The sequence below is a fragment of the Lepisosteus oculatus genome, chromosome 24, assembly GCF_040954835.1.
Source record: "Lepisosteus oculatus isolate fLepOcu1 chromosome 24, fLepOcu1.hap2, whole genome shotgun sequence".
NCBI classification, from domain to species: Eukaryota; Metazoa; Chordata; class Actinopteri; order Semionotiformes; family Lepisosteidae; genus Lepisosteus; species Lepisosteus oculatus.
Window position 1 is genome coordinate 3905641 of NC_090719.1, and position 125615 is coordinate 4031255.

At 43.6% G+C, this 125615-nt stretch overlaps 1 protein-coding gene across 8 annotated transcripts; it reads left to right on the forward strand.

Moving 5' to 3' along the window:
* The first annotated feature begins 11848 nt into the window (after window positions 1-11848).
* Window positions 11849-115902, forward strand: strbp (spermatid perinuclear RNA binding protein). Of its 8 annotated transcripts, none has more exons than XM_069183406.1 (21): window positions 12567-12884; window positions 13320-13428; window positions 35024-35111; window positions 51542-51613; window positions 70871-71078; window positions 77742-77959; window positions 78287-78452; window positions 79798-79942; window positions 83760-83854; window positions 84237-84332; window positions 86054-86165; window positions 88630-88727; window positions 93326-93431; window positions 93568-93651; window positions 98523-98731; window positions 99603-99761; window positions 100950-101084; window positions 101571-101711; window positions 102143-102266; window positions 103339-103389; window positions 108045-115902. In XM_069183406.1, the coding sequence occupies exons 1-21, from the start codon at window positions 12582-12584 to the stop codon at window positions 108137-108139; spliced, it is 2814 nt and encodes a 937-aa protein (XP_069039507.1). In that variant the 5' UTR covers window positions 12567-12581; the 3' UTR covers window positions 108140-115902. The 8 variants fall into 8 exon arrangements, with proteins under 8 accessions (XP_069039512.1, XP_069039511.1, XP_069039509.1 ...); XM_006640527.3 differs by lacking the exon at window positions 108045-115902 and adding an exon at window positions 105645-106142; XM_069183410.1 differs by lacking the exons at window positions 12567-12884; window positions 13320-13428 and adding an exon at window positions 12027-12035.
* Window positions 115903-125615: the final 9713 nt, after the last annotated feature.

The window sequence follows — 125615 nt, forward strand, 5'->3', positions numbered from 1 at the left end:
AAGGCCCTGGTGCCAATGTTTCATTCACTTTCTACAGCCGTAAGGTCGCCCTTGATTAATGCTGAAACACGTATCCTGGGAAAAAATACACCAACCGTCAGTCTTGGACAAGTCAGCCTGTAATTACTGTAAAACAGAAAAATTATGTGTTATGTAGTTTTGGATTGGTCAAGCAATAAAATGCCTTTAAGTCAGTCCTTCCTCAACCTGACATTGGCACAAACTGTCTTTGCCTATATTCCCCAATTTAGGGTGCTTGAAATAAGTTTATATTTTTTTTTTAAGAAACATGCACTCTATGCAAAGAAATCATCAAAGCTTTCACAAGGATCGAATGTTCATGCACATTCCTGTCTATTCTCTATGACCCCCTATTCCTATATTTTATAGTAGTTTCCAGTAGAATAGTTATCTAGTAATATAATAGCTTGATGCTAATCAAACTACATTCATAGGTTTTATCCAGGAGCTGTGTAACATCATGTTTCATTTGATTTAATAAGTTTAGATTTATCTAGGATATTTAGTGCTAATATACATATAATATAAAATGAATTCCCTCTCACACCAAGATCAGTCTCTATGTTGATAATGGTTAAACTATGTTCTGCTGTGGTCATTAGTAAATGCATGAAAATGTGCACTTCGTCTCCAGAATTCAACCCAGAGTCCCCCGTTGTAAGGTAGCAATGTTAACTATGTCACTGCTGTATAGAGCAGTGCCCGTCTATTTCAGCATATGGCCATCAGTAAACCTGTTGTGAACTTCCTACGTAATGTGCCAAAAAGCTCTCAATCTCTGCTGCATGACCCTTATAATAGCAGTACTAACCACTACTTTGAGATCAGTATACCCTGTGAAAGATCCCTTTTTCTGATAGCATGGCAAGACTCCCCAACATACTTCCCCAGATAGCAGTGGCAAGAGCCTCGCTCGGTCGATTCTGGTTGGCCAGGCACGCCCATTAACCATCTTCTTATTTACCAGCATCCTGACCCAGAAAACGACCGAGGCTGCTACCAATATCGCCCCCTATAATCCTTCTGTAATTAATTCTACCAGTACTTAATCATCTTAAAACCTCTAAATCATCCTTTAACTACTCCCTGTTTTTTCATAACCACAAGGGTCTGTGAAAAGAAGACCTCTGAGGGGCCTCAGGAACCGCCTTTATAGGAAGCTAGAGACGCCAGGTGGAGCCAACCGAGTGATTTCCTTGTGAGAATTTGAAGAATGCGGCTTGCCTAAATGAGATGACCCCAGCCCATAAGGGCTCGCCCGTGATTCCAACACTTGCTGTGTTACAAACCCTGAGCTGTTTGAGTGTTTCATTGCCCTCTTGAGCGCTGTTATTTTAATATTCCTAAAAAAAAAGTATGTTCAAAATCTAGAACTGGTATATTGGGGGTAAGCCTAGGTCAGGCATGGAGTTTGTCCACAGTGACCTCACTGACACCAGATACCACATCTCAACAAACCTGAGTCCAGTTACAAACCTCTCTTGTCCTGCGCACTCGGAGAGGTTATCATTAATAATGCACGTCTTTTTGATGTAATGATCTGCAGATGATTATTTGGGATGTTTATTAAAATATAAGGTATTATGTACAATGCAGATGTGGACTAATGTGTCTGAACTCTTAATTTGGAATTCGTTAAATCATTTGAAAAGAACCCTTTCATCCGCTATAAGGGGTGAGCACTCCATACATTGAGAAGGGATATCAAGGATTAGTAGAATTTTACAAACATCATCAAAAAGTGGACTGGTTTTCCCCACCATATGTGTCCTGTCTTGTTAGTTCCAGCTCAGCACAGGATTAATCGGTCATTGAAAATGGATGCATACGTCAAACTTGGTAACTTAGTACAGTCTGCAACTGTATGTGGAGATTGTGGTTTTAGTTATACAGAAATAAACAGATCCCTTAATACTGTTCTGAGAAGACTGCAGTCTGTAGAAATCACACTGGGTGGTCTAGACTCCCTGCATTTCCCATTTTTTCCCCTATGGATCAGCTACACCACAGATGGAGCATTGTAGACCTTGTTACTATCTTATCTTGGATGATATCTCGCGCTTATGGATAAAATTAGCTTCCCAGGCCCACTATTTAAAAATGCTAATCCGTGGAAACACTGCTCCCTTCTTCATTTTGCCCATTGCACATCCTTTTTTATCTGAGCTGTTTGGTTTCCCTCTTTAAACGATACTCTCTGTTAAAATAATGTTAAGTCAAATTAAAAAAAGAAAGTAATTCACTCTCACTGGCCAAAATTTTAAATTTCTCCCGCTGTACAATAACTCAGTGGCTTCTAACGTTTTCTATCGCCGGTGCGGTTTTTTAAAATGCTTTATTTCGTCAGACATAAGGCTCCACCACCATCCAGATTGTCTGGGAGAGAACAGATTGTTTGCTCTGCATTAGGAGTTGCTGGTCTGGAAGGAGCTGCACACGAGGTTTTTTGTAAAGGCTTGCGGTCCAGTGATCAAGCTGCGTAAAGAGATGCCTTCTAGATAGCACACTTTGTGAGCCCAGGCAGTGTGAGAACAGACCCCAAAGGCCAAAAGTAAACTTAAACAAAGATTCATTGCATGCTAATTGATCACTCTCAGGACCCGACATCCAGCTGATCTCCATCAGATCAGTTGCGGCAGCTATGATTTCAAGTCACGTGGCCTGAGATCTGTTTTGAAAGAGGGAAAGTGACTGGGAACGACACACACTCCCTGCCCTGTACACTGGAGGAGATAATACACGTCTGTATGAGGGTACAGTTTCACCACAGTGTTACTGTACGTGCCTCCTGCTGTTTTGTTCTACACATATCCTGACCTTGATATCAGAGAGTTACTGGCGCTCTGGCCTAGTTCTTAAGTCTCTGGATACGAGATGTGGACGGCAGATTGATTTGGTGTCGAAAGTAATGCTGGTGAACCAGTAGGTGGCATTTTTCCCATGGGAGACAGTGGGTACTGTGCTGAATTTGGTTCAGATATCCTGTCTGCAGCACAGATAACAATAATCTTCTATTCCTTTACAGGAACATAAGTGTTATCCCTGTGTTATCACCAAATATAAAACATTATATAATACAGCCTGCTTAGTCACCACAAAACTATGCTCTCAGCCGTTTTCTGGTTTTAAATGGTAAATAACTTAACAATGTAACATTGCCACAGCAGAATATACACATGAGGTTAGTCGTGGCCTGAGGAACTCTTTCATAATAATGTGCTTGTTTAGAAATTCTCACCCTTTCTGACAACGTTTGTGTACTTAAAAAAGGATACCCCCTGCGATTTTCACACTCCGTCTTCTGTTTGTGTTCCTCAAGAATAGTATATTTCCAGAAAGAAGTGTTCCTGAGACCTCCGAGTTTCGACGTACGCGAAACCTCCTTTGCGAATGTGAAAACAAAGGGGCTGGACAATAATAAAAAAAACAAATACCAGTTTTGTGAGATCACAGACTTAACGTGGTTATTTTCAACAATGTGAATCACAAGGTGCTATCGTATCATCCGTTCTCCCTGTCTGCAGCTGAATCACAATGACAAATAAAAAATCTAGGCTTATACATTCTCAGTAGTGGCAGAAAGAGAAACACACAGAATCCTAATGCATTTGAGTCTACTTCTCTTTTACATTAGCAACATTTAAAGGTGTCTGACCTGAATGGGTGAGAAGCTTTGTATAAGAAGAAGCTATAATGATACATGTCCTATGCTATTTATCTCCCATGACAATTTACTGGGGAAGCTGAAAGATGCTGTCCTCTCTGTACATCCTTGATCTTACCCTTGACCGGCTGCTGGCAGTGATGTTGGTGGAATGGTTTTGAAACTGTATTGGAAACTTAACCCTTTACCCATTTCATTTTTCTGTGACTGTAGAACAGAGGGCTGGATGAATTCTCTGAGCTGCAGTTGCTGTACAGTGGCTCCTCTCCCTGTGCTTGGTGTGTATAAGACCAGACAATATCAGCCAGTACCGAGGAGCCATCTTGGGCTTTGTAAGGCTTTTTGACATTCACAGCTTTTAATTCCAAATAACGAAACGGTCTGGTAAAACACAATAGCAAGCTTGCTGTGGGAATCTTCAGTAATGGAATCCATAAATGAGAAAATTACATTCGGTTTTTGGAAGCTTGTCTTCTTTTCACCAGCTCTATGTTAGCCTGTTGTAGCAATTGTTGAATTATACAACCAATCCCAAGCTATTTTAAATTAGAATACACTTTTCAAGTGGATCTCGCAGTTAAAAAAAAGCAGATACAGCGCCTTCAGTATTTCCTTGCTGAGTTCAAGCAGCCATATCACCCTGCAACTCACCACTGGCAGCCCCACTGGAGCTCAGCAGCTGGGAGCCTGGTCAGGACCTGGATGGCAGACCTCCAGGGAAAGCTGAGGCTGCTGCTGGAAGAGGTGTTAGTGGGGCCAGTAGGGGGCGCTCACCCTCCAGTCTGTGTGGGTCCTAATGCTCCAGTATAGTGATGGGGACACCATCCTTCAGACGAGATGTAAAACTGAGGTCCTGACTCTCTGTGGTCGTTAAAAATCCCAGGGTGTAGAAAAAGAGTAGGGGTGTAACCCTGGTGTCCTGCCAAATTTCCCATTGGCCTTAAGCAATCATGGCCTCCTAATAACCCCCATCTCTGAACTGGCTTCATCACTCTGCTCTCCTCCCCACTGGGAGCTGGTGTGTGGGGAGTGGACTGGCGCATCATCCAGGTGGGGCTGCACACTGGTGGTGGTGGAGGGGATCCCCATTACCTGTAAAGCGCTTTGAGTGGAGTGTCCAGAAAAGTGCTATATAAGTGTAAGCAATTATTATTATTATAAATACAGGAACTGAAGGCTTCCTTTTTACACCGATGTGTTTGGTGCAGGGGCTCTGGCTGGATACCTCTGCTCAAGTTAAAGGACCCAGGAGGTGACAAATGAGAAACGACAGATGCGGTGTTTAGGATCTGTGCCGCAAATGTCCGTGATCATCACCCTGCCACGGAGGTAAGCATACCTGACAGCCCCGACAGCCCACGTATGCTTCTAACCCGCTTTCTTCTGTTGACGGAGAGTGCTCACCTCACATTCGCAGATAATAATAATAATAATAATAATAATAATAATAATAATAATAATAATTGCTTACACTTATATAGTGCTTTTCTGGACACTCCACTCAAAGCGCTTTACAGGTAATGGGGATCCCCTCCACCACCACCAATGTGCAGCCCCACCTGGATGATGCGACGGCAGCCATAGTGCGCCAGAACGCTCCCCACACACCAGCTATCAGTGGGGAGGAGAGCAGAGTGATGAAGCCAATTCATAGATGGGGATTATTAGGAGGCCATGATTGATAAGGGCCAATGGGAAATTTGGCCAGGACGCCGGGGTTAAACCCCTACTCTTTTCGAGAAACACCCTGGGATTTTTAATGACCACAGAGAGTCAGGACCTCGGTTTTACGTCTCATCCGAAGGACAGATGACTGGGGACGTGCGTTAAGGCTTGGCATCCCAGTCCCCACCAGATGTACCCAAGAGTAGTGAGGGCGTAGCGGCGTGCCCAGCCTGCTTCAGGCTTTTGTCCTTGGAAAGAGGGTTTTAGGAAACGGAATAACCCTCCACCCACCAATCCAGCGATCCAGGTCAGGATCCGATTCGTTGATCAAGCATGAAAGCCCCCCTCATACGAGTGCCAGGTTAAGACAGCTGCTAAAATCTATATATTTTTAAAAAAGCCCCAGCTGCCGGCATGTTCATCTGTTCACATCAGAAGACGCAGAACAACACGCTAGTCGTGAGAGCCCATTGCTTTCCTTCGCCTTCGCGAAGGGGCTCGGATGTATATTCCACACTGGCCCCTACTGCCTTCGCATTTTTCCAACCTTTCACTGCAGCTGAACTGATGCCGAAGTACTGACATTTTGAATGAAACACCCTGGCGTTTTGGGGGAGGAGTGTATGCTATCCAAAATGTTCCACTGTGATGTCGCTGCCAAGCCATCAAAGTGGCGGCGATGCACGTCCTTGAACTCGTTCAGGTCGGAATCGTTAGAATTAGAGATTACACATGGGGGGGGGTGCTATTTTCGAGCTCATTGTTGGGTCAATTCACAGCACATCCCCTAAATAAATATACCAGCCTCCCACATTTTTAAACGGGAACAATTTCTAAAAAGTTTTCTCTCTTTTTTTTGTGGCACGGTTTCTCTTTCTGTTACGAATAGCTATGAATACTGGTTTACAATCTTGTTACTCACTGTTTTCAAGCCATTCATGACCAGATTCATTGCTTGGCTAGACCGGTTTTTCCTGACGAGCGTGCCAAGTGACCAACTGGCCTTATGGGCACTGAGTAAGAGACAGCTGTCAATGAGGTCTTCAGCTTCCTTGGGGGTATGGCTAGCAGCCACAAGGCCCAGGATGTTGAGCGAGAGAGCTGGGAACATTTTCTTGATCGCCGCCTCGATCAGATTAGCAGTGAGCTGGGATTGAGCCCCAAACATTCAAAATAACAGGACAGACACAAAGAAACGAGAGGAAACTCAAACTGCCTCTTCAGGCTGTCAAATGTTGTGTTAAATGTCAAGCTGAATCTCATTTGCACTATTCCAAAGGTGCTGTCCCTGCACTTAAAGTAGTATAATGGCTTCTTTGAAAAATATCAAGTGTCAGGCTTTTATGTCTTGGGAGGCATATAAGATGGCTGACCATCTGTACTGCCATTGTTTTCTTAATTTCAGGTACTAACACTCCAGACTTTTGTTTCCAGTTCTAGACTTTGAAACAACAACAACCCAGTGTGGGAGTCTCTCACTCTTTGTAAGGCTCCATATTGTTGACATGCAATGTAGGAAGTCATACAGGAGCCTGAAAGGAAAAAAAAAACCCCAACAATTTCAATACATTGTTTTTAATTATGGTTACAAACTGCTTTTTTCCAGATCAAAACCCGAAATGTAGAACATCATTCTGACTTTTCTCCTCTGTGTAGAGAGTAGATCTGACGGAGGCTGTGTGAGGAATGAGTTTATTTTTTAAAAATTAACTGTACAAGAAAGCAAGGAGGAATTCTGAAAGGTCTACCTTTTTGTCTTAAAGAAAAGCTAAAGAGACTTTTTAAAACCAAAACTTGAAAGCATTTTTGAGTTGAAGAGATACATCGTTTATCCAAACCTACTCCTTTCTCTTTCACATTGGAATACAAAATGTATTTCCCAGATTTGATCTCTTCTGCAAATACCTTGAATATGAATGTAATTAATGTGCATCTTTTGGAAAATGTCTTCAATACATCATGGGCAATATTCACAAGCTAGTACAGATAGGATCTTTAATAACTTATGTTACTATCCACTTAAATTACACAAAATTGAATTGTTTACTAAAAAGCAGTTGGATGCTGAGGAGGTAAATAAACAATAAACATTCATCCTTATTTTAGTGACATTTCATTATACAGACATTCTGGATGGAAGTTAAAACATACTATAAATGACCAGATTGGTAAATCAAAAATACATGTGGCATACGATTGCTTCTGTAAAAAAAATAGTGACATGTTAAGTACTAAGACTGGGCTTAATCAAATAAATATTGACTTGATGTTGACATTATCCTTGAATGCAAAGATAATAACTTAGACACAACCTTCCACACCAACCTAAAGAGAACTATATGCAAAGGTTTACATTTTAAGTTGCTTGGAGGACATGGCGCATTAACAGGACATCTGGATGGTGCTATTAAAAATGAGAAATATATTTCATATTAGTGTTTTATAGTCACAGGTTTTTATGTAATTATCCACTTTTGTCAGTGAATCTATTTATGGAAGTATTATTGAAAACCTGGTGAACTTTTATCTCTGTGCAGCATGTGGACTTAGGATATGTAACAAGAGTGATTCTGTCGCTTTTGGGTTAATTGTGTCTATTAAAACAAAGTTCTACCTGTGCTTACATACCAGTAAAAACAGCTGCAATTGAGACGAAGCCTGTTTTCTGCCTAGCCTGCTCCAGGGCTGTGGTAATTGTGTACTCGTGAAATCTTCTTCTCTTTGTCACTCCTGAGTGAACACAAACACATTTTATCACATTCCATGGAGAGTGTAATAGCTTATTTGAAAACCCCAAATTCAATTGTTCCTGTTCAGTTAATGTATAGAACACAAAGACACTGCAAACAAAGAAACCAGGCTTTAACGCCAGACAAGAGTAGTGCTACTGTTGGAAACAGATGATTACACTCTGAGAAACAGCAATTCCATTGGTAAGGTGAAAAAAACACTGCAAAGTATATTAAACTGTAACAGAAAAAAATGTGAAGCACAATATTCTGGAAAATTAACATATTTTACAGATGACATTTTTAGAGTATGTATAAAATGATTTGTAGTGAAAACAACATACACTTTTTCTATGTTTTCAAAGGCAGGTGACTGAAAGTTGATGCAAATTTAGACATCTTAAACACGAATAAATTAAATGATACCTACTATATACAGTATGTGTATGTAGCATAGGACAGAGAGAATTATAAATAAGGTTTTGTCTGTGTCTCCTGAAAAATAATCATATCTAGCAGATCCCTTCACTGCAGTCTACCCAAATGCAACATGAGGTTCCAGTATGATTTATTTTATAAATAAGCATTCATACCTTATTAGGTGAATTTCTGTCAAAAGCACTTTTCCTTTTAAAACACACTTCACATGAGATGTTACTCAACCAGACAGGAAAAACCACATTCAGTGCAGGCTAGAGACATTTCCTCTGGTGTTTATGTCCTTGCCTAGAAACAAGTTTTAAAAAACGATCTGACTTTCATTCTGAAAGCACAGTGATCATAATCACGTTCATTTTCTGCATTCAGCCCTAAATTGTACATTCAGCCTCATTTGTTGTCTTGTGTTTTTTATATCATTTTGGAATAGTTTCCTACTCATTTCCATTTCCAAATACAGAAATTTTGAGATAGTGTATGAACACACTTAAATAAACCAAAACAAGTTTCACAGTTCCTGAAAACAAAGTTATGTTTATCTTTCTACTAAATCAGTTTTATTATATTCTTTAAATAGGTTTAATTACAAACAAATGCATTCAACTTTTTTTACAAAGTGGCTAATAATTTTGAAAGACACAATTGCTGCAATTAATCTTGTTTTTTTACATTAATAATGTATTTCAAGGAAAGTGATTTAAACAGTTTTAACTTTAAGTTCTGTATGTGATATGTGACTGTATATATGTGACTTAAAAGTAAAAAAAAACAACAACATTAATATTCATTCATTTTGGTATTCAAAGCATGATTGACTATTCTGTAAATGTTGTAATGATTTATTTTAGGTAGGACGTTTTTAGGTTCAGCCTGCAACTATGATTAATGCTGTACTGTAGAAAATGAACATTTTAGTTTCAATGTTTCATTACGCGTTAGGAATAAATAGTTGCTCATTATTAAGAAAAGGGGTTTGAGCCTTCAAGAGACCTATATTTTCTAGGACAATTTCCCTGCAAGTAATCATAGCCTAAATATATTCTGATATGGGATTACGTATTTTGGTATTAAATGTTGTACTGTGTATAGATAATTTCAGATATGGCAGTGTTGTTGATGGTTTATGAAAGGACAGCAAGTCATCATTCCTACCACCTCTGCAGTATCATACTAGACAGACCTGTCAGTGTAGATTACAATGACCTACTTAAAAAAAAAACATCTTGTAAAAACTCCGAGTATGGCTGTGCCTGGGTTCTTGAACACACGTTGTTTACCTGCCGTACGACTTCCATCTGGGCGTTGAAAAGAAATCTGGTCGGCAGTTACAGATGGGGGGTCAATCGCAGGACGTCATATAATAATAATAATAATAATAATAGCTTACACTTATATAGCACTTTTCTGGACACTCCACTCAAAGCGCTTTACAGGTAATGGGGACTCCCCTCCACCACCACCAAGGTGCAGCATCCACCTGGATGATGCGACGGCAGCCATAGTGCGCCAGAACGCTCACCACACATCAGCTATTAGTGGGGAGGAGAGCAGAGGGTAATGAAGCCAATTCATAGATGGGGATTATTAGGAGGCCATGATTGGTTAAGGCCAATGGGAAATTTGGCCAGGACGCCGGGGTTACACCCCTACTCTTTTCGAGAAACGCCCTGGGATTTTTAATGACCACAGAGAGTCAGGACCTCGGTTTTACATCTCATCCGAAGGACGGCACCTGTTTACAGTATAGTGTCCCCATCACTATACTGGGGCATTAGGACCCACGTGGACCACAGGGTGAGCGCCCCCTGCTGGCCCCACTAACACCTCTTCCAGCAGCAACCTTAGTTTTTCCCAGGAGGTCTCCCATCCAGGTACTGACCAGGCTCACACCTGCTTAGCTTCAGTGGGTTGCCAGTTGTGAGTTGCAGGGTGACATGGCTGCTGAAAATGCCGTTTCAAACAATATTAAGTTTGAAACGGCATTTTAAAAAGCGACGAACAAAAACCTTCCAGAAATAGAAAATGTGAAATTTGGCTACAAAGGTGCACCCCCCACTTGACCAGATAATCATTTGAAAAAATACAAGGGGAGATTTATATAAACCAACCCCACCATTTGTTAATACCGGTGCTTATAAGACTCATGACCAACATTGATTACTTAGCTATTACAATGATCAAACACTGCGGAGCAAATGTGTGTTTTTCTGACGCCTCTCCTACAGTGCGCTCCTCTTACGCAACGACAGCTTGGAAGCACAGGTGTGTCGTCTGCTTCGCGGAAGCCTGGCGTCGTTTGCTGATAAAGGCATCTTGTCAGCACAGTGGCTCCATTGACCGAACAGTTCATCATGACGGTCTCCCGGGTGTTTCAGGAGTGGCGACCTCAGCAGAAAGCCAATGGAAAATCACCAGGGATGTAGGAACAGAGGAACTTCGGAGGACGAGACGAAGGCACGGGGACTGCGCAATGCAGGCTTTGAAGTCGTGTTTCAAGTTTCATAAGTCGAATCTGGTTTCTTTGTCCCCCGCACAGTGGCATTTTTTTTTTATTAATGTTTACCTGCTTTACCTTACTAAAACGATTTCTAAAAAAACAAAAGTTTCCCAGCGCCCTTGCCTCGTACTCAAGAAGGAATCTTGTTGGATTTATGCAAATATGTCCTGTCGCATTTGGCACTTGGGAGTACGCGGTGTTCTCGGTGTTTCACACACATTTGGCACAACTAAAATGTTGTTTTTTTTTTTAACGTGAGCACGCACGCACCACCCCCTAAACACAAAGGCTTCGCAGAAAGCAACGGACTCCTGTATTGTGGCTTTAACGCCTTGTACTCGGACTTCCAAAACGTCGCGCTTTTGTGCCTCCCTCGCTGGGGGGACCAACTTTTCTCGGCGGCTTTGCGAGGCAGGTTGTAAGCGCACTTGGTGAATTTCAGGGCAGGTCACACACACGTCCTCTCCGCTCCAGCGGGGGGGGAACCTCTTATTCAGAGAGCTGAGCTGCGCACTAATGCGTCTCTCTCTCTCTCCTACTGGAAAGCCCACGCAAACGCGCTACCCACCCCCCCCGTTCCCCAGAACAATGAAGTACTGGACAGCGCACCACAGCCAGTGGGGGGGGGGAAATAAAAAAACACGCCGCTAAGTGTGCTCCGTGTGATTATTGCGTTTGTCGATCGGTCCGCCTCTCTCAGGTGCAGAGAGGAGGGGATGGCTGACTGTCCTAGTCCTCCAATTAGGGCAGGCCCGCGCTGTCACGTGATTCAAGCCGTGGTCTAACCCGCTGGAGAGGAGCTGGAGAAAGAGAAAGCTGACTTGACTGGAGGTATCGGAGGCTGGAGCAACTAGGGTAGGGCAATTAAACACCCATTAACGCTCTTAATTGGGAAATGCAGTGCAATCGCGCGAGGAGCGGGCGTCACGGTTGTGCGGGGTTTCACGGTAACGCGTGGGAGAGCTTGCGTGGTTTTTGCCTCATAAAAACAATCTCTTGGCAGGACCTCTCTGCGCGTTAGGTAATGACATTCTAACCTAATGTGCGTGCTGTACAGTCCCCGCTGCTGGACATTTTCTGATGCATTTTGGAGGACTGGGTCTAGCCCGGACGTGCCTGGCGATGGTGTTGATGGTAACTTTTGGTGTATTTAAAAAAAAAAAGGAAACGACGGCTATTGTGGAGACGGCTTTTCTGATGCGGGCTGTTTGAATTATGTATGAGGGTTTGACTGCAAGAAGAATTTGAGGGGGATGAAGGATCGTTATATCTGGAGTGTGTGAACGCACGGGCACACACGCCGTGCCCGGCGGAGAACTGCTTTCTGAAACACTGGCTGCCCCCCCCCAGCGAACTTCAGCAAAATTCAGAATATCTTTAGGGTCTTCTGGCCAATTGTGTCCCTTCTTTTTTTTTTTTTTTTTAAATTAAAGTGCGGCGAGTGTTGTGACAGTTTAGGGGTGGTGGGGGCGGGCGACTGCGGACGGGCCGCGTTAGGGATGTGCAAAGTGGCGATGCCGGCGGTTGCGTGGGGGGAGCACACCTAGCCGGCTCTGCGGACGACCGCATGCTGCTCTGTTGGGGGGCTCCGGCCCCTCAATGCCAGATAGTGGTCCCACACTGCGAGTGTTGCGCTGGTGGAGAGCACGCCTGCGCAGAGCGGGCGCCCGCAGGTTTCCTGCCAGATGGTGTCCGCGAAGAGGCCGGCAGGCGGCTCACACAGCAACCCGAGCGGACGCGGACGCGGACGCGAGTGGATGCATCGTTATTCAAACTTTTACCCCACCACCTCTTCCTCCTCCTCCTCCTCCTCTCCCCGGTTTATACCCGATTTCCAGCCCCACTTTTGAGCCGCGCTCCCCGCGAAGCTGTAAGTATCACCCGGCGTTGGGCAAAGCGAGCTGCGCGTTTGGTTCGGTTCGGTTTCCTCCGGGCGACCCCGGCCAGAAGCGTCCCCGCGCGTTTCCGAAAGTCGGCGAACTTCGGCGGCGTACGCGAGCGGTAATAACACGGCAGGACGAGCAAAACATCGGGGGATTTTTTTTTTATTTCACTCCGTAGCCCCGGTTCCCCTCTCCCCTAGAGAAGCCGTTGTTAATTGGAGAATAAATTAAAAAAAAAAAACGAAGAGTGTGCCGAACTGGGGTGCCCGTGGTGCGGATCTCAGGACGGCGCCAGTACGAAACTGCATAGCGACCGGCGTCAACAGACTGGCTGCCTGTCTTCGGAAGTAGCTCTTGGCTTAAGTTCTAGTTATTAAAAAAAAAAAATACCCACAACAAACAAAACAGTTTTTTTTTCCCAGCAGCGAAATGACGGAACACCTGGTATTAAACCAGCCCTCCTGCTTTTCGACTTCCACGGAAGCCAGCGAAAAGAGTGGAAGCGTGCCTTCATTAACAAAGACCTCGGCGGTATGAAATCCCCCCCTGTTTTTTTTTAACAAGACAGCGCAGGCTGGCAGTGTGTGTCAAAAGGGGGGGGGGGGTCCTCTTTTCCCCCCCCCCCCCCCCGCGACTTCCACGCCAGACCAGAGCACAGGTGTCGTAATTTTACAGTTTCTCCATTTTGGTGCGCCGCTTCCTTGATCTCTGTGGGGGGGAGAGAGAGAGAGCAGGGACAGAAACTGAAACGGGGAAGGAAGGAGATCCACGTCGCGCGTGGAAATGAGGGCACGCTTGTAACAGGGCGCAGTCTCCTCTTCTGCTCTCCCACAGCTTAGCTTGGGGGGGGTGGCATCTCGGCTCTTTTCCTAGTTGGAGCGGCACTCGTGATCCGTGTGTGTGGGCTGGCGTGGAGCAGGTGCTGTGGCGTGCCCTCTCCCAGAGCCACAGGACGTGTGCTCGTCAGACGTACAGGTTTAAATAATTGATCGGGCTGTGTTGCTAGCCTGACGCATTGTCCTTGAACTAGCGTAAAGCCGGCCTCTCCGATGTACACGCTGGAGTGAAACTTGAATGAACGCCCCCCTCAGTTTCATTTTGTACAGCTGAGGTACTGTATATAGGGTTAACCGTGGCTTGAATCCACCTCGGTTCTCTTCGCCTCCTACACTGTGCTGCCATGGGATACCCCTGTGTTCGTAAAATATTGGGTTTTTTTTAAATATAGATCAGCACAGATGATTGCGGTAATGAGATTTTGCGCTGCCCTTTTGCTGCGCCGTAAAATTGTTAAACTCCCCCCCCCCGTGCTAAAAAAAAATCATCTCCTTGTGCCGATTGCTAATTTATTTTCCCGGCTGTGTTTACAGCTCTAAAAAAAAAAACAAAACAAACTTGGGTGTTTAGTGAGCTTTGAGTCCAGAGCCCCTGCAATGCACTTTAAAAGGGCCATTTACCTAGGGAGTGCATATTTAAAACACCGTTTTGTTCCATCAGGGGAGAAGAGGAGATGCGTACAATTGGTGTACGACTGCTGCGCAGCGTTTTTCACAGTTTGATCAAAAGCGGATCTGCAATTGCACGTTTAGCATAGTAAAAAAAAAAACAACCTTCTCAACTGCATTGCAATAGGAGTGGGGGAAAAAAAAAGTTAGCATGTATGCACAGTCTTTTTCTGTAGCACATAAAGGCTGTCCTTTATGGACGGGCACTAGGTCTGTCTAGGTTGTCATGATTCCAGTCTGGTTGTGCGTTAATTTAACCGGCGAAGAGCTTGCTGACGTCTGTCCCTGACCTGCTTTGTGCGGGGGGGTGGGTGGGAGTTGGGGGTGCCGAGTGGCTGGGAACCCCACTCAGGTGGAAGTAGCCTCCTTCTTGAGTCTGTGAAGTGCTTTGGGGGTCCTTGGGGAGGAGGGGCGGTCTGTGAATGCAAGGAATGATTTCTGTCCCAGCAATTCCGGGCACATCACCCCTCAGACTGTCTCTCCGTTGCGGGAGAAAGCTTGTGGACTTTTCGGATTCCTTCATCCTCCCGGGTAGTTCATTCGCACATCGCACGTTCCTCCCCAACGTCTCGGGCTGCGACAGTGCAGTGCCAGTGTTTACTGCTTCCTGGTGGAGCTGCATTCCTGCATCTTTCAACAGGTACAAATGTCTCTCCTAAGATATTTTGCGAGAGTGGTGCAACCTGACCAAAGGCTTTAGCTCGGATGTGTTCGACTTTTTGGCATGTCAGTGGCCTGTCCTGTTCCACTCCTGTTTTTCTGGAGCTCAGGGCTATTATGTAAGCTCCGACCATGTGCTGCGTGATCCAGGCCTGACTCATTGTTTTGAATGGGCTGCTTGACGGGTGTCAAGTTAAATGCAGTACAAAGCGAGCCGTTTTTCCTGCTCCCTCGCTGTGATTTGTGCGCGTCTGTTACTGGTCAAACCTGAAATGGACATCGCTGCCTTGAGGGACGTTGCGTGCTTACTTTGCTTTTTAAAGGATTGTCCCTGTACCGGTTGTCTAGAATTATAGCTTTGTAGCTGACTCATTTCTTTGAGCTCTGGGTGTTCCGAAAGTCCGCAGGGGTGAAATGTTAAGTAGAGGCGGCCGGGCAGGCCCAGATGGGCCCAAGCCCATCCTGTTGTTTGTAACCTTTACGTTTGTCGTTTCTTTCACTCGCTGGGTATGTACCTGAAGGCCGCTTTTCCAGGACAGTCTTCAGGTTTTGCCTCTGAGTTATGTCTGAACCAGGCTGTGTGGAGTCTGAGGTTACCTCTGGCGTGATGCCCTTATCACAAACTTTTGCGGTTAATGACATTTTCTGAACTGTCTGTTGGACTGCTGAAAATAAACCTCACCAATCTGCTGTCTGATTCTTTAGCGTTTGTCAACGTTGGATGACCTCTGAAGGCCGTATTGCGCTTGTGTCTCTTTTAAAGCAGAATTTATACATTCTGTGCGGCAGCGTGTTTGCGCGTGCCTTGTGCAGCCTGCACCTGTAAGCGTTATCCTGCCTCGAGCAGCATATATGATATATCATAGCGTACATTGGCAACGTTTTCTGCGAGTTTCGGGGAGACAGTGCAGAAAATAAGTCTTGTGAGTCTTGTAAAGGCACCATTGTGCACCGTTCAGTGTTGTGGCCGATATTTTAATGAAACCACTTCTGCAAGTATTTTTTTTTTCCCTTTGTGTGGGTAGTTTTTGTTCTGTGCCATTACAGCTGGAGAAGACGTTTAAATTGTTAACATGCATAGCTATTTTTTCTTCCCCACCAGTCTGTGTTTATAGAAAGTGCTCTTAAGCAGCTGCAGTATATTTTCACCTTGACTGGGTCAGGCAGGTGGTTAAAGGTCGAATTAAGGGTCATAGGCGCGATTTTGCAAATCGGGTGCTGTGCTTTTGGGGATTAATTGGGAAAACTGCTGCGTTTGATGAGACATTGCAATTTGACACTGCTGAAGGCTGATATGTTACACCTTTTTGATTTCCAGTTTGAAAAGACGTCATTCCTCCCCTCTTGTGTGGCTGTCAAAGCCAGTGCAGCTTGGAGCAACAATAGCTCTGGCTGACATTTTGCAGAAGTGTTGATCTGAGCTCTTTCAAGTTGGGGTTGGAAGTGACTTAAAAATTACTGTGGAGTTGGGCTACTGTCGTATAAATTTGTTTTTCTTTACAGCCCTTTTAAGAGCTTTTTAAGATGACACCAGTGCTGCTTTCAGTGTTTAAATCGTGGGTTGTGTTGAATAAAGTCCCATGCTTTGGTCTTGTAAATATTGGTACTTTTTCAGCTCATGCTGTAAGAGTGTAATAGGAAAAACTACATTCTAAAACCATTACCTAAGATTAAGCCTCATTTATCAAGGTACACCAAATACTGTCTGTATTATACACTCATGCATGAAGCTTCTGTGATTAGGTGTTGTAATGAAACTCACTGAACGTTTTCAAGGTCTGTTTTCTGTATACAGCTTTGTTTATCCACTGATGAAATCAAACTGTCCATTTATAGTATAATATTAAATGAAGGAAAAGTCTCAAGTCTTCAATCTTATGGAAATTATATGGAATACTGTGGCATTGAACCCGATAAATTTGTACTTTGCTGTGTGGCAGACAGGCCAAGTTGTTTACCTGCGCTGAAAAAACCCGAAAAGCCAAGTATTAAAGAACATTTAGACCTTTGCTCCTTGTTTTATCAGAAAGCAGAGCATAAGTGTAATAATAGGGTTTGGCAGGGAGGTTTATTATAGGATGGGGAAAAATGGCTCTGAAGATGTCTTTTTCTTGATTGCTTGTGAAGCTAAAAAATGAGACAAGATCTTGGTCTTTTTGTTTAATGGATATTCTGAACATTAGCAGGGCATAGTTTCATCTAAGAAGGCTGAATGCATCTCTTGAAAACGGGAAACGGATGAACTGGAGGGAGTCCAATCAAAAATCTAATAGCTGGTCAGATGTGGATGTCCAACTTATGTCTTGTTTCACCTTTACTTGCTATAAACCTAAATCATTACATGAAAAAGCAGTCAGTGTGGGCATTGACACTGGAAACATTAGAACTAGCTACCACCAGTGGCAGTTCTGCGTATATCAGAATGTAGCAGTAGGAGAAATTTTCCACTAACAAGGTTTTGTACCAATTCCAATAGGGTTTTCTTGATAGGTGCTGTTCATGAGATGCTCCTAGACAATAATTCAATAGTCAGAAAATTCACTCTTCATTTCTCCCAGGAAATGTGTTGCCATGCTGTAGTTGACAGGTTTCCCTGTTTGATGAAAGACTACAGACTTTAAAAAAAAAAAATCATATCTGTGGACTGTAGTTGCTTTGAATAAGCTCAAACGTGTCCAGCAAAACAGAGGATCGTCAGTGATCCACTGTTCTAGGCCTGCAAATTCTCCAGCGATTTCAGAGCAGACATTTTAATGAGATCTGTGGTGATTCAGTTTGGCTTTTTGCATGTGTGCGTTTTATTTTTGGGTTTTCAGAATTTAACTCGAGAGGTCTGTCATTGTGTGGGTGGGTAGGAACGGCTGATTACCATGCAATTCTGATGACAAATTGCCATAAAATTCCGATGAGCAACGGTGGCGATCCATTTCTAATGAATGTTTTCCGGAAGGAACCTTGTTCCGGTGCGTTCGTTGTCGTGTGGCCGTCTGTAGACCGCTACCGGTGAGGAATGGTGAGCTTTGGTGCGATGTTGGGATAAGAGGGGTCTTTAAGGTTCATTAAGGTGCAGGGAGCGGGCTGCACTGATATGGTTAGCTCACATCGATCCTGTGCTTAGCAATGCTAAATAATGTATTAGTTTTCCTCGCCTCGTGCTCTTGCTGTGACTGCAGGCTCTGCTCATGTATTCCTTGCCAAGATTTATTTTTGGCTCGTACAAAGAGGTGACAGGAAATGCTAATTTTGAAAGTGTAATATAGGTTTTGCTGAATTGTTCGCAGTATCTGACGGAGTTGCTCATTATTAAGATGCTTGCTTGTGGAGGAGAGACTGCTTAAGATTTTATTTTGCATGACAAAAGTGGGGTTTTTTTCACCCCCAGGTGGATTTTAAAAGTCCGCCGTCAAAAGGTGGCGCATAGATGGGACCTGACTCAGCGTTCCTTCGACTGTCTTTTCTTGCGATTCCAAAAAGAGGAATATTTTAAGTTTTGAAGTATGCCTTATTGCAAAAACATATTTGATATTGTAACATTTTCTCATTGCAATTTGTATTAGTACCCGAAAGCCGTAAGCCATTTATGGGAATAAATGAGCTGAAATTCAATCAAAACTGTCGTGCAAGATGTGGTTTGTAGGACCTACAGTAGTAGCAGTTTTTTACTCCTTAAAACCTATGATTCCCTGGGAAAAAATATAAAACTCTAGCTGCAAAGTTCCTGCAGAGCTGTGGGTGTCTGTAAATTAACACTCAAAGTGGAATAATCTTTTCTAAGAAGTCGATCAGATAACCTTACTTGGGCTGTTAAGCTATTTCACTGAATATCATGTTTTACACCGTCTGCAGACCCAAAGAAGGAAAAGATTCCTTGTCTTGACATTGTTCCCAATAAGTAATTAAAAAAATGATACGATACTATGATTAAGAAGATTATTTCATGGACATTTTTGGAAAATTGTAGGGATTTAGGCAAACTTGTTTTTATTATGTTTGCTTTGGTTGTGTTGTAATATAAAACTCCTGAAGCTCTTCCCGAACTTCTGGCAGATGACCGGAGAGAGCAGCGGGATATAAACATCGGAAAAAGCCGGAGTCTTAACGCCAGGCTTTGAAGGAGTAGCTCAAGATACAGATCTGTAACGCTGGAAAAAGATTAAGCCCGTCTTGAGCAGGAATTGTCCAAGTAAGGTATGTGAAATGGCAGAGAGACGTCCTGCGATCAGCACATTCTGAGGATGAGGCAGAAGAGGCCGTTTTTATTTTGTTGGACAGATGACTCTACACAGACCTGCTCAAAATGAAAACCAGAATTCAAAATATGATTGTTCCATTCGCTATTGTTGCGGTCTTTTCAGTTGTGAGACATCTTTTAATGATAATTCATTAATAAAAAAGCTTAATAGCTTTTTAAATTGATGGGGGAAAGCCTATTTTGTAGCCTTGCAAGAGAAGAAGCTTTACAATTTTGTACTGTAATATAAATACCATACATCAAAATCCACTGGATGTTTTATGTAGTTTGTATAAACACTTTTTATTGTCGTCTCCGTGAGGCCGGAGGGAACTCCGTCCTGGATGTAGATAGTAAAGTGTATTCTGAAATGGTAAATGCATGGGTTACATAATGAACTGTACATAATAGGAACTTCTGCTGCATTGGTTGAAGTGTGATAAACATGGGGGAGCCTCCCTTCATGCGGTATTTTGTTCGGTTTCGGGTTTTGAAAGCTGCTGGCTTTCGTGTCGCGCTGAAGAAGGAAGACGTGTTCGGAAATTAGTGGCGGTTTTCTCAAAAGGCAACACGGTGAAACGCCTAGCAGAGCAGAGTCCCTCCACAAGAGCCCTGTTCTGCCTGGACTGGGGCAAAGAGCAGGCCGAAGCGCATCCTCTCTTTCTCCGTAACTGTTGTCAACCCGGCGGTCGGGGCTGAAATTGAAGTCCTGAAACTTCACGGGTTGTTGTGCCGCCGCCTCCTCTCTGCAGATCTTCTCCCTTTTTTGAAAAGCAGCTCTTCCTTTCTCCCGCCGGGTCTCTCGTGGAAGCGAGGGCACGTGCAGCGAACTCTCCCTGTACGCGGGACATGGCCGGTATCGTCGGTGCTTCTCTGTTTAGAGAGAGTACAGCACATGCAAAGCCTTCAGCCCGTGTGCTGCTTTGCATCTGTCACAAAGTCTATATTCCTCGATTTGGCAGTTTAGTGATGTGCTTTGCTCAAGCCCACCAATCAGGTCAGTGTTGGCTTTTTGTGTTTTTAAAAGCTCAGCTGCCAGCTCTATTTTTTTTTTTTTTTAGAACAACATTCACTTTGAAAATCGTAAGCTAATTAACCACTGTTTACTGCAATGTGATAAAATTAGCTTAATTGCAGCTTTTGATTGCCCTTCAGATGTTATAGATGCCAGCACACTGGGCTTTCCAGCAGTCCATTACCAGTTATTGAGTTTAATTTAATAAAAAGGATTCTGCAGCTTAAATATCGCCATTAATATCGAGACCGGGCCTGAGTTTTTTTTTTTGTTCTCTGTTATCATTCAGCGCTGTGTGGTGAGATAATTAACCAGTTAAGCACTAAACGCTTTGCCTGCCATCGCCGGTTGTGTAATTAGAGGGATGAAAGAGAATTCCCCTTTGATTCGTAAGAGGTGGCACGGATAATGATAAAGGAGATGGAGAATACTGCTGTTTGCGTCACCCCCCTGCCTCCGATGGAAGGGCAGATTGAGAAAAGCTTGGGTTGCATTTCTTTAACAGCGCATCAGTGAATTACGATGCCTGTGGGTAGAGAGCCCGTAGAGGTTATCAGCAAGAGTCTTTCTGCAGTGCTGCGCTACCTGAGTTGTTTTTTTTTCCCCTCGTGTGAATGAATTGCTGCTGATTTTTGTGAAAACAATTCATTCTTTTCACCAAGATCCCATAATTGTTACCTTTTTTTTTTAAGAAAAAAAGCTTTATCAGTGATAAGACCCAAACGGTCAGAGAGTTGTCAAATGTTTCCAGTTCCACGGCTCTCGAGAAGTGCCGTTTTGCTTCAAAGGGCTCAAGAATAAATGAGGAATTTCCATTTAAAAATTCAAATTCTATTCAAAGAACCAGACCAGGGTTGAAGGGCTGTTCAGACTAAGCAGTGCCGTTTGGTTTCCTGGGTATCATCCCTCCAGAACACAAATGAGAAAGTGGGAATTTCGTTTTGCGTCCCGGCTTCGTGCTGGTATTGGGGTGGGTTAGTTACAGGGTGCGAACTTTGAATAAACTTACCAACCGGTAAAAAACAAAAAGGCGAAACAATGGGTGTGCGTGCTGGAACTGCACCTATAAGGCCCCTTGCCCGAAGCAAAACAGATTCAGATTGATGAGGGCAGGGCTGGAGAAAGTTCTGGAAACAGGATCTTGGCATTGCCCGTCCTCTTACCCAGCAGCCTTTGCGGGCTCCAGCAATGAATGGACATCTACAGCCCTGTGTTGCACTTTGTTAAAAGTACCGGCAAAACACCCGTGTTGTACAACCTACGCATTATGGCACCATTCATTAAGGTTTTCTCTGTGCTTGAAATGCTTCAGGAAACTGACGGAATTTTGGCGTTATTACTGCAATTCTTTTAAAAGCTGCTTTTTCTTCAAATTAGGGCTGTTGACGTAGCATTGTTTGTGGTTTTCCAGCAGCCTGGATTGACTTGGCCGTCTCACAACGGCAAGAAAGAGCTTCTCTCTCGAACATTTATCCGTTCTCTGTCCAATCGTACTGTCATGTTAAGTAGCCTAATAGGGAGGCAGGGAGACTTGGAGAGGAAAATTGCTGTTATTTGGAATGGAAAAATCTTTAACAGTTACGAACGCCTAAGAAACAACCACCCAGAATAGATTGGGTTCTTGAATTGGTAGCCTGTTGCCTTTAATTAAAGTTTTATAGTGGCAATTCGCAAGTCCTGACTGCGAATGCTACAAGCTGCTCCAGCCTTTCTTGAGGAAAGGTAGCTTCAGCAGTGTGGTGAGAGCTCTTGTCCTCCGGCGAGGCCAGCTGTTCGCTAAGCAGCGTGATCTACAGGATCCCTGCTAGGATCCCAGATTTGAGCGTGGCGTGGATCTGAAGTTCTCGGAAACTCCCTGGCATAAAAATGGCAGCAGGCTCCGCTGTTAAATGTGGTCCAGGACTAGTTAGGTAAAATAAAGAGAATTTTTTTGGGGGAAAAAAAACACTTCAGTATGAACTACAGTGTGATTTACAGGGTCTCAGGAATATTAAATGAGTATAGCTTGTCGGGAGGAAATGGTGGATGTTGTGCATCAGTCTGCCCCTTTTTATTTTTAGATATGCCTTCATTTGTTCCTTTTATTAAATATATTTCTGAGACTTTCTACCGATGGGAAATCCAATCCCTATGGGCTACTGTGCTATGCCACACACACACACACGGCCCACTTCCTCTCCAGTCCTTGCTGTAGTGAAACCCGGGAGCCTGTTCTTCTTCTGGTGAAACCGTATCCAGCGTCTGGATTCTCCATTTGCAGCCCGCTTTCAAAATCCCCTGGATTTCTTCCTCTGAAGGCTGATAATTACAGGTCCTCGTGGTGGAGTCTGCCCCAGCTGCCAGCGTGCCGTCATCTCGGAGGCCAAGCCTGGCACGGACAGCAGGAGGGCACGGCAGAGCGGGGACCAGCGGGGTTCCCCCACGGCCGTAGTCGAGCAAAATACAGGGTTGGGGTTCTCTCCCTGCAGAATAGGGGGTGCTGTTCCATTTTAAGGCAGCCCAGGAGTCCCAACCATCCATCATGTACAGTAGATAATTATAGTAATTTCATTTATGTGTATTAAATTATCCCCCAACCTTTCATATTACGTGTGGGCGAGAGTTGTGCACAGGTAGTAAAATATAGTAGCTTAATTGGGGGGGGGGGGACAGGTCACTTACTTTCTCTCTGCTTAAATCTCTGGTTTATTTGCTTGTTTTTATTTTAGACTTTTTCAAAAACAGCTTATAGCAGCTGAAGGATTTACAGAGCTCCCAGAGCCGTGTGCTTCAGATCTTGCCCGTCGGATGTTTGAGGAGGCCCAGAGGCCTGCGCTCTGTCATCTCTGCTGTGGCAGAAGGAATGAAGTCCAGCCTCTCGGCGTGCAGCGTGTTGCGTGATCAATCCCTGGAAGTCACCTGAAGCTTAGTGCCGCTGTTGTACTTACTCTGCAGCAGGGCTGCTTAACATGGGGCCCTTCCAGGCGGGGGCTGCTTTGTAGAAAGTGCAAGCAGGGCCTGAGGAATTTACATTCGTCCCGCTGGTTAGCGCTTAAAGAGGAGCAGGTTGTTAGAAAGTCATCCAGTGGAGTGGAGATCTGTAGCTGCTCTCTCTGCTGGGCTGTTTCTAGATGTGGTAGATCCTGTCTGTGTCTCCAATATCATCAGTGCTGGTCAGGATATTTCAGGTAAGCGTAAGGTCACCCATGTCTTTAAAAACCACCTTGCATAACTTTAAGGACAGAGGCAAGAAAGAGTTACCTGTACTGGGATTTAGTAAATGTGGAGTCAAATAGTAGCTTCATTCTTTATAGCAAGGGGGTCAAAAAGGATGACTTTTACCCCCCCAAGAGCTACGGTTTTAATACCTTCTCAAAATCTCTTCAAGCTGCAAGAGCCCATCGTACCAGACTTGAGTACTTTTCTTCTCGCAATTGGGAGATTTATTTTCAAACCCGCTGCCTTCAAGGGTAATGAGGAGGCCGTATTCTCCAGAGATTTCAAGACCTTGTCAAAGCTGATGTGCAACTGGCATTTTCAGGACCTTGACTTACTCTCAGTTAAATGGCGAGTTCAGTGCAGGAAGTCTGAATTGTAAAAAAGCAATTTTTCAGTTGCTTGTTTAGAACGTTTTTTTTTTTCTTGAGACCGCGGTGCCTTTAGGTCTTCATTTGAAGCTTGCCTATTCTAAGGGTGTCATGAAGAAAGGGGGAACATTACCTGCACATTACCTGAAAAACATCATTTGCAGTAAAACTGACGATCCCACGAAGCAGTGCTGTTGTACATACGTAATGAGTGGCCATGCGCTTTTCAGCCAGCTGAAATGAAAATGGATCACATCCACTCAGGACTCTAGAGCCGTCTGATAATTTGATGCAGGGATGGCGTTGTGGGATGCAGAGAGAGAGAGAGAAAATCTTGCCGACGATGTTTGAAAAAGACTCAGAAGGTGAAATAATGCCTTTCAGTAAGGTGACCCGCTGTTCTGTAAGTACGCTGGGATTTTGTGTGACCTAGTTTAAAGTGTCATTTTTACATTTATGAGAAAGACAATGAGTGCCCTTTTCAAAGTAGTTTCAGTGTAGCGTACATTTCCCTGTACCTTATGAAACAATCTGTGCTGGATTTTGACCTAAATTGCATGAACTGTTGGAGCACACAGAGGACTCGGGAGAGCTTTTGAAACCCTCAGGATTTGAAATTGACAGGCTTCCGAGCATGACAGGTCTCGCGTACACTTTCAGCTCGCATCATTTTATCACTTCTTGTGTCACGTTAATCTTTTTAACTTCGTTTCCTGCAGAAAACGTGACAACTCCTGTGTCACTGCCTTCGAATGTCACCCTTCGCTACCCGAGCCATCAGGTCCTCTCCTTGTGTCTTTTGGCTGTTCTCAGTGTTTTGCTCAGATCAAAAAGACCGCAACCATTATAATCATAATATAAGTTTACTTTCTCTGAAGGAGACATCCAATGGAAGTTTTTTTAATAGCGGGTGGCTGAAATTATTTCCAGAGATTTTTACTTTCTTGGAATTCAAAGATGTTCCGGAGTGGAGCAGATGCATCTGATTTGCCCGCTAGAATATCCAAGCAGACTCAAGGCTTCAGTCTCTGTAGAAGCGTGGGTTCCAATTCCTGGGATTTTCCCAATCGAGTCTTCACTTCATATTATCGAATGAGCTTAATGAGCCAGTTAACCTCCTCTCGTTCGTACTCATTTTTCTTCTGTCCTAACTGTAACATCAGATTGCGTTTTTGATCTCGAGTGCAGGACGCGACTCGAGCTCTGCTCTGATTTTTCCATACAAAATACCTACCGATGAAAGCATTTCCCCCGTGTCAGTGTTTCAAAGTGTGCCGCCGATTTGGAAACGATGCTCTTTACTAAGAGTGAGGTTTCTGAGAGCACTGCTTCCATCTCCGGGCAAATCCAGAGGCTGCTCACAAGCCACTGCTGGGGTAGATTGGACTGTCCGATTTCAGGTTTCAGGAAGGGAACGGAGGGACAGAACTGACCAATGGGTACAGCCCAAATTGTAATGGTCCATGTGCTTCCTTCTACCCTGCATTTCTGTTAATGGTTTTGTGCGATGGCTTGCGTTTTAGCTTAATTGATCTTTTTGTTTTTGGCCAGGTGAAACTTTATTCCCCACCCCCACCCCCCCAAATCCCCCATCTGTGACCCAGATGCAGGGATTATACTCTCTCTAATCCCAGCCTCTGGCGGCTTCTTCTCCTTTTTGGGGATGTTTTGTTTTCTAAATAAAAGCACACATTTGTCTGGTCTCGGGGCTGGGGCATCATTCAGTGCAGTACTTGCCCTAATCGCCAGATACCCTCGTGTTGTCCTGGGCTGCTCGTTCCCATTGCAAAAAGAAAGTTCTAGAGAAGATAAGATCACTTTGTGAGCCATATACAATTGCTTGTATCTTGTATCTAGGAATCTGTCTTTTCACAGAGCCCAGCTTGCTCTCCATGAGACACACAGACAGGGAGAGAAGCTGGGGGTCAGAGCGCAGGGTCAGCCATTTATACAGCGCCCCTGGAGCAGCTGGGGTGAAGGGCCTTGCTCAGGGGCCCAACGGAGTAGGATTCCTCTGCCGGCCGCAGGATTTGAACCGGCAACCTCCCAGCCACAGGCTGAGATCCTGAGCCACCGCTCCGCCCCAGAGCAGAGGAGCCCCGACTCTGCCCTCGAGAGCTGCTGTTCAGCGCCTTTTCTCAGCCTCTTAAAATCTCCAATATCTCTAGAACAAGGAGAGGCTTCAGCTTCTCCAATTATACAAATGATGAGTTCAATTAGGTGATTAAGGACACAGTGGGAAAGAGAACCAGAGACCTGGTCCTTCAGGGCTGGAGTTGTTGAATAATTTGCTGCAGTACAAAGAAATTGGGGCCTCCGATTTTCTTTTTCTACTCTTCTCCAGTCCATCCTTTTTTAAAGCAGCAACCACAGCGAACAGGGAGCCTTTTTTAGACACTTGTTTCGTGCAGGTTTGCACGACGAGTGCGGAGTGGCCTGTTCACGTTTCCTGTAGTTCTTTTTGGGGGGGGGGGGGTGTTTATATCCAGCTCTCCGACTGTCCTTGTCATTTTCACTGCGAAGTTGTTTTGACGTGGGGGCTCGCCAGTCAACATCCAAGCTTCTGTTTTCTCGCAGTTACGGTTAGAACAGGAGAAGCTTTAGGAAATTGCCCTTTTGTTTACAAAGAGTTAACATGTTAGTTTCACATAATAAAAAAGCTGCGAGCTGGAAGAGTTTTAGTCGGGGATTAAGTTCCCAATCCTCCTTATTTCCTTGAATTTCTTTTTTAAGAAGTTGCACCTTGGGCAGACCCGTTTACTGACAACTTTACTATTGCCGACTTAACTTTGTGTACACGAAGACTCTACAAATGACACTAGGTGATTGTTTAGACGTTTTCTTCTTGGAGCCTTAAGGTATAACATTTACACAGCATGGCCTAGTGAGTGCAGGGGCAAAGGTGACATTTGAACATTTTAGTAAAGAAATATTGGTACAGGACCATTCCCACTGAAATCCCACACTAGTTTCTGCTGCTTCTTCTTCCTCCGAGTCCTTTTTTCCCCGTAAGGCTGAAGGTTGTGACCTTGCCTTGACTGGTAGATGTTCACCCACTTGCCCGCTGCTGGGAATGAGCTGTGATTCACGGGCGGCGGAGGTGAAATTTGCTTATGTGCCGAGATTAAACTTTAATCTAATAATTGCTATGCAGTCCCCAGGCTGGTTTTTTTTTTCTCCATTAGTTGAACCGTACGAAGAGAGAATATTGATGATGCCTATTGTGTAAAGCTCTTAAGACCTCGCAAATTTCAATTTTGTACCCCTCGTCCATTGGTTGTCAGAAGATGGCTTATTCCTGGATCTCGGCAACCCGAAACTGCTCCCGGGAGCACAGGTGCGAGGCTGGACTGTACTTGGGGTGGAGCACCGGTCTAAAGAGGGGAGAATTAAGAGATGTTTGCAGTATCCATGCATCCAGTCGGAGACGTTATGGCAGATGGAATAAGCGCCGCGGTTCCTGAGCTTAATCCTGTTGCTAGTCTGCACAAAAAAAAGGATGGAACTCCAACTTGATATTCTCCGTTTCTCAAGTAAAAAAAAAAAAAGAGATTCCTTTCCATGCCATTTTTTTTTAAATGCAGCTTTTTTTAAAGTGTTTGTAGCCTTAAAAATAATTTCAGAACGCTGATGTGACTGATGTATGCCCACCTCCTCCGTTTCTACTTCCTTTACTTAACCTTAACCTTACTTACCTTAACTCGGGCTGTAGATGTGTCTGGCCACTGTTTCTCGTCGGGGTGGTTGAGCAGGGGTGCACCCAGGATTTTGTATTTGGGGTTGGAGACGCACCTGTTTGAGTGGCCTTTTTAAATGAGGCGACGCGCCTTCTCTGATTGGATGCTCTGGCACATCATAGTTGTGTTCTTTTGCTGGTAGATTTAAGACGATATGGGATTTAAGGTCATGCCTAAAATGGGGTGGCAAAGCCATATTTAGGGGTGGCAGGTGCTGACCCTGTGTTGCCCCCTTTCGCTCCTGTTCCCATTTCTAGTCCTCGGACAGCTAGGCTTTCCCCAAGTTTCCCAGCCGGGTTGATGAAGTCAGTACTCTGGTTTCGAATTGTCTGAATGAGCTGCTTGTGTCAATATCTGCTAACAAGCACATGGGCAAGATACGCTGAGTGGCCTCTCCTTAATACGCCGCCTTCTGATTAGTTCACCGGCAGAAAAAAGAAATCGGTTTACTCTTAGGCTTATTGATGCTTATTCATTCATATCCTTCTCTTTTATTGCTCTGATCACTTAATGTTCTTGTATTTTTTTTTTATTGCTGCCGGGCTGTGCTCTAAATTCTCTGTCAGTGGGCTATAACTCATGTTTGTGTTTTGTACCTTTTGTTTTAATGCTCTCCCTGTTCGTGCCCATACACTCAAATCCGCAGGGGCGTTGCTCGTGGAACTGGTTTGAGCGAGTGAGGAACTCATCTCGTGCCATTTTCAGACTGGAGTTGAGATGCCTGATGGTCCTGCAGAGTTTGCCTTTCTTGTGACATTTTAATACCATCGACCTGTTCATTTATGAGGAGCAGAGTTCGGAGAACCTTCTGGTCTGTTTCTTTCAGTGGTAGGACTGAGCTGTTGATGCCAGGTGTAGCAAGCAGCTGGGGTCTGCCTGGGGTTTGGGGTTTTCTTTTTTCAGTTTTGTGCTTTGCAACATTTGAGTGTTTGCGCTTTTCATTAACGGCACTACTGGAGCTCCAACTCCCTGCCACAACTTGGATTTTCTGCTGCTGAAATTTTGGGTGAAAACAGGGTCACCAGTATTAAGTGAGGGGGCAAACCCATATAAAAGGGAAAAAATGAATTCCCTCTGAACTCATTGAAGGAGTGTTACGTTTGTGATGTCTTCCAGGTCTCTGAAGGTCTGTTTCTGCCTTCTGCCTCGAATATTTTCAGCTCCTTTACTGCCAGACCTGGGTCTCTCCCTCAGTGCAAAGGCTGCTTAGCATTCAGTGCCTGTGTTTACAGTAATGTTGAAAGAAACCAAGTCTGGTTGCAGTGCTGTGGGATTTCTTAGTGTGTGCCTGTGTGTTTTCGAGGATGGAATTCATTTTTGTTTTTTCCTTTATACCGCGCATATGAATTTGCCGGAGAGCCTGTGACAGGACTTGACAGCTCCTTAGCGCTCGGAATATTTCTATAGAATAGTGCCGCGTTATTACTTGACCTGTGCAGTAAACTCCTCATTGGTGTTTTAGTTTAAAAAAAAAAATGGAAGCTGCTGCGTAATTTCTCTGTGTGCTTGACCACACTGATGAGAACTAAAACCTAAAACGGACACCAAAGGGAAAACGTCAGGGGTTTCGATTTCTCAGGAGCGATTCAGGTTTTAGATTCTTGCTAACTTGCTGTGCACTTGCTTTATAAAGGCAGGGGAAGCTCTCCATGAAATGCCCAGAGCCCTGTGGTTGGCCAAGGCCTTTCCGGGCAGTCGGTAAGGTGTCTCTATTGGCTTGACCCCCGAAGTTGAAAAATCGTCTCTCTTGAGATTGGCAGCGTCCGTGTTTGACCCCGAAACAAGAGCCCGCTGCTGGAGAGTTGGCACGGGAGAGGAGGAGCCCGTTTGTTTGTTTTTCCTGCCCTCCGCCTTGCGGTTTCAGACCAGGAAGTACTAACCTCATCTTTGTAATGCAGAAAGCCACGAGGTGAACCGGTCTCTGGGGTGTTGCGTTTCTCTGCGCTGAAAAAACCCTGAGTCTCTCTGAATTCTCCGAAGAGCGTTGCCTCCGGATAAAATCCAAGCGAATCTGCTTTCTTTGTCCACTGTGGTCTTGTAAGAAGCGTGCTTTATTTAGACTTCCAACATTGAGCAGAAACGGAAGTGAATCTATCGCATCTCTCCTTGGTCTTGGGCTGTTCCTGCCTTGTGATGCAATTGTTTATGGAAGCCTGAGATGGCTCCAAATTGGAAAATCATTTATCAAGAAAAACCAGACAGACTGGAAACTCCAAATTTCTAGTGGGGGGGAAAAGAGAGAAATGCACAGCATTTGCTGCACAAGCTGAGAAGGACAGTAGTTGCCAGAGATGGGTCATATTTGACTTGTGGTTAATGTAGATGTGAAATAGATACTGTTTTTTTGTCTTTGAAACCAGAACTAAAAGCACTCTTAGCCGTCTAGAAACAGAAAAACAAGGACATGCGTGTCTTGGGCAAACACCGAAAAAGATGACTAAGTTATGATAAATGCTATCCAAATACTGTTCCTCTTGGAGAATGTGTGATCTTTTCCTTTTGATGTGCAGTCAGTGTTTGCTTTTTACTCTTTGAGGCTTTTAGCCAGAGCCTTGTGGAAGCTGGCAGACTCTGGCGGTGTAAACGTCGGTAAGGACCAGTTGTCGTTTCCTTCATGTGCCGCGCGGCATCTGTAATTGTGGTACCGAGAGTGCAGTCTTTATGGGCTTTGCATGGTTTTCCTGCCGTGAGGCCCGTTATCGTCTTGAGACTTGCAACTTGTTGCAGCCCTAGTAATTCAGTCTGGAGGGTGGTACTTTCCCGTGGGCTCTCTCTGTTCTGCAGCAGAACAGATGTTTCTGTTCACCTACAGGTGCTTCAGCTTTGTCGGGTTCTTCAGTCACTGCGCTCAGGAACCCTGTCCAGGATTGCGATCTTGGCTCCATTCAAGTCAGATAATAATGACCCCTGCGCGTTTTAATTTACAGGGATGGAAATAGACCAGATCACATTACTAATTAATATCCAAAATATATTTTTAAGCACCGTCCAAGAAAATAAGGATGGTGCCACGATAATCTGCGGGTTGATCGTGTTGTTGTATTCGATCCTGCGTGCACACAGTACAATAAAAAGGCACAACGTAAACTGTGATCTAAACCTTGTTGTATGCAAAATCTGCCGAACGTAGATGGTGCGCGAGATCTGGTTTCAGTAGCATGTGGGGGACAAGTTTAGATTTAATTTGTTTTTAGGTCAGTGATGCAGAACCGGTGGCTGCCTCAATTAGGTGCTGCAGCTGGGTTTTTCCTTGCTGTTTCAAAGAGGCCGCTGCCTTTGTAGAAAAATCGATTGGTTTGCAAACGGTTCAATTGCCCTCGCCTTCTTTCAGATGCACGACACGCAAAATGATTCCTGGAGTTGAAAATTCATGATCCGTTTTGGAAGACTGTCCTTAGGAAAAGGCATCCGACCCTTGTTCAGTTTCCAGTGGAACAGTACGAAATGGCAAAATCCAGATGAAGGGAAACTGAAACCTGTCACAGCAACTTGGTTTGGAGAAATTAGGGCGAGTGTGAGACCTTGTTGTTAGGCGATTGAAAATTAACAATGATGAAAAGTTTCTTGGTTAGAGGCCCTACGTATGGCCTTTTAATTTTCCTGGAATCTCAGTCCTCCTCCGTTTTACAGGACTAGACGGTCACATTCCATTCTCATTTAAAGAATAGCTGCATTCTAAGCTTTTCTGTGCACTTGATCTCTTTTTTTTTTGTGTCATTTCCCATCAGTTTGCTGTCTGCAAGGTGAAGATAACACAGGTTCCCGTACGAGAGGGTTTTGGGGGACAAACGAGAGCAAAATATTTATTTTAAGAAGGCGGAAGGGTTCTGGAAACGCCAAGCTTTTCAGAACGACGGCACTTTTATGCTTCAACAACCCGAGTTTGAACTCGGATGAATGGCTTGCTGTGGGGTCAGAAATGATCGGTGAAGAAACTGTTACCCGGTGACGCCTTTCTTCCAGATGTCTTTAAGCATCACTGTAACATGAGCTCTCCTTGCAGTGATCTGGGTGTCGCCTTTATATTCCCGATATTTGGCGTGGTGAGGCTGACTTGGTTATGTTAAGGCTTTCTCTTTTGTCTGTTTCTGACGGCAAATTTCAGGAATCTTTTGTCCACAGTGAAGATGATGATGATGATGATGATATCCGGTCAGTTAGATCCGACTCTCGGCGATTCTATAGGCCATCTCTCGCCACGCTTTCCGGTCTTGGACTTTCCCTTTCAGCTGTTCTGTGCCTAAGCCAGTGTCCGTTTTGATGGCGTCCAGCCAGCGCGTTCTTTGGCGGCCTCGTCTTCTTGTTCCACTGACCAACCCAAGCATCATTGCTTTCTCCACTGAATCTGATCGCGTCACGAGACCAAAATAAGTGAGCCGGAGTCTGGTGATCTTTCCCTCAAGCGAAATTTCTGGCTTGATGCGCTCCAGAACCTCTTTATTGGTGACCCTTGCTGTCCACGGTAGCATTAACAGTCTTCTCCAGCACCATAGCATCCATCCTCTTTCGGTCAGCTTTTTTCAGGGTCCCACTTTCACACCCATACATTGATATGGGGAACACAATAGCATGGACCATCTTGCGTTTGGTTGTGAGGCTGATGTCTTTTGCTCTTCCAGATTTGGTGCATGCTCAGCATCGCACTACGGCCTAACGCAATTAGTTGCCTGATTTTCAGGGCCGCAGTCTCCAGTTCCCAGGAAGCAGAAAAGCTTGACGCATTCGAATTCTTCACTATTGATGGTTATTTTGACGGTGAAAATACCCATGTCTTTTTGTGTGTTTCTTTCTTCTGCCTGCATACCGAAAGGGCAAAAGGGAGGTGGGGGGAGAAACACTGTTTTTCAACCCGGCACTGAGCGCCCGTGAGGAATGCACCATTCCAGTTTCAGGTGGGCCTTGCCGGTCCGGTTTCTGATGCAGGCCGCGACGCTGCGCCCCCAGGAACGCCACCCAGCCCGGTTTAGGCTGAACGCGGCGGGCGTGTCCTCTGCCCAGCTCTGCCGCGGACTCGTTCGGCGAGTGGAACGAGTCAGGCCGGACGGAGACGCCCGCATCGGAGTTTAATAATGAATCCTTTCTTCGAGGGGGATGCGAGTAGACTCCAAGGCCCCAGACGAGAGTGTGTAGGCATCTCCCGAGAGCAACTGGGGACCCAGACAGCCGCACAGAACTCCATTCATTTTTCACGATGGCAGAGAAACGCTCTGGGGTCCCAGGTATTAAAAAGTGTCGGCGCCCACATATCTCACGGACGTTTGACACGAGGCAGGATTTATGAACACTGCCGGGGCCGAGCTCCGTTTTCTGTGGAAAGATTGATCAGGAGATAATTGTTTTAAGTTGAAGTTTAGGCGTCCTGGCTGGAGCTGAACCTGTTTCCGGGTCATTTTAACAGGCCGGAAGGAAATAAAAGAGCCAGAAAACATTACAAGGAACTAAAGATAACTAGAGTTTTTGAAGATTTGTGTCTCCCATCCTCCCCGCCCCCCTCAGATTGGCAATCAATGACTTTGGAGTGTCAAAAATTAAATATTGATCAACATTCGCTTTGGCCATTGACTGTTTTTTCTAAGCCCAGACGGAGAGCAGGCTTCAAGCAGTTAAATCGCACGTACGACTCCTTTTAAATTAACCCGTGGAGCTAAAACGTTTGCATTTTTTTTTCTTCCGGTCTTGGGTTTTGGAAGGAAGAAGCTCGATGGAAGAATAATAAGCAACTCCTGAGGTGTGAGCCGTCTGCGTCTGCTGTACAGCTCTGTTCAGAATGTCATGTCAGGCCAGCACAAATCTTAGGGAGGCCATGAATGACTACACCTCGAGGTAGAAAGACTAATATTGTGTTAGAGATTGGGGATCTTTGCCAAGGTTTTTCTATCTTGACTTCCACAAATGGTATTTGTAGTCATCTATTGTCAGCAAAGAGAGGGAGTAGTGCCTGTCAGGAGGGAGGCCTGAAATTTCATGTAGCTGTAAATAAGCTGTAACTAGGGAGGGCTGAGGTGATTATGTATCAAGGCAGGTTTTCGAAACCAGGTAAATCAACAAACATACTCAGTGGGGCTGGCTGTAAGCAAAGGTTTTCGTCATGCTGGAAAAACGGGTTGAAATAAACCTTAACTCTCCGGTCACTGGGGGGAAAAAAAACAAACTTTTCCTTGCGTGTGTTTGACCTTGTCGGTAGCTTGGTACAGAAGGAGGCGCAGGAAATTGTCAGCAGCCTGTGCTGCGTTTTAAGGGCTGGCAACTGTCCGCCGCTGTTGAAAGAGCGCACGGAGACTCTCCAGCCCTGTGTTTGCACACGTGTAGGAAGCTTGACGGCCGTGTCTGTATAGGGAAGTGTAGCTCTGCCGTCGCAGAGGGGAGGGACTGGTCGTTGTGGGTACGTTTTTTCTGTAAACCCGTGTTTGGCGCACTAGAAATGCGATGTGTTGAGAGTATTTTTTTTTTATATGCTTTTCTAAGGAGCAGATTTGTATGCCACGCGTTTCCCTGAGAAAAGCAGAACTTTTATGAGATTCCAGGAGATATGTGGAATCAGAGTAGCAAAATGCCAGCGATGCATGGCCTTAGTGTTTTAACTGCACCTCTGGAGAGGAGTTGGGGGGTTTTCGGCTTTTATTAATCGGAGCTCTTTAGCTTCTGTGGCGTTTCTCGGAACCTGGTTTCTTGCTCCAGGCATACTGGCGGAATCCCACTGTTGGAAAGTGGGGGGAATACAGAGGGATGATCCAGATGCCCTGGGTTCGAGCCCGTTCACGTAATGGCTGACAGCGATGGGCCGGTTGGGGCTAGTCGGCCAGGGCTCTCTCGGCCGTCCCGTGGTTCTGAAACGTGAAAGGAAACCACTCTAAATCCGGGGGCAGCGCTCCTAGTGCGTTCGCACAGATCAGCAGCTATTACTCCGAAGGAGCTCCAATAATCAATAAATCAGTGTCGTGCGACCTTCATTTCCAGTAAAGGATATGAGGCGGCGCTGGCTTTTCCCCGCTATTCCTGGACCTCTGAGACAGTCCCAGTAAGGACAAGTCATCACGAAGAGTGTTTCTCCTCATTAATCTTCCCAACGGGCCGAAGTGAATTATGAGCCAATTATAGTCTGGGGTGTCCTGTCCACGGTGTGCCCTTCCTTGCTCCTGTAGCTCGCTGGGACAGGCTCCAGCTACCCCGTGATCCCGAATTAGATAAAGCTGTTAGAAAATGGATGGATATATACTGTATCTTGGGAGATACGGATGCCTCACTACCTTTATCAATGGTGGGGGTGGACAAACTTAAAAAAAACACTGAATCCTATACATATCCTAATCATTTTTAAGGCTTCAAACAGTCCGTCAGATTGTTTCTTTATCCTTTTTTCCTCCCCCCCCTCAGATTAAGAAAACCAAAACCTATTTTTTTCTCCCCCCTAGATCGAGAAGTTGTAGTCTTCCGGGACGTTGCTAGCTGCTGTACGGGAAGGATCTGGAAGGACAGTAGCCAGCGAGGAGGTAAGGAAAGGTGAGGAGATCCTCTGCAACAAAGAAAGACACGAGATGGAGCCCGCTGGCAAACTGGAACAGACATAGTACTGTGGACTTAAAGTGGAACAAGGAAGATTAGACTGGCTGGCAACCCACTGAAGCTCAGCAGGTGTGAGCCTGGGCAGTACCTGGATGGGAGACCTGGGAAAGCTAAGGCTGGTACTGGAAGAGGTGTTAGTGGGGCCAGCAGGGGGCGCTCACCCTGCGGTCCATGTGGGTCCTAATCCCCCAGTATAGTGACGGGGACACTATTCTGTAAACAGGCGCTGTCCTTCGGATGAGACGTAAAACCGAGGTCCTGACTCTCTGTGGTCATTAAAAATCCCAGGGCGTTTCTTGAAAAGAGTAGGGGTGTAACCCCGGCGTCCTGGCCAAAATTTCCCATTGGCCCTTACTAATCATGGCCTCCTAATTATCCCCATCTGTGAATTGGCTTCATTACTCTGCTCTCCTCCCCACTAATAGCTGATGTGTGGTGAGCGTTCTGGCGCACTATGGCTGCCGTCGCATCATCCAGGTGGATGCTGCACACTGGTGGTGGTGGAGGGGATCCCCATTACCTGTAAAGCGCTTTGAGTGGAGTGTCCAGAAAAGTGCTATATAAGTGTAAGCTATTATTAGTGTGGGGCCCCTTTTAAACATCGGCAGTGGTGAGTTCAGATGCTGCATCTGCTCTCTGTGTCCTGCAGGAAAGAAGACTATAGGGGCTTCTGAAAGCTTAAGTATGAGATCAGTCTCAATTTTCGTTGCACCTTTTGTTTATCACCTCTCCGGACTGTGTTTCAAGATCGTGTCTCCTCAGCAAGTCAGCTGCGGGCGACTGCTGCAAGTGATGATGAATCTAAAACTAAAAGGTGTTACAATTCAGAATTTAAATCTCACAAGTACAGCAGCTTAGACGGCACCGCAAGCAACAACAAAGAAACTGGTAATGTGGTTTCCTTGTGGTGTCTTTTATTTCACGTAATGGAACATAAAACTCTGCCTGTGGCTGGCTGTTCATGTGATTCTGCCCTCGATAACCTTGAAAACCAAATGAGGGTGCAGATTGAAGCGAACACTTTGGTGGGGGGAGAAATATCCATCAGAACAGCGACTACAGCTTCTGATAACTCAAAAGCGGATTCTTTGTGTGGTTGCTGACTTGAAGAAGAAAAAGAGGAAATCTGTACTGTAGTGTCCCCACAATCGCTGACGTTGGGTCGTCTTGCCTTCTGTGTCCTGAAGATACAGACGTGTGCAAGGAAAACGCATGATTGAAAGTTCTGGGTTGAATGAATGCTTGACACCGTGCAGATAAGGCTCGCTTGTAAATGCCATGGTGATGAGATAGAAACTGTGGTTACATGTCCTGGGATCACTAATGTACAGTACCCTTTGACTTACAGTAGACTTTGTTTTCAATATACGTCTTGCTTTCATGTGGGCCTGACCCTGTCTTGCAGGTCTGTCAGCGGAGTCCTGTACAAGCGAGAGACTGGCATTGTGCGTCTGGGTCTCGGCTTGGGAAAGGAATAAATTAGCAACAGCACCGTGAGCAGGACATTGTTGCTTGAGTCTCAGCTTCACTTAACAGCCAGTCTGCAAGTGTTAATAACTTCTGGCTTGTCTCTGGGCCATTAGCTACCAAACTGGTTGTTAACTTCTGCTTACAGCCCCTTCAGGGGTGGAGAGGAGCTCACTGCGTCTGGAACTTGCTGTTCTCAGACGGGCGCATGGGTTTTAGGTTTATTTCCACCTGATACTCTCAGAGGATGTTATTCCCTTACAGACTGGGCCTGCTCTCGGTGTCGTTTGGTCTCCCTTACGTAGCCTGCAAAAAATGAGGATGTGAAGCCTGTTAAACTGTCACACAATTATAGTCTGGTGTGCTGACCACTGAGCGATTGCACAGAAGGTTTGGTGTAATTGTAACATTTTATATGCATTAGAATTTCCACTTCTTGCTGTTTGTAACAAAATCCGTAGCAAATTGTGACAGTGTAGTTTCGGTATTGCTTTCGATTTCTGTTGCATGCCATGTAGCACACAAACCTTCACTCTTATTTAAGAAGTGTGAGTTTTGTTTCGAGAGGTTTGTCATCAGGCCATTTTCCACCTGCGGTTGTGCTCGACTGTTCGCTTCGCTTTTATTTCTCCTATATGCACAGTGGGTTGTCCGTTACCAGAAATCGTGAGCTCAAAGAACAGATCTTATTGGACCTTTGTGTAAAACCCTTCCTCAGTTCAATTCATATGCCAGTAAGGGTTCTTAAAAAGAAGCTAACTTACGACTCGGCTTTGGTGGCTGTGTCGGGTTTTTGTATCCTTCCCATGTTCATTTCCACTCTGTGTGACAGAATGCGAGGCTATTTTGAGAAAATCTCCTGGATACGTCTGGAGGTCCAATTTGGTGTGATCGCCTGGCCAGATGGCCTGTGAGTTTATCACACTGAGGCGTTCATGCGCAGTGCATTCATGGAATTGTGCTACTGGGGATGGAATTGAAACTGTGGCCTCTCCAGGCTCGGGCATGCCTTAGAAGCGGTGACCATGCTGGGGATGTGCTGAGGCTGCACTCTTTCCCGAACAAACCAAACAATTCCTGCCCGGGGCTCCCTTCCTTGCCGTCGGCTCCTGCCACTCTTCCGCACGGATGGGATCAAGCGCAGGCTGTCGTGCGACCGATTGGTGCTTCAGATCCCCATGCGAAATGGTGCCCTAGCGTTCGTTGTTATTGTTGATGGTTGCGAGAAAGCAAAGAGACTGCCTTTTTGAACAGCAAACTCCTCCGAACTGGTGGAGAATTGTTCTGGGGGCAGATCTGAGAATAAAAACGCATGGTTTGGAGCACGAGTAGGGGAGATCGGTTTAGAATGAGTAGGCTTTCTGGTACAGCGAACTGTCTCGACATAATCTGTTTGACTGCATGTTGCATACAATGCATTAAGCTGTTGTAATAACATTCATAGTGCCTTTGTAGATACAGATTAGCTGGTTTACAGATTTCAGATGGCAGGCTAGTCTGGGATAGGTATTGATTGGGGGCTATTTGTGACACTCGATGTTAATGTATGGCAACCAAAGGTCAAAACCTTTCAGATCCTTAATGGAATTAAGCGAGCCCTGTTGCATGGTGGTCCGAAAGGTTGGATTTGAAAAATATCCTCTTGCGCTGTGCAGACTCGCCGAAACTGCTGGAATGGATTCATGCCTGTGAGCTTGAGAAGAACTGTTCTGGGAATATTGCATTGTGCAAATGATATCGACTAATAAGTGCTGCTTCAGCTCCTTGTCAATATTGTCTCCCCTCAGGGTGATTTTCAAACCTTGGTCTCCCAGCTCGCAATCCTTTTCTTACAGCCCTTTTCCTCAATCTCCGGAGCACCCATCCGATACCTGCTTGATGGCCTTGAGCTGCTTTGGAGAAGCCGTGGAAATTTGAAGTCGAATTGCATTCCGCTGATTAACCAAGTGTCGGAAACGGAGCTCGTTCTGTAGAGGAGAAAGGGAATGTGTCTGCAGAACACTATATATACACTTCAAGAAATTAAAAATGTCCTGTAACTGGTCAGAGAAAGGAAGAGGGTTCGAGAGGGCTTGTTTTATGGGCTGAACGCTTTGAAATCTGCCAGATAAAATCTAGATCTTTAATAACTTTCTGACTACAGCCCTAACCGGTTTATTTCTGTGCAGTTGATCAGCAGGTTCTTTTCTAAAGCTCAGCTATCGAATTCTTTTGCATCGTTCCCTAATCTGCCTTCTGTATGCAGATTACATCTGGGCTCTTGTCCTCTCTGTTGTGTGTTCAGGCACTATCAGACAGATCTCCTTTTTTTTCTCATTTGTCTTCTTCCTGTTCCTTAGGGGCTGCTGGTCTATTACACAAATAGCCTGATTAAAAAGTAGTAATAAAAGTCCACAGGTGCAGGTCTTCTGTCTTGATGCATGCCATCGTAGTGCTGATAAAGGGCGGTGCGTTTTTATCTTGCTCAGGGTCGCACTGTGTTGTCATGTTGTGTGTTTTCGCTCACCTTTGAACACTCCCTGGTGACCGGAGAGGCAATTTCCCTGGAATCGGCAGTTCCTGACATTGGTCCCGTTCTCTAGTTTTTTGTGTCGCATATTGTACCGGGATAGGAGTTTTTTCTTCAGTTTTCTCTGCGTTAAACATTTATTTACCGCTGCCTGTCCTGCAGGCCTTAAACCTGAACACGCGTGATTCGACACAAGTACATTGCAGTTTGGGTAATACAGCACTTTTCTCTTTGTAAAACTGAGCCTGCAAAAAGTGGGGAGCTACTTCACAGCACAGACTACCCTGTTTTTATGCTGCCTCGTCTGAGCTGAAACTACATTCAAGTTCAAGTTCATTGTCATTACACTCATATACATGGTATATGGTATAACGAAATGCTATTTAGCTAGCTCTCGGACATAAGTAGTACAAAGAGAAAAAAACAACAACAACAATACATTTGTGTAGCAAAAGAAAGACGGAGACAACAGGCAGTGTGCAAAAAACAACAGGATGTGCAAAAAAACAACAGACAATGTGCAAAACAACAAAAAGGTAATAGGTTATGTGCAAAAATATGCATCAACAGAATAAAATTGTACAGAATAAAAGAATACATTGTACACCAGAAGCGTTTATAAAGACCTCCTCCTCCTCCTCGATTTGCACTCGTCTGGGTTCTCCCTCAGAGCTGGGACTGGCAACTCCCCCTCGGATTTGTCCCCTCGGATGCTGCAGCCGTGGCGACGGCGGGGAGGGGGCCGAGGGGGGGAGAGAGAGGCAGCGGCGCGCGATGCTGGAACAAAAGGGGAGTGGGGAGGTGCCGACGGATGCCGGTTTGGGGCCCCAGCACGCCTCCGACGACTGCTCTCCCAGTCCCCCGCGCGTCAACCCAGCCTGGCTCACACATCTGCCATCGGCTTCCTCAGATCGCTAAGCCCCGTCTGTCTCTGCTTCTGATTTTTTTTACCCAGCGATTTGGTTTCTGAACAACCCAGGAAGAATACAGGCTATGCATCTCGTTGCTGTTCCCATGCAGAATTCCATTTGGGAGAGCAATACGAGGAGCTCTTACTATAGGGAAGGAGTTGTAAACCGCAATGCTTAGCATAAGTAGAGACTGTCGTAGGGTCTACCAAGACAAAAAGGTCAGCATCTTACACGGCTCGGGTTTTAGAAGTTATTGAGGTACAGTTCGTGTTCGTGCTCGAGTTGACGGGCTTCATTGACGCATCCGGTCATCAGATCTGGTTTCAGTGCCGTTAATGGGCGATTGTTAAAAAAAAACTCTTCTTTGAAAACAAAAACGCACTGCCCTCTTGACGGCCTTTTCGGCTTTCCCCAGCACGCTGTAGAGTTGCATCGAACGTGTGTGTCTGTGTGTGTGTGTGGTCGATTTCCTGTTTTGTTTTTGGCTGTGAAAAGAGCCAGCGAGTGGATTGTTGCTGATGGTCTCTGTCCCTGGAGTCCTGGCTTGATTTCCTTCCACTCCAGTGGCCTTGTGTTTTGCTTCCCGTCTTTTGTGTTTTGAAATCGATCGATTTCTCCCTCTGATTTAAGATGCTACGTTGGCATTAACTGTGTGGTGGCGGAGGTTCTAAAGATAGTAGTCTGGAGCGAAATCAATGTCTACTGCCTGTTTGCATGCCAAAGGAATTCTCAGTGCCGAACTTGGTCTAGAAGATCTCTTCCCAGAGCTGCAGCTCTACAAAATATTGCGTTGTTGCCCGAGTGCAGGTTTGTAGGCAGAAGGAGGTGCTTTATGACTTCTTAATATTGCTCTTCGGGAGGAACGAAAAAAGAAAGCATGGCATTAAATTGGAATAACAAGTGATGAAAAGTAATATTAAAAATTGGAGTTCTTATTATGTTCCCATTTCGGCGTGAGCATGTGGGGGTTTTCTTCAGGTGTGCCGACAGCAGATATAATTTCAGCGACGGGCAGAGCGATTTCCAGCCTAAAAATCCCCCGTTTATCATATTTTATCATATCGGCGGGGCTGCAAGTGTCAGAAAATGTATCGAGGCAGCATTCCCCCCAGCCGACGCCGACGTTAACAACAAGGTGCCCTGGAGGACTGGAAGTGCAGGGCAGGGCTGCTGAGGGCTCACAGTGAGCCCAACACCAGTGCCCGCGGGCTCACTGCTCTGGAAGGGACTGTGGCAAGCAACCCAGCAGGCAACGGCGAAAACAAGGTCGCATCAAAACCTCGTTTCTGATTTGAAACCTCCCAGGGTGGTGCTCGAGTGTCTCTCGAGCCGTGATGTAGCAGTAAATTGAAGGACAGCCTGGCGGCTGCTTTTATCGGGAGGCTGGGAAGTTGCCTTTGTCTGCGATGCACTTATTGCTTTGTTCCTTTCAACAGTGGCGCAGCAGCGGCGGAGATCCTCATCTGTTGACTTTATGCGCCGTCGTCTGGCGGTGCGTGTCAAACAGATCAATGACTGGTAGCTCCCCTCCGCCCGTCTTGAAGCTTTGAGGACTGCACAGTGTTTTTTTTGTTTTGTTTTTTTTGCAGCCCGCTGCTGTGCCGGTGAAATTTTTGGTTTCCTCCTCACCGGTGGAGAAAGTGGTCTCGGGGAGCCTTCACGAGCAGGCTCTCCTGTTGGGGGGGGGTGGGAAGCGTGCGTTATTGACGGTTGTGCAGAGGGCTGGAATATTCGGGCAGGGTAACGCACGGGTTGGTCGACCTGTACGAACTGATCCGCTCTCAATTTTAAACAAACGTGCAATTCCCCTCTACAGCCTCTGGCATTTTAATTCGTCTTCAGCAGGCAAGGAGCAGACCAGTGCCACCATTAAAGAAAAATGCCCACTCCTGATGTGGAATAGTGCTTGTAACATAAGGCACCTCCTGCAGATACAGCTGTTATCCTCACGCATAGCATTGTGTTTTAACCTTGTGTGTGTGTGTGTACTGTATGGAAAGTCTAAACAGCCTTGTGAAGGCCTGTTGAAGACTCCACAACTCCTTGAATCTGTGGGCCTGTACCCAGCTGCCTGCAGAGGTTCAGGAGTTCATCACGCCCTGATGTTGATGTCATGGGGCAAACCTTCCCATCTAATCCCTCCCAGATTTCCACTGGATTCCGGTGAGGCAAAAGTGGAGGCTCTCCTATTGTGATTTGATTCACTTGCGGGGCAGGATTAGCTCATCGAATTAGCTGCTTAAACATGATGGGCATCATTGCTCTGTTTGGTAGGGCTCAGACAAGCGAGACGTAACGGGGATCTACAGTAGCTCGGCTGATGGTTGAAAATCCTTCTGAAATGTAATGATGTACTTATTTGGGCAGGCGGTGGCGCAGACTGAGTTATTACACTCATCTCGATTTACGGCTGGTATGGGGAGCATTTGTTACAGGGATTACTGAGCTCAGACGTGCGCATTTCCACAATGAACTGGTTTGAGGAACAGCTCAAGATATGTTGATGGCATTTGAATGAGATCTCTTTGTATAGAAATGTGTTGAGAGATTACACGCATTGTTTTTTAGGTCATTTAAGACTTAATTTTAGAGGCGGCGTGCCTTCACGAGACTGGAATAAGAGGACTAGACTATGTGTCATAAATGTTAAGCGTGGTGACCCTGCAGTTAATTATACCGTAGTAAATAAGCAGCGTCTTGGTATCATTGTGTTAATTTTGTACTGTTGGGCTGCACTGCCTTTAGATTTTAAAAATAACCTGTTAAGCTGCCTTGCACCCAGAGAGATGTATAGAAATTGAGATGATAATGAGGTCAGCGTAAGTTTAGAAAGGCTGTTTGAATGTTGTACGTTTTTGGGAAGTGTTGTGACAGCCAGTCCTTAAAAAAAAAAGAGCACGGTGTTTCCGAAACTTTTCATCTCTGCCTGGATGACAGTTGACCTTTAAATGACACCCCAGACTCACAATGACTGTTCTGTACTGTATTATTAATACTCCTTTGGAGAAATGCCTACGTTGTTGCTGGTTTGTTGAAAAGCCCTCTTTTGTTGTAAGCAGGGGTATATGATCCCTGTCTTTGTTTGCAGGTAGACTTGAGTCCTTTTAAGTTCTCATGCTGTTTTTACCTACAATATGAGAAAGAAAACATCCTTTTCTGACCAAAGAATCGTGTTACAACAGCAACAAAAGACTCTAGATGTGCCAAGGATTCAGAAAGTAAAAAAAAAAAGCATCATAGTCCTTTCTCCCCCCCCAACCCACTTTCACAAGGCGCTGAGCTGCCGGGCGACTGTGTAGATATTTTTATTGCTTTACGTTGTAAGAACATGACCTTGTTTTTATTGTGCGTCGGAAAAACAAACAAGCTAAACTGGAAGAAAATGCAGACCTGCAGAAATAACTTTCTGTCCAATCGCGCACAATCTGGATAATTGGCCCATCTCTGGGACGTTGGACGAAGCCATATTTCTGTGTCCTTGGTGCTTTGTCTTGCCTGTCGAAGGTCATCGGCATCATTGAAAGGACTTTTGGGTGGGGGGGGGAACGCAGACATTGTGTACTCGCAGCGTCTGTAGGTGCTGTGGAGGCTCTGTCTTTTCTCCAGCAGTATCAGGATCGCTCCTGGGGCATGTATGCCCTCTAACTCGCTCTTCCCAGCCAGACTAACCACTCGCCAGAAAACTCCCTACTTCCCCTCTTCCTAGTACATCCCCCATAATGCAGCTGGGTGGCTCGCTCTTCTTTCTCTTTTGAGAAGCTCGTCCTGCCCCCTGCGTTTCACCCACTGCTGTCGGGCTCGGGTTCCGTTCGGCGAACAGGCCTGGTTTCAAGTCTTCAGCTGGAAAGTGAAGATCAGGTTTTCGGTGGAGACCCCGTTAGAAAAGACATTTAGATGAGGGACAGGTCGTTTCCTCGTCGTCTAATCCGAAGACGCAGCATAATTTTTTTTTCTCATCTTGTTTTGTCCTAGATTTATCGCCATTCGTTTCAATACAGCTAGTCCTCGACTTACGACGGTTAGGTTCCGGCAACCCCGTCGTAAGTCGAAAATCGCGCGCATGTGCGTGTATCGCAGTCCTACACGAACCATAGGGAAACGTAACGAATTAACACGCTACGTTGTGTAATACAGCGTTGTTATATTTTTTCACTAATTTGACCCCTTACTCATGGTAAATATACAAACATAGATATTATAAAATGAAATGCGCTAAAAGTAATCGATAATGAAAAATGAATCAAAAAGTGCAGCTTTGCACTTAGTGTTAATGTAGTCAGCTGAATGCACACTGGGCCCGCGTGATTTTTTAATGAAGCTCCTAAATTAAATTGGATGAAGCCGAAGAGGAGGCTTGTGAGATTGTGGATCATCGACATGGATCACCTTCAGGGGGTGAGTAGACGGCAGTGCTGGGCTTCTTCAAAAATGGTTTGCCTTTTCTTTTCACTCTAAATCTCCCTGTAGCAAGCAAGTGCATCTTGGATCAGTAAACAGTAACATGTGGCAGCACGGTGTCGCGCAGGCTGATGATGTCATCAGTGTTGGACATTGCAACCAAACGCCAGGACACGAAAATAATATACAGTACTGTACAGTAATACGACTAAGGGGATGGTCATCGTAAGTGGTAGTGGTAGCAAGTCGCATATGTTGTAATTCAAGGACTACCTGCACACGCCTGAGTTAAGGCTGACTGTTAAGTAGCAGCAGTTTGAATTTAGTTACTAGTATGCAAGACGGCGAAGAGTAATTTAATGTGGGCTCAGGTGGTCAGCAGTGTGTGTCTTCTCATAGGGGGCACCTATGTGCTGTACAGCGAAGAACAGGAGTTGAGATTAGGCTTTTTTTTTTTTGGCAGATCAATACACTCGTTCGTTCCCTTTCACTGGGTCCTTGGTGAAATATTCATGGAACAATTTGAATACAGCACCTTAAAGCTTGTAAGCCGATATTCAAATCACTGGCTCCCGAATCTACTTTCCGTTCAGTTTATTTATTTATGATTTCTTTCCTGGTGTGTCTCGAGTTTCTGTTGTATCGCGCCACGCCAACTTGTGAATTAAAATCCAGTTTCCATCCCAGAATAATGCCACTCTGTGGAGTGGCAGTTGAAGGAGCTGCCCTAATGCTTAAACATGACGTGCCTATCAATGAGATCTGTCGTGGAGCACTCCCTGCCCTGGGCTTGTGGACGTTCACACCCCTGAATGCATGTGTTGGATTTCAATCGAACTTTAGCTCTAGTACATGAACGCCATGCATTCACATAATAGTCTCCGATTATCATGCACAGAGCGTAACCTGCGTTCCAGATAGCACTGGGGAATATGTGTTCTCTGACATGAGGGGGTTTATAAATTCATTCCCGAGTTCAATAACAAAGTGGAGGTGTTGACGGGGAGGGCTTTTTGAGGTGGGGCCAGACACTGTGCAGAGTATGTACTGTATGAAGTGAAGCTGCAGTTCACACATTTTTGCTCGTTGAAAACCTGGTGTCTGCCTTTTTTTAGTTTTGAATGACCGAGAACATTTTTCATTTTAAGCAGAATCAAAATGAAAGACCTTGTTAAGCGGTAGGCTACTGATTCTTCACTAATCACGCCCTCCTTGCTAGTTTGCCCACTTAAAGCACTGCGTGTATATCCGACTGAAGTTATAGAACAGTCTGATCTACGCTATATTGATTTCTTCCTTAGATGCAGTAAACCATTATATTATTTCAAGTCAAATTAGGAAGAAAAAGATTTATTACTAATTCTTGTTTATTTGTATGTTGAGTATAAAATGTTTTCTGTGTCCACGGTGTGCAGACGTGATCTGTCCCCCTGCCTTCTCTATGGGTTACCACTTCAGTGTACTAATGCACTTGTAACACAGCAAACCACAAACCAAAGGCTGTTGCTCCAGCAGCAGTATCTGTTGTGGTTGTTTACCACTGCCTGAAACGGCCGTTTGAGTGTGTGAGCCTGCAAACCATAATTAAGAAACGAGGCAGTTCAGTTTAATGAGCGTGTAATTTACGGCAGGATGCTGCTCGTGGTTTTCTGTGCGCGCAGCTCAGTTCGCACTGTTCAGCAGCTTTTCTCTCGGAGTCTTTGGATGATAACTGCCCTTAACATACGGATTGTTTTTAAAATGCTAGATCACGATCGGGACTTGGTTGAAGCTACAGCACTCGATGCTGTAGGTAAACAGTCCCTTGTACTGCATCAGTAAAGCATTGTGATTTTGACTACACACAATTCTGACAGTATGATGAATCTGTCCAAAGCAGTTGTGTGCTGTAGATTCCCAGGCCCTGGTGCTTTCTAACACGTAGAGGTTAGGCTGAGCTCTGCTTGAATCGCCAGATCTGCTTGACCTCTCCAGAAGTGATGCAGGGCTGAAGAGCAAGTTCTTTCTGCCCTGGTCAGTGTACAAACTGATCACCTCTTCCCTAATAGGAATTCTAGACATGGAAGGAAAAACACAATACCTTCATCCCCTGTAGGCACATCTTCTACAGTGGTGCGTGATCAGGGTGGTTTCATTTAGATCCAAACCAGTACATGTGAATCTGTGAGTCTTAACCGAGCTGGTGAAACGCAGGGTTGCCTCACTGTGGAAATGACTTATGCAGTAGTATTAAAAATTCATAAATTGTTTGCAGAGTTGTTTTTTTTTTCGCTGACTTTCATCGTTTGTTTTTTCCTTCTGTTCCTTTCCCCCTTTCATAACACAGCATGTCGCCAGCCCCTTAGGAACATTACAACACCAGGCCTTAATAAAGGTTTTGTGCACAGCAGAAGAGAATTTACAGATTGCAAAAATGAGCCTTTTCTGTGCTTGAGGAGAATCATGATTTCTTTAGTAGTTTTTTTTTAAGGTATTGTAATTTAAGTTTTGCAGTCAGCCCTGTATTGCATTGAGCGTTGCATGTAACACACATTACAGTCAGATTGTCTCATAAGAATAATGTATTGTTTTTGCTGCTTTTTAAAATCAGAACCCCGGTCGATCATACATTTTCCTTTAAACTCAATTGCTGCAAAACGAATTAAAGGGGGCTGTTTCTGGGAAAGTCTGCTTTTAAGTGTCTGGATTGTTCTCAGATTCAGACAATTGCTGGAAGCTTCCCCAGGTATGGAGCGGTACTGAGTTTCACTTTATCCTATCCAAATGCAGTTTGGCAGAAGAGAAAACCTCCTCACAACTCGCAAGGTTACGTGAGGAGGTTGTGAACTCAGCATGCAATACACAGGGGAAAAGAGATTTCAGTTAGGATAATGTCGATGTCTGAATGTCAGAAATCTTAGCATTTCTCCTTCATTTCAGTCACATTTTACAGTTTTGCTGTAGGAAAGTGCAAGACCTAATTTCGTTTAGTACTGCTTAAATATTTATTAAACAGCACCATCAAGTGTGTGATACTGTATCGTGATTTTGTGTGACCTTCTGTGGTGAGCCATAGTCTTCCTGTTGGCACTGAGCTCCTAAAGCCAGGGCTGCTCAGAGGCAGTAGGCTGACAAGTGTCTGGCCTGCGTGCCAGTGAAAAAACATCGGTCTTTGAAGGTATCACAAATAATTCAGCGGCACCAGCTAAAATCCGGGGAATCTACTTTCTTGATTTTACAAAGAGAATCGGCACAACTTAATTGGTCCTACAAGTATTTTGAAGCGTCCCAGCCCTTACGCGTTCAATTATTCATGCACTAAAATGCTTGCGTGGGGGTTTTTGTTCTTGTTTGATCAACGCTGAAGTGTTGCATTTGTGTCACTCAGTGTAACACTTTTAGAGTTTGGGTATAAAAGTATAGATGGATGCAATGCGAAGTGGTCTGGTGGTGTTTGCATTTGTAGCCAGCAGCCATATCACCCCGCAACTCACAACTGGCAGCCCCACTGGAGCTCAGCAGATGTGAGCCTGGTCAGTACCTGGATGGGAGACCTCCTGGGAAAAACTAAGGTTGCTGCTGGAAGTGGTGTTAGTGGGGCCAGCAGGGGGCGCTCATTCTGCGGTCTGTGTGGGTCCTAATGCCCCAATGTAGTGATGGGGACACTCTACTGTAAACAGGCGCCGTCCTACGGATGAGACTTAAAACCGAGGTCCTGACTCTCTGTGGTCATTAAAATCCCAGGGCGTTTCTCGAGAAGAGTAGGGGTGTAACCCCGGTGTCCTGGCCAAATTTCCCATTGGCCCTTACCAATCATGGCCTCCTAATAATCCCCATCTCTGAACTGGCTTCATTTCTCTGCTCTCCTCCCCACTGATGGCTGATGTGTGGTGAGCGTTCTGGCGCACTATGGCTGCCGTCGCATCATCCAGGTGGGGCTGCACACTGGTGGTGGTGGAGGGGATCCCCATTACCTGTAAAGCGCTTTGAGTGGAGTGTCAAGAAAAGCGCTATATAAGAGTAAGCAATTATTATTATTATTGCCTGCATGAGCAGTTTATTCATTACTGTAGCTATAGAAATATGTTACTATCCAAATTTGATGCCACATAAACAAATCTGTCCAAATCATACTTTTTTCTAAATATACAATGTTTAAAATAATTCACACTATGGTAGCCAGTATGTCTCTCATATTGCCTTGGGTATGGAGCAGTCTTCCTGAAGTGAAGAACAGGTTCAGACAGTTCTCAGTAGGGATTTTTAATCATTTAACCATTCCATCGTGCAAAACATCCCCTGTCATTCAAATTATGGGACGTGTGAACTTTCTTTGGTTTCAGATTGGTATCTTTTGTACCTGTTTTATAACATTAGAACATGTTATAAGTATGTTTTATACCATCTGGCTGGAAGATCAATGTGATGAAAAATGTGGTTTTCCTATTTGTTATTGTAGATCTGATCTGTTCCAGCTTATGTTGTTGTTGTTGTTGTTGTGATGCACAGTATATTTTTATGTGTTCTGTCGACTTAATGTCCTCAGTGTGTTTTTTTTAATTAACCTTCAGTTGGATAAATAAAACTACATCATATTTCCTCTTTCCTGTAATTTAGCCTTGAACACAAATCAGTACTGACAATAACACCAAACGTTGAAGGGCAAGTGAGGACTGATCAGATCTCCAAAGTAAGATACCTGTAAGAGGCTCTACAGTTCAAGTCTTTTTGCATTCTGATTTTATCTTAAATATAGATCTGGTAAATCAGGTATAATGTGAGATTTGAGAAAATGTCAGCCACAATTGAGTTGCAGTGCTTTCAAAAAATGTTTGCAGGTTTGGAAGGAAGGGAACTTGTGTGTTTTTAAAGCTAAATGCTGTGCGTTTACAAACACATATTTGTGTCACGTTGGTGTATGTCGCAAATGGTGTAGGCACTGTAGCCTGCTGTATGTGAAAATATGCAAATTGTGTTTGAAAACCAAATGGATTATTACTTTGCTTCACTACAGTTTGGAATTCTACAGATGTGAAGAGAAAACGCAAAAACTGGTTAATGTTAGTGTCATGATGGTGACATGAAACAATGTGGGATGTCACAAATAAATCCAGGTCTTCCAGATTGACCTCTGAGTTAATGGAGTTAATGATCCTTTTTGATTGAGCATAACACCTGAGATGTAAGCCTGCGTCAGGAAATATCATCATCTTTGCCAGACATCCGTAGAAGGTAAACCTTCTGTAATGAATGAAATCATTATTGCTGAATGCCGATCAGCTGTTATAGCCCTGTTAAAATGCAAAAAAAAAAGTCCAAAGACATTTCCTGCAAATCATATGCATTGCTAATTTAAGCGATAACAGATGGTATTGCAAGGTCTTTTAAAACTGCTGTGCAAGGTTGATGTTGTATACGAGAGGAAGGCTGCAAGTATCAATTTTGCATGCAAATTTCCTCATGTGCTGCAATAAACCCGTCTTTTTCTCACTGGTCTGAAGTTAACTGCATTTGTTATGTAAATCGCAAGTGGTCGCTTGGCATGCAGCTGTATTTTATAAAGTTTTATAATATCCAATTAAAGTAAAAGCGCAGAGACACAGGAGCCTTTTTTTCCAGTGTTTAGATTTTTACATGTTCCTTTTTGTACCCAAAGGTCGTTAATTGCTCCACCTCTGTGGAGAAACAGTGCCTTACTAAAACGCTGTTCAATAGCTAGTTCTGTTGAGTGCTCCTAAGGTCCACTGAAGGTTTCAGCATGCATTGGAATTAATTTGTTGTTCTCATTCAAAAGGTAAAGAATGATATGAACAAACCCTTTTGTAAGTCCAGTTTAGAATCAAGAGGTTGCATCTTAACTGATTTTGTTGGGTGGAACTGGGGTCTCTTGAATACTGCGTTTTTAGAAGTATGTAGGTGTGCATACTTAAACACACACAGATGCACATTATTAATCATGTTTCACGACTATGGTGAATTCAAATGATTTTGGCTTCCTCGGGCTGGGCACAAGGCTGGATGCTGGTGGTCCTTTCCAGAGAGAGCACTGGAAGCATGGTGCAGTTCAAACAGTAATGTGGGGGCACTTAAGCCTGCATGCAGTCCAGTATGCAGAGAGCTCTCACTCATCACTGATCTGGGTCTTTGGGGTCTGGATGCTCTGAGCAGCGCTCGCAAAGCAAGGAGAATAGGCTCGGTTTTATAAAGTGGAAAATGTCACAAATACGAAGGCTCAAGCAGCTTGTTTCAGCCCTTTGGGCACTGAAGCTTGGTGTGCAAAATAAAACAAAAACGGCATGGTGCCAACAGTTCAGTGTGTTCAACTGTCTGAAAGAGATCTTGGTGATACTGCACTAGGAAGAGGAAGTGTCATTATCAATGGTTACTGTGTGTTTTTTTGTAAACGGATATTAAACTGCAGTGTAATAAGACTGTGATGTGATGTGATGTTCCTGTACCCATTCCTATTTACCTGTTCATCTGAACATCACTTCGGGGGAAAAATACAGCTTAGTCCATCGATTGCAGCCATTATCTTGAGAGAGGGTGTGGATGATGTCGTACATGAAGCACAATTATCAACACCTTGATTAGGGAGTGTGAATTATCACAGCTGGCTCTGGGGGCTTGGTCAGTGGGGTTAATAACATGACATGGTGTGACCTCTTCCCCACGTGTCTCTTCTCTGTAGCATGTTACATGTTATTTATGTTATTACATGTTATTGCTATTGTGTTACTGTCTATTGTCTTATCTTCTGTCCTATTTATATACTGCACCTGAGTGACTAATGAGAAACACTTTTCATTATACTATGCACCTGTGTAAGTTTAATGACAATAAAGTTGAATTGAATGCATCTTAAGCCTTTGTGTATTTGCTTAAATCTTGGTTTCCCCAGTGCAAAGTGAGTCCTTTCACACATTCTTCCACTGTGGCACCTGTGTTTTTTTTTAAATAGGCTGCTTCTGTAAAATTGTATGTAGCAATCGGACAAGCAAGATGAGCCAGATGGGTTTATCTTGTTTTTAATCTTTCTGTTGTTTTGTGATGGGCTCTTTTGCTCTGCCGGTGGATTCACAGTTTCTTTTTCTTCTCGGCAGTCTCGCAGAGCTGAGTGGCTTGGCGATTCGGTCCCTACCGGAGAAGCTTCCAAGCAGGTGTCTGCAGTCAAGGTAGGAGCCGGCGGCTTTGTCCTCTGTTGAAAGAGGCGGGAACTACACCAAGAATGCAGAAAGGATGGGAAAAAGCTATTTTGAATCATGCGAGATTGCAATACTGCAGTACTTTCCAAGATGCGGTCCTGTGTGTTAATACTTTTTGTGTAGTCACATCATGTCATCCATTCTTGAAGAATACAATATCTTTACAGTGCGAAGCCTGATTGTGTTCTCCTTCGAAACTCACTTTGCTTGGTCCTCGTGTTCTGAGAACTGTTGATGGCTTGTTGAACTTAGTTCAGACCTGGTACAGGTATTGTGGACAAACAGAGTCACGTCTTAGATGCCATATCGAAATCGTGTAACGGGTTGCAATATGGGGAACTCAAGAGAGAATTCTGTGGGAACACAGGATGAGAAGCCTTTTTTTTTTGCACAACATAATGTGAATTTCGTGTGTCATTGAGTTGTTTGTTAAATAGAAGGCCTTTGAACAGAAGACCCCCAGCATGCGTGGAGGTCCCCTGAGGAAAAAGATGTGCTTGTCTAATGATGGCTGTCAATATGGGTCATTAATACAGTTTGTTCTTGTGTTTCTTTGGGGAATGGTTTATCTACAGGCCTGCCTAATAATAGGAAGCTGCTCATTTCGGGCAGGGGTCAAGGCACCTGGGAGCCTATCTTGGAAGCTTGGCTCAAACAGTGGGGTGATGTCATGGACTGGACACTGTAAAGGAGTAGTAGAGCAGGGTAAAGCTATTGGGGAGTTGCCCAATTCTGTCGGAGACCTTACTATGCAGAGGGAGAGAAGCAATAATGAAACTGTCCCATGTGTACACGCCTACAGAGGGACGACTTCGAGATACCAAATAATGTAGTCGGCATGCAGGCCAGAAGACCAAATCTTAAAATTAAGTTTTTATTCTTAACTGGGTCAGTGCCTCAGAAAACCCCCATAACATTTGCTTTCATGCCGAGGTCGTTGTCAGTTATTTGCATTATGCAGCGATGAGAGCCTAATATTTCTGTGCCGAGAAATTTGACAAGGTGCGAGAGACTCATGAAGTTCTTAACGCAGAACGTCAGACCTCATTGCAAAGGCTGAAATGCATTTCGCTGCTCCTGCTCCCAGATATTGATCTGTGCTATGAGATCTTGCGTTTATTGGTGCACAGCTTGTCAATTGTATTTAAAGCGAACACAGTAATACTAATGTGATGACAACGCAGCTGCCTACATCTAGGAGCTCTGATGCATTTCATTGATTATCTGCTGAAGAGGACCGAGCACAAATGCAGACTCTAGCGATATTACCATAGCCTTTCCACTAATTACGGGAAAGACACAGTTTTGTACTTCTAATAGCTTCTAGGAACAACAAGGAGAAAAATCACTGTACTAATACATTCAGCTTTGTAGCACTTCCATTAATGTATTATCAAATTCCTTAATCCTTCATAAAAGGGTTTTACTTTTTAAGCTGATGTTTCATAACAGAAACAGCTGTGTTGCTCACGTAGAATGTGACTGCACAAGAAGACGTCAAAATATTGTGATCTCCTGACAGTTGTGCTTGAGTCTCTAAACAACCAAGTTCACTATAGCACTGTCTGGGATCATCGGAGTATTTGCACAAACAGCAGCTAATGCTGTGTGCTTACTCTGTGCTGTTGCACATGAATGGTATATTATGTGCATATGAATGATAGTCTCTGTAAACAAGCAGTCGTACAAACACATAGCACTTCTGTAGCCATGCCATAAGTCAAAACCTTTTCTTTTTCCTGTATTTATTAAAGGGGAACCACAGCACTATTTTTATATTTCTGGGTTTAAAAGAACCAGCATTGACGAGTGCGTTTCAAACCCCAATAAAAGTAAAAGGTACACAGTAACTTGTAAAACCTTCACTTTACATCGCAAAATAGGAAAAAAAAGTTTCCAGGTATGTGCAGCTCCATTTTCTGTGATTCGGAATGAGGCAACAAAACATTAGATGAGGCAAAGCAGCTCGTGAATACATCTCTTTTAACCCAATAGAAATATTGCTCTCGACAGTTTTGCCTACAAATACAACTTGTTAACTCTGCTTGCAGATCATGTTTCTGCAGTGAAATGTCTGCTTCACAACCTGTACTTATTCATAGGTACATCTTATTACATTAATTATTGCAGTGACTAGTGAGCAGGAAGGGCAGCTTCATGTCACAATTCCTCAAAACAACAACATGGCAATATACAGTGCTTTCACTAAGTAAAAATGCTGTGCTTTATTCAAAATCTGTAAAAATGTTCTATACGTCAATAAATGTATTTTGTTACTGAGAATTAATAACTGGTCTAAGAAATTGGGACTGCAATTTACAGAGCAGGAGTGGGATTGTAAAGAGGGATAGAAGGTGTTGCGTAGTACTGCAGACGATGTCAGGGCTGAATCTACTAAGCTGTGAGCTACTGTAATTTCTGTGCAAATAGTGCTGAAAATGATTGAGTGGAATGTGCCTGGAGAAGAGCACTCATACAGAAAGGAAGAGGGTTTAGGCAAAAGGGTTTAGGAGTAACACAAAGCATCTTGTGTTAGTCCAGAGGAGGAGATGTTTCCTCTTCTACAGTACCACAGAGTTACTCACACTGCGCATGAGTGACCACAGTACCATTTTCTAATTTTATTCAAGTAAAGCTGCTGATTTTCCGTTGGCGTGTGTGTGTTTTCTCCAAAGTGGAAAAACGATTGGCTACAAAACCAGGAAGTATCGGTAGAATAGGGAGTGTATTCTGGGGATCTGGGCATCTGGGCAGTGCATGTTATTAGCCTGATCACTTCAGCTCTGAGATCTCCTTTCTTTTGTAGCTAAAAAGTAAATTAACAAAATTAACACATCCAGCACTCTGTGTTCTAGGAAACGCGTTTCCAGCACAAATGTTGAATTGATATAGCCATTAATTATTTTAATGTCCTTTTAAAATTAAGAACACTATATCATCATCTTAATTTTTTATACTTACATGGCACTTTTCTGGATACTCTACTCAAAGCACTGTACAGCTAATGAGACTCCTTGAACTGCCACTAATGTGTAGCTGCCACCTGAATGATGGGTGAATGATGATGAAAAATGCACCATTGTGTACTGATCTCTGAAGAGCGTCAACATGGCTTTTCTTTTGATATTTTGCCTTCATCCTTCTTTTGAACCACAGTGGACTGCTCTGTCCATCATTGGTTGAAACCTGTCTTAGTTTTTAGTCTGGTTTGGAAAACCCATTTCAGAGTTGTATTGACTTCTCTGTGTTTAGTCTTTTTAATAGGTTTATGAGAACGGGGATTGCAAATGAGAGGAGTTAGCCCCTCTAGGCTGTTTGGTGCAGTAGTTAGTAAATAATTGATCTTAGGATCTCATCCAGCCATTTTTTTTTTCAAAAAAGGGTATCTGCTTTAACCACATGAGAGGTAGCTTGTATTCACATTACCTTTTGGTTGATCTAAGAGACTTAGTGATGTATTAACTTAATGTTCCCTGTGTAAAGCAGAAGATGGGCTAGCAGTTATTGTTGCCAGTTGACAGATATGAAATGGATATTATTGAATGTAGCACATGGCCATACTGAATATTTTTAAAGCAGTCTTCATAAGGCTTCTATTTGTGTATTTTGAGAAGCTGATAGTGTAATTCATGTCCTTCTCAAAGGGCCCACGATGCTTTGTATGGAAAACCGATTAGCTGTCATACAGACACTAGACCTAAATAAACAGATGTCTTGCCCTGCAATATACACCTGCGCTGTGCTGTGCATGGAACAGACAGAATCAGCATGACGTTAACATTGGCACCTTGTAGGATATTAAAAAGGAACGCCATGCACATTTAAACTCGGCTGAATCTCTTCATTTTGGAACAGGGTGTCTAGAAACAAGTATTCTAAATTCTGAAACCTTGCCAGATTGAACTTGATGGATTAATTCAACAACAATGAAACTAGTAGCAGAATGTAGAAGCAGAAATTCGAGAATACATTTAGGACTAAGAGCCTTCTTTACACAACAGGTGGTGTCTGAATGGAACTGCCCCTCCATGCAATTGGAAACCATTACCTCCAGTAACTGGTTTCACGAGATCCTTATGCCTATATGCTATTAGAAGCCAAACAAGTCCATTACCTTCCTCTTGATCATGTGTTTTGATATTTGGACGTTTGGACAATGTGGGCTGCCTAAGATGCTTTTCTGAAAGCAGAATAAGGATAGAAAGTGCTCACTGGGGTTCATCTCCATTTCCAGGGCATTGCAGAGTTTGGGGATTTGGGAAGCACGGAGATCAGCGAAATCACACGGCCACGAATCTAGGAAGCACAGGTCTCTTATACTGTGTATACTGTAAATATGTTTGTTATGCTTTCTTGATGCTCACGAAGGCAAAGGTATATTAGAGAAAAATCATCCCTAAATTCAGAAATCTAGTCCCAGAGTTCCCACACCTGCCAGAATCACAACAGGTCTTAATCCTACTGGGAGAGGCAGGAGGGAACTCAGTTGAACTGGCAGCCCAGTATGTGATCTCCTGTCACAGCCTGAGGAACAGTGAGTCTGTCTCCCAATAATGCTCAATATGTTTACAGTATATGTAAATATTCTATGATATGTCTTTGTTGCAGATGTCTGTAGATTTTTTTGTTGTTGTTTTGTTCCATGTGAATTTTTATTTGCTTTGGCAACACTGATTATACCCATCGGCCATGCTAATAAAGCACCTTGTATGGAATTGAAAAATATGTCTCAGTTCTGTGGCACCCCGAGAGTGCTCACAATCACTCGAACTTGTGATGAGGGAAGAAACGTGCTGGGATTGAGCTGTGCAGTTCACTAGTTTTCACCAGGGCTGGTCAGAGGAAGGATCCAGGAGAGCTCTGCTCTTGAGGGGGGATTCCTAATTTGTCTAGTGACATTTCAGAACTGTATTTGCATTGATGGATTTGACTTGGAATACTTATGACTAATCCTTAAATGTTTTGATCCGTTTTTTTTTCTGCATTATATTTAACTGTCATACTACCTGAAAACCTGAAGTGTGTTAATTGCAGGATGTCTTGGCAGAGAAGAACTTCAAGTCATCTTGATTTCCTGACACATCCTTAGTGTGAAATTGGGAAATAACAGTGCAGTTAAGATACTCTGAACTTGGAGCGAAGTAGAAAAAGAACGTCAATTAAATGCTGCTCACCATGAGAAATGTCTCCTTAACTCATTTTTATTCACCGACTTGAGGACACATTTTCTGGAGCTGGGAAGAAGGCTGCTCGACGGCCACAGACTGCTTTTTTGTTTTGATTTATTTTAAATAACATACAAACGATTGATTTTTCTAAATAGAGATAGGAGCTTCTTTATTTTTTGTAAGACTTTGAATTCATGGAAGCTTTAATTTCTTCATTGTTTTCCTCATCTCTGCGCGTCTGCAAAACCTGATGAGGTTTAAAACTCCAGTAGACTGACCAAAGAAATGAACCTCCTAGCTTTGTTTTTTTCAGTGAAATAACTTCTTTCCCAGTCTGTTTTAAATTCTTCAGCGTGGCGGTTTTGTTTCACACCACCCTGCTTTTACGAGTTGAAGGTGTTGGATGTTCCCCCTTCACTTTGAATCACCGTTTGGAAATCGGAGTTATGTGGAGCAAATATTTGGGGGTCTGTTGAATATACTGTGGATGCCACAGTAACACAGTGGTTAGCATTGTTGTCTCATATCTCTGGGGCCCCGGGGTGCTGTCAGCATGGGTTCTGTACACTCTCCCCATCTTTCTGTGGGTTTCCTCCTCCACGGTTCCCACCCATAGCCCAAAGACATACTGGAAGGTTAATTGGCTTCTGGAAAAACTGGCCCTGGTGTGAGTATGTCCTCTGTCTCTCTGTCCTGTGATACGCTGTTATCCCATCTAGGGTGTATTCTGCCTTGTGCCCTTTGCTTGCCAAAGGCTCAGGCTCTGAATTGCAAGAGGTTAGAAGATGGATGAATGTATTTTGGTTTTTATCTGTCCACGGGGCAGCTGAACACACGCTCAGTAGGCTGGTCTTGCACAGCTTTGGGTTTTCTATACTGGAGAATTTTCAGAAGTTGTAGGGATAATTTGACTTTGTGGCTTATGTTTTTCACTCTTTTCCCTCCTTAAATAGCTAAAGCCTCAATCTGTTTTTCAGCCTTTCCATAAGCACTTATGTGTTTTGGGGCACTATTTCTTTTTCTTTTATGGCATCTTTGCTTATGGAAACATCTCTCTGCAGATATCCTATGTCATGATGCTAATGAGGTTATGGATTGATTGACTTTGGTCAGGTTAAAGGATATGTATTGTAAATATGCCAACATTTCACGGGATGAAATTCATGCAGCTGTTTGGAATCTGATGCCATGCCATGAGATATAAGTGTAGTGTATTAAGTGAAGCAACTTTATAGTTAGTGTAATGCAACTATAGAGTAGCTCTAAGTTAGCTTAAGCTATCTTTCTAAATGAGTACCAAGAAATCAATTACTGTAGGACTCGTTTTCCCCAGAGGCTGTTTTTTTTTAAGAAACAAGCAATAAAATGAGAGGTGTAAATCTACACCGTAAGACTCAGAAATTGGAGCACAAACCATGTGAGATTAACAAAAGGGATGGTCAACTCTGGCCCTCAAGGACCGGGGTCCTGCATGTTTTATAGTGCCTTTTCAATCAGCATCTGATTGCCACCTCAACAAAAAAGGTTATCTGACTTCTGAACCAAATGATTAGCAAGGCAGCTGAATGTTTTGACCTGGTGTGGTGGAATCGTCTCCCTCATTCCCCTAGGTCACGTTCGTACATTCCACGTTGCCTCAGGCAGGGTCCCAAAACACGTCCTTAACGGGGAGAAAGAGTCACTTGATTACGTGTGTGGACCTGAGCACCGTTCTCAGATTAATCACTAGCTCCTTCTGGATCACGATAGCTCAGTTATTTTAAGAGTTGTTCAAAATAGCCTAATGCTGTGGGATTTAAGAATTGCTGCTAAAATGCAGAAGAGGCTTAAAAAGTTGATGTCTTTGTACTCCATACTCCTTACAGCTCAGCGAACAGTCATGGTCTTTTCAGTCAAACACTATTGTATGGCGTGAGCATGGGGGCGCAGTCCAAAGATGGGATTGTCTTTTACCCTCTTTTTCCCTGCAGCCAGACAGCCAGCGCTCCCAGAGGTGTTCCTGGGTTCTGTAGGGCGACAGTGATTTAAGTCCTAAACAGAACGCCGCTTGACCCCCCCCTCAGAACGCAAAGAGAGGGGAGACAGGGCTGTGGTCATTGTGCCTCTGCTGAGAGTGTGTGGCTGTGGTCCCCAGCTGCATTGTAGACCCCGTCTGGGGTCTGTGAAAAACTGCAGCATCTTGGCAGCCAAAGTCAACTGTCGGAATATACTGCCGTCTCTCTGAAAGGAGGCTGCTCTTCTTTTTAACTCCTTTTCTCACGTCAGTCTCATGGGAAACCTCCCGTCAACAGCGAGACTTCCAGAACATATTTACGGCAAGCATTTCCGGAGGTCTGCAACATCCCGGATTAGCCCAGGGCTGAATCCGTGCGCCTCGTGTGAGGTAGCCGTCGCCCGGGTGGGTGCGAGGGCGACGCGGAGAATGCATCTCTCTCCGGAGCGTCTGACTTGCGAGAAGTCTTGCTTTAAAATGTACGAGAAGGCAGATGCAGTAGGGAGCCACTGAAACATCAAAGGCCGGCTCTTGGCTTAGCATGAACAACTCGCCTTTTCATTGCCAGCCCCTGGTGGGGCGTCTGGGTGTGTATCTGTGATAGAAATACTGGTGGAACAATGAGCAACATGGTTTAATCAACATGTTTTCCCTCTGGGTATTCCCATGACTTTCAAATCTGGAGCGACTACACATGAATTGAGTAGTCCTTGTCGTTGAATTGGCAATTCAGCCTTCTAATCATGACTTCTGATCACTGTGCTGAAATACATTTAATGCTTCAAGCAGTATGTACTTCTTTACAGAAAGGGTGGCGTGGAACGTGATACCCAGCTGTGTTGCCTGTACTCTGGCTTCTTTCAAGAAGTAGCTGGACAAGGGCCTTAAATCATTTAGCTTCCTATCAGACGGGCTACTTGGCTTGATTATTATATCTGTCAGCAGGCAAATTTAAAATTATGGAAATTAATTTCCAGGGAAGCACAGAATCCAGCATTTCAGACTTGAGATTATTCTTGGATTCACACTGATTGTATGTATACCTATAGCAAAATTGACACTGAATCATCTGGGCTTTAATGCATACCACATTGTCTTTTTTTTAGGGGAAATGTTCCTAAATCTAATTTGGAAATAACTTTCTGACTTGAGTCACTGTCTCAAAATATGTGGAAAGGTTTTCTAAAGCCCTTGGGGAAAATCCGTAGATTAAGGATCATGTGTTTGCCTTGAGTGTGCGCTTCGTTTCAAGAGGTGCCTGTTGAAAATACTTGTTGAGCAGATGCTTGTTTGTGTAAGAGCAGGAATACAGAGCAGCTGGGAGGAAAGGCCTGAAAACTCCCTCACTGATTATCCAAGAGAATCCCCAGCCCTCGTTTTCCAGCCCGAGCCCTGCTTAGAAGAGGAGAGCATACCAACAGGAGCATTTTACTTCCAGATGAGTGTCGCTTCTTTAGTTTGGTCAAGATAGCAGCAGGGCAAGAAAGCACCTGCTTTAGCAGATCAAGTAAACCATTGCTTTGTCCTTTTATCAATAGGTTAAGCTGCGTAATTGTTTCAAGACGAGCATCGGTGATACTCGGCGAGCAAAATGACTTCCTCAGGATGAATGATTCTATTGAGGTTGTGTTTTTCCTCCCGTTATTCAGGAATCTCCCAGCTGCCCTGCCCCTGGGTGTCCCTTTAATGCTTCACTAATGACTGGAACTTATGCCGTCTTCTAAGGACACGGAGACCGTCCTGCCATTTTGCTTCCTGATGTGTGAAATTGGGAAGGCGGACAATGCACCTAATTAGATTGAGGGAAGCAACGTGATTTGGGAAGCTGCACGGATCAAGAATCGCGTGTGCTATGGGTGTCTGGGAACGAGCTGCCTGGCCAGGCTGTCGAAGCCGGTATCCTGGCTCCAAGAAATGGCCGAGTTAAAATCCTCAGATCAGTTCGCTTCCCGCGCTGAAATGAACTGAGTGGGCCAAATGAGTCTCCGCGCGTGTTCGGATGTAACCTGGCCCGTCTGCTAACTGGGGTCGTATGGGCGTTTAAGCCGTCAGCCTCCGCAGAGGTATGAATGCTGTACAGTTTGCGGAGTATCAGGTGTCTGCGAGGCCCATCTTTTTTTTTATCTGAACCCCTAGCTGGATAGTGGTGAGTTTTCATCATTTTGGGAAGAATTGTAAAACCAAACACTAGATCAAGTGGTTTCTCTCGCTTCTGTGGCACTTGAAGCCAATAATTGGGCTTCTTTCCAGAAATGCACGATGGGATCCTCGTTAGTTTGTTAGTTAACTCTTGTTGGTAGTTACTAGCTCCCAAGTGGGCTATTGTTGGCGAGACGACTGGCCTTGTCTTCCTTATCATAAATATGAAACGTTCTAATGTAATTCTGCTTTTTGCACCGCGTCCAGTCCTTAAAACTTTCATATCCTGATAGGAAGCCTATGTTCCAGTTTTGTAACGGGTCCCATCTGTGAGTGTAGGCTAACAGGCCAGCTCTGCGAGGCTGTTTGGCAGAATGTCGGTACTGATCCACAGAGATGGTGAGGCCGCAGAAAACGGCTGACTCGATTGGCCCTCTGGTGGGGTTTTCTGCTGGCTGAGGCCCTTGACGCCATCACAGGGTACAGCGGGACCGATTCTAGTTGGTGCTTCGGGAGGAGCAACGAAAGAAACAGCTTTGTGTGCCTGGAGATCCAAGGATTTTTCACTTACAGGAAGGCAGATGCAGAAACTCTACATCCAGTCATTTTCCACTTCCTGGTTTGCTCAGTCTGAACAGTGGCCTAATGGATCTGTGTAGTTCTGTCAGGCAGGAGGATTCTGGGATTATTGTAGACACTGCGGGGTGTTGTGCTGCTCTGTGCTCCTGCTGTCCCAATTCTTTGCTCCTTCAGTGTTGTTAGTGCAGTGGTCCGGTGCGTTTCTGCAGCGCTGGCCTCATGCAAAAGATTGAATTCCAGGACTTGCTTTTCGAACCGCTTCATCCATTTCGGGGTCACGAGGGAGCCAGAGCCTAGCTCAGCAAGCAAAGGGCACAAAGGCAGGCAACACCCTGGACAAGACGCCCGTCCGTCACAGGGCACACCCACATAGACACTCACACCAGGGCCACTTTTCCCAGAAGCCAGTTTAACTACCAGTGTGTTTTAGGACTGTTTTAGGAAAACTGGAGCCCCTGGAGGAATCCCACACAAACGTGACAGCCTCTCGGGTCTGGAATTGAACTCCAGCACTGCGAGGAAGCAATGCTCACCACTGTTCCACCTTGCCACCCAGCCTGCTTGGTGTGTGGTATCGAACTACACTTTTGGGGTTTATTGTATCACTGGTAAATTACCTCTAGATGTCAAATAACAGGGAGAAATAAACGTGTGAAATCTTTCATTGGACTCGTTTTAAAAATAACTTGTTTATCCCCAACTTTAGTTCAGTCTGTCCTGTTTGGCTTTGCAGTCAGTTGTGTGGGAATTTGCTCACACAACACCGAACAATAATATATCTGAACGTCTTTACTGCATTGACTACATGGAGTTAAATTCGACTCATTTACAGTGCTTACTTTGAAACAAAACTGGTTTTGTGGACATACTAAGGGTCTGTGTGTTACATCTCATTAGTAATCCATTTGAAGCTGTGAGGGACCTGGATTATTTTCTGTGAGATGCACTCCCAGGACCAGTCCTTGTAAGACGTGATTTGATTCTCGTTCTTGAAAGTCAGTACAAATCTATTATTTTAGACTAGAACCTTGAAGTCGATGCCTTTCCTTTGGAAGACTCTGGGGAGCACAGTGCGGTACTTCAGAACCCATTTCTTAATTTCCTTTTTCAGTAAGGGAAATAAAGCAATTAGCAAAAGAACACTATATGACCAGTTTTATTTTTCATATTTATAAAAATGATAATAAAGTGGGGAAAAAACGGCACAATTGCTCTTTCATAATTGTAGCTGAAGTACTGTTTTGATGTGGGGAAAATACAATGTTTCAGCTGGGGACTCTTCTTCCACAGCCGAAACGTTGCGTTTTCTTGCTTCTCTTTTTCAGCATGGAATAAACCTGTTGTTCCTTTGCAGCCTACGCATGCTGACGCAGCTACCCACCTGAACTGTTTTGATGTGACTTTTTTCATTAAAAAGTATATTTCCTACCTCTAGGTTAAAGTATTTCCTCGGCTGGACCTTTTATCCAAAGAGACGTACAGATATTTGTATTGCCAGTCTTTTCATCCTACGCAAATCTTGGTATCTGTACTGTTGTATTTGCCAGAGCATTCTGGGTATTTTTGCCCAAGGGTACAGCAGCGTTTTCCCACTCAAGATTTGAACCCCTGCCCCCTCCCTGATCAGGCAATCCAGAATCCTAATCCATGCTCTGGGCTTCCTCTACTCCTCCTGTTCATTCAGATTGTTTGCTGAGCTTTACATATGCCACGTTATGTGGGAAAACTGCTGTGAACCTCATCCTCTAGTGTTTGTAGTCCAGGGTGAAGTTCGACTGGCCCCAGCGCAACTTTTCAAGGGTCTCCAGCTTCAGTGTTGCAGTCCGTCCGCCAAGTGGCGCTCATTTTGAATTGTTTAATTACGGGGATCTTGGTCACAGGAGCCAGCTTCATTAGAATCCTGTATACACGTTCTTGGTCCCTGGTAAACCACACATATGTGCTTAACCTCCGGTTCAGCAGAAAGAAAGCATGAGGAGTCCGCTCTGCCATTCAATATTAATAATAATTAGTCACGTTTGTATTGCTCTTTTCATCCTGAAGGATCCCAAAGCGCTTTGAACCCTGCCACGTGCAGCTGGGACAAATAAAGCCGCTAAAAACTCATTTGGAAATAATTAATCAGGTTCCCGCTATTGTTTTGAAGTTCTTTGCAGGAGACAGCAGCAAGATGCTGTCATTACCACCACCTGGCCTGCTGTTTGACGTGCAGAATAATGGGGAAATAAATTGTGATGTCGCTAACTGAGCACTGCTTCGATTGGAAAGGTGTGTTTTACTTGATGGCTCTTTTTTTTACATCTCGGGGGCAGGGGCTGCCCAAAACCATCCAATTATTCTGTAAATCGGCTTCCCACATTGTTTTTTTTTTCCTTAAAAAAGGTACAGAGAAAGGTCTTGTTTTTGAAGAAGCTGCTGAAATGAGTCCCTGTCTTTGTTTTTGTTATTAAAGATGGTAACAGTCCTAACAGAAGGCTGCTATTTTTCTGCTGCCACTGACAGTCTGCCTTATTGTTCTAAAAGTTACACCAGATGTGTTTTTCATAAGAGCTATGTGTGTAATTAAATGAAGTCTAGCAGCCCCACAATGTTTTACGAATACTTTAAAGGCCTCGTTCTGTAATTAAGAGCGCAGCTCAAATGAATTAGCCATTCATTCCTGTACCTCCTGAGGTTGCTAAATACATATTGAAAAGGCTCGTGGACTGAGTTTTGTAAGTGCAGTTGCCAGAAAATAAAGAATTCATGTTTATTGGTGCGGAATCACTTACTAACATTTTGTGCTGCCTGCCCTAATAATCCATGTTCAGGTACAAGCTAATGTTTGGTCAGGTTTATCAGAAATGCGAGTTTTTCTTTGAGGGCTGCCTTATCAGGTGAACTTAAATACAGTACTGGGGAGAAACCAAAATGACTTCACCGCCAAATCATGTTTTCAGTGCCTCTCCTGTTTTATCAAGCTGATAAGATTGTGTACATAAAGTGACAGCAGATTACAATGATCCCAGGTTATTTGGTTTGGTCTTTTGGAGTTCCACTTTCCCCTTTTGTAAAAACTGATTGTTTTATATCTGAAGGTGAACCTTAATCCTCCGATCTCTCCGGTGGGCCTTTTCAAGCTTTTTAGCTCTGATGTTTACATGAACATGAGTTTTATTCCAGAACGTGGTTTCCAACCCAAAAGAAAGTCCTGTGGAGGAGAGGATTTTGTTGTGTTTAGATGAACAAGATAACGATTCTGTAGGGCGCCTTCTGCTGCCTGTGCCATCTCTAGTACATAGCTTTTATTGCTAGTCCTCTTGAAGACAATTAATAGGTATATTTAGGCCGCCTCATTGAGTGAATGCAGATTGATGAGGTTATTTTGTTGGTTTTTTTTTAAAGCAGGCCTACCATGTGTCAGTAATGTTTGAAAGTGCTATAAAAGTTATCGTGCGTAACGGATAATACATTGAAACTGCCTTAACATCTCAAATGACAAATGGAGTCTTTATTAAATATCGCACGCTGCAGTACTTCTGTAGTGCTGGCACTAACCTGTCAGTCCTGCGGTTTTGCTTTCTGCTGACTGTCAGGATAATCTGTTGGACTGGGCCAACTTTGTGTTTTAAGCTTTTGGTAGGCAAAATCTAGACATACTCGCATACCGTTAACGCCAACAGTGTTGAATACTAAAAGGGTGGAGATGCGAATGACTTTAGTGGGCACAATTTACACAAGAGCTGTAAAGATGGTGTGGGGGAGCTTCTGGCTCCCCTATCTGTAGTATTCTGGCTCAATTTGAATGTGATAAAAGGATGTCGAAGGCTGTGACTGCCTTGTGCAATGATAACGGTCGTCGGAGCTGCATGCAACGCCCATCTTTGGGGAAAAGAAGAATTTGCCGTGCAGTCTGCCTCCTTAAAACGTCTTTGTAAGTTTCCCCCGCGGAGATCAAGAACAAGTGAGAGAACAAAAGTCATTTTACACGTCAGACCTGAAAAGGGCCAGCTATTCGGCTTATTTCTGCCTTTTCTGGGTTTTGCATTAGTGGTTTTCAGCTTGTGGTCTGATCAGCTGGTTTCCTGTCTGATTTACATTACGTGTTAAGTGTGTGAAATAAGTTTCCGTGCTTAAATCTTTCATAACCTGCAGATGAATACAAAATGCTGCTTTAACTGCATTTCAATTACTGTCCAGGACTAATTACAGTTTGCTGTACTATTTTTGCAGGGATGTTTTCTCTTTTTTGGAATTCTACAGGTTATTTTTGTTTGGGGCATGAAGGTTTGAAGCTTTCTGTTCAATGCCTGCTGTACTGAGACCTACTTCCTATTTACTGTAGCTGCGTGCAGTTATGTGGTTTTTTTTTAAACCAATCAACCACCTGCCTGTAGTGCAAAATACTTCCCCACCATCGCCTGTCCTCCACCCTGAGTTGAAGCGAACGTGAGGCTCAGGATAGCATCACTGTTGTTTGCCAGACTATATGATATATAAATCTTACCCAGTATGTGGAAAAAAAGCAATCAAGGCAGTTTGTTCACAGTACCTCTAAACACATCAATTTGGTATAAATTCGTTTCTTTTCCCCCAATGTATTTTTAATTAGATTAAACACTTTTGCAGACTCTGGTGTTTGCTGATCTCTTTTTGGATGTGTGCTGTTGTGCACTTTGGCTAAGGCTGAAATGTTGTTTTTTTTTGTAGCTGTAATTGAGCAGGACTTTTTCAGGTCTGCTGTGCTTGTCCCTTATGAGGAGGGTTACAAGAAGAAGGTGCCCTAACCGTAGTGTCCATCTTCTTACTGACTGGACAGCTGCATCGGGGAAATCGCCTCTATGCAGCCGAAAAGTACAGACCCCTCCCGAAAAAATACCTGCCCCAACAGACAAGAGAGGGTGCAGATCCCACTCCAGCAGATATATCATCCTGCAGCTCACACCTGCCAGCCCCACTGCAGCTCAGCAGGTGTGAGCCTAGCCAGTACCTGGATGGGAGACCTCCTGGGGAAAGCTAGGGTTGCTGCTGGAAGAGGTGTTAGTGGGACCAGTAGGGGGCGCTCACCCTGCGGTCTGTGTGGATCCTAATGCCCCAGTGTAGTGATGGGGACATTATACTGTAATAAAGGTGCTGTCTTTCGGCCGAAAACTAAGGTCCTGACTGTCCGTGGTCATTAAAAATCCCAGGGCGTTTTTCGAAAAGAGTAGGGGTGTAACCTTGTTGTCCTGGCCAAATTTCCCCCTGGCCTTCACCAGTCATGGCCTCCTAATAATCCCCATCTCTGAACTCTCCACCCCACTGAGAGCTGGTGTGTGGGGAGAGGACTGGCACACTCTGGCTGCTGTCGCATCATCAAGGTGGGGCTGCACACTGGTGGTGGGAGTGGGATTCCCCATGACCTGTAAAGCGCTTTGAATGGAGGGTTAAGGAAAGCGCTCTATAAGTGTATTATTATTAGGTCTGTTAGTCATTTCTTTGTTCATTCTGCCAATATGACGAGAATACAGCACTGATATGAATAATGGTAGTGCATGTTTTCAATAAAAAAGTAATGTATTTTTATTCTATTAAAATAACCGGAGTGTTCACGATCAGCTGATTTAGGCATGGCTTCGGGCTGGAGCAGGATTTGAAAAGGTGCAGAAATCCAGCTGCTGTGATCTCTGTAGCGACTGCCCGTTTGTTCTTCAGAGGTTTTTTTGCCTTGTTTTTTTTTTCCCCTCCCTTTGTAATTTTGGTTTTGGAGAGCTCGGCGGAAGGTGAAACTCGTCCTTGGAGACTAAGCCCTCCATCTGCTTGGACCCGCAGAGCGGCCTGGAAGCTGATCTGGGCTTCTTCCACCAACATGACATAATCCTGACCCTCAGTGAGCCACGTCTCCCACAGGTGTCACTCAGCAGGGAAAAATGGAAAGTGTTACACAATGTGGAACGCCTTAGCCTTGAGATGTCGTTCAGATGATTTTATCCTCTGAAGATGCAGCAATGCGGGCTCGGACTCGGTAATTTGGTCTTGTTCTGTTTTTTTTCGGTCAAAAAAAAATTGATTGGTGGGATATTTCTTGCGAGTCTCATTGTTTCAAGAGGGCCTGTACAAAGACGAAAGGTATTTCCTCTGCAGATTCTCTTGAAAGAATGGAACTTGCTAGAAAGACACTAAGCTTTTAATTGTACGTTGAACAGATGTCCAGTCTATTTCGGTTTTCAAGACCTTTTAATAAGTCAGCTGGAAATTTAACACACAGAAAATATTTGTGGGCCTCACAATTTTAGAACTGGTCATGTGTCTGAGTTAACGAGGATTGGAAAACCTTCTGAACCTTGTGTTTATAAATGCTTAGACTTCTGTCTTGTCCTGGTATGCAGGCACTGTGGTAATCTTTCAATCGTGGTATTGAGAGAGCATGCTGTATAATGACAATGTGCACAGGGGTGACTCCTAGATGTGCTCAGTATACATTTACTGTAGTTTACCGACTTATCTGTTTCACACAGAGCACGTTCTGTTGTCACCTGAGCTTGATAACGAGCACATTGTTTGCCAAGGAAGACAATGAAGGAAATGAGGACCCACTGGCTTTGCGTTGGTCATTGTGCTTTTTCCTGTATACCTTTTGGTTCCACGTTATTTAGTGGTTTGCTTTAAAAATAATCACAATTGTCTATCAAAAAATCTTGCTGTTCTGAATTGAGGAATTTCTTAAGGAGAATGTATTCATTGTTTCTCCCTCTTCTGCTGTTTTTGTCCAGCAGTCAATATCCCAACAGTTTGTAATCCACGATAATGAGAGCAATTACTGTGTGGCGAAATGGTAATTTTAAAATATAATGCACTCAGTTTGTTTCCTGGTCTCTACACACAATCAGACTGTATTGCTGACTTCTTTCCGTGTTTGATATTAACTGTGAAAAAAAGTCATTTATATCGGAAACGAAAGTATTGAGAGTCTTGCAAATAAGTATTTACAGGCCGAGAGTCTTCAATTAGTTAAATCACTGGTAATCTTAATTGGCACTTGCTGGTATAAATGAGAGTATTGTTGAATAAGTATTGTTAAACTGTTAATTATTTGTAATACATTAGTGAACATCATTGGCTGATGTTGGAAACTCATGACTTCTGTCTGTGACAGTGTCCCTTTAAAGTGCTGCCTCTTTTTCTGTATGACTCTTTTGAAGGACCCCAGAGTGTTCTCTTTTATCAGATTCTGCATTTTGGGTAGTAGCCTTTCTCTGTTATTGGAGAATAAGATCTTGGTTATAGAAAGTACAGCAGTAGGGTTTTTCATTTGAAAACCCTCGAGTATTGGGTCTTTCTCATTACAAGGAAATTATTATTAATAAGTCATTTTGAGTTTCAATTTATTTCCATAATCGTCTCCCTAAATTGAATGTCACTTAGTGTTCCACTGAAATGGCGCGAAGAAACGGAAAATTCTGAAGTGCAGAAAAGCTTTGATCCTACAGCTGCAGAGAAAGTGATCGAGTTTTACTGCATATCTTGTACTACAGCAAAAAACACCTTTTCTCTTTTAGTTGCATTTTTTTTTTTAAAATAGGACAGGTGAATAGTTTCATGAACATGGTAAAATGAATTTGTTTTTAGGGTAGGATTTGATTCATTTCTGCCTTAATTTAACTTAATCATTAATGCCTGTCCTTTATTTTTTTTCTATATCCTGGTGACAATCGGCTGTACTTTGTCAAAGTTGTAGTATTCTATAGTTTAGCCAGAAAAATATGTTCATTCTTTCTCTATACATCAGCTCCTCTGAGATCTAACAGTTCTGTGTTTCCAGCGACCAATTGAACACTGCGCATGGCTTTTACAAAGATGATGATATTCCTATTGGTCGTTAACATTTTCGTGCAGGTTGTGTCAGCGAGTTTAGTTCGGAACTGGAGATAACTCTTACCTCCACCCGTGTGTGATCTTCTCATGCCATGCTTAGATCTGTACAGGAAGCAACTCCTTGCGAGTTTGGAGGGTCCTAGGTTAGAGGTGGTACATTCAGCAGTACAGAGAAAGGGAGGCGGAATTCAGATAATTCAGACATGCTGTACTGAACCAGTACTGGGTTAGTCCAATTAAACATTTGTTTTGAAATAGCAGTGTTATGAAATAATCTCTTGACTTCGCTTGGAGGACATAAACAATGGCATTTAGGGATGAGACAATCAAAATGTTTATTGGAGGGCCCAGAAGCTGAACGTTTTTAAGTATATTCACTGTATTCGTTTACACACGAATACGTACACTATATGCTGGCTTTGTTTATGCTTAAAATATGTAGCTATTTCATATTTTGTTAGACTCCTTATTATTTTCTGGAATTCGTGAGAGTAGTTGCTTCTGGTTAGGCTGCTGTGGTTGTAAAAGACTTGGTCAGTACTGTAGAGCGTTTCACTCCCTTGAAAGCCCAGACTTCACTCCAGAGAGTCTTGCTTCTGCTAACAAAAAGGCGCTATACAAAATATCTGGACTCGATTCGACATCTCCATCTCGGAAGGGGTGGCTATGGAGATAGATAGGACCCATCTGATTATTTTGCATGATATTACATGATTGCATTATATCTCAAATGTATTTTTTTTTTAATTGAGGTTTTTGTTTCCAGCTGATTTGAAGTTTTATGACTGTGTGCTTATGTAAAGTACTGAAATGAAGGCAGTGTTATTTTGGAGGTCTAGTGACAACTCACATTGCAGTGGCGTTTTCACACTAATTAACAGATCATAGATGCGAGTCGGTTATTGTGGTGTTTTCATGGCTCTTAAACTGCACATTGAATTGCAAATTTCAGAAGCTTCGCTCGCGAATACCCTGGCCGTTCAGGTGATTGTTCTCATTCTGGGACTTTGGCTGCTTGCAAGGAAGTGTCACTTCAGTCATCCACTCATCCCGAACTTTGTTCAAATCCTAAATTATGTATACCACTGCGGCTCCACATGTCACACGGGCCACCTGCCTGGCTGGATCAGACCAGAATAGCCCCTAAATGAACAATGACCAGATTTAAGACACGGAGTGCAGCTGGAAATGGTGTGAATTATGAAGAACGGAAAGCAAAGGCAAGCTGTCCTATTGCAAGCGGTCTTGTGTTCAACCTTTAATAATGTGACAGTTTCCAAGATGGTTCCCTCCTATTTCTACACACTAGCTCCCACTGCTTCTGACAGCATAGTAAAAAAAAAAGCTTAAGGAATTCACTTTTTTTTTCCCCCTCCTGTGGGTTGCCCTGTCTGTAGTGTTGCAGGCAAGGCGCGTGGGCAGCTGTTTACCTTCTTCTGGCTTTTGTGATGCGGCAGTAAGTATGGCACTGTGTCTCATTCCCGGCCTTCCCTTTTCTCCCCCCCGTCTCCCCAGGTGGCGTGCAGGAAGATCCGTGCCGGGCCTGCTCCTTTGCTGTTTGAACATCCCAGCCGGCGGGGGAGATCGGAGGGGAGCTTATGAAGGAGTTGCGTCCGGGGGAGCAGCGCCCAGCGAAGACCACTCGGAGCCAGCCGCGGAGACCCGAGGGCGAGGAGGAAGAGGAGGCCGAAGGCAGGCTGCCGCAGCCCAGCGCACAAACATGGTGCGTTCGCCCCCTCTCCCCTGCTCTGTGTGCACGTGTGTGCACGTGTGTGCACGTGTGTGCACGTGTGTGCACGTGTGTGCGACCTTGCCCATACACGCCGTCGAAGAGAGGACAGAGAGAAGAGCAGCGATTCTGCCTGCAGCCGGGAGCAGATCAGGGTAAAATCCTGGTGATTTAGTGTGGTGGACCCCACAACGGTACAAAAGTGAGAGAGGTTCCGTTTTGATTTATTGCCTTCACCTTAAAACCACAGAAAGGCACCTCCCGAGACGGCAGCTCATGCATTATTAAAGGCCAAAAAGGGGAAGACGTTCATAAATAACATCCTCTAATGAATCCAGTATTTAATGCGCTGCTGTTAACTGCCGGGTGACCTTGAGCTCTTGATCTCGCGCCGATGTCGGCTGAGATACACGCGCTGCCCCCCCCACTTCTTTTTTTGTCAGTTCGTTTGTTTTTATTTTGCATAAAGGTGAGGATCTCTTTGGCGTTCTTGAGAATAAAATAAGGACGTCCTGATGGATATTCTTCGCTCAGCAGGTAGTTGAAATGGATGGTTGCCGGGCCTGTCAGTACATTCAGAACCAAGATCCATTGCATTAGCAGACCTGCTGACGGCTCTCATCACAAGGGTTTTGTGTGCTTTTCTAATGACTGGTGAAACATTTCCGAAGAGGAAGCTTGTTTGATTGCAATGATGATAGTTTTTTTTTTTGTACGTGTTTTTGTATATGTAAAATGATTTTTTTTTTTTATTGCCGCCTGTCATGGGGAAAGTCCTTTCTGTACATGTAGGCACAGGGATACCTGCTGTGCCTTATCTGGCTGCTTTCAATATGCAATCAGAAACACTGTTGAAAGGAGATTTCGCAAACAATACAAGATCCGTGGGTTCGGCACGATTTGACTCATTTTGCAAACCGAGATACCAAAGCGTCCGGGGGGGAGAAAAAAGGCACACTGTTCATGTGCCGCTCAGGGGTTGATACGTCTGCTTCAGCTCTGTGTGCATCTGTCTGCTCGGTGCAGTTTTTTTTTTTCCCCCCCAGTTGAATTTAAGCCAACTTCAGATCCATCCTCTTTTCTCCATCCCAGCTGTGATCAAGGGCAGTTGCCGGCACAACAGGCCCTCTATTTTCCTCCCCCTGCTCTCCCCCTTATGTCTTCCCCTCGTTGGATCTTGAGATTTTTCAAGACCCGTCGCTTTCCAACCTCGTGTTTCTTTTCACGATGGCAGCCCACCCCTGAGCTCTGATGGGAGGAGTGGGGTCTCTCTCGCTCACCTCGCTTAAAAGCAAGCACCAGGAAGTGACGACGAAGGACAAGCGGAGGACACCCTGGTCATCTGACGCAGCGGCTGGCCAGTTGTGCTTTGCCGCCTGGGCTTAGCCAGCTGATGGCATAGGCCCCCGAGCTCCAAATGAGCATCCTGAGTCCTCGTGGAGCCGATCAGAAACCCGTTTTGTCTAGTGGAGTAAGGAAGACTTATAGATGCCAACGTAGCATCTTCTGATTTCCTGCACGCCTGCAGCAAGTACAGTTGTTCACCATGCGAGCTCATTCCTCTTAGGCCAGCGATGCCCACTGAGGCACAGCCTACCCCTTATCCACTCTATCCAAATCCTTTGGGAACGCGGGTGCTTCTCCGGCGTTCCTGCCAGGCGATCCGACTGCACAGCTGGCTCAGCATTCCTCCCCCGGACACAGAGCTGCACAAGGGACCACCTATCCGTCTTATTTTTGCACTTTTACAACCCAGATGACATTGCAGGTTGATCTTCTGTACAATACAACATAGTTATTACCCACGATAGGTTTATTCCACAGCCAAAACATGTTTTCTTTCTTCTCTTTTCAGCATGGATTAAACCTATTACTTGTACCTCTGTAGCCTATGCATGCTGACGCAGCTGCCCACCTATCTCCCATAATGTACATCTTTCTGCATAATGCGTTTATGTGCACAGGTGTCATTTTGAAAAAGATCTGTCTACAGCTTCTCTAACACTAGAATATAAAAGGTAACTGTTATGAAACTTCCTGGACTGTTGAAGAGCTCCTCAGAAATTAGATACCTTTTGTATATAAAGCACTTGTAAGTCCACTGTGACAGAAGGGATTAGAATCCCACTCTATACTGAGTTTATCATCGTGAATTTGCCTTATCATACTTCACGGTTATTGTTAGTGTGTTGATTGAATGTTACATTATAAAAGCAAATGCCTTACTAATTGGGGTTGTGCAGTACTCGGAGTAATAATGATGCCTACAGCTGCTGTTTGTACAGACACTGGGAACATCAGCCTACTGAACATAACTTGCCTGTGGCAGGAAAAGCTGATACAAGCAAGGGAGTAAGCAATTAGTACCCACGTAAGTGTTGCATTAGGACAGAAATGATCGCCTTCCCCAGAATCAGCTGCATGGTACTCAAAATGTGTTCTGTAATTGTGTGTTTCTGTGCACTCCAGTCTTATTCCCTGCTCAGAAACTGTATTTTGTTTCGCAATCGTTCAGCAAAGCTGAATATCCACATTAAGAGTCTGTGGTTGTGTAGTTAAGCTACGGCCTTGCCCGGACAGGAAACAGATGTTGCTATCAAGAACTGTGAAATGTGTTGCCACATTTTTTTGAAAAACGGCCTGTTTCATCTCCATTACACAGCGTTCGCCTAACCTAGAAATGACCTTGTTGTACAACTGGGTTTTTAAGGACATAGTAAAATGTGGCCTTCTCTCTGAAAGCCAAGGTACTTATAAGTTAATGCTCCATTTTAATTTATTAGTTTTATAATCTCAAAGGGAGCATTAAAGCAACCAGTAAAGTCAGTTCAGTTTTAACTGTATTACTTTTGTAAATGCGGTATTAACTAGGTTATTTGCGAAAATACATCTGCCAGCATCGGAGATCACCCCTTCCAGACAGGTGTGGCTCATTAATTAAATGAATGACATCCCAGCATGGTTAAGGTCATGTGAATGATGTAGACGTGCTAGAAAGGCCTGGTTTCCAAGGCTGTTGGCTAGCTTGGCTGCAGAAGGAGAGCTCGGTGACTTTAAAACAGAGGAGAAGCGTGTAGCAGGACTGACCAAGGCAGCTGAGGCTGAGCTCTTGAGTAGCAGTGTCTAAGCTGAAGTCTTGAGCAGCAAAAGGCAACATTGTGCAGGAGCTCATACTCCAGGGATAAGGATATCCATGGGTTCGTTTGAAGTGCAAGGCAAAACAAGCAAGCAACTACCAATCAATTTGATGGCAGATTTCAACCTGGGGCGCAAAAAGCCCGTTTCTTCAGAACCAGTCCACTGAGACCTCCACCGAGTGGGATACCATTGGGGTCCGGTGCACGAACTGCTCATCACACACAGCAGTGCACATTTGGAAGATCACTGGTGCAAAGAGCACAGCCAATGGGCTACCCAGCCTCAGGGGAATGTGATACGATCAGATTTTGTTGAGTACCTTGTGATTACCAACCAATGAAGTCATCGGTTGCCGTCATCCGAAAGTTTTTTGAACTTTTTGTGGTTTCTGACGTTTAGAGGTTGTAATTCTTGCTTTTCCCTTCCAGGGAATTGGTTCTGTGTCTAGTTAACCTTTAAATGGGGATAAATATATCTTCCTTTTTAACTTGAATGGGGGGAACAAAATGAAAATTGCATTCCTCTAGTCATGCAGTTATTCGGATTTCATTGACGAAGCCCGCAGTGTGGATGGTAACAGTGGTACGACACCACGGCTGAGACGACAGCCAGCTGTTGTAGTATAGGTAAAATATAAATGAAGGAAGTCAAGCCATACATGACCACTTTGGTTTCTGGAGTCTCAAATTGCAAACTTTATAGTACATAGTCTGTAATTAGCTTTGGTGGTCACCCATTTCATCCTTGCTCACTTTTCTCATGTTACTTTCTCATGCCAGCAGCCATATCACCCTGCAATTCACAACTGGCAGCCCCACTGGAGCTCAGCAGGTGTGAGCCTGGTCAGTACCTGGATGGGAGACCTCCTGGGAAAAACAAAGGTTGCTGCTGGAAGAGGTGTTAGTGGGGCCAGCAGGGGGCGCTCACCCTGCGGTCCATGTGGGTCCTAATGCCCCAGTATGACGGGGACACTATACTGTAAAACAGGTGCTGTCCTTCAGATGAGACGTAAAACCGAGGTCCTGACTCTCTGTGGTCATTAAAATCCCAGGGCGTTTCTCGAAAAGAGTAGGGGTGTAACCCCGGCGTCCTGGCCAAATTTCCCATTGGCCCTAACCAATCATGGCCTCCTAATAATCCCCATCTCTAATGCTCTCCTCCCCACTGAGAGCTGGTGTGTGGGGAGAGTTCTGGCGCACTATGGCTGCCGTCGCATCATCCAGGTGGGGCTGCACACTGGTGGTGGTGGAGGGGATCCCCATTACCTGTAAAGCGCTTTGAGTGGAGTGTCCAGAAAAGAACTATATAAGTGTAAGCAATTTGTATTCTTATTATTACTTCATTGCCTCAGTGCCTTTACTGCTCCTTTTTGCTTCACTTGTAAGATTCAGATTCCCAGTTCTGAGCTGTAGTCTTCCCAGTGGATCTGCTTGCTCCTGCCTGTCTGCACTCCTCCTTACCCTCCCAGCTCCTCCTCTTCGTCCCCGAGCCCCGTCCACTCAGCGGTGGAGTGACCTGACCCTGCCCTGCCCATGATTTCCCCTGTTCACACCACTCCTTCCTCTGCTCTCACCTGCATCCTTCAGTATCACTCGCACTGTATTACAGCAGAAACGTTCATTCTCAGACTGCTTCAGTAAATTGCCGGTAACCCACTTTCACTGTAAATATAGAATTCAGAACCAAGAGGGTGTTGACTTTACTCCTCTGTATCCACACTGTAGCCTGTTCTCTATTTTGATTTCATGGCCAGCTTGTGCCAAAATCATTTTGTTCATTTATTTTTTCCTTTTTGTCCCTGCACGATAGTTCTTTGTACTAATGCACAATGTTTTTTTTTACACTAAGCCTGCTACCTAAATAATGTAAGAATTTGGTATTTTTTTAAAACAGCCTGGCATCTAGATTCAACATCTTAAAAAGTTTGATTTGCATTTTTTCAAGTCATACATTTTCAGCAGACGTATTCTTTTTTTTACGTTAAAATGAAAGCCTCAGTTTTCAGAATAGGAACAATGCTTATCCTCAGTAGTACCGTAGTACCTCTTTGACGAAGAGTTTGACGCTGAGATAGTAAAATCCCATTGTCCTGTTGCTGGAGTAGATAAACAGATTACTTCTCAAAATTAATTTATTTTTCTAAAAAGCTTTATCAGGAGCAGCGAGTCTCTGTTGAGAGGATGTGTCAAATAAATGCACTACATCTAAAAGAAAAAAAGCTGATTAAATTATAGTAATGAACAGTTGATGATCAGATAAAACCATTTTATTAGTGCCGTCAGGTTCAGAAATTAGTTTAACTTGTTCTCATCTTAGTCCCAGTATGTCTTGCTTTGTTGTAAACTTATTTTTTGTCGCGTCGTGCAAAAATTGTAGTGTTTTCTTTCTCGCACTATAAGCCCACCCACTGAGTGGTGATCCCAAAGGAAACTGCGCCATTTCATTCTTGGTATTTTGCGTGCGATTATACATCTGGGTGAACGGCTTCGAAGTCTTCACCTTGTGCGCGACCTGATTTTAAATCAAGTTCAAAGTGCTTTTCGCGGCTAGATCATCTTCCGTTCCGCCCCTCTGGAAGGTAAGGGCTGGCGGGAAGGTAACTCGAGCGTTCACGTTCAGGAGATCTTTCACGGTGTGTGGAGCACATTAGCGCACTGGAGTGATCTGACTTTGTGTCAGGTGACTGGCATCAATCTGTGCTCATTGGAGCAGTCAGCTGGTAATTCTCAAATTTTCTGGCAAGTGGGAAAGATTCGGGCAGTAATTGTGAATGTATATTGCTTATGACAAATGCGTGAGAAGGGTCTTGCTGCCCTCCTAGGTCCTTCTGGGTCCATCTGTCCTACATAGTTTGAGATGATCTTTTAACAGTCTTCTTATAAAGTGTGACTGGGTTTGTGTGGTTCGAAGACTGTGCACAAGGACACTTTAGAGGAAAAGGACATCTTGGCCTTGCCGTTTGAACATTTAGATGGATCTCCCCTTCGAGAATGTCCTCTGCGTGCTAAAGTTGCCTGAGGAAAAAGGTGACATTGCACTCTGCCAACCATACTTCCAGATTTACTTTTTTTTGCAGCTTGCATCTTTTAAGCCACCAGAGACCGGACACAGAAAAAGCAGGAGCCTAATGAGGTTGCTCTCACCCGGCTCGTTTTCATAACTATTGTGGGTGTGCAGGAGCCACTGTGCACCAGCAGCCCCACTACCCAGTTGAGAAGGTGGAGAACTAAAGGAACATTTTGTAGGTAGCCCAGATTGGAAGTTAGCTACGTGGCAGCTAAAGATAAGCTAGTGAAAGGCAGGATTTCCGCGGGTCAATCAGTGCTGGACTGTGGGTAAAATGTGTAAGAATTGTAAAGGTTTGGGTTGTGAATACTGTAACAGTTACTATAAACAGACCTTTTTTTTTTTGCTTAAACTGATACTCTTCCTCCTTCCAGCCTCGTAGATCCGAGTCCGCTTTGGGCGAGCGCGCACCACGACATGTCTTGATCGCTCGTTGACCTTTTTGGCCCGCAGAGATCCATCCGGTCGTTCGCCAACGATGACCGCCACGTCATGGCCAAGCACTCCACGATCTACCCCTCGTCCGAGGAGCTGGAGGCCGTGCAGAACCTGGTGTCCACGGTGGAGTGCGCGCTCAAACACGTCTCCGACTGGCTGGACGAGGGCGACCAGGCGGCCAAGGAGACCGGGGCGGCCGTCAAGAAGGACGAAGCCACAGAGAACGACCCGAAGTGAGTCCATTGCCCTGCTTTCACCCAGCTTTTGATAAACTGGGTCCCTTCATTATTTGTCCTTCCCTTAACAGGTCCTTTGCTGTTCTCTGCTTGTTCGTATATTGATGTCCCCCGTCTAATATGGGTTCGGGAGATTAATCACTGAAGCGGTTTGATTTATATTGCCGTGTGCTTTATTGGTTTGGCCGAGAGGATTTTGTTTGGATTTTGCGAAAGAAATCGGGAGGTTTCTGTAATTAGGTCAGCCCGATAGCGGCTTTAGCTGCATTTGAAAGACATCTTCGGTTTTTGCTAAGGGTGTTAATGGCTGTTTACCTCATTCAGGGAACAGAACGCTGGGATCCTGTGTGGCGTCATGAGAATTGGACTAGTTGCTAAGGGTTTACTGATAAAGGATGATATGGACCTGGAGCTGGTGCTCATGTGCAGGGAGAAGCCCACTGAGACCTTATTATGTACAGTCTGCGACAACCTTCCTCTACAGATCCAGGTGAGTTAATTTAGGAAAGCTGTTGTCAGAATGATTAATTGCCTGGAGATGTTTTTTTTTTTTTGCAGCTTACAAGACAGCATTTTTTAAACCTGGCATTAATCAAGTCTCGACCACAACAGAACAAGCAGAAAGCCCAAATCACCTGGCAATTTGTTCGAAAAATGCAAATGCTGAGAAAAATGCATCAGTGCAGGGCAAGATCTTGAGATAAAGGGGAAAATAACGGTGGTTTTCTTAATGAGTGATGTTGGATAATGAATCTGAAACGATACCCAAGAGGCAGCCTAATTGGATGCAGTAGTGGAAAAGGAAACCGTTTTTTTCATGCGTTTGTTTATGGTACTTTTCAGATGCTTACTGTATCTTAAGTAATGGGACTTTAAAATATCCCTTTTTGTCAGGCTTTAAATACCTAATCCTTTGAAGGATTTCATTAAGAAATAGCCTTTTGTTACCAGACAGATGTCTCCTTCGGCATCAACTCACATCCTGTCTTTAGAAATGATCCAATTGCGTTCGTCTTGTTCCGGGTGTTTGAATATTTATACAAGTTTTTGGCAGTGTTTTTACTGAGTGAACGAAAGTCAGCTTAGCTTTATGCGGAAAAAAAAAAACACCTTCATCATTGAAATATAGCACTGCGCCTAATTGAAACACCGCATAATTGGGTTCTGCTCTGTCAAAATATCATGAGCTGAAATGAGTCCTTGGTTGAATACATGTCAGCAGAGATGAATACAACCAATTTCAAGCCAGGGTGTTCCACATGCTTCTTGTAAAGATGGCATTCCTATACTGCATGCATGCCATTGTGGTAAAGACCATTTAAAATAAAAACGGCCTGTTGGTACGACTTGTGCTTGCCTGTAAAAAGAGTGATCCCTGTGTACTTTGGTTTTGTGTAAGAAGGGCAATCGCTTGTATGTGCAGCTTCTTTAATTGTATACCCCATGGTGAAAGTTGAAATTTTCATGTAATCTGCAGCTAGGTCGTTTGGAATAGCTCGTTTTATGTCGTGGCGAACATTGAATTACTTCACTGACGCAAAAATGGTAGCAGTGCTACAATATTTCAAACATTTGTTTTTGCAAGCAGTTTTCGATAATTAAAAGGTGTCTATTATCGCCACCGCTGCCCGACTCGTAAAGAAATCCGCAAGAGAACGAAAATAAGTAGCATGTTAGTGGAGCAGATTTTTTTTTTGCTTTTTAAAAACGTGGGATGGAGTGATGAGGCTGCAGTTCTTCCTGCATTCTTTCCCCTTCGTTCGCATGGCCGAACATGCAGTCTTGCCGCCGCCACAGGCTGGACGTTGTCATCCCTGCTGTGCTCGGCTTTTCAGAAACTCACGGAAGACCACTACGAAGTCCGGAAGTGCGCGGAGGAAGCCGCGATATTGGTCTGCAACACAAAAGAGCCCAAGCTAACCCTGAAGGTGATTCTCACCTCCCTCCAGATGAGGGACGACCTGGAGAAGAGAGCCGAAGGTACACGGGGCTGGGGGGGGTTCCCGCCGGCTCTTGCCGAAGGGGGATTCGCGGGGGAGGGCAGCGCCGGCGTTTTTGCTTTCGCCTCCCAGTCGCGTCACCGGACGGATTTCGGTTCTGAAACAGTCCCGGCAGGTTTTCGGGTTTCAACGCGGTGGTGGGATGGGATGTGGGAAAGATAAGTCATGCGTGGGGCGTCCCAATAAAGCATCATGAGCAGGGCCCCGCTGGGGAAAAGGGCAAGCTGTGATCCGACAATATGGAGCATGTAGTCTTCCGACTCTCTGAGCTCATTATCCAGGTTTGACCATGAGCAGTTCTTTAAGGCCTGATTTTTTTTTTGTGCGCAGTTTGAAATTAATGTAGATGTTGCATCGTGCTCCCCCTTCAAATCCAAACCAAAAGGTCCAGCTCTCCCATCCTTCCCCCAGAATAGATGACCACTCTAACCAAGCATAGCAAATGTTGGCCTAATGCCTTGGAAACCGTAATGACAGAGCCCCGCTTGCAGAGACTTAAAAAGATGCTCAGAATTGTTGCCCAAATAAAAATAAATAAAGGTAAGTGGGGAAAATTCGGCCAGCCCCATCCCTAAAATGATTCCTAATCCTGGTATGAGAATTGTATTTGACTCGGGGAAATCTCTGGGCTGCAAATACGGGCTGAAGAACTGCAGAAGGTTGTTGATGTGATCTTAACACGCAACTGAACCTGTGGCAAAACTGTTCATCGCTCGTTACCCCCCTTTCCACTCCTCCACCACTTGTATTCCTAAACACAGCCTTGTCTGCGTCGGGCTTGGTCTAAAAAGTCAAGAAAAATTGCCATAGGTCGGGGGGGGGAGAGAGATGACTAATACTTCTTTTCTCAATTTTGTTTACTTACTAGTCATTTTGTTGCTTCAGCCTCCAAAGCCTGTCCCTGGTAGCTTGCCAAGCATTACTGGACTCTGTCAGACCTTTGACCAACTGGCCACTCTCTGTCATGGGATCGGAGGCAGCTGAGCCCACCTGGGCACGATGGGACCCCACTGGCTGTTCTCCCATTTTTAGATATGCTACAAGTCCCTTGGCTACTTGCTTTCCTTTCTATTTGCTGTACTTGGTGAAATTCTGGCGACACCTTACTCGGAGCAGATCCTGGGCCTTCCTATTATAGCATGTGCATTCTGGAAGAGTTTGTGATTGGTGAATTTTTGTTTTTTTTTAAAAGAAAAAGGTGTTACCTGCTCAAGGTGGCATGTCACAATTTCACGTAGTACACTTGGTGTTCCTTTTATTTATTTATTTTTGGTCACTAATCAAGGCGAGAGGTAATGAAATGAGGCAGCTTTCAGTGGTGTTTTTTTTTTTTATCATTGTACGTTTCTCAAATAAGAGTGGTGTTTTCTCCTTCATGCCCTGCAGAGCATTATTGTCTGTGCTTTTGTTTTAGACAAATTCATGCCAGTACGTAACCGTTTAGAATCTGCAAGTTTGCTGAATGCTTTGTCATTTAGATGTTTTAAGATCCTTCTAGAAGCACGGACTAGGGAAAAAGAAGAAAAGGACTCTTAAACAATGCAACAAAAAATAGCTAATGACATTCTCTTGCTGGTAGCTAATTATAAACATCCGCCATTCCAAAAGCACTGTACTGCAAGCTGTGAAATCTTTGTTTTCAGGTTTTAACATTAAATGATTTTTCCAGTTTTCACTGTGCCCTGTAAAATCTGGCTATTCTCACCAGGCATTTATTTCCATTTTCTTTTTCCTGTGGTAGATTCAAACCTATGTGATGAATTCTTGGGACACTTGTTTAAATTTTTGATATAGGTTTGTCCAAACGCTCCCCATAAAGGACTGTAGACAGTTTTGAAGCTTTTAGTGGTGCAGAGCATGAAGGCACCATAGTCCTCCGGTTCGATTTCGAGGGAATTTGGTGCAAGTTGACCTTTTTTCACTGCCTGATTCTTCTGTTCTCCTCTTCGTCCATTTTTGTAGAACTTGCACAAAATGCTGACTGACTGCAAAACAGGTTGTGCACTACTAGAGTCTAGATCAAAACTATCAAGTTGTTTTTTCTTCTGTGTGCAATCAGCCTCTCTTTTTTTAAAAAAAATAACGGAGGTGGAAATGTGCTCTTAAGTAAAGTATCCAGTGATCTTGTTGGCACTTAGTACTCCAAAACATTTATACAGTTCGCACAGCAGTCATACAGAGATTAATTCAATTGATTTGATTTTCCTGGGTGTCCTGAACTGTGTAGTATCTGTTTTGCAGTCTGTCACCTTGTCCATTGTCTAACTCAGAGTTTTAAAGCCTCTTAACCACTCATCTGCAGCAGTGTATAATATTGCCCTGACCTACAATAATGGTGTACTCTGTATCAGATGTTTATGTTGTTGGAATCTCATTTTGTCTGAAAAGGCCTCACAGGGAAAAACCCTGTGTGGGGTTCTCCTCACCTCACGTCTGCTTGCTGCCTCTGGTAAACAGAGCATAAGATTGCTCATCTGAGAAACAGATCACTGAAACGCTTAAAATGCTGGACCAGAACAACATAAATATCTGCTACACCAGCGGGTTAAAAAATAACAGCATCGCGCTTTATTCATCTGTTAAGACAACCGGACGTACAGAAGCCAATGTCAACCTGCAGAGCCTGCCAAGTACTTAACCTGGAGCGATCAAAGCAATTCTTTCTTTTATTCCCAAAGTTAACGTGCCTAATGAGCACAGGCTCCACTTAATGGGGCTTTCTAAAGCAGACAGCTCAGCAGCACTCCAAAGGAGGAGACATTCGCAAATTTGTTATGTGTCGTGGACGTCTTTCTGAAGAAGCGAAAAACAGTGGCTTTTACTAGTCGCTTTCAGTACATTTTCAAGAGATTATTAGTTTATTTGCTTTCTTAAGATTGGCTGTTAGTTGAATCTGAAATGGATTTAATATTTAAAAGCCCCATTTTACTACACAGTGGTAAATTTAAAAAATGTCTTTAGAAATGGAATTCTAATTTTAATTGTAGAGTCCTACTTGATAGCGATGCTAGGCATGTATTTTTAGCTTACGGTCTTTGCCATTGATTAATGCTGCACTTGGTAACACAAGCACAAAATTCCTGTCCGTCTTCAAGAAGTTTTGTTTCCTGTTATTTTTGAGCAGCATTAAAAGGCCAAAAGCGCTTTCTCTAAAAAAGTCTAAAGAGCTCCTTGCTAAATGACATGCTTCTAAAATAAACTAGATTTGTCATGAAATGAAGTGCTTGTCTAAAAGATGGAAGATGACTCATTTGTTTTTAATCTGATGCTCTGTGAGGAAGAGCTCTAGAATTCATGGTTGGGAGACAAGTTAAATCTATGCTAAATTGATAACCTTGCTTAAAGAATGGCTTGAATCAGTATCTTTAGTTTACACGGGTTGTGTGTCTGTTGCAGGTTTTTTTGTGCTGAAAAACTTAACCGACTATGGCTGTAAATGATTATACAGCTCATCTCTGTCATCACTCATTAGCCCCTCAGGTAAAAAGCGCGATGCTGTTATTTCTACATCTGGTGAAGTGGAAAACATTCGATAATCCAGTGCAGACATAGCTGTGGTCATTGATTTGCATATCAAATGAATGCTTTTTTACTTTAGTTGCATATGTTCGTATTACTTTTAATGGCTGTTACAATAGTAACCACTGTGCACTTGAGAAATCATTTATAAAAAAAACGAAAATCAAATCACTGGGAGTGTTAATTATTAGAATGCTGCCACTCTCCCTCTACTGTGACAGAAACCCCCCTTGGTCAAATCGTATCTGTCTTTTTTTTTATCCCGTTCTTTTTACCAGTCGAAAATGTTGCCATGAAAGATCCTCTGGACTTACTGGACAGGCAGAAATGTCTTAAGGCCTTGGCGTCTCTGCGACATGCCAAATGGTTTCAGGTTGGCTCTTTGTTCTTACCTTATTGTTATTGTAGCCTTATGACCTTTTTTAAATGAAAGTGTAAAACCCAAAGACCCGAATTTCGCCTCTTGTTCTTCTTTGTGTCGTTTGTACTTAAAGTTTCAGAAACAGGTAAAACAAATTAGTAGCTATCATAAGGCTACAAAAGCAATCATTACCATTTACTTTGCACCTGCTTTCCCAGACAATCAGAAATGCTTTATTTTACTGTTTTGCCTCCTTCCCTTCCCTGTTGATTGCATGAAATCGGCCATGCAGCATCTTTGAAACATGCATAACGAGTCCGAACTTGTCCCCTTTCCCAGAAAATGCTATTCCTGACTCCAGCCCACCTTTTGCCATCATTCTGTCTTTTTTTAGGCAAGAGTTAACGGCTTAAAGTCGTGTGTAATAGTCCTTCGTATTCTGCGTGATTTGTGCAGCAGAGTACCAGCCTGGGAGCCATTGAAAGGATGGGTGAGTGTTAAGTCTGGAAACGTGAATTGGCACTAACTGATTTTCCAACAGGGGAAGATGCAACGTCTTTGATGGAAGAAGGGGGATCGAAAGTGAACCTCAAATCAAAGATTTTTCAATGAAAAATGAACCTTTTTAGCCTCGGAACAAAGAAGATTGTAAGAGGATCTAGTTCAAGTATTCAACCCAGTCAGCTTCTTGAATGAACACTGAAATACATACCAAAGTCACTAGTGCAGCCTACACAGAAGTGCCTTTAAAACCGAGAACAGGAGACACGTCTTTATCCAGATGAGTGTGAGAGTACGGAGCAAGCCACCCAACCATGTGGCAATAAGGGTCATGAAATCCTAGGAGAAAAGATCCGTTACAAACTGCCTGCTTTTCCAATACGAGCGATTGAATGATATTAATTTGTTATTTAAGAAAAGAACTTGTAAGGCAACACTATTAAGCAGGTTTGCTTAATTATTAAACATAAGGACCTACGAGATTAAAAACAAGAGGCAGTCACTTGTCCCCTCTTGTTGGTATGGTTTGACAGTGTGGGAGCGCTTTTGTCTTGGTTAGGACAAGAAGAAACATGAAACTGTTGTGGTAACTTAATTCCCCAGGACGTGCACAAACATCGAATTCTCACCCAGCAAGAGAACGGGTTAATGGCATGCAGCCCTCTCTGACAGCACTGTGTGGCTCGGGGTTTGGGGAATAACTGCGATAGGGTGACTAAATTTCATTTAGAGAGAAGAGTTGCATCTAGTGCTGTGACTCAAGATCAGGTTGGGATTCATGGTAATAAACTCCTACCGAGCGGTTGATGATTATTATTGATGGTTCGAAATACTCAGCAATGGACTCCTCACTGGCCAAACCAGTCCAAGCAGTCATTCTTAAAGGGGAACTGCAATGCGGTTTTTATTTTTTGGGGTTAGAAATGATCAGCAATCATGAGTGCACTTCAGTAACCTCGAATTTACATCTCAAATTAGACAGGTTTCCGGGTGTGCGGAGCGCCATATTCTGCGATTCAGAGGCAACAAAAGTCTAATAACTTGAAGTGTCTCTATTACACAGTAAAGAAGCAGGCTGGTGAATACATCTCTACTAATCCAGTAGACAATTGATTTCGAGGTGGTTTTACCGATTAATAGAACTTGTTAGCTCTGCATGCAGATCACATTGGAACATTTCTGCAATGAAATGTCTGCTACACAATCTGTACTTGTACATCGCATTACATTAGACATGATAGTGACTAGTGAGCAGGAAGGGCTGCATGATGTCACAGTTAGCCTTACACTACTAAGGCTGGTTGGCCTTGTGTTGGCCAGCATGTCCGCGGAGAGACACACAAAGGTGATGGCTATGGCCTGCTGGGTGCCTAAGAGCTTGCAGTTTTCCCAGTTAGAACAGTATTGCCCTTCCATTCGAAGGTCACTCTGCTGCAGGTGCTGCGTGGCTCGTAGTGTGCAAAATGGTGGAAGACCCTGACAGTGGTTGTTCTGGAGGAGGGTGCGCAGGGTCCTCCAGGGTTTGGGAATACAGATTGTAGAGTTCATCCATGTTTGTGAGCAGTGGGAGGGCGGGTTCAAAAGAATAAATAATTAGCGGTTCTAACTGGGGTTTTTTAAAGAGCGGATGTTATGAGACTCTTTTGTTCTGCCAGAGCTTGATGTTAAATGCTCATTCCTTGGCTTCGGTGTCAACTTTTGTTTCCCCAGCCCCTTGAGCTGATCTGTGAAAAGGCCATAGCAACGTGCAACAGGCCACTGGGAGCTGGGGAAGCCCTTCGTCGTGTGATGGAGTGTCTGGCCTCTGGAATTCTGCTCCCAGGTAGCTTTCTTGGGATCAGGACTGGAGGGAGGGAGGATGTGATGCATCTGGTCAGAACTGCTCAGGAAATCTTTGCCATGAGTCATCTCCAGGACTCTGCTGGCTTTTTGTGGGATCTGTGTTTGGGTGGCCGCAGGACAAATGTGCTCACCCAGCCAGACAGCTGGTCAAATAAAATATTATTTCTCTCTCGGTACATTCCGATGCATTGCCAGTATTGGCTGCCCATCTGTAGGCATTAGCTTTCTTGGAGAACCAGGAAAATGTATTACTGGCTGGTTTCCTTTCACAACAGTCAGTGGCTCATCGATATGAAGCCATGGGTTTTGAAATCTAAAAGTTCTGCTGGATAGATAACTGGTGAGGACTCTAATTGAGGGGTATGGGAGTGGTAATAATTGCTTACACTTATATAGCGCTTTTCTGGACACTCCACTCAAAGCACTTTACAGGTCATGGGGATCCCCTCCACCACCACCAATGTGCAGCCCCACCTGGATGATGCGACAGCAGCCATAGTGCGCCAGAACGCTCACCACACATCAGCTATCAGTAGGGAGGAGAGCAGAGTAATGAAGCCAGTTCATAGATGGGGATTATTAGGAGGCCAGGATTGGTGAGGGCCAATGGCAAATTTGGCCAGGACGCCGGGGTTACACCCCTACTCTTTTCAAGAAACGCCCTGGGATGACCAAAGAGAGTCAGGACTTCGGTTTTACGTCTCATCCGAAAGATGGCACCCATTTTACAGTATAGTGTCCCCGTCACTATACTGGGGCATTAGGACCCACATGGACCGCAGGGTGAGCACTCCCTACTGGCCCCACTAACACCTCTTCCAGCAGCAACCTTACTTTTCCCCAGGAGGTCTCCCATCCAGGTACTGACCAGGCTCACACCTGCTGAGCTTCTGTGGGGCTACCAGTTGTGAGTTGCAGGGTGATATGGCTGCTGGCTGCTGTTGCTTCTGGATTACGATTATGGAAAAGCCAACTGGAATTTGCCCCAAAAAATCGGAGTTGGCATACATAAAGAAAAATCATATACATATGATCATATGCAGAGTGGTATGGCTGGTGGCGATATCAGTAGGGGAATGGTCAGCTATTTTCTTGCCAATAATGACCTGGTATCCTGTCTTGTATGCAATTCCTCAGGGAAGATGTGTAAACACTAGGTAATACAGTACTTACAGGCTGTTAAGCGAAGGTTGGTAAATGACGAAGAAGGCTTCTAAACTCCAAAAGTCCAAATGAAGCCGCCTTAATTTTTTGTGTCCTTGTCAAAAATATACGTCTGTGAATCATGTCTTTCCTCATTAGCCCCCTGCTGACCCTACAGAGAGCTGGGTCGCAGCAGCAAGATGAAACATGAAGTGATATTTTCAGATTGAAAAATCCTTTAAAACAAGTGATTAAAAATGTATAACTTGTTTCTGGTGACTTGAAAAAGCTGAGCGGTTTTCATCCTGCCTGCCCTGGATGTTTTTTTTTAAAATAATAAGTGATGCATCTCATCACGCATATAATCAGGTTGTAGATGGTTTGGGTTCCAGGGGTCCATTAAGCACTAATCAGGTTTCTACTGTACTAGGTTTGAAACGCACTGTTTAGGCTGTTGTATCAATGGACAAGTCTTAGTTTTCTTTTTTTATTAAACATGGTATAGTGATGAAAACCTAATTAGTAGTCTTGAATTCTTCCGGACTTATAAACATCATGTTTCTTAGTTTCCAGAATATTTGCATTCCTAGAGAAATATTCCACTCCTTTCATGTCACTGTTCCTCCTGTGCATCACTCCATCAAAGATGATGGACAGGTGTGTCAGTATAGTGTGTCTCTCTGCTTCCTGATCCCTGAGTACATGAGTACAGAGACACAACGGGCGCATGTGATGCTTGGACACTACTGGCATTTCCAGATGGGTCGTAATAAAAAAAAAGGAATTGGCAGTCCTTGCTGGTTGATTCGACAAAAAGACGACAACCCAGCATTGTCCTCACTCGCGGTTTTGCTGCCCAGCAGAGTTTGGTACGTGTCCAGACTGCTCTGTGGACTTGTGTACCACTCACACACACAGGCCATGTCTCTTCAGACAAATCCTTTCTGTCACCACCTAAAGAGCCCTCAAGGACACGTCCTGTAAGACATGCAAGGTCTGCCTTGTGTACTTCATCATGGCATTGCCATCTTGTCACAGTTGTGTTTCTGGTGGTCTGAGATCATTCCTTTTTTAGTGGCTGTAAGTGTTTTTTCCTATTGGGGGATTTCATGTGCTTGGTAGGCCCAGCAGATTAGTGCTTGTCTTGTTTTGGAAATACCCTTTCTTAGCTTTTGATGTCAATCTGAAATCGGCCAAAATACATTTATATATATATACACTGTATGTACTTGTATTCCCAACCTTAACTCTTAAGTTTGAAAGCTTTATTTTTATTCATATGTTTTGTCTTTTGTTTTCAGGTGGACCAGGTTTACATGACCCGTGTGAAAAAGAACCCACAAATACGCTATCTAATATGACAGAGCAGCAGGGAGAAGACATCACGCACAGCGCTCAGGTATGATCAAGCTGTTGGGGCCATAGCTTAGCAGCCTAATCCATCTGCCATGGTATTTACAGAAGAGCGAAGCTGATCTCACCTTGCTGTTTAAGATTAAAGGAGTTACTGACTTGAGAACTCTTTCAAAATGCAGCGTTTTGCGATCCGAGCAAGTGTGCATTTCGCATTAGGTCTGAATTAATTTACACGCCAGTGTGGTGGTCATTAACGCCTTTAGAATGACTGCCACCCCCATCCTAGGTTGGAGAACCCTACCAAAAACACAAAGATGGCCTCCAGATTGCAGATCATGGGAATGCATATCGATTCAGTGTTTGTAGATCTATTTTAAGCATCACGTTTAAAACGACATAACACAGCTGTTGAAAAACAATTTTTGCCTGGATCCAGGTGCCTCACTGACAATAATTGATGCTGTGTAATAATAACGCCACCATCAAGTAAGGTGAACTGGACTAGATGTGTTTCTTGAGAGCTGGCTGCAGTCTGGAACAGACAGCTTCTTTCTGTTGCTGAGATTAAAGGTTTGGAGATGAGGAGGCACCTGACCTCAGCATTTAGATGCAATATGAGGTAGTTTTCATGGAAGTGGATATGTAACTGCAGTGTTAAATAAAAAGCTTGTGTTAAAAAAGGGACTAAACTACTGGGCTGGTCTAGGAAGCAGAGGGGGAATGTTGATTTGCAAGATCGAATGAGAAAAACAAGGCTTTCTAATTGTTAGCTTTCTTTGTTTTCTGTGCCCTCAGAGGTTTATCAGCCTCTATTAGTACTTAACCCAAACTGGTTTAGTCCACTATTTACAAAACGCATTTGACATCTAATTCTTTTTGGGGCTTTCCCATTCGTTCGTGTAATGCAATTACATGACATAATTCCAGAAATTAAGGAATGAGTGCCTGTATTTTAGGTTGTGTTTTGCTTTCAGATCGAGTGTAGCGTTTTTTGGGATTTTTGGCCAATTAGTTGCCCCGTTAAAATTGTTTTGAGCAATCACAATACTGTATTACATTATAATATTTAACAGCTGCCCTCCAAATGTATTCATACCCCTGATAAAATAGGAACAGTAAACGTTAAATATTTTGCAGACTGGATAATGTTTCCTGCTTGAATTTTACAATATTCTGCAATCTTAGTAACATTGGACAATCTTGTTTGTCATAATTCATTAGTCCAGTCCAGAAAACACAAGGGTCACTTTTCTTTACACTTCTGTGGTATTTTGTTAATCCTCCCTTGGCACAAATTCCACAGACTACATACCTCCTGTAGTTTGCTATGAGGATCTGGCACTTCAGAGAGGAAATTTGTGCACATCTCTCCATGTAGAATTGTCTTTCAGCCATCTTTCGTTAGACTCACAAATGTTCAGTGGGATTAAGGTCTGGATCTTGAGACGGCAAGGGCCGAACATTTTTTTGTGTGTAGTTAACCATTTGTTTGTTGTTTTCGTATACTCTTTGGATCGTTTTCATGTTGGAATGTCAATTTTCCATTGGGCTAGAGCTTTCTTGAAAACAGAAATCTGTCCAAAATGCTGTGATGCATGTTGGAGTTCATGATTTCCCATATCATAACAAAGAGGCCAGGACCTGTTGATGCAAAGCAACCCCATCGTAATAGACCCCTAAATATTTCACAGGATTGTCCCCTGAAGGAAAGGTTTTGTGGGCACACAGCACTTCTGTACATTTAAATATAATGCACGCACTCCAAAAAAACATTGCACCTTACTCTATTGCACATGTATAACACGTATAACATTTATAACACATTACAAAACATATTGCACACAAGTGGATTGTGAAAGTCAAAAACTGTTTATCCTTGCCATTTGCATTGACAGCTTTAATGGATAGTGGAACAAAGGAACATTTGTATCTGTTTGACTTACATTTGTGAACCCTTAAACGTTTGCCAGAAGGAAGGAGTTGGTATTCAGAATTGAGGATGTGGGAAGGATCCGATCTCATTTTTTCTGCCAGTTTGATTACGGCTTTTTCAAAGATTGTCTGCAGCGAGAGGTGCTGTTTCACTCCCATGACCTTCAGAGCTGTTGGGATGAGATGGGTAATTTGAGATCTCAATTGAACTGATAAATTACCAAACCACACTGTTATACTATAACTGATAATGGTCTCGATTACAGTATGGTAGAAGAGTAGCATTATTTCCTGTCGAACCCCAAACACTCTTAGTCTTCGCAAGAAATATAAGGGCTACTGAACTTTGGAGCAAACACTCTCAACATGAGTAGTCCAGCACAGGTTTCTGTCTATGTGTACTCCTACGAAGCATTTTCACACAAAGCGTAGCACTGCCGCACATATCGGTAAACCCAATTTGCAGTTCCTCTGACCATAAGTTATTGTTCCAGTTGTGGTTGAAGTGATGTTTGGCGGGTCTGTGGCCTGTTTTATTGGTTTGCCCTCAGAAAACGCTTCTTCCCTGCAGCTCAAGTATGAGTGCCACATTCATGCAGGCCAGTGGTCGTTGTCAAAACTTTGTATCTTGAAGATGCCACGGTGTATTGGAGATGTCCAGCTGCTGCCTTTGGATTTGCAGTTGGTTCCCAAATCCCTTGCCTCATGACCTTTGGTTGCAAGATATTCTTGCATCCAACTTCTGGCAGTGTGGTTACTATTCCAGGAGCCTTAAATGTCTTACTAATGGACATTTTGTCTGGCTCTCGGACCTTAGCCATGATGATGCTACTGCTGCTTTTCATGCAATCCCTTCTTGTTCTGCTGGTTATTTTACTTTTTATAGGTCTCAGGTTTTGATTCCTATTTTAACTGGGGTATGAACAAATCTGGGGAATAATAATAATATCACTTTATTAACCCTTTACAATTTCTTGCATTAGAAATTCGTTTTTTCGCAGACCCCAGCTTGCTCTCCATGAGACACACAGACAGGGAGAGAAGCTTGGGGTCAGAGCGCAGGGTCTGCCATTGTACGGCGCCCCTGGAGCAGTTAGGGTTAAGGGCCTTGCTCAGGAGCCCAACGGAGTAGGATTCCTATCCGAATACTGTATGAGGAAAACATTTAAGGTCTGATACGATGCAATTTTTAAAGTGCCGTACTTTACTTTAACAGTGAAGAATTATTCATTTCAGTTTGCTTTAATAAAAAATCTGCCTACTGTATCTTCTTTGATTATACCTGCGTATAATGCCAAGTAAAGCAACAGTTAATGAACCTCTTCTTCTCGAGGAAAGACTAGTAAGCCTGTCTTTTTTGTCAGTATTGACTTCAAATTGACTTTTGACAACAGAAGCTTGTAGTTTTTTTTCTACTCCAGGATTTCATGATAATTGTAATCCTTGTTAATTTCACAGCAGAAATGTCATTTAAAAATCTATGTATTAGTTGCCCGGCAAGTTAGCATGATGTAGTAAATCTATACATGTTTAAGATTGTGATGGACTCAATTGTTTTGCAGTGCAAAGTTGCATACAAAGATTAGCATGTTTTGTGGCTACAGTATAGGTTTTGCTTGCATGAATTGTAAGTATGTAGTGCTGTTCTGCCCTTTATTAGTTATTTGCATCTTAAGGCAGAGCAGCCATTAATTAATCCCAGTATGTCAGGGAAGGAGGTGTTCCTGAGGTGGTGCTTACCCAGATGGGTCTGTCCTTGACATAGCATAATCCGTTTCCAAGTAACATTTTTCTTCCTGGAATAATGACACTGGGGGGCTGTGTGAAATAGGCTTTCCTGTGGTTTCAATGGCTGCATTAAACTTATCACAATAAACAAAAATAAATCCCATCATCAACAGAATTTAGCTAATATGTTTTTTATTGGTCTCTCAGGTAATGAATGTCAAACTATTTTTTAAATATTTTACTAGATTTTCAGCCACTATAATGATCAGATGGACAGTTTCACCGTTCATAAAAAAAACACCTGCACTCGTTTTTTTCGTCCTGCGTTTCTTGTGTTTGGGAAGTGTTCAGACGACATGCCATTTGGATGTGAAACAGGAAATCAAGGCCGAGTCTGAGAAATCAAATTTGAATCAGTCACTTTACACAAAGGATTGTAGGAGGCTGGAGCAAATTACCCCCTCTTGAAAATACAAATTTTCGGAAACCAGAAATAGTGTCATGTTGCCTCATGGTGGGGGGAGGCTGACAACTTGTTTTATTATAAATTCAGTTCTTGGGTGAATAATTAACAAAAGCGTGGATTCGGAAACCTCCTGTAGCCTCTTGTAGGCTCGTAGGCAGTTCAGAAAAATAAATGGGGTGTTCGCGTGTGGCGTTGTCTTCATTTTTACAAGCTACTGCTTTTCTAGGAGGAGCAGGAAGTCTTGTTTTTGTTCTTATTTTTTTCCTCTTTCCAAATTGTGGAACTTTTCCCAGATGTTGGGTTCAGAATTGTAGGCCCTGGCCAATAGATCAGTTTTCTTTGGTATCACAGTGCAGGTTTAGTGCATTTTAAGCCTCCAGACATTAATCAGATGTGAAGTCTTAAAAATACACTTACTACATGGTGTTTAACGGTTACTGTCTGTTCAGTGAAAACACTGGGCACATTTTGAAGGTCTGCGTTTCTCACGGTACTTTCTCATTACGTTTTTACAGCACGCACTACGGCTTTTAGCCTTTGGACAGATTTATAAGGTACTAGACATGGATCCACTTCCTTCAAGTAAACCTTCCCAGAAATATTCTTGGTCAGACAAAGAAGGTATGTTCAAGTTTGTTTGAATGTTGTGTGGTGAATTAAATGAACGGAAACTGCCAACGAGCAGGAGGGGGGCTGTTTTGGAACTCGGCTTCTTCTCTTTGGGGTCTTTTTTTTACGCGTTTTGTCTTTTTTTCAGGAACGGGGCTGAAACGGCCGTATGAAGACGGTCCGCTGGACGACAAGGACCTGATTAAAAAGATGAAACGCAACTTGAGAAAAAGTAAGCTCTTCCAACTTGGGGTGCCCACTGCAGCTCTCATCAGCGTGCCCCTGTCCAGCTCCTTGCATTTCAAAGTCAAAGGCCATTGTGAAGGAATGTAACGGATAGTGGCTCGGTTTTCATGGATCAGAAGACAGATCTTCCGGTTCATTGTCATTTTCTGTTTTGTAGCCATACTTATGAGATATGATGATTCTCATACCGCTTTCTGAATTGGCCTTATATCTTACACTTACTCCTTGCTATTCTTTGAGTTGGACAGTCATTTGGGGAAAGAAATACAGCTCTACACCCAAGCACAGGCTTTTCTAAATCCGATCAATGTTCACGTGCTTGGAACTCAAGAGTGAAGAGTGAGCCTTTTTTTTTTTTTGCCCTCAAGCACCTGGCGGCAGTCAGTTGAAAAGGAAGGGGAATGTCTGTCCTCGTCTTTCTCCCCTCCAGTCTAAAAATAGCTTATCGTTGGACTGCAAATTCATTTCAAAGTAAAAGAAAATCACAAAACGTATACAAGAAATAGATTGTAATGCCCCTCCCCCAGGAGAGTGATTTTGTATTAATACAAACGAATGGAGGCTTAATTAAGCCTTAATTAAGTGCAACGACATCGAAACAGAATTGAAACTGGCTTTGTGCAGGGTCACCGTGGGGTGACAGTGGTGTCTTCTCTTGCATCTTGCATGATGACAAACACCATCGTTAGAGGAGACACCTCTCTGTGTGTGGCTCAGAACAGAATCTCCCCAGAAAGATATTCATAGTATTTGGCTCCTTCAGAGCTAACCACCTTGCTGTTTGCAAGCATTCTCTGGGCTACCGGGCACGCTGTGGTTAGGGCTCTGGACTAAGGATGCTGGTTCAAATCCCAGGTAAAACACTGCTCTTGTACCCTTAGGAGCAAGGGATGTGCTCAGATTGTGCCATCAAAGCTCCTTGTAGTATAAATGGCACAGATGTAAACCCAAATTAATAGTAATAATAGGGCTACTGCCTCTTTGCGATGAGAGCAGGTCCATTTTTATTGCCAAAGGCACTGAAGAACAGCTGAACTAAAAGACATAGGGACATACAGAATAACTGCCATCTGTAGGACTGCTGCTAAAGATGCTTTTTGAGAGCTGACGTGTGGAGATGCATGATTTGCATGCGCAATGTTCTGGAGCGCGTGGCTGTAAACATAAAACTTAATTTGTGTGTGTAATTAATGGCTATCCCCGCACTTAAATCTTCTGCAGATGTGGCAGATAGGAGTAGATTGTTTTAACAGGCATTAGAAAGGGGGACACTTTTGCAGCTGTGCACTGTTGGCGAGGTGGCAGGCCTCCGTTCCTAATGCGGACGTTGAAATCTGCTGAAGACTGTGGCTGGAAGCAATGAGCTCAGCTTAGCATAAAACCTTCCTAGAATTTATGACAATTGCAGCTGTCAGTGTGCCTGTAATCTTGCAATGTGTTGTATTCCCTAAGATTAGACCATGTCACAATGTCAGCAGCAAGTGTAATACATTTTTGGAAGCAGAGGAGGTGTTTGTACAGGCTATTAGCTTGGGATTACTTCCCCTGATATAATTCTTACTGCACTGCATGACGTTGGCACTGTGGAAGATATCTATACATGCTTTTGTTGTGCACACATACCATTTCATTTGTTTCTTCCCAGAGGAACATACTTTTGAAATCCACATAAAAATCGTAATAACAGGGCATGTCAATTAAATATTTTCATGGTCATCTGCAATGCGATGGATGGCTTGTTTGAAATGAAGGCCATAGCCTATATGCTTAATATAAGCAGACCTGAAGCAAAAATGTAATTGGTTATCAGTTCAGGATAGCAACCCTTTCATTATCCTTTCTCTTGAGCTTTGGGATTTTAATAAAAAAACATAGCTGTTGCAGAATTAAGCCCCCCCCCCAGAGCAAAAGCCATACAAGATAGACAAGCATATTCAGCTCCCTTTTGTAACCAGATGAGAGAGGTTTCATTGGGTAGAACAGTCACAGTCTACAGTAAACAACATAGTTCAAACAGACAAATGGCTGTACGTTCTTTATTTCTCCAAATGCTATTCATGTGCCTTAAAAGCTTGTGATCATTAATAATATTCTTTAACAAATCGTGTGAATTGTCCGTTTAGGATGTAAAACCTCCTCATGATCTTTATTTGGTGAAATTATTATATGCATGCCTGGTTTGCAAACTCATTTACCGTTTTGTAAGGGGGGATTGAACATGTAATGGAAGGTGAGGATGGTAATTACAAGTTCATTGTTAATGAAACCCAGGGTTCTCTAATTCCATGAAGGCTGGAGGCGAAGTCTGGTTTGGAAGCCTTTGCAGTGTGCTCGGTGAATCACCTTTCAAACCCAGAGCCTGACTTTACAATTGCCGATGTCTCAGCTGGTCCCCCATCTGTGTCCCTGGCGGATCTGGGTGCGGGAATGTTTATTCGGCTTTTAACCAGAGAGACCGGGTCATTAAATCTGACATCATCTGTTGTGCATCCGCACAGCCTCGCATATTTACAGTGGGGTTATCACTGCTGTTGTCACAGTCTGTCTGCGATGACTGGAAAGCAGAAGTGCTTCTCGAGCTACGTATTCTTGAGTATTGAACGCCAGATTGGAATCAAGAAGTGATTTTCTCTTTTGCAGATGTCACGAAATCTGTACTAAAAAAAAAATGCAGTCATTCTCAATGCCCTCCCTCAACTAAAGTTTTTACAAACTTCCAGGCTGCTGAGGTGCTGTGCCAAGATGGGTTTGGTAAAAGCAGATATGTAAAATGAACGACGGTGTTTTTCAACAACGCAGTTCAGTCCGCGTGAGCCTCTATTGCATACGGAAGGAGGAGACATGCGCAGCTGGGACTTTTTGACAAAATCCCTAAACACACAGGAATCTGTTATAATAATAATAAATAATAATAATAATTGCTTACACTTATATAGCGCTTTTCTGGACACTCCACTCAAAGCGCTTTACAGGTAACGGGGACTCCCCTCCACCACCAATGTGCAGCCCCACCTGGATGATGCGACGGCAGCCATAGTGCGCCAGAACGCTCACCACACACCAGCTCTCAGTGGGGAGGAGAGCAGAGTAATGAAGCCAGTTCATAGATGGGGATTATTAGGAGGCCATGATTGGTAAGGGCCAATGGGAAATTTGGCCAGGACACCGGGGTTACACCCCTACTCTTTTCGAGAAACACCCTGGGATTTTTAATGACCACAGAGAGTCAGGACCTCGGTTTTAAGTCTCATCCGAAGGACGCTGGGGCATTAGGACCCACATGGACCGCAGGGTGAGCGCCCCCTGCTGGCCCCACTAACACCTCTTCCAGCAGCAACCTTAGTTTTTCCCCAGAGGTCTCCCATCCAGGTACTGACCAGGCTCACACCTGCTGAGCTCCAGTGGGGCTGCCAGTTGTGAGTTGCAGGGTGATATGGCTGCTGGCTGCTGTTGCGTCTGGATTGCGATTGATTATTTTGAGGAAAAACCAACTGGAATTTGCTCCAAAAAAATTTTTCGGAGGCATACATAAAGAAAAATCATTTACATAGATGTTGTACCAGTCAGTCTACTAAAAGCTTTTCTTCCTGATCCAGCTTTTCTGCTTTTTGAAATGGAGAGAAATAGTCAAAGGTGGGACATGGCATATTATCTTACCTGGTTGTACAAGTGCAAAAAAAAAAATGGAAAAAGGCCATAACACATCTTCTCTCTGTCTGATCAGATGTCGACCGCGTTTTGTCATAAATTATTGTAGCTGTGTTCAGGGGGGATTTCTTTAATTTACAGCTTCGTTTTGCAGTTTCACATTTTATTTTCGGGGAAATTCCCAGAAGGTTGCTTGACCACTCTAATTAAGCGCAAGCTCATCTTGATTCAACACTGAAGAAGAAAAACTAACCTTCTGTAAAACAGGAACTGTAGCAGTTAACTTTCAGTCTGCAATTTAGTTAGAAGAAGCTTCTAGCCTTTTTTGCGGAACTGAAGTATTGTCAGCAAATATACATTTGTCCTGTGAAAGAGTAGGCACACATTACCTATCCGAGTGTGACATTCTGGTAATAGATATGTGTGTGGAACTGGAGCTGTACGGCTGCAAAGCCATAGTTCCTAATAACCATTAAAAAAGTCAATAGTATTGATCTTTCAAGTCATACACAAGTGTTGTGTTATGGCTTTCCATGAATCATCAAAGTAAAAAAGACATTGCCTTGCCCACGCGATCAGTAGAGGAAAAGAAAATGTCAGCCCGCTTTTGCAGTGAGTCTTTCGAGAATGTGGCTCTACCACCCCCTTTTCCCTGCACACACAGAAGAAGGGGCTTCAGTTCCGTGGCAATTAGACTTTTCACTTAAAGACAGAGCAGGCCTGCAGTGCTGTCAGCTCGTCTGTGCTGGGGGCAGCAGGGTTCAGCAAAGGTGAGAGAATGTGGAGCATCTAATGAGAGCTGTGTGCAGTGTAACTGCCGCGGATCAGCAGGTTTCCCAATGCCTTTTATGTCCTGATTTTCCCATGAATTCCCTGTTCATCTCCAGGGATTGTGATCCCAACCAAAATTGGTTTCATCTCTCAGTGCCAGAGAAGCTATAGAGGAGGTGCCATATCTACAACCTCTTCCTTGAAGACTTTAGAAACTGTGCGTTTACTTTCTTTCTTATTAGGTTGTATTCAGGTATAAACAGGATTGTACGGAATAAAGATGCAAAACCTGGATTAAGGTTGCGCGCCGAAAAACCCCTTTTAATAAAGGGAGCTGTTGTTTTTCTGATGGACCTTCCACAAGTTTTCACGTTCACTGAGTTTTTAGCGTTTTTAACTAACCTGATCTTTTTTGTTGTTGTTGTTGTTGTTCTGCAGTTCTTGACAGCAAAGCAATAGACACCAACCAACCCATGAATGCGCTAATGCGACTCAACCAGATCCGGCCCGGTCTGCAGTACAAGCTCTTGTCCCAGTCGGGGCCCGTTCACGCGCCGGTCTTCACAATGTCCGTCGACGTGGACGGCACGGTATACGAAGCCTCGGGGTCGTCGAAGAAGACGGCGAAACTCCATGTAGCAGTGAAGGTACGAGAGGGTTATAGCAGTGGACAGGGTAGCCTTGGGGGGGCTCTGCGGTGGTTTAAAACGTAAGGGCTCTTGTCCAAGCCCAGGTGGAGTACCACCGGTAAAGACGGCAACTGCCTGGTCCCCCACCCTCACTGTGGGTGAGGAACGTACCCCGTCTTCCACTCCGCTCTGAACCTCCTACACAGAGCCGCGTAGCCTGTGATGTTACAAGGCAGGGCAGGCCTGCTCTTCCTCGTGCTTCCCTGTGTGAGAGCACAGGGTTCTAGATTTTAGACTTCGAAAACATGCGACAGACAGACGCAAACCTGATGCCGTATATAATCAAAATTGGGAGGGGGAGGGGAAACAACTCTCAAGATGTGCAATAATATGTATGAGATACCCAAAGCTAAACTGGATTAAGTCTCGTTTATACAGTGGGAATGGCTAATCCGCTTTTCCAGCTTTGTCGTCCTAGAAGAGGAAGCGGTTCTGCAGTCATCAGTTTCACTCTGCTAAAATCTCTTCCTCTCTGCGTTTTGTTTTTCTGCACTGTGTGAGGATTCCTACAGATGGTTTTAAGTGACATCGTGCCCAGTTTGTCAGCTCTGTCACTTTTGTCTCCTTTGATACGAAGACAATGAATTCACTTCACACCTAATAAATACAAACGTCCCACAGCTGCACAGTGCTGTTAACCTGATTGTATTGTTGTTGAGAGTTGAGTCATTTACAATATGACAGGTCTGGTACAATTACAGAACCTGACAAGCCATGCATGATTGCTGGATGATGTCTGAGTCATCTTTTTTTTTGTGTGTGCACTACAGATTCATGTACAATAATGGTGTATCCTGCTATGCTGTTTCAAAAAAAATAAATCTTCCAGGTCCTGCAGGCAATGGGATACCCGACTGGTTTTGACACCGATCTGGACTCAATGAGCGCAGACGAAAAATCAGATGGCGAAGGAAAGATGGAGACGGCGTCTACAAACTCAAGCAATAATACAACCAGTTCCACCACCGACGGCTCCAACACACTGGAGGTAGCAGATCTGAGATTTAAGTGGACTTGATTTGAGTCCTGCTCGAGATTTTGTGGGGTTAAAGCAGTTATTTACTTTGAGGAGATAATGCTGTGGCAAAAATTGATTTCAGTCATAGTCTGCATTAAGCAGCATTCTCTGGAGAATAAGCCCCACAACATTAGCTGGTAATAGGCTTGTGTGGCATTTTAAAAATGTATGGTTCCACTCTGGAAAGTCCTAAAGCAAATCCATATGGCCACCGTACATTAGCTGGCAAATTAAAACTGAACCTTTTCTACTGAAAATATTACATTTTCCTGGTGAGGTTATTTCTTCAAATATTTTATTCCGGAAATATAGAAACAAAGGGGGTCTGTTTTGCAATATACATTACTAGATAGGGTTTTTTGAAGCTAATTCACATATGATGCTTATAGGGTGATGAACATTAAGATTCTCTGCTATTTCTGTATATCTTAGCTTATATACATCTGCTTCTGTAGTACAGACTTCATTGTTGTTCTGAACTTGATAAAACTAACAGTATATTTTTAAGGTAAAAGCTTCCGTTAAAATGCTTCCTCCAATTTCACAAATGTCTTTTGAGTTTTGGTCATATACGCATATATGCTGCCACTGTTGTGTTCAGCATTTGAAATTTCTTTTTCCTACAGCATTAATGATTGATTTTCATTAAATATTTAGAGAGTGCTTCAAGGCCTCAGATGGAATTCACAATGTTGATAAGCACATCCAAGATTCCCTGTTTTTCACGCTTAATTATTTTGTTGGTCACAAGTCCTTTTGAAACTGTAGCTTACCACATCAGTGCCTGTTACTCCTTTGTCACAGGAGAATTGATTAACCTGTCCAAAAATACTAAAATTCTAATACTAATACTGGATTTATTTAGTATAAAGGGACTCATTTTTAAAACCTGTAAAAGTAGTAATGAGATTGTAACATTTTTTTCTGAAACTGGGCACTTTGAGCTTAACTATCCATACTTAATTAGTAATTTTGCTTGCGGTCTCTAAAAAAAGAGCTTTAAAAAGCCAATACTCTTATTACTTTTGCAAGGACAAATATAAATCAAACACTTAAAACATAATTGAACCTTGAGGAGTTTGGTTTTGGGAGAACATGGTGCTCTGGAGGAAATGTGACAAAGTCGTCTTTTTTTTTTTATTAATTTAAAAAAAACAGGTACGAACTCAGGGTCCTATTCTCACTGCCAGTGGCAAAAATCCTGTCATGGAACTGAATGAGAAAAGGCGCGGTCTGAAATACGAGCTCATATCGGAGAGTGGGGGCAGTCATGACAAGCGCTTCGTCATGGAGGTACGTCAGCCTGAGCCCTTACCACCAGTTTGATTTTGCAAAACACAACCTCGCCGTCTGCAGGCAGCAATAATAAAATGTACTATATAATTAACTACTTAACAAATCATCCGCATTGGATATTTTTTATAGGCATCGTCAGGTACTTGTCTCTAACATGGAAGTAGTTCCCATTTTTTTCCCCCCGAATTGGCATGACACCAAACCCTTTTCATTTTATTTGCGCTCATCATAGTTTTGCAAGTGGGTGGATGTGTGGAGTTGAATCTGGGTGCAAGTGTGTTCTTTTTTTTGAATGGCTTTTGTCCCGAACGTTTGTGAAATCTGTCAAAAACAACTCCCCCTTGCTCTGGGCAGGTTGTTGCTCGTCATCGAAGGGGTCGTTTTTGATGGTCTGGAAGAATTCTGAATGGCTGTTGGGAAAACAGTGCAGTTAGGAGTCCAACATTCATCCTCTTCTGTTTCCTCCCCCCCCCGCTGTCTCAGGTGGAGGTGGACGGACAGAAGTTCAGGGGAGCAGGGCCCAATAAGAAGGTGGCCAAGGCCAGCGCCGCACTGGCTGCCCTCGAGAAACTGTTTTCAGGGCCCAACGCAGCAGGCAGCAAGAAAAAGAAGATTATTCCCCAGGTTCGACAATCCGCCTTTTAACTCCTCGATACGAACGGCCGCCGGCATCGCTGTAATGTGAGGCCAGGGCCGCATGCGGTCTGGTGACGAAACTGGCTGGCCGCGTGGGGTCGGAAATCAGTTGGGGGTTTGTGTTGTGGTGGCTGTGTCGGAACGGACTTCAGTTCTTAACCCTAGGAGGCAAGGTCGTAAAATTTCGAAAAAGGGCCTGAAATGCACCCCGAGGGTCCCTTTGTACCAACGAACCGGTCTTTTCACTCTTCACGATTAAAGTGTTTCACTTTTATTAATCGAAATTGCAGCGAGTCAGGAGATAAGCGACAGCTTGACCGCATGGCAGCCCAGAAAGACTGCTTTGGCATTGCCTGTGTGAGGCTTTTAAAGACGGAAGATCACTGATCCTGTAACGGCGTTCCCGTGTCTCTCCCCAGACTAAAGGGGCGGTAGCGGCTGGGGCGTCAGTCGCTGCCCAGGCGGCGAGGGGGCGAGGCCGAGGAGCGCTGGCCAGGGGGGCGTTCGTGAGCGCGGCTGCCGCTCCAGGATACATCACCCCAGGTAGGAGCGCCGGGACCGGGGCAGGTCCCCAGGCAGGAGCACGACTGCCGCAGAAGTTGCCTCGGGAGGCTGTCCGTTTGTCCGAGTGGGAGCTGCTGGCCCAGTTTCTCACACCGGTTCTGAAACCTCGGTAATAAATTCATTGACGGTATAGAAAAAAATGTACACATCCCAAATGAAGCACTCGCACAAATCTGAGGCAACAAAACGTCCGGTGAGGTGATGCGGCCCTGACACTGAAAACCTGCAGGCTTGTGAATACGGCTCTTTTAATCCAATGGAAATAGTTTTCGACTTCGATTTGCTGATAAATACTACTTGTTAACTCTGCATGCAGATCACATTGGAACATTTATGCGGTGAAATGTCTGCTGCACAGCCTGTATATATTCACTCGTACATCACGTTACAGGGTGTACAGTTACTAGTGAGCAGGAAGGGCCGCATCACGTCGCAGTTCCTGGGAACTCCCACTCTCGCCTTTGGTGAGGCCAGGGGTTTTTCAACAACATGGCAACTTACAGTAGTAATAATAATTGCTTACACTTATATAGCGCTTTTCTGGACACTCCACTCAAAGCGCTTTACAGGTCATGGGGAATCCCACTACCACCACCAATGTGCAGCCCCCACCTGGATGATGCGACGGCAGCCAGAGTGCGCCAGAACGCTCACCACACATCAGCTCTCAGTGGGGAGGAGAGCAGAGTGATGAAGCCAATTCATAGATGGAGATTGTTAGGAGGCCATGATTGGTAAGGGCCAATGGGAAATTTGGCCAGGACGCCGGGGTTACACCCCTACTGTTTTCGAGAAAGGCATTGGGTTTTTAATGACCACAAAGAGTCAGTACTTTCACAAAGTTCCCGATTTTGTGCCCAATTCAGAATTTTTCAAAATATTTCTATACCATCAATGAATTTATTTTGTTACAGAGGTCTGAGAAATCGGGACTGCAGTTCTCCTTTAAGTGAAGCGCTTTTTAATATCTGTACTGTGAGGTGTATTATCGCTAGGCGGTAAAGTATCTTCGTGATCCAGGGATGATAACTGTGCTTTATGGTGCTTGTAGGTTACGGGACGCCATATGGTTACAGTGCAGCAGCAGCCACCCCAGCTTACGGTACGTACAGCCCCCTTGTTGTTCAGTACCTCAGGACCCGAGTGCACAGTTAAGCTTTAAAAATGACCGAGGTGTAATTTGGAAAATACCCAAACAAGCGAGAAAAAGGAATGGCAGTTCCAAAAAAAAAAAAATAGTTTGAATTAATTTAAAAAAGGAAATTGAAAAAGGACACAAAAAAAATAGTCCAATTTTATTAGAATCTGATAAAAGATCAACTCTCATAACCTTTTGGTTCTTACTGTGGTTGGAGCAAGCCTTGCTTAGCTTTGCCTGACTGTCAAAGTTCTGCTCGTTAATCTGCCTGCTCCCTTCCATTATAATTCTGGACATTTTTCTTAAGTGTAGTCCTAGTGCTTACAGCCAATATATATACTCCATTCAAAGCAAACCTGGGTACCTGGCACACATTAGGGGACTTAAATTCAATGCCGTGGGTTAGCAGTTGTCTTAGAGGGAACTCCTCAGATGTAGAGTTTACCTGCCCATTATAAACCAACGTGTCTCTCATGCACATACCCCACTGTTAAATTGCAGATACGCAACCCGTACACAATGCAGTTAATAACTGCAGCACGCTGCGCTCGCTGAAGCTATTAAAGGACATTTTTAACCTTCCCGATTACCAGCCTTAGGCGCATTTGCGCATTTTGTTAAAAAATAGTATGTTAAATATTTAAAATTGAATTAGAGCTGTATCTTATAGCAGTATTACAGAGTGATAGAACTGGAAGGTTTGATGTTCTCCTTCTAAGATCTTAACATACATTTCTGAACTACTGTTTTATTGATGAATTAGCAGCTCTTTCCCTTAGCAGGGAAAACCTGCTTTTGTATCTGATGTAGTCTGACTTTAAAAAAAAAAAAAAACAACCCTTCCAGTGCAGCTAGTAGCCATGCATTTTAGGATGCATTTGCCTGGTTGAGGATGCTGGTTCAAAGGTGTTAAAGAACAATCCCTTTGGCGGTACCAGAATGAATACAGTGTCTGGCATTGGGAAAATACGTTTGCTATTGTACTTTTTGGTTGCTTTGAATGAGGCTTATGTGCAAATGGTGACAAAAGAAAAGGCATGGATCTGTGCATCTTATTGGTGCACACTGCAAAAAGAATTTTTGATATCGGAACCCCAGACCTGCGGGCTTTTTTTGGTGAAAGGAAGGGTGGGGCTCTCCTTCCCGCTGGTAATCAATGTAAACTTTTGTCTCCATTTGTCACATAAAAAGACTTTGTTCCTTTAGTGTCTGATGTGATGCAAAGCAATGAAGTAAGTTTGGTATTTGGCTGTAAGGTAACGTGTCTTTACTGCTTCTAAAAGCTGTTGCATGTCGTTAGTTTCCACTACAGTCATCTAATGCTGTTGAATTATACCTCCTGTTGCTGCTTTGTGATTTCTTTAATGGGGATGTGAGAAAAGCACAGTGGAAGAACAGGTGCAATCTGAGCATAAGCAAACCAGAACATGCACACATCACCGAGGCCACAAGAACTTAGATTGAGAAATCCGATGAACTTCGAAACTCAAATGAGGAAAACCCAAAGAACCCCATGCAATTCCTTTAACTTTCCGGATCTTTCCCAGTGTACGTACACCACGCAGTGCTTGATAAGAGCTTTTTAAAAGAACCAACGAATAATTCAGTCGTGATCTGTCATCAGAGATTTTGGTTTTGGCACAGAAGTAGCACACGATTCTGGCATTTTTGGAATATACTTGGAAGTATGTAGATATGAAATTAGTGATCTTACACTTTTTTTTTTGCTTTTTCAACTTAAAAGTGGTTGCATGCGAGAACAATTTTAGACATTCAGTGCTTGAACAGGGAAAAGGTTTGCCTTTTTAAGTTATTTTCTATATGACCTCTAACGGCAAATCTCCCGCGCTCCTTTGTTCAATTTACATGCACCAACAGAAGTTATTTTGCAGAGAAAACCTTGAAATTTCTAGGTGTTTTAAAAGGAGTTTGCCACAAGGCCAACCATTGAGATGTACATCCTTCTCGAGGTGTTAGGAGAGTTTTGACTGGGGTCGACCGGCTGCTCTGTTTGATATTCTTGATGAGTATGCCTGCCTCTCTCTCTCTCTCTCACCGTTTTCTTTCTCTGTCTCTCTGGTGATGTACTGTCCTTGAAACCTGTATTGATTGGCTTAGCTAGAAAGACGGACTAGTAACAAAACTGTTAGGTTTTGAACCTGATTTATTGGACCACTGAACTTATTTGGAGTCCTTTTTCGTTTTTTTCCTTTCTGTAGGTTTACCCAAGAGAATGCTTCTGTTACCAGTCATGAAATTTCCTGCATACCCCGTGCCCCACTACTCCTTCTTTTAACCCAGAGCCCGAACCAAATTCACTTTGATCCAACTTAAAGAAACTGTAAAGAGTTTTAGAAGGGAAAATGATTTTTTTTCTTTTTTTCCCTACTCCACATTTTCTTGGGAATATGTACTCGATGAGCAGATCATTTGTAAAGTGCTTTTTTTTTTCTTACTCCTTTTCACTTTTACAGAAAAAAAAACCCACAGGTTACGTACTTTAAAACTTGAAGGATGGCGTACTGTGAACTGTTACCTCATTTCTCGGGATATAAATTATACCAGCTTTTGTTTGGTTGTATGTTTGGTGTTGATTATTGTAGGGGAGACAAATTTTCACAAATATCACCATAATCTGTAAAGGTGATTAGAAATCTGTGAAGGATGTATAGAGAATTATAAACCACAGATCATCAATAAAACATTTTCTCTTAAAACAGCTGAGTACTGCCTGTTTTATAATCTAATAAGAATCTGATTAGAATTTTTTCAGTTTTGAGTTTTTTTGACACTTGTAGTATAGTTTGTATTTTTCATTTTTTAAAGATATAGCCACTTTAAATTTGTACACCAGGGATTCTGTGATTGAAGCATGTCGCGTGTGCCACCTTTGTTTTTATATTTTAGTGATTAGCTTGGTTAGAGTCTTATTTACTAAGCTTTTACACCTCTTCTAAAGTCTTCTACAGCTGGCAGGAGACCTATTTATTTGTAGGGTATTTTTTTTTCCCCACTTCTTAAGTAACAGTCTCCTCAGAGACTTTCCTAGCTTTACAGTTGCATTCCGATTTGACACATTTACACAAGCTTAGTAAGTAGGCCTCTTAACTGAGTCTCTGAACTGTCTCCGATCTGCAGTAAATACATTATCAAAGATACATTGAGGCTGCAAATCTGGCTATTTAGGGCAGGGCCAGTGCAGAGAGTCAATAAAATTGGCTTAACATATACTAGAGGAGGAGTATTTGTGCTTGATAGCTGGTTCGAGGTTTGATTTTCTTACTGCCTGTACACTTTGTTCTTGTGGCCTTTTCTTACATCAACAAAAGACAGCTTGCCAGTACCCACACTGGTCTTTGTCTGTGCAGACAGGGTGTCCATAACAATGTAAACTACACCTGCAAATTTGAGAATCTAAAGCAGCAACAAGGTCCTCATGGATACTTGCTATCTAATTGTCCCAATTTTTTTTTTCTGTTGAGTGCTACTGTGAACTGTGACCCTTTTCTCACCCACGGGCCAGCATAGGTACCTGATCACGTGTAGCAGCGTTGTAGCTTTCGGTATGTGCGGTTTTGCTCTCCAGGGCTGAAATGACAAAGATCTAGAATACTTAAGAGCTTCCTTTAGTATTGAAATGTACATCTTGCGTCTCTGTGCATTTAAGGATGCATTCAAGTAGTAGGAAAATGTGTCCCCCCCCCCCCCCCCCCAATTTTCAGCAATTAAGAGGCAATGCATACTTTAAGATGCCTTTTGCAAAGCAATCTGCCTGCCTGCTTTCTTCTGCTTTTGAACGTGCAGTGGGGAGGGGGAACTTCTGTCTGCCTTGCCTATGTTAGATTTTCCACAGGGGTTAAGATATTCAGATCATCAAGATCCAAGGCAGGCAGAGTTGGCTTTTCAATCCATCAAGAGGGGGGTTACCGGTCTACCGCTAGGAGGTGCTTTCGCTGGCCCGTGGCTGAAGTCGCGCCATCACTGATGTGAAAAAGCAGTGCTGAGCTAGCCTTTGGCTTCCTGAGTCACTCTTGTCCGCGTTTGCACTGTGGTTCCATGGGACTTTAAAGCACAATGGGGAGCTGTGTTAGGAGGAAGCTTGGAGTGATTTTGCAAATGTGGGGGTGGGTGAATGGGCAGAGTGAGAGAGAAAAAAAGACGAAACATAAAGCGCTTGAGGAAGCCCTCTCTTAAGACAGCTTTATTTCGTCATACAGTGCGAATGGAACCCCTTTGCAACCCGACCCGGCCCGTCTTTTCCACAGCATGATGGCAGCCATTGTATAATACTATTGATCCAAAGTCACTTTTAATTTTTTTTTTTTCCCGTCTGTTCAGAGTTACTAACCACATTGTCTATAAACTCTCCGAGTTGCTGCATATTTTTTTTACATTTCTCTGCTTTATTTCGAATGAATGAGCTCCGAGTTTTTTTTGTCGGAAGTGGTAACCGTGCAACTTCAGTTTTTCGATGTCTTTATTAACCTGAGACGACCCCGCGCAATGAAAACCCCACATACAGCCGAAAGAGCAGAGAAATCTAAATGGAGTGTCGGCTTCGAGCAAAGTCTGGAAATTAACCCGCAGTTTCTGCCTCTCTGCTCTTTTCCTCACTGTAGGTGGTTTTTTCATTGACAATCCCTTTTACCAGCCCCGGACCATCGCACCCTTTATTATTCACTTGGGTCCTCAAGATTTCTTCTCTGACTTCTAGAACCATCAGGTTGTGTGGCTCAAAACCCACTTTTTTTTTACCACTTCTCTCGTCAGTCTGGAGCTAGGAATAAAAAAAAAAACAGAAATAAAAGGCAAAACAAAACAAAATCAACAGGTCACTAAACTGACAGGAATGTACAAAACATCTCAACCTTGTCTCATTTTCCATAGAGTGCATATCCCATGAAGGAAAAGCAATACTTAATTTGACTTTCAGCTTGACTTAAGGCTGAATCTTCTCTTTATTATATAGCAATACACCTGAATTTAGCTCAAGCTTACTTGAAACAATGTGAATGTTTAATTGAAATCTGACCTGGCAGAGCACTGCAATATTTAATTTAACTTGTATATTCACTAATGTGTGCGTGTATGTGTGATTGTTATGCTTACACATATGTATATTTCTATATATGTATGTATTCTGTTTCAGTCCTGCAGAATTATAAGTAACCATAATCCTAGGGTATAGCTTTCAACTCAAATTTTATATAAGCAATTTAAAATCTAAGTCATTTGCTATGGTACCATCATTTTTGTAAGACTTCATTTGATTAACTTATGTGTAGAAGTCTGATTTTTAATATAGTTGAGCGGCATATTGTTTTATTTGCCTTCGGTAATGTATGCAGGTATCTGATCCTACAGAAATAATTTCTGTGCACAGTTCCCCTAGGACTTCCAGATGCATTTGGTTCAGGGCAAAGTGTATCAATGCACAATTAAGCAAACCTTTAAGCAAACACTTATTAGACCACATTAATGTACATGCAAAGCACATTTTGCAGTAAAGCCTCTTCTCTTTAATGAAGGACGTTACAGATGGTACTTCCACAGCTCATTCTGTGTGTGTTCAGATTTTTGTAATTACAAAGTGGTATGCACAGCAAATGCACTAGTTTATTTTTAGTGGATGTGAGCTAATATACCAACATCTTCATTATGTGTCCTGAAGGGGCCCGGTTACACAGGTGATATTTGGCTCTTGAACAGTTCTGCATTTGGAAGCCTTTGCCCTTCCAATAGAATGAAACCTATTAGTGTCTCATAGCTGACAAATTTAGAATAATACTGGCTTCTCAGTCTTGCTCATCCATCACATTATTACTTGTCACTACAATGTGTAATTTCATAATTCTTCATAACAGTGCAGCGCTGTGCATGCCACTGACATATTGGTACAGGACCATAGCAAAGCTGTGAAATTGCTCTTGTTTTTCCACAGTGCAACAAAATAACATTAAGGTGCAGCCAGATTTGACAATTAACATAAAAGCAACAACGTTCATTTCCAGAAGGAATGTTTTATGCATTACTTGTTTGGTCAACGTTCTGTTCATTGTATTCTAGAATGAGCAGAAAAGATGCTTTCGTTTGCTTTTTGGTAAACGTTTCATTTTGCACGCGTGAGCCTTCAGTGGCTGATCGTGCAAAATTCGCTTTTCGTGTTTTTATTTGACTGCTCTGTCAATCGTAGTAAGGCGCCGTAGGAGCCTGAAAGCAACTGAAGTTTGAATCGGTCCCTGCAAAGGTATCCTGGGAACTTTTTAATTAAGGCTGTCTTCTCTGTGCGTTAATTTCCTGGCTAAATTAAGTTAAAGTATGTGAAATACATATATTTGTGAAGTCTTCCGAGTATCCCAAAGCAAATGCTGTTTTTATAACTAGTCACTTTAAGAATTAGAATGTTCTATTCTGCTGTCGTCTGAAGAATGTACAATGTGTTCTTTTTTTTTTCTTGAGTTCCAAGTGAATTTGAACCCTGTGCTTGTCCATGCCCTCATACTGTTTTTTAGCCTAAAGAGTGAAAACATTTTAGGGTTGGCATGTTTCATCCCATGAAATGAAAGCCTAGGTGCTGGTAGGTCGAGGTGCTGTTTTGATAGCAGTGTCATCACCTACTTGCCTTAGCTGGTCTGATCTAGGAAACCAAGCAAGACTGGGTCTGGTCACTATTGGCTGGAAGACCTCTAAGAAAAGCCTGGTTTCTGCTATAAATTATAACGGCGGACCAGTAGGAGGTGCTCTTCTTGTAGTGAGGCGTGAGGAAGTAGGACACTTTGCTGCAGGAGGTACTGTCCTGCAGATGACTGAGATCTTTATTAACTTAAATATTAAACACTCTGGGCTTGAAGCCATTTCTCATACCATTCTGCCTGATCTGCTGTGTAGTGATTCTTCACTTCTTTGGTGGATGAATTGAGTCCCCTCCTACCTAAATTGAGATCCATTGGGATGAAAATATAGGAATATAATGGTTAATAATTGGAATCATTTTCCAATAATAAACAATTAGGAAAATAATTGTAAACAGACAGCTGGGAAGAATCCAAAGCTACTGTATATTTAAGATGCAGACAGATATGCTGAACGTCAGTCAGAAGAAAAGGGGTTTTGCAATATAGTATCTACTTTAAAAGTAGAGGTTAGAGTTGGGACTCATTAATGTTGGAACAAGTCATGTTTTTTGTTTGCAAATGAGGCAAACCTCTCCATTTTTTTTGCATTCCCACCCTCATGCTATTTTACAAGCAATTAAAGGGCCTCTATTTTGAGAGAGCTTTTCTCCATCTTGAAATGTTTCCAATCTGACAACGTGATTTTTTTTTACAAGGTAAGAACTCTCTCCTGCCAGAAACATATATAAAATGAAGAGCATTCTAATTTCCAAACCCACCTTGGTGATGTTTCTTTCGTGTTGCAGCCTAGTCTTCATACCTTACAACATGACTTCAGTGCAACCCTTCAAATCTTCTCCATAACAGAATTGTGCTATAATTCATAGCGGATTGATCATTAGGGTTAGGTATAGCAATTTAAAGAGCACGTAGCATCAATAATATTTTAAGTCGAATAATTTCATTCTTGCAACTCTTCATTTTTGAATTCATGAGGAATATACTAGTAATAATGCCATTTATGTGCAAAAAATACTTCAGCAGAACGTCCTCTGTTGCATGTTCTTTTTATTTCGTATGATAGTCACACAGCAAAACATGTATTTATTCTTGAAGAACACAAAGAAGCTGCAAAGAGGAGGGGGCCCCTCAAATATTGTACCTTATTTTGTTGATACTAGTTGATCCAAGGATCGTCCTATGAATTATTCATTTATCATATTCTCAGCTTTGACAATATGTCTAGGCAGCTTCCCCCAAACCCCCATGACCATTTGTACAAAACAGTGCCTCCTGTTACCGGTTTTAAATGCACTTTTCTGTATTTTTTACTTAACGCATTGCATTCATCCAAAAACCTAACAGCACAATTTGTGAAAATGTCATTTTTGCTCTATCCCGATTTGAGAGCAAAAAAGTATTTTTTTTTAACTTTCCCCTGTCTGGATTTTGACTCTTCGTGTCATTGTCCCCTCCTGCTGAGTGTCCACTCCTGTTCTGTAATGTCCGTTTTACAGGCGCAAATGAGCATGAAATCGTACACCACTCCATGATAAAGAGTGGAATCGAAGAAAATCTTATATTGCTGGAATTTCTTGTTTCTCTAGTTCTCAGTTGCTGGCTGTCCTATTCCCCCTTCCACAGGTGATCTGGTATGCTCATGAAGGATTCAGGTAAAAAATAGCTCCCAGAAAATATGTATCCAAGCTGCCCAAGTCCTTAGAGTTGAGTTTAATTGGGGTCCTTTAAAGATCAGTAACATTTTAGAGATTTGTGATAGTGACCACACGAAGCATTCGCCTTTTGTTTCATTGCCATTGGGGTTTTTGAGAAAAGTTTCCTGAAGTACTTTCCTTTTTTTGCTAGCCAAATAAGTAGAAGAAAAAAAAACACACCAGCCCCCTCAGAAGACACACTGTAGTGCTGTGCCGTACAATAAGAAACCTGTTTAAAACGCAGATCCTTGACGACCTTGGAAAAAAATGTGGGGTGTGCCTTTCCATAGACGGATTTCATTAACGGAACCCTGCCGGTGTCCCAGCGTCTTGCCCATTGTGTTCCTAGTCATCGTTAGCCGTGTCCAACAAAGTACTCCAGTCACTCATATTTTTGAAAGAAACTGAAATTCTACCTCCCAATAAATACGTGCAAGCCATAGTCCAAGCCACCCAGAAGCCTCCCTGAGATGCGTGTGCATTTGAGCTGTAAACTTCACATGCATAATTCCAGGGTTTGAAAGAAATCTTTCTGTGTCGAGTTTTGGAGCACAATTGTGTAGCAGGATGAGCTAAGAAGATGGCAAAACACAAGCGATGCTTGCCAAGCTACCAGTACGGTAGTAGCGTCTCCTCTTGGTGAAATTGTGGAGCTGCCCGATGCGACGTTTGGAAATGTAATTGGCCTTTTTTTTTTATAAATGTATAACCTTCATGCTGTGAAGCCCCAAACTTCTCCGCCTTCCAATTTGATTCTAGCACTATTAATAACCTCACAAGCTCTCTCAGACTAAAACCTGCTACTAATGAAAGGTAATTGAATTTAAAAGTATAAGGAATCTCAGGTTCACAGTGTTAGACAAGAAAGTAATCAGATCAGTGGGAGCTCGCGCTCTCTAGCGTGTTTTTGCTGCGTTGTTTTTTTTCCCTCCTGCAAATTGTCTGAGTTGTCTTGTAGTGAAACAGAAATGTGGTATAAAGATTCAAGTGCTTAACTGCTTTTCTGAATCGGTTTCAGGTTCTGCACTGGGTACTTTTAGTTAACTGTCCATATTGGGCTTAACTTTACCCAAAAACAAAGGTAAGGATAGTTTCTGTGAGTTCAACTTTTATCTCCTCCCCTCTTTTCCCACCAACTCCGTGGATTTTATTATGTTATGGTTGTTGGAAGTTTGCACTTCAGATATTAGAAATGCTACCAAAAAGAGCTGCCCAAGAGATACTTTATTCTAGTCCGACACCAAAACACACAAAAAAAAATAGCAATAAAAAGACATCCCACATTTACGATATTCTGTACGGTACTTTGTGTGACATACAGATAACCCCTTCATGCTTTGTTTTATATTGAAATAATTGATTTATAATAGGATGATGAAAAGATTTTACAGAAGGTAGTTGGGGACTTTGGCCTGCTCTTCTTCTGCTTGCGACGTTCTGAACTATGTAAATAAACCTGTATTCAGCCTAGCACCTTTTATTTAAAAACACAGAGGCAGCTCTTGTCATAAGTGGCAGTTTAAGGCTGCTGGCTGAACAGTCTTTTCTAGAGATCTTGCCAGATAAATAGCTACGCTGTCGCACATAAATAGGTGCTGCCTTAAGGATGCAAAGAAATGCAGTTTAGAATTGCAGTTGTTTGCATACAAGCTCGTAGTGTTCTGTTGTAGTCAGGAGCTGTATTGTAGAATATAGGTTGTCCAAATAGCCAGATAACAGTGAATGTTTAAATGTCACTTTGTACATATGAAGCTAACCTGGTTTTCAGTTTTGTTTTGCATATTAAGATGGACTAAATGTTTGTTTTTTTAAAACGAGCAGCATCTGAATTTTTTTTTTAATACTGTTCTAATCAATCTGTCATAAGAGCAATGAAGGGGGTGTTTCACATGATTTCTATGTTTACATTAAGGCACGTGCAAAAGAATTGCAGATTCAGTGCATCCTTTTTATTTTTTACCATAAATTATAAAGGCGTGTTTGACAAAGATATTTAAACCAGCAATATCACTAGAGGCATTTGCTTTTAAGCTTATGAAAAATAAAATGTACAAATGTCACATTAATTAATAATTACATATGGTGACATGAAAGTTCTTTGTGTGCATCAGAAGAACATATGTTTCATAGCTGCACATCAGTTAGACATTTAATCAGTCTGGCACTTAGACATCTTAACCTATCACTTTGTTTCCTTCTATTTCCTAACAATACTGGAAGCACAAGTTACATTAGCAATATATTACTCAGGGTGCAAGATAAGTCACCAATCAGAATCAGGCCTTTACTAATTTCTCTCCTTGCAATACAGTTGATCAGTCAATAGGTTAATTTACACATGCATGCTGATTCCATTATGTATATACTGTAGCTAGACGAGAATTGGAATTTATATAAATATAAGGAAAAAACACAAACTTTGTTTTTGTCCGAAGTTAAGAAGAAAACAGTTGTAAAATGCATGTCTTTGTGTGAAACCATTTGTTGCATATGGAAAAGGAGGATAGTTGATCTTCTATGCATCCACTGCATCTGAAGCTGCATGTGTGCATAGACAGTTGTAAAAGGCCTTTGTGCCAGACAACTCATAGTGAATACAGACGTTGATTCCTGAAGTTTTCTCAGTGCTTGTTTACCTTACTGTAGTGTATTTGTTGTGCCAGTGTGCTGTATTTCTTCACCCCACTGTCGGATTCAAAGTCAAGGCCACAACACGACAAGGCCAAAAACGAGATTTTCCAACTTAATTTTGAATAGAAACCAAAGGATAAACATCTTAGTTCAGGGTTTTAATGGGGCATTAATATGTAAGTAGCTTGCCATCAACAGTGACTTATGCATAGTTCTAAGTATGCTGACAGTTTCATTTTAAGGAGTTGTCTGTGCAGCAGAATTAATCACTTCTAAATTGTTGTTTCTTGTCTCCCTAATTTTCATTGTCACACACACCCCCCCCCCCCCCCAGATATAACTTCTGTTTTCTGCACAGGCTTTTCTTTCAGTCCCAATATTACTTCCTTATTGTTGTCAAAGTAAACCCGTAAGCGCTGATGGTTGCACGCTCAGTAAAAAAATGCCCATGTGTTTTAATAATTAAAACCTACCCAGCAATGTAATTACATCCTAGCAAAACACAAAAGGCCTGCAAGATTGAAAACACATTTCCTTGCACAACCCATCTTTGAAAAGACAAGCTAGAAAAGGCTTGTTTCTTCTTTTTCCTGTCCAGAAATGACAACTAACAGCCATATTATCTTGGTGCTTTTCACTTTAAAATGTCTAATGCAGCCAATAGCTTCCTACTGTCTATTGTTGGTGGTTTTATCCCTTTCAGTCTTTCTTGTGATTTAAATACCCCTTTGCTGTGAAAAACGTGTAGGCCAGTAATCTTAAGAAGTATGTGCGGCAAAGATGATGAAGCTGGAAATTCGATTGGTGTGTCCAGAACTGGAGATCTGAAAATAGAAATGGATCCAGTTTCGGACTGAGTAAAGTGCACCTAATTAAGTGCTGAACTATGAATATTATACATGTCTTTCCCACGTGCTGCACGGAGTAAATTTGGACGCTAGCTTATGATCCAAGCTTGCTGTTTTTGAATGTACATTGTACTAGAAGAATCTATGAATATAAAAGCGCTACATGCATTTTTTTATTTTTTATATATATATAAAGCTTTTTACTACTTGTATAACTATACTGGGCTTTGAAGTCCATTCTTGTTTACATTTTATTTCCCTTATTTAAAGTTTTTCGCAACAGTGGAGTCTTATGTTTGAGAAGTTGATTCATTTTGCAGTGGTGCGGATCTACCTGTAAATATATTCTTTTCACAGTTCTAAGGTAATGTCAATAAAAAGGGACAGATCTGGTTTACCTGTCTTGCTTTTTGACATGTTTGGGGGAGGGGAGTAATACAAAAAAAGTTTCTTCTAGAATTTAGTTTTTAAAATGTAAAATGGTGATTGTACGCAAATGCTATGACTGAAATGTGCTTTAGGCAGAGCTGTTTTAAAAAAAGTAGATATGTTTGCTAGTTCTGTGTTGCAAAATTATAAGTCGCTGAAAGTCACATTGGCAACCTGCTGTTTGTCACTGTATCTGCCATAATTTATGCTTGAACAATAAAAGTACTGAATCTCTTGAAAGTGTCAACCTTTTCTTAAAACGAGGAAATAAAGACAACGTTAAAGACATCTTGCTTTTCTGGTGTTTAGCCAATTTTGTTTTTCCCTTCACACTGTTAACAGAGAACTTTAAGTGCCAATGGACGAACTTCTCCATTATCTACATGGAACAAGGTTCTGTGTTACAAGCTCTTTCAGCTCAAGAACGCCGATTAAAGTGTAGAGGCGACTGAAGCAATTGAACTGCCCATCATTTCACACTGTGCAAGTTGCAGGGTGCGCTACTGTGTGATGAGTGACAGCACTGCTATTTGCCACCATTAAATGCATTTGTAGGATGAATCCATTCTTCACATTGCTTTCAGTTATCTCTGCAACTGCAAGTGCCCCCATAGGACAGTAATGGAAGGTTTTAATTGCTCAGAGAGGGTGTAGTTGTCTGTGGGAGAGTACTGTGCGCCCAGTGTCCAGTACAGTGCAGTGGAGGTGTAAAACTGGGCTTGCAATGTGGCCGACAAGGCAGGACTTCCAGACAGAAGCAGGGAGGGGATCCAGGTGTCTGTGTCAATCGCAGGGCCTGAGGTCACTTGGCCAGCCCTCCAGCAATGCTGACATCATCGCTCCAGCCCTTACCACACAGGCCTCCCAACAGGACCCCTGGAATACAGCACCCCCCTCCTCCAAAACGGATTAATCCTCAGCTGTTGTCACTGTGCTCTTCTCTCCTCTTTATGTTTACTAAGGGAAGCCGATAAGTTTTTAATTATTTAACCAGAAGCAAGTATTATAAGACACATGCATCATGTACTCCTATATATTTCAGGGAGGGTTTGATAGACAGATTTTTGTAGCCTATTTACAGTACAGCTCTCGTTTAAAGTAGGCTATAAATAGCTTTTAATTGGGTTGAGCTGAAACTTACATAGACCTGACTTAAAACATTCTGTTCTTTTGACTAGTCTTTCTTCAGTTTAGATTCTTTACTAAGTTTTTTTTTTAAAAGATGCCTTTTATAAAGAATCATTATTTTCTACTGAGAGAAGCAATGGTCTGTTTTCATTAATATATGATTTGAAGGTTGTGCTTTATTTGTTCCGCAGATAAATGCCTAAAAATAGCCCAATATTCTGGCCCCCTTTAAAGAGTGTGTTTTTTTTTCCACGGTTAGTGTAGGGGTGGGGGAACAGACTCGTTTTGGGGGGGAGGACGCCTGGTGCTGCAGAGACCCTCGTTTTGCAAAAGCTGAAACGAAATGAGCGAATGAAGAAATGGCCCGTCTGTTTTTCAAGTACAGCCACCCATCTCGATGGACATACATGCGCATATCGGTGTGGGGGGGGGAATTGAGACCCCATTGAATCTAAACAACACCATTGGCCTGTGGGAAGGAAAAGAGCACCTGCTAAAACCGGCCTTGCGATATCAACACAAGCAGCAGGACTGTCACCCCACCACTTCGTCCTCGGTAAACCCAGAAGGGAACAACTCCATTATCACCACGCCTCCAGATTAGCAGTCCTGTGCCGACACCATTCCCTCCCAAAAAAAGCCGCCGAACATCACAGAAAAGGTTTGATTCTGGGCTTCTGAAAATAAAGATCACACCGCATGATTGGCGCGCGTCTTTTACGATTAAACAACGGGAAAGCGCTGAGCTTCGCCTTTCTATTCCAGGAGCATTTGGTTTGTGGTTATTTGATTGCTTGGCATGCACTGCCTTTCAATGTTGTTTTGACATGTAGATTTTAAATCCCTCATCGAGTTCTGCTGGAGGACTAGTGCTTTCCTTGGGAAACCCAGACTGGTAAGTCCTTCCTGGAGGCTTACTCTCAGGCCTACTCAATTTTTACAAGCTAGACTGTGTAACTGAAGTTCACGAGCAGAAACGACACCCAATCCCAAAATGCATGTGAGTGGGTTTTTGAAGAAGTTAGGCATGAAGAGTTTTTTGGCTTAACCTCCTTGGCTGAGGTTCAACCACCTGGCTGTAGGACAAGAGAGCCAGGACATTCAGACGTGCCGAGTGGACTGTCTGTGAGGAAGAGAGGGGCTTGCTGGGATTATTTCTTAGCAGCATGTCAAGAAGTGAAGTCATGGCGGATTACAAGTTAGGGCAGTAGGATTAAATGTGGAAGCGGCCGTCGTCAGTCTTCAAAACTGTTGTTTAAAAAACTCCATTAAGCCCCTTTCAAAGCTGTAGTCATGCTTCACAGCACCTGTGACAAACCGGGCTAACTGAACACGGCGCATAAATACCGAACATCGCTTTTACTGTTGGGTTAGAGGGCCGGGTTAATAAGCCCAGCAAAAATGGTTAAATATGCCCTCGGCTTATTGAACAAGCGGTTTGCAGTAGCTTGCCTGTAATCTTTCTTTTTTGTGGGGGGGCAGTAAGATAGAAGTTGTTAAATTTGTCCAGTCAGGCCCATAATGAGCTGATTTATGCGGTGAAGAGCCGGGTGGAAATGAAAACGAACTGTACCTCGTTGAGGTGGGGACACTGAAGTCGAAGGTTTACATCCGTCTCGCTCTGTGTTCAAGGGGTCTTGGCTCCGACAGCAGGAATCGGCAGCAGCAAGGTGAGCCTCTCTAATGTGTCCTTCGACACTCCTGCAGATGAACAGTCACTGGAGACAGAGGGGCTGTGAGCTCTGGCCAATGATGAACGGCCACGTTCTGAAATCAGTAGTTGCACAGAATGGGCAAAAAAAAAACTTCTGCCTTTTTTTAAACATTTTTTTCAGAAAGACAGGAGTTGCAAGGTACTCGCCCCACCCCCCGCTGAAAGCAGTGCGTGGTTAAAGACATCTCAAAAATGAAACGGCATTCACTGTAAAAAAGTACAACTAAAAACCCAATGTTGCATAAACATCTGGAGAAAAAACATTGCAAAACTGCAGCTCTTGCTCTTTACATGTAGCATTTTTCCCCACGTAATTTTCGTCATACTTTTAAAGGCTTTAGCCTGATTACAATACTTCCTTCAACCCCGTCATTGCCAGATAAAATGCAAGTGTTGATATCTATCCACAAAGGCACAATATTTCCAAAGAGGAGTTGCTCTGGATGATCGTTTGCTAGTCTGGTTCGGCCAATGAGGTAATCAAGAGAAAATGGGGAGTACTCGGGTCGCTTCCTTTAAAAACACTGCAGATCCACAGGGCAGACAGCTTGATGATGAAAACTCTTCTCCCCACAAGAGAGATGTTCTGATACACTGCATACATAGCCATGTATATAAGGTGATTCAATGGCAAATACTACAGAATTAGCATTAGCTCCGTGGCTCAGGATCTGCGCCTGTGGCTGGAAGGTTGCCGGTTCAAATCCCGCAGCCGGCAGAGGAATCCTACCGCGTTGGGCTCCCAAGCAAGGCCCTTAATCCCAACTGCTCCAGGGGTGCCGTACAATGGCTGACCCTGTGCTCTGACCCCAAGCTCTCTCCCTGTCTGTGTGTCTCATGGAGAGCAAGTTGGGGTATCCGAAAAGATAATTCCTAATGCATGAAATTGTAAAGGGTTAATAAAGTGAGGTTGTAATTATTATTATATATACACGTCTTTAAGAACAAATGAGCATTTGTGACACAAATAAAATGCATGGCGATAGCATGTCTTTATTACCCATTACCACCCAGGAAACATTTTCTCACTTCATATCTGGCTACAGCCTTAAACAAATTCTCCTTTCATAGCCACAGTGCACTGCCAGCCCAGATACGTGCCCTTTGTTACAGATGTAGAGTAGGTCAGTGTTTCATGTTACACTGGCAGTGTTTATTTAGATCAACTCAAAATTACATTCATGGGTGGCATCCCTGTTCCAGTTGTAAAACAATTAGTCTTCAAGGTGACGTGATCAGTGTTTTTGGGTAAGAACATGCACATATAAACGTTGTGCCTACTTACCACTTGGACTCGATACACTTGCTAGCGAGCAGCATGCTACAAGACGATTATGGAGACGTTGCAAGTTACAGACAAGCAGTGGGATGCCTGCATAGGACACCCACAGCTGGAAAGCTCATTTTGACTGGCAGATGTGCAACTCTAGGTATTTCCAGCTCAGCTCTTGGCATAAGGGAAGTGAAGTATTTGAGACCAGCCTGCTCTTACTGCGTGTCATGATACCCACTCCGGAAAAATCCAATTGTCGTCACTCATTGTAAGCCAGTCCATGGCGTCTGGACATGCCTGATGATAACTAGTGTAATCCTACCCAGACCTCTTCTGCCCAGATTTATAAGGTGGCGAGCAGAGTGCAATTCAATCGCCCCTGCACATTCTATCGGGGTTGCATTAGAAGGCTTGTCTTGATCAGCACGCTTACAGATCCTGCTGAGACCGGGGTATTTTTAGTAATGTGAGAAAAAGCAGCTGCTATTGAGTTGCATAACGCTTATGTGCGCCATTCAGACTCTTTGGGCTTGATTTCCACAGACTCAGAGGCTGACCTTAGGAGAAATGCCAGGACGTCAGCACGCTGGCAAAAAATGCCGGATGGCGGCGTTTCTTGCTGAAGGTGATAATTTTATGGGCTTCTGTACCTTCTGGGATGCTGCCCACAGAGAATTAAAAAAACAATCTGAAGACATTTTGCAGTTAAAGGGTTTGCAGGTATCCAGTTGTAGGCACAACAGACACTGGTGATTGATATCTGTACAAACATGCTAATTGAATTAAAAGAAATGGGACAAGCAATAATAATTAATAATAATAATAATTGCTTACAATTATTATTATTTTTTGGACACTCCACTCAAAGCGCTTTACATTTAATGGGGATTCCCCTCCTCCACCACAGATGTGCAGCATCCACCTGGATGATGCGACGGCAGCCATAGTGCGCCAGAACGCTCCCCACACACCAGCTCTCAGTGGGGAGGAGAGCAGAGTAATGAAGCCAATTCATAGAGGGGGATTATTAGGAGGCCATGATTGGTAAGGGCCAATGGGAAATTTGGCCAGGATGCCGGGGTTACACCCCTACTCTTTTCGAGAAACGCCCTGGGATTTTTAATGACCACAGAGAGTCAGGACCTTGGTTTTACGTCTCATCCGAAGGACGGCGATTTTTTACAGTATAGTGTCCCAATCACTATACTGGAGCATTAGGACCCACATGGACTGCAGGGTGAGCACCCCCTACTGTCCCCACTAACACCTCTTCCAGCAGCAACCATAGTTTTTCCCAGGAGGTCTCCCATCCAGGTACTGACCAATAATAATAATATTAAGTATATTAAGTATTAAGTAATAAGTATATAATACTTATATAGCGCTTTTCTGGACACTCCACTCAAAGCGCTTTACAGGTAATGGGGTCTCCCCTCCACCACCACCAATGTGCAGCATCCACCTGGATGATGTAACTCATCATCCAGGTAAGTAATGAGTTACTCTCAATAAGTAACTCATGAGAGGGTATCTGCTTTGGATACTGCATTTGAGCTTTCTGGTTTCTACCACTTCAAGCTGCAGCCAGTTTATTTTTAGCCTCAAAAGCTTCTGATCTAAAAACTGCTTTCTAACAGCAGAATGGCTACAGAAGCTGTGACTGCAGCTCACTAAACACGAAAGCTATTTTCAAACATAAGCAGGTGCACCTGAGATCATGAACATAATCGAAACCACAGCAAGTGATTCTTAGAGAGGACACAATTCATGAAAATGCCTAAAGATGAAAACGGAGACCTCTTTTCTGTATCCATAACTAGCAGGAGATTGGAGAGAAAAGGCCGAATCGAAGCCCTAATTATGAATAGGGGTTTTTTTTTCTCAATCCCCACAAAAAGGGGGTGGTGACGAGTTCAGGTAGTCGCCCCAAACTTGACCAGATCTGACTTCACCACACTCTGACATCTCCCTTGTAATTAGTATCAACCGCCCTTACTGTAAGTAACTGATCTTTTTGTATTTTGAGTGATGTTTTCTGACCTAAACTACACAAAAAATTTGGAATAACAGGTATTGTCCATCAGAAGTGAGATAATGAGCAAGTTTATAGGGCTACCTACGTTTTCGAGCAAACTAGGGATTCGATTACAAAAAGGACGAAAAATTGCTAACAGGCTAGTTAACTTACAAACTCTAAAAATCAGAGCGCCCAAATATCCCAAATATTTGAACTGTGAAGAGAAGATGCATAATTAAAATTTCTGAATGGAAAAGGACGTTCTATTTCTTGTCAGTTGAAAAAAAATGCCTTATGGACCAAAAAAAAATTTTTTTTTTAATTGAGATGAATTTAGAAAGCAAATTCATTCATGATCCGAGTATCTGTGTGACCCATCAGGTGTGAGGATAGTTGACAGTCATACTGCTTCCTCTGGTTCATGCCCACAAACCCCAGTGGAATTACTAATTGTGTCTAGGAGACGTGCTTGTCGCATTCCACTGCCCAGGGCTATTTCTACTAATGATATAAAATGAAAACACAGTTTTGTTTGTTCACAGGGGAGTTGTTCAAGTGAGTCAGGTTCTTATATTAGGAAGCGGACTGCTTTGTTGGATAATTACAACCAGGTTCTGGAGCAACCAAATGGGTCTGTGAGCTACTACAAAAGAAGGAGTCCAGACGATGCACTTACTTCCCATTAAACAGTGTGCCTGGGTAGCCAGTGTACAATGTGTTCAGCAGCAGCATTGGTACATACTGTACTAGCCCATGATTTGTGTAGATCCCAGCAGGCAGAAGCTCCTTTGCTTCTCCGATAAGGATCACTGCATTCTATTGAAACATGATGAAAACCAGGCGTGCGCATTGCCGGCCTGGATAACTGAACTGGTGAAGGAGCTGTGATGGGCAGAAGGACCAGGGGCTTCTGTCAGTCAAGATCCAGACCCCCCTGTTTGTTTTCATGCTCGATAACAGGTCAAAGGCTCCAAACACCTGGACAACGTCAGCACAGCGGCAGAGAAGGAGTCATTCCGCCACAGGGATAGATCTTACAGAAAACAGGAGGTCGCTAGAGGACTGGTAAGCAAACCACCCAGCTGGAAAATGGCCCGGAAGCACATGAAAAGACATCCTCTTTTGAAATGGATTTTAACGGACTACAAACGCAAATTGCCGTTTGTCGTCATGGGTACCCAGTGTGCAACTGCTGCCGTTCGCTGTAGGCTGGACACTTTGCCCGAACAGAAAATAAGGACCAAAGTGTGATATTGCGTTAGAATTGTCCCCTGGGAGTCCTATAATTGAATGTTAAGGTAAAATAACCTGTTTAAATTGCACTTGCACTTTCCGGGGGGTGGTCTTTTTGGGAAGGCACATTCTACAAGCTGTGCACGTTCCTGTGGTCTCTGGGGAACTACGATGCTTTCCTTAAGTCATGCAAGGTTAACGCCACTTCAGCAAGGCTTCTGCTGATGGTACAATTAATTGAACGCAAAACAGATGAAGTGGGCAGAGGAGTGCTGGTCCGGGGGGGGGACTGATTTTCCTCACAAATTGTGAAGTATTGTTCAGGGCCAGTCAGGCACCCTGCTAACTCCCCTCCACCCAGCGCTTTTCCACCTTTTTAATTACCCCTGCCCTCTGACGCTGCTGTAGTTTGGGATGAATTCACCCCTGCAGAGCTGTCCGCGAGACTAGGGCCAGCCGAATTGACTGGGCGGCTTTCAAAGCGCCGCTCCTCTGCGACTAGGACAGTCTCTTTGGCGCAGGGCCTCCGATTAACAGCCATGGAGACAGAACGGTGCGAGTGTCGAGTCAATCCCGAACAGCCTGGAATTTCTTTTTGTCCAGATCACGTGCTATCTTTCTGTCCAACCCCTGCCCCCTCGTCTTGTTAGAAAAGGCTTTTCTTGAACCCCTCTGTGAAATTAAACTTTCCTGAGGCCAAGCAGTGGGGAAAACCCTGCTATGGAAACAAAGCTTCGGGCCAAAGTGAGTCTGAGGAACACGAGTGTGGAGCAGTTGGAGAGGGGATTAGTTGATGGATATTTTCCACACGTCTGAAAGCCACATTCGCAGCCTCGCCAATTTCAACTTTTGTATTCTGAGAGGGGGAAGAAAACTACTAGAATTAAACACTCCTTTTAATCTAAAGGGTTTTGGTTAAGTGGTTAACAATCCCAGCACATCTGAGCACGATACATTGAACCTCTACCACGAAGCACTCAGACTCCTGCGCTTTACAGATGTCCCCTCTTCTTCAATCTGTGTCTCTGAAAGCACAAACGACTCCCGGTGTGTCCGAATCGCACACCCGTGCTGCTAAAACAAACTCCGCGCGGGACCGTGCAGTCACCACAGTTCACCTGCTAAAAAACCTGCACAGACACCAGAGAACAGAGAGAGGCTACGGCCGGAGTCTCTTCAGAGACACTGGATCTCTCTCTCGAGCAGCAGCAGTAACATTCACACATCATTGTGCCCAAGCTGTGCAGCTGCTTCTTAATATTTCATCTTTCAAACTCCGGAATTTCAAAATCTCGGTCCTGAGGGCGGAAATTGCCTTGATTGGTCAATGGCCAACTTTATTTTATATAGCGCCTTTAAAGGTGGCTTCTCAAAGCACTTTACAGGATGACAACAACAATAAATAAGAATACACAAGAAAAAACACAATTACAATAGATAGAGGAGACCGTGGATGGTGGTACTAGGAAAAGCAGAGGGGTGAAGAATGGAACCAGTTAAGTAAAGGCTCTTCTGAAGAAGAGGGTTTTGAGTCTGGATTTGAAGGAGTTTAGAGAAGGTGACTCTCTGATATCCTTGGGCAGAGAGTTCCAGAGCTTGGGGACATAACAGGAGAAGGCCCTGTCACCCATACGATGTAGACGGGCTTAGGGGACAGTAAGGAGAGCAGAATTAGAAGAGCGAAGGTTGCGAGGTGAGGAGTAGGGCGATAATAGTTCAGACAGGTACTGAGGTGCCAAGCCATGCAGAGCCTTATAAGTGAGCAGGAGATTTTGAGATTATGAGAACTACAAGCTCCAGACCGCCTGTGACGTTAATGCACGATAATAAAGGGACATTCACTGGCAAGGCACGCACATCGTGATGGGACATCATTATCACAGAGGGTGATGGGAGCCTCTTTCTATTAGCTGCCCTTCTCTGCGAAGGCAAGACAACCTCACTTGCAGAAGTGATCAACCCCCACTATTGCACAGGAGGAGCGAATATTAAAATAAGCCATGAAAACAACAGAGTGGCTAAACAGAGTAAGTTCTATCATCCCTGAGTGCGGTCACACCATGATCTATAAATCCCTGCAACACGGACAGGCCACTGGTAGGAAAAATCACCTATGTCTGGGCTACCCAACATGTGGCCCTCCTTGTCATGATCGCTACTCCTCCTCTTAAGGGGGCTCCAGCCCTTCCTTGTTCTGCCCCATTACCCGCACCTGTTCCTTTTTCCAGCCCCTCTTCAGTTCCCCCTTAAAAGCCCGTTATGGTTTTAACTTTCTGTTCCTGATCCCCCCCAGCCGGTCCCGATCCGGTTCCTGGTTTTTAATCCCCTGGATGTATCGCCTGGCCATGGACTTATGCTTCTGTTTTGGTTTCCCGTTTGGACTTTGTCTTGGATCGTTCGCCCCGGACTCACTTCCCCTGGACACCTGCACACCTGGGACACGCCCCCCTGTCTCCATACCCGTCTCCTGCATGACTTTTCCCCCAGTGTTTCCTCACTATTCCGGATTGTGTCGTCTGCATAGGGCCTGTTTGTGACCCTTCTTATCTGCTCCATTCCAGAATTTGGCTACAACCAGCTCCTTAATT

Excerpts from the sequence above, each read along its gene's own strand:
- strbp (XM_069183406.1), top strand. The coding sequence starts at position 12,582 with ATGCTGCTCTGTTGGGGGGCTCCGGCCCCTCAATGCCAGATAGTGGTC. Across the intron at positions 71,079-77,741 it reads CAGCCCAGCGCACAAACATG|AGATCCATCCGGTCGTTCGC; the intron begins GTGCGTTCGCCC and ends TTTGGCCCGCAG. Across the intron at positions 103,390-108,044 it reads AGCAGCCACCCCAGCTTACG|GTGGTTTTTTCATTGACAAT; the intron begins GTACGTACAGCC and ends TCCTCACTGTAG.